At 49.8% G+C, this 136,933-nt stretch overlaps 9 protein-coding genes across 28 annotated transcripts in view; 5 read left to right on the top strand and 4 right to left on the bottom strand.

Moving 5' to 3' along the window:
* Ap5b1 (adaptor related protein complex 5 subunit beta 1) overlaps nucleotides 1–1,585 on the top strand; it is a 3,246-nt gene extending 1,661 nt beyond the window's left edge. For both annotated transcript variants that reach the window (XM_028771097.1, XM_028771098.1), the window contains one exon: nucleotides 1–1,585. This exon is cut by the window's left edge and continues 985 nt beyond it. In XM_028771097.1, the coding sequence (XP_028626930.1) occupies nucleotides 1–1,493 (1,493 nt within the window). In that variant the 3' untranslated portion in view covers nucleotides 1,494–1,585.
* Nucleotides 1,586–13,729: 12,144 nt separating this feature from the next.
* Nucleotides 13,730–15,094, top strand: Rnaseh2c (ribonuclease H2 subunit C). Its single transcript, XM_028771064.1, has 4 exons — nucleotides 13,730–13,946; nucleotides 14,059–14,240; nucleotides 14,316–14,435; nucleotides 14,685–15,094. The coding sequence occupies exons 1-4, from the start codon at nucleotides 13,775–13,777 to the stop codon at nucleotides 14,709–14,711; spliced, it is 501 nt and encodes a 166-aa protein (XP_028626897.1). The 5' UTR covers nucleotides 13,730–13,774; the 3' UTR covers nucleotides 14,712–15,094.
* Nucleotides 14,878–22,249, bottom strand: Kat5 (lysine acetyltransferase 5). Of its 5 annotated transcripts, none has more exons than XM_028771061.1 (14): nucleotides 22,173–22,244; nucleotides 22,007–22,073; nucleotides 21,618–21,686; nucleotides 21,391–21,527; nucleotides 20,949–21,104; nucleotides 20,785–20,859; nucleotides 20,410–20,484; nucleotides 19,656–19,904; nucleotides 19,491–19,580; nucleotides 17,465–17,605; nucleotides 17,298–17,391; nucleotides 15,672–15,831; nucleotides 15,474–15,555; nucleotides 14,878–15,389 (listed from the first exon to the last, which is right to left on the bottom strand). In XM_028771061.1, exons 1-14 carry the CDS (start codon nucleotides 22,182–22,184, stop codon nucleotides 15,255–15,257), a joined length of 1,542 nt encoding a protein of 513 aa, XP_028626894.1. In that variant the 5' UTR covers nucleotides 22,185–22,244; the 3' UTR covers nucleotides 14,878–15,254. The 5 variants fall into 5 exon arrangements, with proteins under 5 accessions (XP_028626894.1, XP_028626893.1, XP_028626892.1 ...); XM_028771060.1 differs by having other exon boundaries at nucleotides 20,949–21,131; nucleotides 22,173–22,199; XM_028771059.1 differs by having other exon boundaries at nucleotides 22,007–22,249.
* Nucleotides 22,250–57,091: 34,842 nt separating this feature from the next.
* On the top strand, nucleotides 57,092–67,651 carry Rela (RELA proto-oncogene, NF-kB subunit). Its single transcript, XM_028770990.1, has 11 exons — nucleotides 57,092–57,381; nucleotides 57,986–58,012; nucleotides 58,104–58,255; nucleotides 58,389–58,537; nucleotides 59,389–59,480; nucleotides 59,816–59,947; nucleotides 60,694–60,798; nucleotides 60,979–61,191; nucleotides 64,900–64,980; nucleotides 65,088–65,162; nucleotides 66,292–67,651. The coding sequence occupies exons 1-11, from the start codon at nucleotides 57,375–57,377 to the stop codon at nucleotides 66,909–66,911; spliced, it is 1,653 nt and encodes a 550-aa protein (XP_028626823.1). The 5' UTR covers nucleotides 57,092–57,374; the 3' UTR covers nucleotides 66,912–67,651.
* Nucleotides 67,652–70,733: 3,082 nt separating this feature from the next.
* Sipa1 (signal-induced proliferation-associated 1) lies at nucleotides 70,734–83,016 on the bottom strand. Of its 4 annotated transcripts, none has more exons than XM_028770960.1 (17): nucleotides 82,919–82,991; nucleotides 80,993–81,053; nucleotides 79,697–80,500; nucleotides 79,029–79,156; nucleotides 78,767–78,943; nucleotides 75,973–76,147; nucleotides 75,491–75,594; nucleotides 75,080–75,237; nucleotides 74,360–74,969; nucleotides 73,818–74,092; nucleotides 72,190–72,405; nucleotides 71,989–72,100; nucleotides 71,799–71,907; nucleotides 71,602–71,703; nucleotides 71,463–71,535; nucleotides 71,185–71,263; nucleotides 70,734–71,107 (listed from the first exon to the last, which is right to left on the bottom strand). In XM_028770960.1, exons 3-17 carry the CDS (start codon nucleotides 80,373–80,375, stop codon nucleotides 70,961–70,963), a joined length of 3,144 nt encoding a protein of 1,047 aa, XP_028626793.1. In that variant the 5' UTR covers nucleotides 80,376–80,500; nucleotides 80,993–81,053; nucleotides 82,919–82,991; the 3' UTR covers nucleotides 70,734–70,960. The 4 variants fall into 4 exon arrangements, with proteins under 4 accessions (XP_028626793.1, XP_028626795.1, XP_028626796.1 ...); XM_028770962.1 differs by having other exon boundaries at nucleotides 71,463–71,517; XM_028770963.1 differs by lacking the exon at nucleotides 80,993–81,053 and having other exon boundaries at nucleotides 71,463–71,517; nucleotides 82,919–83,016.
* A 735-nt stretch (nucleotides 83,017–83,751) lies between these two features.
* On the bottom strand, nucleotides 83,752–107,419 carry Pcnx3 (pecanex 3). 6 transcript variants are annotated; one of them, XM_028770924.1, is made up of 35 exons: nucleotides 106,488–107,419; nucleotides 105,967–106,154; nucleotides 105,632–105,731; nucleotides 105,464–105,503; nucleotides 105,268–105,363; nucleotides 103,930–105,057; nucleotides 103,395–103,518; nucleotides 103,136–103,314; nucleotides 102,616–102,706; nucleotides 102,099–102,234; nucleotides 100,193–100,314; nucleotides 98,690–98,843; nucleotides 98,403–98,435; nucleotides 98,004–98,175; nucleotides 97,797–97,907; nucleotides 97,364–97,455; nucleotides 97,095–97,204; nucleotides 96,792–96,897; nucleotides 96,583–96,675; nucleotides 96,297–96,447; nucleotides 94,408–94,552; nucleotides 93,887–94,064; nucleotides 92,704–92,812; nucleotides 92,464–92,593; nucleotides 92,005–92,063; nucleotides 91,671–91,886; nucleotides 90,757–91,010; nucleotides 86,527–86,757; nucleotides 86,284–86,387; nucleotides 85,940–86,087; nucleotides 85,612–85,842; nucleotides 85,253–85,527; nucleotides 84,822–84,955; nucleotides 84,445–84,743; nucleotides 83,752–84,363 (listed from the first exon to the last, which is right to left on the bottom strand). In XM_028770924.1, exons 1-35 carry the CDS (start codon nucleotides 106,638–106,640, stop codon nucleotides 84,169–84,171), a joined length of 6,087 nt encoding a protein of 2,028 aa, XP_028626757.1. In that variant the 5' UTR covers nucleotides 106,641–107,419; the 3' UTR covers nucleotides 83,752–84,168. The 6 variants fall into 6 exon arrangements, with proteins under 6 accessions (XP_028626757.1, XP_028626754.1, XP_028626756.1 ...); XM_028770921.1 differs by having other exon boundaries at nucleotides 100,193–100,353; nucleotides 106,488–106,654; XM_028770923.1 differs by having other exon boundaries at nucleotides 100,193–100,353; nucleotides 102,129–102,234; nucleotides 106,488–106,654.
* An 879-nt stretch (nucleotides 107,420–108,298) lies between these two features.
* On the top strand, nucleotides 108,299–120,676 carry Map3k11 (mitogen-activated protein kinase kinase kinase 11). The gene is made up of 10 exons (XM_028771076.1): nucleotides 108,299–109,541; nucleotides 113,743–113,923; nucleotides 114,080–114,228; nucleotides 114,315–114,490; nucleotides 114,590–114,833; nucleotides 115,288–115,401; nucleotides 115,933–116,068; nucleotides 116,147–116,238; nucleotides 118,563–118,943; nucleotides 119,815–120,676. Exons 1-10 carry the CDS (start codon nucleotides 108,800–108,802, stop codon nucleotides 120,150–120,152), a joined length of 2,553 nt encoding a protein of 850 aa, XP_028626909.1. The 5' UTR covers nucleotides 108,299–108,799; the 3' UTR covers nucleotides 120,153–120,676.
* A 1,657-nt stretch (nucleotides 120,677–122,333) lies between these two features.
* Kcnk7 (potassium two pore domain channel subfamily K member 7) lies at nucleotides 122,334–124,880 on the top strand. Its single transcript, XM_028771301.1, has 3 exons — nucleotides 122,334–122,652; nucleotides 123,873–124,271; nucleotides 124,508–124,880. Exons 1-3 carry the CDS (start codon nucleotides 122,334–122,336, stop codon nucleotides 124,738–124,740), a joined length of 951 nt encoding a protein of 316 aa, XP_028627134.1. The 3' UTR covers nucleotides 124,741–124,880.
* A 1,365-nt stretch (nucleotides 124,881–126,245) lies between these two features.
* Ehbp1l1 (EH domain binding protein 1 like 1) overlaps nucleotides 126,246–136,933 on the bottom strand; it is an 18,717-nt gene continuing 8,029 nt past the window's right edge. For 3 of the 7 annotated variants that reach the window (XM_028770946.1, XM_028770943.1, XM_028770944.1), the window contains 10 exons: nucleotides 135,628–135,785; nucleotides 135,490–135,538; nucleotides 134,171–134,869; nucleotides 129,359–129,428; nucleotides 129,200–129,255; nucleotides 128,981–129,104; nucleotides 128,631–128,730; nucleotides 126,954–127,027; nucleotides 126,758–126,872; nucleotides 126,246–126,626 (listed from right to left, as the gene is read on the bottom strand). In XM_028770946.1, the coding sequence (XP_028626779.1) occupies nucleotides 126,527–126,626; nucleotides 126,758–126,872; nucleotides 126,954–127,027; nucleotides 128,631–128,730; nucleotides 128,981–129,104; nucleotides 129,200–129,255; nucleotides 129,359–129,428; nucleotides 134,171–134,869; nucleotides 135,490–135,538; nucleotides 135,628–135,785 (1,545 nt within the window). In that variant the 3' untranslated portion in view covers nucleotides 126,246–126,526. Of the gene's footprint in view, nucleotides 126,627–126,757; nucleotides 126,873–126,953; nucleotides 127,028–128,630; nucleotides 128,783–128,980; nucleotides 129,105–129,194; nucleotides 129,256–129,358; nucleotides 129,442–134,170; nucleotides 134,870–135,489; nucleotides 135,539–135,627; nucleotides 135,786–136,267 lie in introns of those variants that run through there. The other 4 variants (XM_028770941.1, XM_028770942.1, XM_028770945.1 and 1 more) reach the window with 4 other exon arrangements.

Here is a 136,933-nt window from a genome sequence, read left to right as displayed (position 1 = left end):
TAGGTCCAGAAGGGGAAGAGGCTGCCCCATTGCTGTTGGGGCCCCAGCTCTGCCGGGGCCTCATGCCCAGTCTCCTTCATGACCCAATGGTCCTCCTGGCCCGCCTGCATTTGCTGTTACTTTGTGCTGATGATGAGGAAGAGGAGAAAGGCCAGCTTCAGGGCCCACAGTGGTTCCTGCAGGAGCTGCTGGCTGGCCTACAGCAAAGGGCAGCCCTGGACGGTGGTCCCCGAGCCTTGGCCACTCTCTGTTTCCAGGCCTCATACCTTGTTACCAGCTGCCTAACTAGACGACCCACAGTACAGACATCTTTGATCCATGGACTGGCCCAGCTGTACCGAGCTCGGCCTTCCCTGGCTCCCCACTTTGTGGACCTCTTAGATCAGGTAAACCCTGAGCTGAGAGAGCCCCTCAGGGAGATGCTGCTCCAGGAGGTGGTAGCCAGGCCAGGCAAGAACGAAGCACTTTGCTGGCACCTGCAGATGCTGGCGAAGGTGGCAGAGGGAGCCGCTCAGAGTGCCACCCTCACCTTTCTACAGGCTGCAGCTGTACACTGCACTGACTGGGGCCTACAGCAGGCCCTACTGCGAGCGTGTCGTGCTCTGCTTCGGACGGGCGGGGGGGATGGCCTGGCAGACTTGCTGCAGAAACTGGCCAGACAACTGGAGAATGCTGATGGCCGGGACCATGCCCGACTGTACTATGTCCTCTTGTCCCATCTGTCAAGTTCCAAGTTAGGGATGGCGCTGGGCCCCTCACTGGCTGCACCTGCACTGGCCTCATCATTGATGACTGAGAACCAGGGCTTTGCGTCAGCTCTGATGGTGCAGGAGACCTCAGCTCCAATTCAGTTGAGTGTGGGGCCTCAGAAGGCCAAGGGCCCACTCCCGGTGCTGCATCTGCAGGTGCAGGCACTGGGTGCTCCTGTCTACTCTCTGGAGCTGCGCTTCCGTGTGGAGGGACAGCTCTACGAGCCTCTGGAGGCTGTCCGTATTCCCTGCTTGCGTCCGGGACAACCTGCCCATCCTCTGTACCTGCCCTTGCAGCCCCGATGCCCAGCCCCTGCCCACCTACACGTCCGGGCCCTATACAGCACACCGGCTGGCCTCACATGCCATGCCCACCTGCCAGCCCTGCCTGTGACCTTTGCTGACCTCTTCCTGCCTTTTCCTGAGCTCCCTAAGGGCTCTGAGTTGCCTTTCTTTGATGAGTTGTGGAACTCCTGCCTGCCAAAGGGTGTAGAAAGTCGTGTGTGGTGTCCACTCGGGCCACAGGGCCTGGAGGCCTTGGTGTCCCAACACCTAGAGCCCTTTGTAGTCGTGGCTCAGCCCCCTACTACCTACCTCGTAGCTGTCCGCCTGCCCCCTGCCTCCATGCTGCTGCTGCGCCTGGAGAAAGCTCAAGTGGATGGTGTGCCTGTGGCTCTAAGAACTGATGACTGGGCCGTGCTGCCCCTGGTAGGGGACTACCTCCGTGGGCTAGCAGCCCACTGAGTGATGCCAAGTGGGACTGTGCTTGTGGCTGGTGCCTGTCAAAGGAGCATATTCTTGTAGCTCCTGCCCCATAAAGTCCCACTCACTGACAATCCCTCCTCACTTGTTTTCTTTTGGACCCTTGTTAGGAGCAGACTTATTGGGATTGGGTTACAAGCCCCCAGAAAGATCCAGACTAATCTTAGTACTGCAGACCTCCAAAATTTCTGCTCGCATAGTCTGAAAAATATGTTCCTCACAGGGTCTGACCTGTGGCCCAAGATCACTGTGCAACTTCTCCTGAAGGCTGGAGCTTGAGGTTGGTTCTCCCAGCTCTGCCCCAGCTTAGCTCGGACCATAAGCTAGCAGCCTGGTGTAGGGGTGACTAGATAGCCTCTGCTTGGTGAGACCTGGTTGGACCTAACTGTACTATGCCAGTAAGGTTCAGTTTTGAGTAGATGGAGGGCCCACATGATCTGGTTCAAAACAACCCCCAAAACCTAGCTTTTAATGGCAGCCCTTAGCAAACCCAGACTGTGCTTAGGAATCTCAGATAAGAACTTGTTCTCAGGCAGGTGGTGGAGGTTCATGCCTATACTACCAACACTTGGAAGGCAGAGGCAGGTGGATTGATTGCTGGGCTTGAGGCCAGCCTGGCCTACAGATTGAATTCTAGGACAGTCAGAGCTACACAGAGAATCCCTGTCTCAAAAACAAACAAACAAGAAAAGAACTGGAGAAGTTTTCCAGCTCCTTTCTCCAAATGTGCAAGACACAGAAGATGCAGATACATGGAGGCTGTCACTGTTGCCAGGCAACAGGCTGGTATTTTCCACACACATTACCTCATGTCATCCTTGAAGCATTTCTGCAGGTCCTCCCCACAGCTGAGGAAGTCAGCCATCTGAGGTAGTTCAGTGAGGTCAGGCTGGGAGGGGGTGGGAGTTTGTCACCCATGGCAGTCCACCATTGCCACACTCAGCAGAGCCTGCAGTAGCCACAGTCCCCAGCCCTCACCTCTGAAAAGACCCCAGCAGGACGTGCTGAAGCAGATCTGGTTAGTGCTGAGTGAGGATAACCTTGGGTCTCAGTTGTTCTGGGGAAAGGACTTTTTTGGGTGGGGGCACCCCTGTTCTTGCAGGGTTTCTTACAAGTCAGTCTAGGAGAGAAAAGAGAAAAGACTTAGACCCAGTTTGCAGCAAAAGGCCAGGTTCTAGTGCACACTGTGGCAATGAATTGTTACTGTTGAGTAATTTTATACTCCAGATATAGATGTTAGCATCTACAACAGGCCAAAGAGAAAAATTCCATTCAAGTCTGGCTAGTGAGCCAGTGACTGACTGGAGTTACTTCCAAGAGTTTGGTTACTCAAATCCAGCTGTGTCACCAAAAAGGCCATTCTAGCACGGGTGAGCACTCTGGAAAGCTGCTGGAGCATGATGGGTCTTGCAGCCAGTTCCACTCTAGATTCCTCTCCTGAAACTGTTGACCATATGTATAAAGTGTGGCTGGGCCTTGACAACCCTGTGACTTTCTGAGCTTCCGGATCCTCAAGATTCCTGAGTCTTTTGAGCCTGGAGAGGGATTTCAACAAGGAAGGAGCAGCTACATAGCACTTACCTTGAAAGTCATTGCCAAATCAGGAAGGTGACCATTCTAGAAACTTCTACAGCTGGTTTGAATAGAGAAAGGCTATAGGTCAGTTTCTGACACAGTTCTTAGGGAAGCTAGAGTAGGTTCCACAGAAGCCACCTCTGGAGCCACTGCACTGCCGGATAAGCTCACTTGTCTGCAGTGAACTCTTGTGCTCTGACATGGTGGGTGCTGCCAGTGCGTCCTCATGCCCACTAAGCCAGAGACCCACTACTGCTAGAGAGAGCCTTGACACCGCCACATCTGAGAGAGCATCTCGGTTGTTGTCATCCACTGTCCATCAGTTGTGGGAAGGGGATACCGAAAAGCAGTTCTTACACAACAACTCGCGCAAGAAGCGCGTTAAGCCTCAGTCCAAGATGAAGATACCAGGCTCCAGAGGCAGGGGAGGTGACTCAGTAAAGTACTCAGATGTGAAGAACTGAGATCCCCACCACCCATGTAAAGCCAGGCGAGGCCTCCTCCTCTCAGCACAGGGCTGGCAGGCAAAGACAAGACAGTAAGAGGGTCTCCGGAGCTTGGTTTTTTGTTTTGTTTTTCCAAACCAGACTTTCTCTATGTAGTCCTGGCTGTTCTGGAACTCACCTTGTAGACCAGGCTGGCCTCAAACTCTATCTGTTTCTACCTCCCTAGTGCAGGGATTAAAGGCATATACCATCCCACCCCCTCCAGCATATCTGCAAGCAGTGTAGCCAAGTCAGCAAATCCTAAATTCAGAGAGAGAGAAAGACCATGCCTCAGAAAGGTGAATCAATCAGACACCCAGTGTCCACCTCTGCTGTGCTACACATGTGCACACACCCATTCACACAGGACCACAGACACAAGCACACACACACACACACACAAAGGGACAATTAACCCATGTGATGACAAATCCTCTATTTTTCTACCAATCCATGGACCTCTGTTTTATCCCTCCACTCCTTCAGTGCTGGCCACCAGATGAAGAACAACCACCAAAACTAGTTTATGTGTTCTGTGTCACAGTTCATATACCAACGACAAGTCCCAAGTTGTGGCCTGTGCATTGTGACCAACAGGCTGTAAATCAGGGTGTCTAGGTTTGGTAATTTCTAAGGGACACTCTACTCACCATCACCTGCTTATTAGAAAGGATATTACACTGACAGCTTTGATGGTACATGCCTATAATTCTAACAGTTCAAAGCCAGCTAGTGCCTTCTTAGCGAGACTCTTAACAAGCAAAAGTATATCACAGGGAACTAGAGAGAGTTCAGTTCCCAGCACCCACGTCCAACAGCTCATGACTATCTGTAACGAGCGCCACAGAAACCTACATCCTTGTCTGGCCCCACGGGTACCAGCTGTCATGCATACATTCCATGTAGAAACACACAATTTAAAAAATATTACAAAAGTCACAGATAACCAACCAAATGGAAGGGACACATGGGGCAAAGTGGGCAGAGGGCGGTGCAGAGTCTCTGTGTCCTCTCTGGGATGTGATACTCTGCAGGCATCTCCAGAAACCTCCAGCTAGCTGATCAAGGATTTTAAAGGAAGCTCATGGTGTAGGCCTGATCAGTTACCTCGCGTTATTGGCACTTCTTTTTCTGAAGCATAGGAGGCAGAGCTAAAGCTCCAGGTGGTTGTGGCCCGCGTGATGTGTAGGTGCTGGGATCCGAGCTCCAGTTCTCAGAAGGCAGCAGTGTGTGCTTTTGACCACCAAGCCATCTTTACATTTTTTTTTAAATGTTTTTGTTTGTTTGTTTGCTTGCTTGGTTTGGTTTGGTTTTGGTGACAGGGTTTCTCTGTGTCCTAGCTGTCCTGGAACTTACTCTGTAGCCCAGGCTAGGCTTGAACTCTGCCTCTGCCACCGCTGCCCAGCACAATGTCTCTTACATGTTAAACCAGTTTACCAAACCTGGAATAAATCACACTTTGTCATGTCGTATAATTCTCGTGTGTGTGTGTGTGTGTGTGTGTGTGTGTGTGTGTGTGTGTTTGTGTGTGTATGTATGTATGTGTGTGCATGTGTGTGTGCACGTGTACCTGTATGTGTGCATGGTTAGACTCCATTGTTCACTCATTGTGTGCGTGGTGCTGGTTTTTATGAGATAAAGCCTGTCCTTGAATCTATGAATTCTCTGACCTCATTCTCAAGTACTGCACTTACCAACAGGCATTGTGATACACACGGCTCAAATCTAGGGTCTTCGCTTGTGCTGCCAGCACTTTACTACTAAGTTCTAGCCTGTTTCTTACTTTGGCAAATTCTGTCATGGATCACCACATGTATGCTCATGGCAGATACTGTTCTGTGGATTTTTTTAAAATAATGTCCTTACTTGGTTTGGTGTGAGATGATGCAGGCATAAGAAAATGAGTAGAGACACGGTCCCTTACTTCTGCTAACTTCTGGAAGAGACTTGAGAGAATTGGTGTACTTTGTACCCTAAATGTTTTTGTTAAGTGCACAAGTAAGCAAACTCATTAGACCAGGTACTGTATGAACTGGGAGATTACTGATTGCCACTGTCTGTGTACTGGTGTCTTCCACCCCAATTCATATATTGAGATATCATTTTTCTGGAAATTCTTATTCTGAAGAATGCATTTTTTAAAATTTTTATTTATTTTTTTCTCATAAAATTCATCCCAATCAAAGCTTCCTACCTTCACCTCCTCTGTTCCCCAGATCCATTCCCCTACTTCTGTCTTCCACCAAGAAAAAAACAGGACCCAAGGACATCAACCGAACTCAGGAAGACCAGGCACAAACCCTCACATTAAGGCTGGGTGAGGAAGAAAAAGCTCCTCCCAAAAGCAGGCAAAGTGCTCAGACACAACCACACTTCCACTGCCGGGAGTCACCCCTGAAACATCAAGCCGACAACCATAACATTTGCTGAGGACCTAGGGCAGACCCATGCAGGCTGTGATTGATTGCCTCTTTAGTCTTGGTGTAGTGGCTATTCCTGGATGTCTACTTGACTGTTTCTGGAATGAACTTCAGTCCAGAATTGGAGGGCTCACCTGTGATCTTGAGGCTGGGAGATCAAGTTTCTGACCTGGATCTTGGCATGGAGATCTTGAAGCATAGTGGCTATGAATCCCAGGAGACTAAGGCAAGGAGATCTCTGAGTTCAAGGTCATCCTGGGACAAAACAAGTCCCAGATCCAGACGTGGTAGTACACACCTTTAATCTGGGCCTACATAAGGACATTAGAAGAAGGAAGATTTGTTCTTCTTTGCCTGCTTGCCTTGTGGGACTGAGCAACTGCTAGATCTCTCATTCCCAGCTGCTGCTGACCACTGTTGGGGAGCTGGACTACAGACTGTAAGTCATTATCAAATTCCCTTTCTATATAGAGACTGTCCATAAGTTCTGTGACTCTAGAGAATCCTGACTAATACACTCGGTGAGTCCCCATGATTTCTGCTTAGTTGATTCATAGGGTTGTGCTCTCCCAGTGTCCTTGCCCCCTCTGGCTCCCACAGTTCTTCCTCTCCCTCATCCTTGGGGTTTCCTGAGCTCAGAGGAGAGGGACCCAATGGTGACCTCTAGTCTGGCCCTCTCTGCCTAATGTTTGGCTCTGGGTCTCTGTATCTGCTCCCATCAGCTGCTGGAGGCAGTCTCTTGGATGATAACTGGTAGGCCCTGATCCGTGAGTATAGTAGAGCATCATTAGGAATCAGTTCGTTGTTTGATTCGTTTTGTTTATTTTGTTTTTGGTTTTCTTGGCCTGTCCTGTTTGGTTCTCTAGGCTATCCAGCCTCTGGTTTCCAGCCCTCCAGGCAGAGTTGGGCATGGGCTCCCTCTCGTGGTGTGAGCCTCAAATTAGACCAGTCATTAGTTGGCCTCTCCCACAAGTTCTGTGCCACCATTGCTCAAGACATTTGCAGGTGGAGCAGATTGTAGGTCGAAGGTTTTATGATGGGATGGTGTCACAGTCCCACCTCGGAAGCCCTGCCATCTTGGGCTCTGGGGTCTGGGTGATTTCACTCTGGAGGATTCTTTGGAGTTCTATTCATTTGTCTGGTGTTTGGTTGGTGTCTTTTCTTTTCTTTTCTTTTCTTTTCTCTTTTCGGTTTTTTGAGACAGGGTTTCTCTGTATATCTCTGGTTGTCCTGGAACTCACTCTATAGACCAGGCTGGGCTCGAACTCAGAAATCTGCCTGTCTCTGCCTCCCAAGTGCTGGGATTAAAGGCATGTGCCACCACTGCCCAGCTTGGTTGGTGTTTTCAAGACAAGGTTTCTCTTATAGCCCTGGCTGTTCTAGAACTCACTCTGTAGACCAGGCTGGCCTCAAACTCACTGAGATCTGCCTGCCTCTGCCTCCTGAGTGCTGTGATTAAAGACATTGCCCACCTGCCTACAAATTTCATAGCTATCTATCTATCTATCTATCTATGCTGTTGATGTGATATTCCATTGTGTAAATGCACCTCATTTTCTTTATCTAGAAGAATGAATTTTTAATATAGTAAATTATACTGAAGAATTGTCAGACAATATTTAAAGCCTCCATATATTTCCTGAATACTTAATAATCTGATTTACAAATCTACAGTTAATTTAAAAATAATATTTAGCCAGTCCTAGTGGTACATGCCTTTAATCTCAGCACTTGGGAGATCTCTGAGATTCCAGCATCACTGAGTTCAAGGCTAACCTGGTCTTCCAGGACAGCCAGGGCCACACAGAGAAACCTTGTCTCGTAAAACAAACCAGAATAACCTAGTACACAATTTAGTTTTTGAACTTTTTGGTGGTTCTTTGGTTTTCTGTTTGTGTTTGTTTTGTCTGAGATAGGATTTCTCTGCATAGCCCTGGCTGTTCTGGAACTCGATGTGTTGACTAACAGTCTCAAACTAAGAGATCCACCACCTCTGCCGCCTGAGTGCCACTACCAATCAGCTGACAATTTTCTTTAAAACCAATCTGAAAATTTTACATTGTTATAGAGTGGCTACATCATATATGTGTGTGTGTGTGTGTGTGTGTGTCAACATTAAAGGGAATGTTCTACTCTTTGCTTAATTCTCTCAAAACAGGGCAGAATAATTAAAGTTTCTCCACTCTGGGGGCTGGAGGGATGGCTCAGCAGTTAAGAGTATGGCTGCTCTTTCAGAAGACCTGGGTTTGATTCTTAGCACCCACATAGTGGCTTACAACCATCTGTAACTCTAGTTTCAGGGCATATGACACCCTCTTCTGACCACCTGTGTTAAATACACATGTGCTACACAGACATGCATGTGGGCCAAACACGTATACACATTAAGTAAATGAATGAATGAATGAATGAATGAATGAATAAATAAATAAATAAATAAATAAAATAATGATTGGCATGTATGTGGAAAGCATTTCTTCACTCTGTACCCCACACTAAGGGAGAAATTTGACTTTTTACCATAACATAATGTGAAATTGAAACATCTTACATTTATGTTTCTTAAATGTCTCTGGAGAAGTACAACGATAAATTATTACTAATAAATTATTGTCCCAGCAATGGTCATATTGCTGTGGGCATAAAAGTCAGTCATCTGTTCTGGTGTTTTGGCTCTTTATGGCAACAGGACAGGAGATGGTCACCAGAAGGACTGCACTGTGTCATCCTTTTCTGAGCTCTGAGACCAAACACCTTTAATCCCAGCGCTTGAGACAGAGGTAAGCAGAACCCACAGTTCTGTGAACTAAAGGCCAGCCTGCTCTACCTAGTGAGTTTGAGGCCAGTCAGGACTATTTAATGAGACACTGTCTCAAAAAGAAATAAACAAAAAAATTAATATAATTATCTTAAGAACACTTTGCAGGAGAGATACTACAGCATTAGTTCTCACCATGTGGGTTGCAACGGGGATGTGTGTGTGTCACAAGTCAGATATTTACATTACGATTCGTAAGAGTAGCAGAATTCCAGTTTTGAAATAGTAACAAAATAACTTTATGTGTGAGGGTCACCACAACAGGAGCTGTATTAAAGGATCGCAGAGGAAGATTGAAAACCACACTGCTCGTGGATGATAGTAACACGTGGAGAAACCGGCAAAGCCCTGCACTAGTCATGGTTCAAAAACAAAACCACTCTCAGCAAACTAGGTCAGGAACTTTTCAGTTCCTCATTTTGATAAAGAACTTACTCCATGGGGCTACAGAGACGTTTCAATAGGAAGAGCAATGGCGGCTGCTGCAAAGGACGTGGGTTCGGTTGTTGGCACAGAGGTAGCTCTACACCTGGGACCTCTGGAAGAGCAGCCAGTGCGCTTAACCACTGAGCCGTCTCTCCAGGGGTGTTGGTGGTGTTTGCTTTCCTTGTTTGTTTTGTTTGGGGTTTTGTTTTTTTTTTTTTTTTTTAGAGACAGGGTTTCTCTGTGTAGCCCTGGCTGTCCTGGAACCTGCCCTGTAGACCAGGCTGGCCTTAAACTTGGAGATCTGTCTGTCTCTACCTCCTGAGTATTGGGATTAAAGTGCCCATTAAAACTTGTTATTTTTATACCAACAAAGTAATTCAAAAGTTTATACAATATAGCAAGTAATACAGGTAGACTACTGGGCTGGTGAGATGGCTCAAAGGATAAGAAAATGCTTGTGACTAAGCTTGATGACCTGAGTTCAATTCTTAGAACCCACAAGGTGGGAGGAGAGACTCCTGAAAGATGTCCTCTGACATCCACAGTCACCTAGTAGACACACCTTCCAATGTGTGGGCCATGGTGGCTCCAGAGAGGGGAGGTAGGGAGCACTCACTTTAGGGGCAGCACCTTCTTCCCCGGGCCATCTGTCTCCATTCACTCCCCCAGAGCATCAGTTCTGCTGACGCTACTCAGACTCCAGCCTCTTAGGCCTTTCAACCAGGACTCACCACTGAACTCTCCAGGAAACTGCAGGCTGTCAGCACCAGAATGGTGCTGTGGAAGGAGATACCCAGCTTTACGGAATGACCAAGTCCTCTGCTTCCTCAGCATGCAGGTTGCCATGTTGGGTAATCTGGATTGTTTAATCAGCTCAGTTTTGGGCCTATGAGAGAGAATGCCCATTTCTCTTTCTTTCTCTCTCTCTTAATATTTTGTTTTTAATTATGTATACGTGTGTGTGTGTGTGTGTGTGTGTGTGTGTGTGTGTGTGTGTGTAGTGTGCTCCCATGCATGTGCAGATGCCCGAGGATGCCAGAGGGGTTGGATTCCTTGGAGCTGGAGAAACAGGCACTATGAGGTGCCTAACATAGGTGCCAGGAACTGAACTCACATCTTCGAAGGGACAGTACACTCTTAGCTGCTGGACTCGACTCTAACTCAACAGTTCCTGTCTCAAAAACCAGGTGCATGGTTCCTTAGGAACGCCACCTGGGGTTGAAATCTGTGTCACCTACACACACCCCCTCCCACAGAATCTAACATAACCCTCTGATTAAAACAAGCAAGGAAAAAAAACCCCAACAAAACAAAAACCACAACTCAGTAGCATAGCTTGTGTGTGCACATGTGCACAGGTTAAATAACATAGCTTTAACAAGACATTTAAAATGGTAGCTTCATGATTATCAAGCTTGTAGAAGAATTTCCATTAAAATTCCAGAAAATAGAAAATGTTGTTCATAATACCAATAATTTCTTAGATTCTTCTGGAAGTGCTAGTTAGGATAGTTAGAAAAGAAATCTCAGGATGTAACGAGAGGCAAAATTATCATCTGAAAGTGAAAAGACTAATTCTGGGAAATCCAGGAACACAAAATGAAAATCATCAAGAGCAATAAAAGAACCTGGCAGGTCCCCACGGGAAATGAATGTATCAACAACAACAGCATTGCTCTAGAGAAGGATCCGACCGTTTCAGCTGATAGGGCCGACCTAGCCCACTGCCTGCATCTGCAAACCATTTTACTGGAACACACTCATGCTTGCTCACTCATTTGTGTGGCTGGGTTTTTTGTTTGTTTTGTTTGCTTTTGTTTTCAGACAGGGTTTCCTCCTGTGTAGCCCTGGTGTACTTGCACCTTTACACACATACACACACACAACACACACACGCCCAAGGCCCTATGATAGAATATCTCAACAAATCCTAACTGGACAGGGGACTAGATGGAGGTGACTGCTGTAGTTAGTAAAGGGGCATCACCCACTGTCACTAGAAAGAGAAGCCTGCTTATGTTTGTAATTTGAACAGTGCTTATACACAGTCAATGTTGAACCATGACTGTGGAATGGTCCCATTTGTGTTTTGTCCTCCTAAAACAGAAAGTGGCTTCATCCCGTGCTGGTGAAGTTATATATGCTGAACTGAATAGTGGTGATGTTAGAGAAAACTTACAAATGTAATAAAGCATTTACTTTATTTTTATTTTACTCCTTACTATTTGAAAGACAAGAGCCAAAAAAATTGAAAATTACTAGAAACGGTAAATACCATTCTTCAGGTATCTGGGTAAGCAATTAAAATCTTTTTTAAAAAGATTTATTTATTTATTATATATGAATACACTGTAGCTGTCTTCAGACACACCAGAAGAGGGCATCAGATCTCATTACAGATGGTTGTGAGCCACCATGTGGTTGCTGGGATTTGAACTCAGGACCTCTGGAAGTGCAGTCAGTGCTCTTAACCACTGAGCCATCTCTCCAGCTCCAAGCAATTAAAATCTAAACTTAATGTCTGTATAGAATATCTGACTGTCCAGCAATGCTCTTCTCTTTTTATGTCTATAGTGCATCAGACCAACATTTCTAGTTTTATATTTGTTTTGGGGAAGAAGTCGATGACACATTTCAATGTTGGGTGTCTGAACCTATAAGCAGCAGAGAAGAGATGAAAAACAAACAGCATTTAAAAGCAAGAGACATGAGGAAGTGTGCAGACTGACTACAAGGGCTGGCAAGAGAGCTCACCAGGGGAAGGCGCTTGTGCCAATCTTGATGATCTGAGTTTGAGAACCCAGAACCTACATGGTGGAAGGGAAGACAACCTCTCACATGTAGTGCTCTGACCACCATAGGGCTCCATGACACACACCTCCCCCAAAGAAGGAAAGCCAAGCATGGTGGTGTGTGCTTTTATGCCCAGCACGTGAGAGGCAGTAGCAGGCAGAGTTTGAGACCAGCCTGGTTTACATAGTGAGTTCAAGGACAGCCAGGGCTACACAGAGAAACTGTGTTTCTAAAAACAAAAAACAAAACAGCAACAAAACAACAACAAAATCAAAAGAAAGTGTGACTATAAAAAGTTTTCTTTACAGCAAGAATCACTATACATATACAAAGCTCTGCAAGATAAGTCACATAGAAAAATGCATTTGAGGGGAAAAATGGATTGATGGCCATTATTTTAAAAACAAATAACCTGGTCTGGGGTTTAAAAGTGTTATTCCAACACAAGGGTATCTTGGTAATCAGGAGCCAGCTAATACCACAAAGTCACACCACGCAACAAACTTCACAAAAGAGATTTATTGGGGAGAAAAATAGAATAGCAGTTGCCTCTGAACAGGAAGACAGCAGAGTGGGGGGCAATGGGAAGGTTTTTTAGGGTTTTTCAAGCATGTGTAGTGTGAGCTGGTAGGACATGTGCAGTGAGCTGGTGGAGCATGTGCAGTGTGAGCTGGTGGAGCATGTGCAGTGTGAGCTGGTGGAGCATGTGCAATGAGCTGGTAGAGCATGTGCAGTGAGCTAGTGGGGCATGTGCAGTGTGAGCTGGTGGAAAAGTACAGCCCAGCTGGAAGTATTGCTTGGAGACCAATTTGGAAACACTGTTTGCTGTCAAGGGGGCTGGAATTTCCAACCTTATGGCATGTAGACAGGCCAGGGGCAGAGGGTGTTCCCCTTGAGGCTTGAGCAGCTAAGCCCTGCCTGCAAGACTTCTCTAATCATTACGTCCAGCCCCACTGGAAAGTAGCCAGACCCTGTCTTACAGAAAAAAACAAAATTCACCCAAGATCAAGCCACAAATTGCATCAATCCCTGAGCCTGCCGCAATATCAGGTTGTAAAATCCCTCAATTCTCAGACCACTCTGGATAGTGCTGCCCCACCTCCAAAAATCCTGCATAAAGCCTGCCTCCTGCTCAGTTCTTTGCTGCTTCTCTTCTGAGCAGAGACAGCCACCCTCCCACCTGTGTCTTTTCCAATAGCTCTCTTATGTGAGGTTTGTTATAGGATATGCTTTTGTAGTATTTTTGGCTCTCAACCTTTCTCCTCAGAGCTGTAACATTTACTCTGGTCTTAGAGTCAAGTCAGGGGCCTGGTGTTGTTCTTTCTTTGACCCTTTTTCCCTACAAGATGGTAGTTCTAGAGCACATTCTTAATATGTCCAAGGCCCTGAGTTCAATTCTCATCACCATCAAAATTAGTTTATCAGACAACCTATATAAATAGGACTCTTTTAGGAGTACCTTTAGTTTTTTTGGTTTTTTGTTTGTTTGTTTGTTTACTTTCAAACAACAAGAACCATAAAAATATTAGGGTTTGGTGGGCACAAGCTAAAACCCAGCACAGGGAAGTGGAGGCACAAGGATGAGATCACACATAAAGACTTGACCACAGGAAGGTGTGTCCTTACAGAGAGCAGCCAGAGGAAGACTACGATTCCCATAAGGCTCTGCATTTAGTGTGCTCGGTCTCCCGACAGGCCCTGCGTTCCTCACCCGCCAGCTTTTGCCTGAGCTTACAAGTATCTGAGATGAAGAATCCGGAGGAAGCGGCGGACGGGAAACAGCGTATTCACCTGCGCCCTGGCTCCCTGCGTGGCGCCGCACCGGCCGAGCTGCACCTCCTGCCCTGTGACATTCTGGTCAGCCGGCCCGCCCCAGTAGAACGCTTCTTCACGCCCGCCGTCCGCCGCGATGCTGACGGTGAGTCCGGGCAGGCCTCGCGGTTCTCGGGCTTCGTGGTCCGCGGAAGAGGCCGCCGATACATTCTCCCGGGGCCAGGCCGGCCTGATGGCTTTGCATGTTCCCCCTGTAGGGCTGCAGGTGTCGTTTCGCGGTCGCGGCCTGCGGGGCGAGGAGGTAGCTGTGCCGCCAGGGTTTGCGGGATTCGTGATGGCGACAGAGGAGATGGGAGAGGGACTGATAGGGAAGCTAAACTTCTCAGCGGACGTGGAGGAAAAAACGGACGAGGCACAGGAGCCACTAGAGAGGGATTTGGTGAGCAGAGGGAGATGGTAGGTTCGGGATGAGAGCAGTAGCTGCCGTCCCGATTCTGAACCCGGCCTTTTCCAGGACCGCTTTATCGGAGCCACCGGCAGCTTCAGCCACTTCACCTTGTGGGGTCTGGAAACGGTCCCTGGTCCAGATGCCAAAGTGCGTAGGGCCCTAGGTTGGCCCAGCCTTGCTGCAGCGGTACGTATACTCATGGGCACTTTTCCCCTCAGGCTTAGTCGGTTCTCCCACGCGCTTCGAGTCGTGTTTCTAGTGATTTGGGGGTTTGGGGGCAATAAACACCACGGGGATCATGGCTCCGAAGGTCCAGACTAAGGAGTGGTGGGAAGCATTCCCTGCTTTTCTCTCAGGCTATCACCCTGAGCATCTGGGTCCCCACCCAACTGCTGTGTATTATAAATCACAAAGTAGAAGTGACTCCTGTTGCAGATTCACGCACAGGTGCCCGAGGACTGAGAACCAGAGAATGAAAATGAAAGTCACAGAACCCTTCACACCACTTTGGAGCCACTGTTTCTATCCCAATAAATGAGATCTTCACAGTGCCTATGAGTCTGTGGGCACCTTAGGACCCTGAAGCTGGCATTTCATGGCACCCAGTCTGGCAAGAACTCCTGATAGCTCTGCCTATATAAACAATTTATTTCTGGGGGCAAGAGGGGCCAGAACTTTGCAGCCAGCACCCACCCCACCCTCCAGCTCCTCCTTTATAAAAGAAATTTTTACAATCAGCAGTCCTGTACAGAATGCTCCCCACCCATCTCAATGTACACAGCTGCCTGGATCCCTCTGGTCCGCGTTCAGAGTGGACCTGGGCCAATAAACCAGCTATCCTTGGAGTTGGCCTAGACCTGAGCTTGCCTTGGTACTGGCCACTAGTTGGCTCCTCCTCTCTTTTTGGGTCTGTCCTTCAGCCTGTTTCCCTTTGCATGCCTCGTCGAAGCTCAAATGGGGCAAGATAGGCTGCCAGCCACGTTGGTGTTGCATGGGTAGTGTGTGTCACCACTTCCCTCGCTTGCTCCAGTCCTTGGGAGTGAAGTGCAGACACTTGGAGTCGATCCGAAGGAGCCGCTTGAGCATGGCCCGCTCATGTCCATCCACGATGTCCTCTGACAGCGTTAGGATGTACTGGCCCTGAGCAAGAGATAGACCCAGCTCATGGTCAGCTCAGAGCCTGCATCCCGTACCCTCACCTATCCCCTAAGCACGCCTCCTAACCTTGTAGTAATTGATGAGGTTGAGGTACTGCAGTGTGGAGATGACATCTTCTTTCTTGATACTAGTGATTTCACTGATCTCACTGTGGGGATGGGGGTGGGGGGAGAGTTAAGTCCCCTGAGGGTATTCATCTGTCCCCAGAAACCTCAAGAACAGACAGGATATACCACAAACCCCCAGGTGGGCATTTGGGCTCACTTGATGGTGATCTGTGGCCTTTCCCCGCTCTCCGACTTCAGCCCCATCAGGATCTCCAAGATGGTTTGGGACCAGTAACTTCGGTAAGATAGGAGGCCAAGATCTGACAGGGGTTTCTCAGGAGTTCCTGTTTTCCCTTCTACTTTCGAGAGTTCATAGCCTAAAGCAATGGAGCACAAGAGGCAGAGTAAGCGTCACGTGTACACCGCGGCACGTAAGAAGAGGGACTGTGGAGCTGGGCTACCTGGCTCTGTCTCCCACTTACTTTTGGTGATGGGTCAGCAGCTTCCCTGCCTGCCTTGTAGGGGAGCCAAAGGCGGCTGGAAGAGCAGCTATGGTTGGGTACTTGTCATCCAGTGAAGGCTGATGGGGCGAGAGTGCTATATTCTCCACTGCCTGTGTCTGGGTGTGTGGCAGTAGTGAGGGAGCCCTTTGTGGTCTGAGGACATGGGAACCCTTTCAGTGTCATCAGCTTAACTAGCTGTGAGCCTGGGAGTGTCAGCTGCTCTTAGCAGAATGGGGTGGGTGGTTAATGACAATAGGAAAAGACAGAGCCAGGTACCTGACCCTTGGTGACCCTTTCCCTTGTGTTGACCACTAGGCACTGCCACACAGACAGTTCCTGAGACCTTTAGGCCCACAGAGCTGACAGGGCCCGGGGAAGGTCCCTATTACTTTGGAGACACCCTTCTTTACCCTCACCTATGACCTCATAATGACCCCTGACATTCTCTGCTCCTTGCTCAAACACCCTTGGAGGGAGGGGCAGGAGAGGCTGGTGTTTGGGAAGAGGAAGCCCAGAAAGGGAAGACAGCTACTGGATCCCCACAGTCGACGGTCCCACAAATCCACTGGATGTCATAATTGCCTCTGTAGTTAGGAACCGTGTACAATGATTGTCTTCCTACCCTTTTATTGATCTGCTGGCATTTCTGTGTCCTACTAGGCAAAAGTAGGCACATCTTCTTGGTTTGCCCTTTGAATTTCCTTTCACCTGCTCTAATCAGTAAGATGCTCCAAACAGATGACTTTGAACAAATCAGACATCTGTGTTTTCACCAACAAAAAAGCTAAAGCTTCTTTGCAGACTGAGAATGTCAGAGAATGATTAAACAAAGGAATGGGGACAGGTGGACTAGCACAGCAGGGAACAATGTCATTTCAGAGTTAAGAGTCCATGTCCTCAAAGGGGGCCAGAGCCCACTTGGGTTTTCAAAGACTGGCCTTACAAAGAAGCAGGATAAAAGTCTATCTTTCTGAACACCCACTGCCTGCAAGGCTCAGGCATCCTTGGTGACATAACCAGTGATCCCTGATGAAACTTTCTAGGGTACACATCGAAGATGGACATGAGGAGCTGCCCGAGCTGCTTGCTCAGCTCCAGATGGGGATACACGGTTCCCGTCTGGGAAAAGTTGGGTGGCTCACAGGCCTTTACCCAAAGACAAGTGGATGCTGGGAACCTACTCCAGGAAACAGGGAAGTCAACTGAGGAAAGGACCTTGGCAGAGTATCCCTTTATTCCTGGTGGCTCTCCTGGGGACTGGTTTGTCTGCATGTAAAGCATACCCACATAGGCATGGTCTGCCAGCCCCCCAGCCTCCAGGCCAGGTAGTACATACTCACTGAACTCAATGAGCAGCTTGCCATAGCCCCGGCGCTGATAGGGAGGCAGAGTCAAGATGCAGGCCACATTGTAATCTTCTGTGGACTCCTTTTCCTGGAATAAGAGTAGGTGGGTTAAAGAAGACCAGGCTCAGGGTAGCACAGGGACAGTCTGGGTGGGTGCTGACCTTGGAGAAGTAGCCCACGATGTGGAAGCCTTTGCAGTCGTACTCCGTCATCACGTAGAAGAGGAAGGGGTCTGTGTCGTAGTACAGTGTCTTGTGGTCCAGGAAGCACTTGGCCAGAAGACACAGGTTTTGTGAGTAACTCTGTAAGGAAAAGACCTGCCAGTCAATACTCTGGGAACTGTTCAAAGAGTTACATTTGACTGTACACTTGGGACTGCAATGTGCCTATATACAACATGACATGACAGTCTAGGACCTTTGGGAGTCCATTCTCCTTCCACCATGGGTTCTACAGTGAACTCGGGTGGCCAGACTTGAGTGACAAGCACTTCTACCCACTGAGCCATCTCAGGGCTCTGAGGGACACTTCTTTGTGCTGTTCCAGATGAGAGGGTTGAGTGTCCCTCCCAGGACCCTGACCCACCCCACCAGTCAGAGTATCGCACTGCTTAGGTAAGCACTACTTCAGTGATCAGGAGCCCACATACTAATGTCCAACTGCCTGCCCCTCGGTGAGCTGTATAGCTTCCACATACCCAGCAAAGCCTCCCCTGGGCCTGCATTGCCCTCTGTTCAACTTAACAATAGTCAACAACATTTCCAAGCCAGGAATGGTAGTATATACCTAGAACCTCAGCACTTAGGAGGCAGAGGCAGGTACAGCTTTGAAATCAGTCAACTAGTTGTTTTGTTTAAGTTTCCAAATGGACTCAGCAGTGTCAGGAGAGAAGTTCTACCCATATGGCTGTTCTTCGAGTCTGGGAGTCAGACCCCTAATGCTGTAGCCACAATGATCCTGGGAAATGGTCTGCTAGCCTCCAGTGGAGATTTAACGAACTGCCAGCCTTAGGGATTTTCTCTACAAAACTCTGGACTGGCTGGCTGCCTTCTCACACGTGACTTCTAGAGGAAGCTTCTAGACAGCTTTGCAACTGCTGGTTATCAGCTCAAACACCACACTTAATGTGGGACTTTGTGTCTTCCTCTTGAAGTAGCTCTTCAAGGTAAGCTCCCAAACCAATCCGGCTATCTGCCTCTCTCCCTCCGTACCCTGGAGGCCTTAAAAAGTGTATCTCAAGGACCTCCACACTTGTCACCTAAAGAAACCCAAACCTGCTCCTCTCCACTGATCTTGTGCCTGTCACCTGACCTTTGACCTTGCCTCATCACCTCTCCTTTTCCTTTCTGCATGCACTTCCTGGTATATCAGTGCCTGCATCTCTGAACCCAAATGCTTAGAACTGTCTAAATATGTTCTCTCTGTCATGTCCAGGCTCACAGGTTAACCTGCAAACTATTTCAAAACAGATCTGACTATATTAGCCTGGCTGGCCTGGAACTCCCTATAGAACACCAAGAGACCTGGCTGCTTCTGCTTCCTGAGTGCTGGGAATAAAAGATATACCAGCACACCCAAAGATCCTTTTTAGAACTTGGTTTTGAGAAAGGCTCTTACTCTGTAGTTCAGACTAGCCCTGAACGTCAGCTCCTCTAGCATCAGCTTCTTTGATGCTGTGATTCTAGATGCACCACCATGCTGGGCCAAACTGTTCTTAACTGCCTCTAATTTTATATTTAACCTTTGCTGCCTTACTTTTTTTGTTTTTTGTTTTTGTTTGTTTTGGATCCCTGAGATAGGTCTTTTTCACTTTATAGCTCAGGTTGGTTTGGAACTCATTACAGCCCAGACTAATCTTAAACTCAGGAGTTTTCTGAGTGGTGGGATTGGATTATAGGCATACACATCTCCAAGCTCTGATGACAGTTTCCTCTGCACTTTGCTAACCCAGCCTTGTTTCCAGACACTCCTCATACTGGGAACTGAATAGCTGGTATGTCTGCTTCTGCCATAGACAATGACCTCTCAGAGAATTTGTCTAAATCCCAGTATTCTGTGCATTCCCCTGCTCTACGTCAGGAATTCAGTACAAACAGTGAACTGATATATAGCCAGAGTGGTCAACTGTTCTGAGCAGGAAAAGGTTGTTCATATGACTTATTCCAGCCCCATGTCCAAGCCACTGACCTTGTTTTTCCGTCCATCAATCTCAAAAAAGGAGATGGTGCCCTTGCGGTAAATTTCATTGCCTGGAGGGTGCCGAAGATCACATTTGGTCTAAGGACAAAAGGAGGATCAGGTGGGGACTGGTGAGGCTACACTGGGTAGGCAGCCTCCCAAGACCCCTCATACCAAGTGGCGTTGCAGACACTTGAGGCTACGGCCATATTTGAGGCAAAATTCGCACAGGTAGAGGACAGGTAGCGTGGTAAGCTCTTGTGGGTACGGGGAGAAGTACCACGGCTTGAGGCGGTGCCGGCCAAGCTCAATACACTCAATGTTCTTCATCCGGGTGACAATGTCGTCGTGGCTCCGGTCAGACACCAAACTGCCAGTCATGCGTGGTGCTGATGGTATTCCATCTGAGCTGTCCTGGGAATCCTGCCCAAGGCAAATGGAAAATACTAAATAATAGCAGTTAAGCAGAACATGGCTCACGACACTGCCATAGGTTTCTTCCTGCAAGTCTAACATCAACTAAGGGGAAAGCATCATAATCTCCACTTTCCAAAATAAACCAAGACCGAGAAACTGGTAGTATAATAAAAAAACAGCCCAAAGGTTCATCTGCTTGGCTCTCAACCAACACCTTCACTGCCTAACACCTCTTGTCTACTTTATGTATTTATTTTATGTATTTATTTTATGTATATGAGCACAGTGGTGCTCCTGCACCAGAAGAAGACATCAGATCCAGTTACAGATGGATGTGAGCCACCATGTGGTGGCTGGGGATTGAACTCAAGACTTCTGGAAGAAGTGCTCTTAACCGCTGAGCCACCTCTCCAGCCCTCTTGTTTGCTTTTAAATTGGTCACTGAATAAACTCTCCATGCCCAAGTCCACTCCCCTTTCCCAGCTTCCCTCTCCCTCTGCTCGATACCCACCTCATCAGTGCCCAAGCAATTAGATTTCCGCTTCCGTCCTGGCTGTGCTGCCACTGCCCTACGGGCTGATCCATTCTGTGGACAAGACAGGAGAAAGGGTAACCATGAGATGATCCTGGCGGAGGATGCTGGACAGCAAGAGGGAAGGGGGGAGACCAGATGGGCTGGTGGGATGGCCTAGTGGTTAAGAACCCTGATCTTTCAGAGGACATGGGTTCCTTTCCCAGGACCCACATGGTGGCTCACAACTATCTCTAACTCCAGTTTCAGTGGATCCAATGCCCTCTTCTGGTCACCTACACAGGCATGCAAGTAGAACACATGCATAACACAGACAAAACATTCATACACATAAAAAAAGACTGGAAGACTCACCTGGGGGAACACTGAGGCTGGGGCTGTCTCGCTGGGCACTGGAGTTGCTGGTGAAACCACCTCCACCTTCCGTTTCTGCAGAGAGAAACCAAGAAAGGTGGGTCAGAAGGTAGAGAAGGTGGGACCTGAGAAGAAAGCAAGGTCCCTGGAATTGCTGAGGGTACCGTTGAGCGGTGGTTGGGTTGCAGGCAGGAGCTGGAGGAGAGCGGCTGGTCAGGCTCGCCACCTGGAATGGCCTCCCGCTCCTTGGGCAGGTTGAAGCGGAGTGTGATCTGGACCGGGATTGGCAAGGTCTTCCCGCTGGCCTGGGCGGAGGCCGGCTGTAGAGATAGGTCCAGGGTCTTCCTCTGGGGTGGGGATGGTGGTGGGATGGCGAAGGGGAGGATGGGCCCCTCAGCATGGAGTGATCAAATCCCACCCTCTGCCTTCTCTAAAGCAAGGCAATACTGGACTCTGGAAGCTACACCTGCAATTTAGCCCCCATCCTTTGCAAGCTGAAGCCACAGCAGAAGAATGCTGCCTCCTGCCCATTCAGGAACCCCTGAGGCCAAGAGATGCAAGAAGGAAGAGGCAGGAGAGAGATGATGAAATGGGGGACCTACTCACCACCTCTCTTTCGGGAGAGCCGGGGCGGGACCCAGGAAGTCCGTTCTTGGTGGGTGTTTTGGCCTCTTTCTTGGGAAATTGGATCTTCTTTAAGTCCAGCCGCTCGTGAGTCACCCATTCATCCAGACGTTTGTTGACTGCAGCAGTGAAAATGGTTCAGGAGGGAATGCCAGAGGCTGCCCTCAACCCTATCCAGCAACCCCACTTCATCCAGGCCCAGGACTCACAATCAATGTAATGGACATAGAAAAGCTTCCGGCCACTGATGTCCTTCACGCTCAGGATCTCAGCCAGGGCTATGGGAACAACACAGACAGGGGGTCTTAGTCAAGGCAGGTCATGAGACTCCACCCTTCGACCTGAATTCCACCTCCAGGCTGCATTCGTATGTCCCAGCACTTAGAAGGGCTGGTTCAAGACCCCTTTAGTCACCAAGTGACACCTCTCTACAAGCCCCGCCCGGACCATCTCCGTACGTCCAAAAGCCACGCCCCTCCTTCCGAGTATCTGCGACCGCCCCAGGATTGCAGAAACCCCTCCCCCTCCCGTGTGATCGTTGACTCCCTCCCGCCCCTCGCCCTCAGGTTCCTTGGACCCGCCCCCCGACGTCACTCACGCCACTCATCTTCGTTGTCCTGGTTGCGCCGCAGCACGGGCAGGCGGCAGCCCTCGATTATCTCCCCCTGGGGAGACAGCGCGGCGCCAGGGTCGGCTACTGGGGGGCCTCGGGCTCTACCCACCTCCCCTGGCTCCCTCCGCCCCGCCCCGGGCACCGGACTCACCACCTCCGCCATCTTCCCTCCCTCCACTGCCACTTCCGGCCCCTCTGGGAGACGTCACTTCCGGAGCTGAGTGCGCTGTAGGCCCCAGCCTCTTGAAACTGTTCGAGTGAAAACACTTGAGAAGCACTGCTAGCTGGTTGGTAGTAAAAAGCAGGCTGGTTTGGAGAATGAAAGAACAGGGCGTTGTAAGCCTGAGGCCAAGTACTAAATGGAATCCATTACTCGCACAGCGATTGGAGGGACGCAGAGTCTGTCACGTGACGCCCACCGGGTGCGACGGTCACTCAGATCTAGTGTTCAGGCTTTGTCTGGCGGCAGTGTTCTGGGGAGCCTCATAGTGGCAGTGTGAGGTGTCACCCTGACTAAGAGTCTAAGGAGTGGGATTTTGAGCCCTGGGGAGTCAGAACTGAAGGGCTTTAAAGATCCAGCCTGGTGTTTGCATATGGTTGCACAGGCCTGGGGACTTAGGAAGATTTTTCAGTTCTTAATACTGGATTTTTTTTTTTAAATAGTATACATATGGCTCTATATGGGAGGTTCAAAGTTCCAGTAGTCATTTAGTCAACGAGGATGGATGCCTCACTTGGAATTCATTATACATCAGAATTCCAAAAAAGTAGGCTCTAATGACAGTGAAGGAGCAGACTTGCCAATGAGGAGCAAGTAGGCAGAGTAAAAGCAGCCTGGCAGTGGTGGCACACTTCTTCACTCTGGAGGCAGAGGCAGGCGAATCTCTATGAGTTTGAGGCCAGCCTGGTCTACAGAGTCAGTTCCAGGACAGCCAGGGCTACACAAAGAAACCCTGTCCTGGGGGGTGGCAGGGGAGGAAAAGCGTCTTTGTTTCATGTACCAGCAGAAGGTACATCTTCCACCTTTGAATAGCAAGAATAAAGGTGTGTTCTCCTACCTCAAAGATTTGAGTTAAAAGTGGATCTTCCTCCAAGCACTGGGGAAGCAGAGGCAGGTGGATCTCCCGAGTTTGAAGCCAGCTTGGTCTACAGAGCAAGTTCCAAAACAACCAAGGCTACACGGAGAAACCCTGTCTTAAAAACACAAAATGAATCAGTGGCTCTTTCCACTTCAGATTAGGCAAAATTCTTCACATTTGTGTTCTTCCATTTTGGGGTTTTAGTTAAATCCAGATATAATCAAATGGACAATCAAGAATAAGTATCGCAGATATTAATAAAGTGCCTAAGGGGTGGGGGGACCCTTTAGCCTCTGTTCTAAGTGTTGCCAGTTTAAATGGTTCCAGGTCCACTCGGCTACTTTTAGAAGAGTTTATGTGAAGAAGTAAAGGAGGAGTCTTGGTTGCATCACAGGAGCATTAATAATAACACTTGGATTTGATATGTATGTAGACTATGTTAAGCATAAGAAGTACGGAAAAACCATTATGCCTTTTGTTATTGTTGGCTTTGAGATGAAGTCTCACTTGGTAGCCCTGCTTGGCCTGGAACTTGTCTTGAGGATGACAATAGGCATGTGCAAGCACACGGTATGGTATTTTTCTCTCTGGTGAGTACTGAGTTGTGCTATCTTTCAGAACATCCAATCTTCCCCTGAGGAACTGAAACATCACTGAGTTTCTTACTACAGCCTCACATACATGGGACCCAGTGTTGCTTTCTTGTTTTGGCTCCATGAGTCTGTTTTTTAATGTATATGGCTGTTTACCATAATATGTGCATGCATCAGTTACACACAGTGCCTGTGAAGGCCAGAAGAAGGCATTGGATCACCTAGAAATGGAGCTACAGACAGTTGTGAGCCACCTTGTGCTGGGAACTACTGTCTTATGCAAGGTAGCAAGTGCTCCTAACCACTGAGCCTTCTCTCCAGCCTTTGTAATTTTAATTTATAATTATGTACATATGTATGTATCCAAGTGTGGTTTTGTTCTTCTGAGTGCAAGTGCCCCTGTAGTCTAGGAAAGGGTGTTGGGGTGCTGGAGAGATGGCTCAACAGTTAAGAGCACTGACTGCTCTTCCAGAGGTCCTGAGTTCAATTTCCAGCAACCAAATGGTAGCTCACAACCATCTGCAATGGGATCTGATGCCCTCTCCTGGCCTGCTGTATACATAATAAATAAATAAATAAATCTAAAAAAAGGGGGTGGGGGGTACGCTAGAGAGACGGCTCAGTGGTTAAGAGCACTGATTGCTTGCTCTTCAAGAGATCCTGGATTCAATTTCCAGTAGCCTCATGGTGGCTCACAACCATCTGTAATGGAGATCCAATACCCTCTTCGGGTGTGTCTGAAGACAGTGACAGTGTACATACATACATAAATAAATCTTTAAAAACAAATTTTAAAAATTTTTTAACAAAAAGAAAAAAAGAAAAGGTTGTTGGATCGTCTGAAGTTGGAGTTACAGATGGCTGTAAACTACCCAGAGTGCTTAAAGTACAGTTGTCATCACCGAGTCACCTCTCCAGCCCTTGTAACAAATTCTTTAAAATGCACACAGTTCTTCCTTCGTCGTACATACTTCTCTCTACTTTCTATAAGGTAAGTCCAGGTCACTCTTTAAAATCATAACTTCCTCCACTGTGGGAATTTGTTTGTTTGCTGCTGTTTCCTCAGCACTACTAGCAAAGAACCTAGCTAGTATCTAATGACTACAACAGGCCCAAGAAATAGTGGATGAGCATGTGAAATATGGATGCCCCCAGTTGATTTCCAGAGCTTTCAGGAGCCTAAACCCAAGCAAAGCTGCTGGGACACATTAAAAAGGCTGTTTGCTTGTTTGTTTTGTTTTGAATTCTATATGTCTGGGTGTTTTGCCTCATGTATGTCTGTGCATTGCATGCCTGCCTGATGGCAGCAGAGGGAGACTAGATTTAACGATGGTTGTAAGCCACTGTATGGATGCTGGGAATAAAACCTGGGTCCTCTGGATATCTGGACATACTGTGTAGGTATCTTGTCTGGGGCCACATGTCCAAAGGCTCTCAGATCTGAAAAACTAGAAAGTTCCACAGAAACCTCAGGGTATGAGAGATTGTCAACATGGAAACTTGCTGTCTCTCCCTCTAAAATGTCAACCCTGTCCAGGTGTGGTGGCCCATATCCACAGTTTCCATACTACAAAGGCTGAGGCAAGAGGCTATCAAATGCAAGGCCAGCCTGGGCTATGTAGTGAGACCTTGTATAAAATAAAATAAGCTGTGAGAAGGTATACTTTAATCCTAGTACTTGGGAGACAGTAGCAGGCAGATCTCTGACTTGGAGGCCAACCTGGTCTGATTAATGAATTCTAGGCCACCCAGGATTATATAGTGAGACTTGTCTCAAAAAAGCAAGTTAAAATCTGGTTGTAGTGTGAACACCTTTAATATCAACAATCGGGAGGCAGAGGCAGTTGGATTTCTTTTAAGTTTGAGGCCAGCCTGGTCTATGGAGCAAATTCCAGGACAACAATGTTTACACAGAGAAGCCTTGTCTCCTGGGGGTTGGGGTGTTAGGGAAGAGTGAAATAATATAAATAAAATGCAAAAACAAATGATGTTCTACTAGGGTGACAATATACCTTACCTATCTCGTTCATTGATATATCCTAGGCAACTTGTAAATACAAGTTGAGTCAAAATGTGAAAATTCTCTAGGGTGGGAGCAGGCAGCCTGTGTCTTCTATAAAACCCCGTAGGGCAGGAAGCTGACCATCCCACAGAAGTCAAAAGGAAGTTGGTTTTTATCCTGTATCAAAAAGAACCTTCATCTGCCAGGACAGCTGCAAGCACCATCCCATTTCCTGAGCTAAATGCTGTGGGGTTAAAGGGAGGACCAGAAAAATAGACACACCCTCCCAAGGCTCCTCCCAGCACCCGTGTCCTCATAGTCTGTGTGGTCCTAACAACTTCAATTGAGAAGATAACTTTTTGCCTTCCCTTTTTCATTCTTTTGTTCTTAAGTCCCAGGCTGGCCTCCCAAGAGCTGTAATTATAGAAGCATGTCTTCGGTATCAGACTGTCTTACATAGGGTTTCTATTGCTGTGATAAACACCATAACTAAAAGCACCATGTGGAGAAAAGGATTGATTTCATCTTACCGCTTTTTGTCCATCATCTAGGGAAGTTAGGGCAGGAATGGTGCTTACTGGTGCGTTCCCTGTAGCTTGTGCAGCCTGCTTTTGTACATACCCCAGTGCGATTTGCCCATGGATGCACCACTCACAATGGTCTGAGGCCTCCCACATCAATCACTAATTAAGAAAATGCACTTCAGACTTACTTACAGACAAATCTTTTTTTTTTTAAGATTTATTTATTTATTATATGTGAATACACTGTAGCTGTCTTTAGACACACCAGAAGAGGGCATCAGATCTCATTACAGATGGTTGTGAGCCACCATGTGGTTGCTGGGATTTGAACTCAGGACCTCTGGAAGTGCAGTCAGTGCTCTTAACCACTGAGCCATCTCTCCAGCTCCCCACTTACAGACAAATCTTATGAAGGCATTTTTGTTACAGGAGATATTTAGAATACGGCGCTTGGTCCAGCTTGTTCCTGGGCAGCTGCCATTTTCCTGCTGCTCTGGCTATCTAGAAACACTGGCTCTGACACCCACGAGACACCATCATGGCGGCTGGCTCTACCAAACCGCCACGCTGTCCTCACAATACTTGACTGAGCCCCAGACAGTACCTGCCATCCTCACGGTACCAGGTAGGATGAAGACTCTTAATGCTTAAAGATTACCCAATAGATTTATATATTTGGAAATGCTCAGTTAACAAAATGCCCACAGAATTAGAATTGTTACCCAATATCTAACTTTTTGATAAGTTGCTACCTAGGACTGTTCTTGAACCATCTGTCCTCCTCCACAGTTCTAGCCTCCTCCTTCCTCTCCTTCCTCTTTTCTTCTCTCCTCCCAACTCCTCACTCTGTCTACCTTTCATACTGCCCAATCACTGAGCTCCACTGCATATACAATGTAGCAGTAGCTGGAAATTATTTTCTCAATTCAGAGTACCTCTTCTCAAATGGCTCTAGCTATTGTTTCTGTAGAGCAAATAAGTTTAGTTTCCAGCTTGCACAACCATCTGTAACACCAGTCAGGACAGACTACATAAAACTAGTCAAGACAGACAGCACTGGGTCGCCTTCCCCTTCTCCCCAGTTAAGCTGTGTGCCTGGCATGTCACTCTTATCTGGCCTATAATGGTGTGATATTAGTGGTATTCTAAAGGGTGACTGTAATGTTAGATGCAGTGATAACATTTCAACAGTATATACCTCAACATTGGCACACAGCCCATCCCAATAAACGTTGGCTATTGTTACTGTGCTGGAGGTGGGCCAGAGAGTGGTTCCCAGAGCCAAGGAACTAAGGTGGATCACATGCAAAGTAAACCAACCCCACAGCAGGCACAAGAATGCTTGGCCGTGCTTCCCTTAAATACCCAAAGTGAATTCTTCTAGTGTGATGTAATTTAGAGTTAGACATTTCCCTACCAGCATTGGGGAGTATTCCAAGAGTCAGAAACTGACAGGTTGCTTGATTCTGAAGTCTTGTACCTAAAGACTCAGGCTTGCAGGTTACAAGTTAGACTGAGTCAGTCAGTCTCTCTCTCTCTCTCTCTCTCTCTCTCTCTCTCTCTCTCTCTCTTCCTCCCTCCCTCCCTCCCTCCCTTTCTCCCTCCATCTCCCTTCCTCCCTCCCTCTCTCCCTGAATTTTGATTTAACTGAATTTAAATTATTTATTATTGCTGGTTTTTTTTTGGAGATACATTCCCTTGTTTTTAATTATGTGTATCTACATGTGCTTAAGTGTGACGCGCCGCCTCGCCGAAAAGGAGAACACGCCACACTTCAGGATTCTTCTGACACGCAGTTTACTTGTTACAGCTCTTTTAGACGGTGTTACAGCTCTCTTAGATGGTGTTACAGCTCTCTTAGATGGTAGTGGCGAAGGACCCAGAGCCCCAGAACCCATGGGCTTATATAGAGTCCTGGGAGCACTTACTGCATGCTCATTGGCTCCTTAATGATGCCTAATTAGCATACTCGTTTCTCATTGGCTCTTAGAGTGCTCTTGGAGTGAGGCTTAATTAGCATAGTAATTTTTACTCTTTGCGCATGCGCACATTCAGCTTGGCTCCCTCAAGGAGCCGGCGCCATTTTGCAATGGCGAATGCGGCTCCCAACATCTCCCCCTTCTTTATTTTATTGTTACAACAAATTTCCAACTGTTATTTCGCCCATCAAGCCCACCGTTCTACCAGTAAGGCGTCTAAGGCAGTTAAAACAGTTGTGAGACCCTCCACACTTATGTCCCATGCAATGGGAACCCGAGCCCTGGGAAGTGTGGAGGACTATCACTCAGGGTTCCTGGTTAAATACCCCCTGGAGCGACGTGTACATATCTGGTTGGTTAATTGCCCATAAAATCCTATATGCCCCGGGATGGGCTGTGACTTTCTGTGCTTTCCCCTTACACAAAGGCAATAAATTATAGAACTTGTGAGAGCATTGGATTGTCAGCGCTGTCTCTGCCTTCCACGGCTCTCTACATCAACGTCTCCCCCTTTTTGTTTTAAATGAGAATCACAGGCACTGGCCATTTCCCGTGTCTTAGGCTAGTTGACGTTCTTCCATAGCCAGCACCGAAGAATGGTGAGCTCCCTGTCTTAGGCTACGAGGGTTGCACCCACACCTGGCATTCTTGTCAGCAAGAATGTGCACCCAAGTTGTGGCCACTCGTAATGCCCGTCATGGGGTAAACTCACAGCTCACGGTGTACCTCTGGCATATGGCATCAACCTATTCCCGTCGTTGGGACCAATGGCAGCTGGCCTGGAGTCGAAAAGATGGAGTTGCCCTTGGTTCGTCTGGCACAGTACCAATATGACTCAAACTCAAGCCCGATCAAGCAATTTCCATCATGGGGGAATAAGCGATCAAGGACTAATAGTTTGATACAGTCTCCCCTACCTTACCAGGTGCAATGGAAACAAGTCCTCTGGGTGCAAAGGCTAGGGAAATCGAAAGAGATGCAAACACCCATCCCTGTGCAATGGAGTCATCTCCTAGGGGTGCAAGGGCTGTTTGTCTCAAAATTCAGGTACCAGAGCTACACAGACAAGACCAGTCAGGCTAAAACTCCTCATCGACCCAGTGTAATGGGCTGAGCCCTTGGGGTGCAGTGGCTGATGGATCTGTTTGCTCGCTATTTCTTTAACATAAATAACCAGATTTCGGGAGATGAACCTTGTTCTAAGGCCACAAGTGCTTGGGTAATCACGGCTTTGTCACGTTTCTGTTGATCTCTGAGCTTGTAAACCAACCAGAGTATGAACACTAATCTGCAACACAGGGTTGTACCAAACAGGCCTACTCCCACCCACTCCTTAAAGAAGGGGAAGGCTGAAGAAATCCAGGAAGAAGGTCTTTCAGTCAGCGACAGGTCCATGCGTGTTAAGTTGATGGCCATCACCGCTACTCGCAACTTCTCAAGGAGTTCATCAAATCCTTCTGACCATTCTCCTGTTAGGTAATGAGACAATTGTCTGGATAAATTAGCTGTTCGAGTAAAGTTTTCATATTGAACACTAGTAATACAAAGTGTTCCCGGTTTTCTTTCACATCTCAATTGTGCCAATTGAAAAAGAATGTTTAATCTTTCTTCTACCAAATCTAGGCACTGATTAACAATCATCAATCTGCCTTTTAATTCAGCACTCGTAGAGTGCCTCTGTCACTGTAGCGGACAGCTGATTTAAGGCTGCTGCTGTTTGAACTTTAGTTGTCATAGCAATCCCAGCAGCTGTAGCCGCAATGGCACTAACTGATATCGCCGTCATTATGGCTGCAGTTATGCCAAAGTCTCTTTTTTGTCTGAATAATGATAGAATAGAGGGTGTTTCAACAGAAACAGGAACCCATCGTGGCACTCTGGCAACCATGGCACGTTTAGCTTGTCCAACCGCCCAACACTGAGACATCATGCATGAATCATTAGTGCATTTTTCAAATGAGGAGTTTGAAAGAATAAACAAGAAAGGTGGAAAGACACACACTGGAGTAGGTGAAAATACCGTTTGATTTACAATAATCTTGTTAACTCCAGTAATTAACTGAATAGGATTTGTCAACTGAGGGATCGGATCTGAGCTCTGTTTCACCATAGTTTCATTAATAACTCCTGTAAAGGATGTTCTTCCTGCCTCTCCACTCTGGAGAAAGGCTAGCGGGTTGAGGTCGGTACAACTGCCATTAACTCTACAGAGTAGCCATTTGTGAAAAGGATTTATACTAATGCTCTGTAGAAAAGGACCTTTTCTCATTATCGCGTCAGCTCCAAGATCTCCCAGCATATTGGGTGACAAGGAAAAAGTTTTATTGGTATCTGCCCATCGTGTTACTCTGGATTGACAATCAGACCAAGGCAGAACAACTTCCTCATCTTCTAGACTACAAAAGGGAGAGACCTTAGGTTAACGAGGATGTTTTCTATCAATAAGTTTGGGTGATAAAAATGTTCTATCTATCCAAATGGCTGGTTGTAAAAAGGACTGTGAGAACTCTTTGACACAACTATTGTCCTTTTCATTATTATTCTTTTTGGTTGTTAATTTAACCCAGCTTCTCTTTTCATAAAACCACCCCAAGGTTCTCTTCGAGAGAGTTATACAGTTTCTTGTCTCAGTAATCTGGAAACAGAGAGAACCCCATTCAGGCAAGGAACGATTTTCTCCCAGGGGGGCATGCGTTTTATCATAGGGAAGATAAGGCAGCCCCATGGTTTTATCAGTTGTAAGAAATCTTGGAAATACCATGGCATCAAGTCTAACAGGTATAGGTTTAGGAAAAGCAGATAATATAGCCCATCGTTGTTCTCCCCATATACTAGGAACCCAGATCTGGAGGATCCAAATTAGGACTGGAAGCGTCTGCAGATGAACTCTTCGGGGTGTCATCTTCAGTCATCACGAGTCTTCGCGTTAGTCGCTCTGGTAGCCAAAATGGATTGTCTTCTTCCTGTGGAAAAACACAAACCGCTCCCCTGGATCCTATTAAAATAGTATCCAGGCCTTTCCATTGTCTGGTCAAGACGTCCTTCCACTTGCCTGCTCCTGTGGGGGTTGTGGCCATTGTCCGTGCCTATCGGCCGCGTTTCGGCCATGCACATCCAAATTTAAAAATTAAGAGTAAATAAGACTAAAGATATTCGGGATCTTGGAGATCCAAGGTCCCATTCCCCCTTTTGTTTTTCTAGATACATTTTTATCGTGCAATGAGCACGTTCCACAATTCCTTGCCCTTATCATAGTCAATTCGTTTGAGCTGGGCCTTTTGTAGTAAAGGAGAGTGTAAAAGTCAATGGAAATGCAGCTGTCAAGGAGAAAAGCATCAGTCTAGGAGAGGTCACTCCCCAGCAACAGAGTAGTCCCTTAAGAGAAAATGTTGCCTTACAGCTGGGACTAAGCCTTTCTTTTCAAATAAAAGAAAAATACATCTTTCTGAATTAATGCTAGAGAAATGCCCTTTTCCTGCTGGCTCAGATTTAGCACAAAAGTGGCATGTGATTAAACAGCATACCGCTCCTTTGAGCCCACATTCAACATGTTTTGATACATTTGATCCATCACTGGTGTAATCCACGAAGTCAGTCCTGTAGCCAGAGGTAGGTCCTTCATGATTACATGATGGAATGGTGAATGTAAACTTTTTACTATCTTTGGTACACAAGTGGATGGAGAAAAAAACAAACCTTAATAATATCTATTATTATAGGCCAGGAGGCTGGCAAAGATGATAAAAGCGGCAACCCTCACTGTACTGAGCCCATGATCTGCATTTGCTGATTAATAGCACACAGATCATGCAGCAACCTCCTTTTCCCTGATTTAAGGATATCTGCAGATGTAAACTTGTGAATGTAACCATTTTCCTCCCCTCTAGAGAACTACAGGCCGCTGTCAGCCATCTCCAGCTTAGATGTGCCCCACTTCCAACACACACAAGGCTGGCAGGCTTCCTGTCAGCCACACTTAGCCCCTGACTTTCTCTCACTGTTTTCAGATGTAGTCCTTGTGCACAGGTGCTACTAGCTGGTATCCTAGGCCTGTCCCCAACCCAGTGGAAGTGGGGCTGCAGGCTCAGAGTTAGTAGTGGAAACTGACAGAGCTGATGACAGACATCTTACCAGGTAGGGTCATCAGGAAGCACACAACACTAACAGTCTCTGGATTCTCTCAAGGCGTCCTTCCCTATGGCTTCAGTTCTGTGGCAAGTCTATGCTCCATGCCACAGGCGATGGATGTTTCCTGCTTCTACTCTTAGCTTTAGGACAGAAGTTCTACCAGAGAGACAAGCTTACTACTCTAGTTTACTTCTCTGCACTGTCTTACTAGGACCCCTGCCACTCAGAAGTCGGGGGCAGCAAAGTACCACTGCCCCGCTCACTATGAGCCAAACTAGCATGCTAGTGTCCTTATCTGTTCAGCCAACAACTCTTTGGCAGCACTTAGCTTTTCAGAGGAAAGTATCCTAATGATGACATTGGCAGGCTGAAAAGGCGGAGGAGCCTGCAAAGCTTCAAGATAAGCTGGAGAAACTGAGGCCTCCCTTCTCACTTGTAGCCCTTATTATTCATTCTTATTGGAATTTTTTGTGTCACAATCTGTTTGAGATGTAGTAAGGGCATACAAAATAAATAAAATACACTGAGAGATTTATTGGTCACCCTTACTGACTAGCTAGCTCTCCCTAGACAAAAGTTGTAGTTTGTAATTTTTTGAGCTTGTATTAGATGAAAGTCTAGGATACCTGCAACAATCTAAAAGCCTTAGCTCTTCTTGATCTCCTTGTGGTGCAGGGATCAAGTCCCAGGGCCTTGCACATAAGAAAGAAAGGCAAGACTTTCTTTTTCACATAGGGAGCAATTAGTTTAATATATAATGGGAAAAATAAATTTTGAGAGCTACTTATATTTGCATTATGAAGTTTCATGTCTCTCCATGTGAATAGTAAAAATGCACATTTGCTATGCTCTCTCTAGAAACAGTATACTAGGCCACACTATGATGTCCACAACTCTCAGGGACTGTCTCATACTGTAGAACATCTTGTGAAGCAAGCTGACACTCATTTTTTAACACATCCAGTTGAGTCTCCTTTCTACACTACTACTGACTTCTCTCTCTCTCCCTGGGCTGTCATAGTACCTAACTCACAGTTGTCTTTGAAAAGTTTTTTCTTAATCACTTTATTTTCCCCCTAGCCCCATGGGTAGCTGCTAAATCCTGCTAAATCATTTTAAATTTACCACCTCTTTTATCTTGAGTGCCTAAAGAGTAAGTATGCCAAACACGAAGAGTACTATACTAATTTTTCTTTGAGAAAAACCTAAAAGGCAGCTCCTCTGTTGTGCTAAATAACCACTGATGACTTGATGATGGATGTTCTCACTCTTCTGTCCACAAACAAGCTCCATTCTTTCTCTTTCACTTCAAGCAATAACAAATTCTTATATAAGACTATTAATTATTCTTTGAGTCAGCCCTTTAATGGTATTGTTTCATGGGCTCTCAAGAATCACTAATAAATTCATTGGATTTAAGTCTCATCACTTTTACCAGGATGTAAAGGAACAATAAAAACAATCTTTTAAATCTATAATTTTATAATTAATAATATAATTTTATATTAATATCAATTTATATTAATATTATAAGTTTATAATTAATTTTATAATAGTAAAATTATTTTATTATTTTATTTACTAGAATGGTAACTGATGTAGGCAAGACAGGCTGTAATGTTTCATTAATTTTATAAATCTTAAATTTGAACTTTGTTTTTGGTTTAACTGAATAAGCAACTCCTTTTAGTTGAATAAGGGATCAGATAAACGCCAAGTTAAAGGCACTCTTGTTTTCTAATAATTGTTACATCAGCCCCAGTATCTATTAATTTTTATTGGGGAGAGCAGCGTTTACTGTTCTCTATTCTGCGGAGGCAGCCGCCCACGTGAATGGTATCCTTCTGCCTCAAAGCGGACTATTTTTCTATCTAAATCCTGTTCCCACTTGGAGGACCCAGGCTCTCCTGATTCATATTTATATTTTAAACTTTGCAGTTTTTCAACTGGATATAGAGGCCTTTTCAGTTCAGCTCAACCCTTAGCTATAGGTGTAGATAGCTTATCAGCCTGTATATATTAAGACTGCCTTTAAAACAAAGTTAAAGTAGCCCAATAGTTGGATATATAACCATTCTTTTCTTTTGAACATGCAACATAGAACTTACACTTAGACAATGAAACAAAAGGCAAACAATCAACACATATGGACATTTAAGAGCTCTTTTTTTGTTGACATAGCTCAGAGAGAGGGCAACTGTTTTTCTAAAACCCTTTCTCTCTCTTATTCTTTACCAGATAAAGAGAGTTTCTTTTTAAGGCCTTTTCTCCTTTTCTACGTTTCTCTCCCAGGGAAAATTATCCCTCATCTTTACTCCTTTTCTCCCTTTCTCTCCCAGGGAATTAAAATTATCCCTCTGTCGTCCCTGCAGATTAAATGTCTTTGGGAAAACCTTTAGACATGTCTCTTTTCCATCCCCCGAAGACGTCTCCTCAGAGGTGGAGTCACTAATTCTTAGATTTCGAAACTCAGTTAACACTGGGTACAATTTCTTAGGCCTTTTCTGTTCCACTTTTGTAGCTACTTCTTTTTTAATTTTTTCTTCTTTCTTTCTATTCTTAGCGCTCTCTTCCTTTTCTGCTTCTGATAGGCTATCCTGATGCTCTGCTAAAGCTCTTTGTCTCTCTCTTACTTTGTCTCGGCACTTAGCATCCTCTATACAGGCTCTAATCATTTTATACAAAGGCCACGTGCCTGGTCTTAACTTTCCTCCTTCTATTTTGCTGATCAGATCACCTCCAAGTTTGTCCCAGGAGCCCTTAGACAGGGACCCCGTGGATACAAACCAGGGAGCTACCTGATCAACATCTTGCAAAAAACTGCACAATGCCTTCTCGGGAACCTTTAAGCCACACTCGTGCAGCAACGCCTGCATTGCTGAGAGAAGCGGCTTCATTTGATGGTTACCCATAGCTTCTTATCTACAGTTCCTGTATACACGGAGGGCAAGTGCACTCCTTCCCCTGTATATGCCAATTAAGACTAAAGCAGAGCACTAAAACTATCGCAGCCCAAACGGGGATAGCAATAGCAAGATAGACAGGATTCACCATACCTTGCAGAAAAGCGTCTAGACCTCTCGCGCTGTCAGTTCTGAATCCTCTGTTGAGCCAACAGGGTCCCTCGGTGCTGGATAAAACGCTGAGACATTCGGCTTCGTCCCGGGTTTCGGCACCAGTTGTGACGCGCCGCCTCGCCGAAAAGGAGAACACGCCACACTTCAGGATTCTTCTGACACGCAGTTTACTTGTTACAGCTCTTTTAGACGGTGTTACAGCTCTCTTAGATGGTGTTACAGCTCTCTTAGATGGTAGTGGCGAAGGACCCAGAGCCCCAGAACCCATGGGCTTATATAGAGTCCTGGGAGCACTTACTGCATGCTCATTGGCTCCTTAATGATGCCTAATTAGCATACTCGTTTCTCATTGGCTCTTAGAGTGCTCTTGGAGTGAGGCTTAATTAGCATAGTAATTTTTACTCTTTGCGCATGCGCACATTCAGCTTGGCTCCCTCAAGGAGCCGGCGCCATTTTGCAATGGCGAATGCGGCTCCCGACACTTAAGTAGGCATGAGAGCAGGTACCCTTGGAGGCCAGAAGGGAATTAGATTTCCTGAAACTGGTGTTACAGGTGTTTGTGGGTGCTGGAAACCAAACTAATTTTCTCTACAGAAACAGTATGTGCTGGTAATTGTGTCACCATGCCCCCAAACCCAGAATAGCTTTTCTTCAGCTGTCAGTTGCCTGGCTACTAGGCATGAGGGTCTCAACACAGGTAAGCAGCAGCCTTGGGCTCCTCAGCAGAAGCTTACTTTTGTCCTTGGTAGAGACATCCCTCACTACCACACACAGCCAGGAGCAGTCATCCAGCAGGGTTGAGAGCTATAAGCACAGGGAGTACAAATTGTCCAAAGCAGCCACTGGGAATGGTGGCAGGCCTCATTTCTATCTGACCACTTCAGTTCTTCAGCCTGGGTCACTCCAGCATCCTGACAAGTCAGCAGCAATAACTTTGGGTGGTGCTGTCTGTCATGACACTAGTAGTTCCTGTAGTGAATGGCCATTGCTACCTTGTACTTCTGTAGAAATCAGCATCAGCTTGGCAGAGCAGGGTAGCTTTTAAGAAGCATCCAAGCAGGGAAGTCAGATCTGTACCCTGCTGAGTCCTTGTGTGGCTCTGGGTATCGACCTGACTAGAATAGCAAGAGAATGAAGGAAAGAAACACAGACAAACTCTGGGATCAGGCTCTGATGGAGAACGGTCAGCACTGTGGAAGCCCAGAGAGTTTGTTTTATAGAGTTGAGCAGAGACGTGTGGTTACTGTTACAGCTGAATCAAGCAGATGCTGTTTATGATATGCTGTTCAAAGGGCAGCCTTAGCTAATCTCAACAGGAGCAGTCTCTGCAGGAGAGCAGTGTTATACTATAGCAGTGTTATAGGAGGTGGGGAGACTGCTATGGTAGAGAGTTTCTGCACACACCATCAACACCACACATGGACTGGGGGGAGGCTTGTCATCTTCTGAGCCTCTCTATTGCAGAAAGGCTTTTCCATTTTCCCATGGGTCTGAGGCAACAATCATTGAAATGGCAATGCCCATGTCAGCAGCACACACCATTCAGGGCCTCCTCCACTCCCCACATACCCCAAACCCACTGGTTCCAATATGAACTAATCACAGAAACCCTAGAGCAGAAGGGACCTCCAATGTGATAAACTTGCCACCATCTGTCACCAAGGGGCACCCGTTATTAAGCCAGACACACCCTGCATCCTGCGTCTCTTCTTGTTGCTGCACTTTTGAATCAATTGTCCAGTGTTAGTGTGGACCAAAAAAGTGACAATATTAAATATTAAAATATTAGTATTTTATTAATATTTTAGCCACAATATTAAAAGATGAGACTCGGATGTGCACACATTGCCCCCAGTCTCCCAGGTCCACCTGCCTCTGATCGCTCACTCTTCAGGCCCCTGAGTAACCCTCTGCATTTACCACTTAGCAGTCCCTGCACACCCCTTTCCAGGTCACGGATTGCTCCCACACCAAGTGGATGGCTAAGTCTGTTGCTTGAAGTTTTTAAACATTTCCTTCCTCGGGGCTGTACTGTACTCTGGGTGAGACTGAAGAACCCAAGCAGACCATTTTTGTTCCTTCTGCTTTCTACTGGCCTGCCCTGAGTTTTTCTTCTCCATTAGTTGGTCATAGGAAACTCCCAAGAGGTCATGGAGAGGTGTGGAGGGGACAGAAACAGGTGGAGCTCAGGCCATGAGGTTATGAAACTTGTGTCTTTTGGGTCTTCTCAAGCCTGATACACCACTTTGAACTTGGTAAGGCCAATAATTCCTAGTATGTGCTGGTCAGGGGCCCAAATGCTTCTGGGTCACATTCAAACCTGGCCACTTTCTAGGGAATGGATCAGAGTAAAATTCCAAAGTGTGGCTTATATTGTTGTCTAAATACAATAAAACAAAATAAAAACTGAGAATATGATAGTGGATGCCTTTAATCACAAAATTATAGTGGCATATCTATTATCTATATATATAGGTATATAGATAGATGTATATACATACATATTTATATATTTAAAGCATATATACATATATAAGTGTATTTTGAGAGTGTAGACCAATATGCCCCAGATGTGGCCAAACACCCATGGAAATGCAATATATCATGCAGAGAGAGGCTCCGTTCTTTCAGGTGGCCCTGCCCCGCCCTCAGACTCAGAGAGAACTGCCTGCCTCTGGTAAATTCTTACATGGCCTTGTCTTGTGTTTCCAAATTTGTCTGTGCCATTCACAACAACCTCGCTGTTTTCTTAATTTTGATACCATGATATAAATTAGTGTTGTCTTCAGTGTTATTTCTCCTGTCTTAGAAACATATCATTCTCTGCCACCAATCACCTTTTTTGTCCCAGGAATTCTTTCTCCCTCCTGTGGTGGCTCAAATCTGTGGCAGTCCAGCAAAGCCTCTGGGTCTTCTGGGGTTGTAGCAGAGTGTGTGCAGGGAGCCTAGTGGTGATCTTTTGTCTCTTTCCCCTCAGCTTCTGGGGTTCCCCTGCAGTCTACAGTTTCCTACTTTCTGTTCCAGATCTTGCTGCAGACATCAGCCTTTTCTGGTATGTCTGCAGGAATGTTTGAACACTGCAGCATCCTTTGGGCTGCATGTTTCATATCATCTTCAACATTGTCCATTTGGCCACTGTGTTAGTCAGGGTTCTCTAGCATCACAGAACTTATGGGCAGTCTCTATATAGTAAAGGAGTTTGTTGATGACTTACCTCTGTCGTCCAACACCCCAGCGATGGTCAGCAGCAGCTGTGAATGGAAGTCCAAGCTCCCTTAACTGATGAGCTGTCTCTCCAGCTCTTCCACTCTATTCTTTGAGGCAGAAGTTCTAAAACAAATCCAGAACTTCTGAACACTAGCCAGTATAGCTTTAATTTTTTCAAAACCTATTTTTAATGATGGTTCTTAAATGCTTTGACCTCCCTTGTAGCTCACCATCCACCAGAGATAGTGGAAAGGAAAGGATGGGGGTGGGGGCAGTGGACCTGTTTAGAAAGGTTCTTTGGAGCAACTCTCATCTGTGTTGTCTTGAAATCAGCAGTTCAGTTCACAGGTAGCGGCAGCTCAATCCACTCACAAACACTTCACAGATACACCAGCAGTCCAGTTCGGTAGAGTTGAGTTAGCAACAGTAGAGACATGACCTAGCAGAGACAGCCAGGCCTCAGCCTTGACACAAGTCAGTAGGAGAGACCAGGAAGAATGCCAGAAGTTCTTGGCTGTGCTTCTCTCAGAAAATCAGAGATCAGCGAAGACACGAGACCCACAAGTGTTGTATAGCTAGCTATACCAGCAAGCTAAGCTCTGTCTCCATCACTCCGTAGAGTCCTTTTCATACTCTCCAAATATCATGTGTCCTCCATGTGCCTTGCCTCAGCATGGGTCTTGCCTTAGCACTTGCATCCAATCAGCAAGAAACTGCAGCACAGCGCCAGAAGTTTTTTGGTGTGTTTCTCTCTATGGAATCCTGACAAATGCAGCTCAATTACGCAGTTGAATAAGAACCAACACATGTACGTTGATAGTGAAGAATCTTTCATCACGTGTCCTTTCTCATGCTTGCTTTAGTAGAGCATCCTCTCTCCTGTGTCTGCTTCAGTGAAACGTTCCTTCACCAGTCTGCTTTAGCTGTTCACCTGTGTCCGCTCTAACAAAATGTTCCTCATGTGTTTGCCCCAGCAAAACACCATCCAACCAACTTTCCAAAGAACTCTTAAGTTTTCACTTCAAGCCAGCTTTCTCCCAGAATACCCTGTCTCTTCCTTCCAAGGCTGGAATTACAGGTGACTTGCCACATATCTGATAGTTCCTGGGCTCTGGAAATCAGAACTCTGATCTTGCTCCATCCACAGACACTTTAATTGAGGCATCTCCTTAACCTCACTTCCTTACTTTTTAACTGAGACAGAGTCTCTTGCAGAGCCTATTGACTGAGTTAGTTGAACAGTGATCCTCCTGGGATCCCTCCAGCCCCGTCAGTGCTGTGATTACAGCTGCTGTCCTGTCCAAATTTCACATGGATTCTGGGCATCTACCCCAGGTTCTCATGCTTGCACAGCAAACCCTTTCCACACTGAGTTATTTCCTCAGCCCCATCCCTCGAATTGTTCTTTTAGATTTATTTATTTTATATATATATGTGTGTTATGTTCTCGTGCATGACAGTACACCATGTAATAGTGCCTGGTTTGTGTGGAGGCCAAAAGAGGCCATTGGATCCCATGGGACCAGAGTTGCAGATGGCTGTGAGCCACCATGTGTGTGCTGAGAAACAAACCTGAGGCCTCTGCAAGAGTAGCCTGTGCTCTTAACTGCTGGACCATTCCCTGCTCCCCTCACGTATTTTTAAAAGAGCAAACCTGCAGCCATTTTATTTACAAATACAACAACAAACCTAAAAGCCCCTCCTAAAATACCAATGAGTCAAATGCAATAGTATGGTCAATACACCATGATCCTAAATATATGAGGTGGTACAGATTGTACTATTAGGAAATTATGTCATTCTTCACAATAGCAGATAAAGAAGAAAACCACATATGTAACAGGAGATATTTGAAAAGGTGGTGTGTGGCTCGGCTCTGGCTAGCTCTCTGGCTGCCGCCATGTTCCCCACTCTAACCTCTCTACCAGCTTGCCAGAGGCGTCGGCCTGGGCCCCACAAGAAGTTGGTGTGGCTGTTGCCTCCACCGGATCAGCTCTGTGGAGTTCATGCCTCAAAACCCAGGGACTATCCGCCACCCCCATATGGTAGATATAACAACTCCAGTACCTGATAAAAATAAGACTCTTTTTTTTTTTTTTTTGGTTTTTTTTCGAGACAGAGTTTCTCTGTGTAGCCTTGGCTGTCCTGGAACTCACTCTGTAGACTAGGCTAGCCTCGAACTCAGAAATCCGCCTGCCTCTGCCTCCCAAGTGCTGGGATTAAAGGCGTGCGCCACCATCGCCCGGCAGAAATAAGACTCTTAATGCTTAAGGTAATCCAATGGATTATATATTAGCAAATACCCAATAAACAAGATGTCCACACAATTAGAATTGTAAACCCAGGTACCTAACCTTGATATGAATAACTCTTAGAGACACATCTCCTGCCATCTTTCCTCTCTTCCTCCTCCTCTTCCCTCTTCCTTTCTCATTCCTTCCACCTCCCAACTCCTAGCTCCACCTACCTCTTCTACTGCCCAGTCACAAAGGTTCACTGCAAATCCAATGGGCAGGAAAGGTCCTGCAACACACATATCCTCTATAGATAAAGGAAAAGTGTTAATCACACAAATACTCATCACAAACATTCTTAGTAAATAGGAGGGAGAGGAAACTGGCCTGATCATGGGCATGAACCCCAAATTTAAACAATCTCCTGGAAAACTGTTAATTTGTGTGACTGTTTAGGAAAAGCTGTTATCAGATCCTCAAACCCACATACTTGTCTTTGGAAAAATCATGAGAATGTACAATCTTTAAAATCAGGATCCAGACTCCTTGTGGTAGATTGGTTACAACCATGGCCCCTAATCCTTTCCTTCTCTATGGCTCCATCCTTGCAACATGGCTATAGCTTCCTCCGGTGAGAAGAACTAGGCCAGTGAGATAGCTCAGCAGGAAAAGGTGCCTGCTGCCAAGCCTTACGACTCAAGGTCATCTCCAGGACTCATGTGCAGAGCAAGAGAACCAGCTCCATGGTGAGGCATTTGATCACAGACAGACAGACAGACAGACACACACACACACACACACACACACACACACACACACACTTAAAATGTAATTAAAGAAGAAGCAGAATGAAGGACATCCAGATGGCTCAGCAGATGAAAGACTGAAGACCTGTGATGGCTTCCAGGATCCCACAACAAAAGAAGAGACCAACTCCTAAAAGTTGTCCTCTGACCTTCAGCTGCATGATGTGGTAGGTACTTGCCAGGAATCATACACACACAATGATAACAAAGTTAAAATTAACAGAAGATGCAGGATCAGGGCTGGGTCTGGGCTCATGTGGCAGCATGCTTGCCTAGCATGCACACAGCTCTGGGTTCAATCCTGAGAACCACATAGACTCTGCATGATCTCATATGCCTATGATCTCAGTATCTAGAATGTAGAGTCAGTAAATTGAGAAATCCTAGGTTATCATTGGCTACATAGTTAGTTGAAAGCCATCCTGTGCTGTAAGAGGACCCATCTCATAAACAAATAAGTAAATAAAGAAACAAATGTAAACCTGATTTAAAAAAAAAAAAAACATGAGGCTGGAAATGTCATAGGCCCTATTGGGGAAATTGTTTGTTTGTTTGCATCCAGGTCTGTCTTAGTTACTGTTCTATTGCTGTGAAAAGCCACCACGATCGAGGCAACTCTTATAAAAGAAATCATTTAAGTGGGGGCTTGCTCATAGTTTCAGAGGATTACAGCCGGTAACCATCATGGTGGAGAATACGGCAGCTGGCTAGCAGGCATGGTGCTGGAGCAGTAGCTAAGAACTTTACATCCTCATCTCCAGGCAGCACTCAGAGAGAGACAGTGACACTGGGCCTAGCATGGGCTTTTGAAACCTCAAAGTGCATACCCAGTGACATACCTCCTCCAACAAAGACACACCACTTCTTCTTCTTCTTCTTCTTCTTCTTCTTCTTCTTCTTCTTCTTCTTCTTCTTCTTCTTCTTCTTTTTTTTTTTTTTTTTTTTTTTGGTTTTTCTAGACAGGGTTTCTCTGTGTAGCCCTGGCTGTCCTGGAACTCTCTCTGTAGACCAGGCTAGCCTCGAACTCTTGAACTCAGAAATCTGCCCGCCTCTGCCTCCCAAGTGCTGGGATCAAAGGCGTGCACCACCACTGCCCGGTGACGCACTTCTTTATCCAAAACAATCTACTGACTGGGAACCAAATATTGAAATATATGAACCTATGGAGCCCATTCTCATTCAAACCACCACAAGGTCTCACTGTGCAGTGATGGCTGGCTTGCAGCTTGATATGTGAACAGGCTGGTCTCAAACTCACAGAACACTACCTGCCTTTGCCTACTAAATGCTGGGATTAAAGGTGTGTGTAACCCCACAACTACACAAACTATCTGATGTTGTTTTGTTAAATAGACATGATGTGTTTGTCACAATGCTTTCTAAATATTTATGTTTATGCCCATAATTATGGCTGCTCTCAGCTCTGATCAGAAATGTATTTTTTAAATGTTGGTTTGTATGTGCGTGTGTGCATGTATGTGTGCATTTGTGCATGAGTACATGTGTGCATGTGTGTGTGTGTTTATGTTCTGCAGTAGGTAGCTGTTACTGCAGAGTTGAGGCTGGGCACACTGAAAAGAAACAGTATGACTTTAATGGATAGCCCTAAATGTGATATCTATATCACCCCAAGCTCAGTAACTCTTGTAGAAGAGGATGTGGAAGGGAAGCAAGAGCTGGAGGAAGTTGGTGTAGGGTGCTATCTTCCTGGTGTGACATGGCCATTGCATTCTAGAACTCTTAGCAGCTGTGATTCCTTGCATAAGACAGGCACAAGATTGAGACACTCAACATTCAGTTATAGAAGGAAGAGGGAATTATGAGGTCTATTTTTCTTTAAGCAAGAAATAGTTGCTGGGAGAAAGAGAATTTTCTTTCTTCCTTCCTTTCTTTCTTTCTTCTTTCTTTCTTTCTTTCTTTCTTTCTTTCTTCTCTTTCTTTCTTTTTGTTTTGTTCCCCATTGCCCTGGAACTTACTATGTAGGCCAGGCTGGCCTTGAATTCAAAGATTTACCTGTCTCTGCCTCTGGACTGCTGGAATTAAAGTTATGAACCACCATGCCTTACAGTACTTTAAAAAAAAATTACCTTGGTTATGATGTTTTGTAACAGCAAAAGAAAAGTAACTAGTACAGGAATTGGTACCAGGAGCCGGGTATTACTATGATAGACCTGATCATGCTGGGGTTTGTTTATTTGTTTATTTGTTTGTTTGTTTTTGAATATAGAAGACTTTGAGGTTTTGAACTAGAAAGTGTAAGTAGAGTTTAATGGCCCATCATAAAAGGAATTTGAAATACAGTAGTACTGAGAGTTACTCAGACTGTGGATGTCCAGCTCAAGAGGGTTCAGGGGGAACAATGTTACCAACTGGCCTAGGGACCAGACCATGCTTGTGATAATTTGGCAAAGATTATGGCTGCTTTCTGCTTAAGAATTTACTTGAGGCTAACTTGAAAACTAATGCTCCCTCACAATGGCTCATAATGGTCTGTAGTTCCGAATCTGGTGCTGCCTTCTGGCCTCCTTGGTTACCAGGCACGCGCATGGTACACATACATACACACAGGCAAATAAAGAATAAATAAAAGTCTTTGGTAAACAAAGCTTATGTGTATGAGTGTTTGCTTACATTTCTACCTATATGTATATGTACTACATGGTGCCTGATGCCCTTGGAGGAGAGAAGTGGGCATTGAATCCCCTGGAACTGGAGGTACAGACAGTTGTGAGTTTTTATGTGGGTTCTGGGAATCAAACCCAGGTCCTCTGCTGTAAACTACTAAGGCATCCCTCAACCAACCTCTTTTGTTTGATTGTTTGGGTTCTGTTTTGTTTGTTTTGTTTTTTGTTTTGTTTGTTTTGGAGTAGGGGACTTGCTGTGTAGCTCAAGCTGGGTTTGAACTCCTGATCTTCTACCTACAACTTCTTAGTGCTTAGATTACAGGCATGCATCATCATGCTGGGTTCTAGCTTACCGTTAGAAGTTTGGTATTTTACTGTTTGCCCATGCAGAAGGCATCCTTGTGATTTCTAGGCAGCAGAGGTGAGTTACAAGGATAGCTCCAGACTCTAGCAGACTAGACTACTAGGCTGGGATTTTGGATGCGTTGTGTGTTTCAAATGCATTTTTAAACATTATTTTATTATTTCTATTTTTTATACATGAGAGGGGGCCTGAGTGTGTATGTATGTGCACTTTATGCATGCAAGTGGCCAAAGAGGCCAATAGAGGGCATCAAATCACCTGAAGCTGGAATGCAGGCAGTTATGAGCCACCTGGTGTGGGCTCTGGGGACCTAACCCAAGTCCTCTGAAGATCAGCAGAGCTCTGAATTGCTGAGCCATCTCCCCAGCACCAGCAGTAAATACAGCTTTATATTTTGGCTTAAAGTGGGTTTATTGGGACATGACCAAGTATAGACGGAGGAGCATCTGTTTATAGGCATACAAGAGGAAGTTTACTTTAGGTATTGGCTTGATCGAAGCAGAGTTCCTTTGTTGTTTGAAAATGTTGCTGTTTATAACCGGCCCTTGAACTTCTGGAAATCCTCCTGTCGTTGCCTCTCAACTGAGTGCTGCATTTACAGGTGCTAGTGCTACCAGAGGATCAAGTGCTCTACCCATGAGTCATCTCCCTAGCCTTCTAGTTTTTGCTTTTATGAGACAGAGTCTGACTGTATAGCTCACATTGGTCTGAAACTTGATTTCCTTCTGCCTTGGCCTTCTCGGTGCTGGGATTTCAGGCATGGACCGCCACACCCGGCTAATCACTTCACTCAGTCTACTTACTGACTCTGCTGATCTCTCCTCAGAACCCCTCGCATGAATACTCAGAAATGGCTTATCGGCTGTCTACACAGCCCTTGGGCCATCATGTTGACATCCGAAAATAGTAATTGCTTGTTCACTGATGAATATTTGAATTATTATAAAGATGGAGGTGCAAATCTCTTTGAGTCCCTGCTTGCTGTCATTGTTGTTGTTTTGTTTGTCTGTATCCAGAGTGGAACGGTAAGTCTGCTTAGCTATTTCCAGGAGAGGCCTTTCACCTCTCAGTGGCTGCACCGCCTCACATTCTCACCTGCAGTCTGCCATGGTTCAGCTCTCTAAATCCTTGTCCCAACATTGTTATCTGTTTTTTGATAAGGCCATCCTACTGGGCTCTCAGTCGGTTTTGTCTCCCTGATAACAAAAGTTTCAACCATCTTTCCTTGACCGCTTGTGTTTTCTTTGGAGAAATATCTATTTAAATTCTGCATCCATTGTCAAATTGTTTAGAGGTGTTCTTCCTCTTGTTAATATTAGTTCACTGCTTTCAGAGTAGTGAACTGGAGAGACAGCTTAGTGGTTAAGAAAGAGCACATGCTGCCCTTGCAGAGGACTGGGGTTCAGTTCTTAGCACTCATCTTGGATGGCTCACAATGTCTGGGTGTGAATCCTCACTGGATAACTGGTCTATACAGTGGGATGGAATCTCGGGACTCCTCATAGCCAAAACAATCTGAAAAGAGAACAAATTTGGAGAAGTAACACTTCCTGATTTCAAAACGTACTACAGAGCGACAAGAGACTGCAGTGGCAAGAAGTGTGTGTGGTAGGATGGCTCGATGGTTTGGGGTCCTTGCTTTCTTGCAGAGGAGCCAAGTTCAGTTCCAATCACCCACAATGGGTGGCTCTCCTCACCTTGTGACTCCAGCTCCAGGAGTTCTGCTGCCTCTGGCCTATGAGGGCACCTAAGTATGCACACTCCCACACAAACACATGCACACATATTATTTTATTTTGTTTTTGAGACAGGGCCCCACTGTGTAGCCTCGGCTGGCCTGGAACTCATAGAGATGGGTCTGCCTCTGCCTGGCTGCCAAGTACCGTGACTAAAGGTATATACCACTATGCCCAACAGTTAAAAAATAAATAAAATAAAACAGTGCCTTGTGGTGGTGCACACCTTTAATCCCAGCACTTGACAGGCAGACATAGGAAGGTCTTTGTGAATTTGAGGCCTGCCTAGCTTACAGAGAGCATCCCAGACCGGCAGGGCTATAGAGGTCTGACTATGTACCTAGCTCTGTCTGGGCTGGTACTTGTTATGTAGCAGAGACTGGTCTTGGACTTGCATTGAATTCTGACTCAGTCTCCCAGGTGCAGAAATTATAGGTTTATACCACCATACCTAATTTTTCTATGAAATAAAATTTACCTATTTTTTTTCTGACTGTGCTTTTATGTCATAGCCAAGGAATTATTGCCAAATTTATTTGTTTGTTTGTTTGCTTGTTTTGAGTATTGTGTTAGTTTGGTTTCTCTTGCTATGATGAAGTGTCATGATCAAATACAACTTGGGGCAGTAAGGGTTTATTTCATCTTACAGCTTCTCTGTCATCCAGAGAAGTCAAGGCAGGAACCTGGAGGCAGGAGCTGATGCAGAAGTCATGGAGGAGTGCTGCTTACTGGCTTGTGTCTCATGTCTTGCTCAGCCTGCTTTCTGAGAGAACCTAGGACCACCAGCCCAGGGTGGCACCACCCACAATGGCCTGGGCCCACCCACATCAGTCATCAGTTAACAAAATGCACCACAGACTTGCCTCCAGGCCAGTTTTATGGTGGCATTTAACTGAGGCTCCCTATTCCCAGCTATGACTCTAGCCAGCACACATGCACGTGTGTGGTCTGCATGTGTTGTATGCATGCTCCCACATCTGTGGTGTATGTGTGTACAGGTGCAGGCACCCTTGAACACATGTAGGTATGTGGAGATTGATGTGGCATGTTTTCCTTGGCCATGCTCTGATGGGGACCCCTGCTGCAAGTCTCACAGCCTGTGAGACTACAAGAGGTGAAGGATGAAACCCCAACAGTGCCATCTCTGTAGATACTAGGTCATAGCCTTCCAGAAACTGACCTCGTGGTTTACTTTTCTTACACATTTAAACACAGTAGAACTTGTGAACTGAGACCCTTACAATAAGAATGAGTTCTGTTGGCTAATGAACTGAGCTCAAGGCTAGGGCCCAGAGAAAGAGCTGTGATAAGGATTCTTTTGGTGGAGGATGCAATGTACAAGGAGCCTCTTTCACATGGATGAATTCTAGTCACCACAGGATTAGGGCTAACAATGATCAGGATACTTGAGGGATTCAGGTGGAGGCTGGCTCCTAATAGAATCGCCCGAGAGTCACTAGGTTGATGGGCCACTTTTCACTCTGGCATTCCCGATGTCTAAGCATCATCCATTTCCTTCCATTGAAGAAAATAGGCCCATGTGATTGACATCCCTGGTTCTCCAGTGCTTACTCTAAGCTGTGCTTCCTACAGTGCTCCCCTTATATGAGGAGGCAGCCTGTCATCTGAACCCAGAGCTTACCATTCAGGAAGACAGTTCAGACAGATTGCTCCAGGGTTCCTTGTTCCTGCTGGGGGTTAGAACTACAGCACATGCCTGTAGATGCTGCTTTTATGTAGAGCATATGTAGATGCTGGGCATTCAAATTCTGGTCCTCATACCTGCATGGGAGGTCATTGATTTGCTGAGCCATCCACCCAGCCCTCAAGCCTGTCTTAGTTAGGGTTATGATTGCTTTGATGAAGCACTATGACCAAAGCAACTAGGCAAGAGAAGGGTTTATTTCATCTTCTACTTCCAGGTAACAGCCCATCACTGAGGGAAGTCAGGACAAGAACTAAACAGGGCAGGAACACAGAAGCAGGAGCGTATGCAGAGGTCACAGAGGAGTGCTGCTTGCTGGCTTGCATGCACTTCAGAAGTTTAATTCATTGTCATCATGGTGGGAAAGAAGCCAACCCAGTATTAGAAAAGTAGCCAAGAGTTCTACATCCACTCCACAGGCAGCAGGAAGAGAGAAAAACTGGGACTGGCTTGGGCTTTTGAAACCCCAAGGCTTATCCCCAGTGACACACTTCTTCCAACAAGGCCTCACTTCCTCATCCATCTCAAGTACAGTCACTCCCTGATGACCAAGTGTTAGCTTAAGGTGATTCCACTAGGCACCTCCCAGAGACATAGCAATGTTTACATCATTACCTGCCACTGTGCTCTCTCTCTCTCTCTCTCTCTCTCTCTCTCTCTCTCTCTGCATTCTCTCTCCCCCTTTCTGTCCTTCTCTGTGTTCCCCCGCCCCATCTCTGCCCTCAAGGCTCTGCTCTGGTCTGTCCATTCATCTGCATCTACCCCTTCTCCAGGACCTCATTCCTCTCCCTTCCCCCGATAACCCCCCTTATACCAGATCCGTTGCGTGGTGTAATTACTCAGGGGCATAACTTGGCATGGGTCCCCCAGGTACCCCCTTGAGGCATTATATGTCATAACACTAAGCATTCAAGTATATGAGCCTACAGAGACCATTCTTTTTTTTTTTTTGGTTTTTCGAGACAGGGTTTCTCTGTATAGCCCGGGCTGTCCTGGAACTCACTCTGTAGACCAGGCTGGCCTCGAACTCAGAAATCCGCCTGCCTCTGCCTCCCGAGTGCTGGGATTAAAGGCGTGCGCCACCACCGCCCGGCTTACAGAGACCATTCTTATTCAAACCACCACACTGACTTAAAACATCTTGTACACGTACGTATTTATAGTCTGTATAGTGTGTGTTCCCAGACATAGGGCAAATTCCCTATAGTGAGCCACACTGCCAGTGTCTCAGTACATTACCCAGGCTGGCTATGAACTTCCTCTGTGGCCCAGGCAGCTTTGAACATCTCATCTTTCTACCTCAGTCTCCCTAAGTAGCTGGAACTACAGAGCTATAATACCAGGTCTCCCTCTTTTTTGACAAAAGTGAAATATTTAAAATAATTGTTTTGTGTAATCTGAGTGAAGGAATGATCCACCCAGAAATAAGGGCTGCATCCTATGTCCCAAGTTCCAGAGACTGGCCGGCCTTTTGAGGGGACACCATGATCTTTGGGCTTTTGTATTTAACATATGGCACTGACCTTCTCTATTCCTTCATAAGAGAAAACTATCCAAACAGTTTATATTTCGGTTTATTTTCTATTTCACACTTCTTTGCCTTGTGGTTTTTCTTTTCTTCTCCCTCTCTCAAAATCCATTCCTTTTTTTTTTAAAGTCCATTTATGGCTTATGAGCTGGTTCAGTGGGTGACGTGCTTGCTGCACCAACCTAGTGACCCAACTTCCACCCCCCAATAATCCACAGAGATGAAAGAAGAGAACTCACTGCACATAGCTGGCCTCTGGCCTCCACATGCATATATGGGCATAGGCACATGGCAATAATAAACTATAAATAAGTAGATAACTAAATAATCTGTGCTATATGTGGTGGTGCATGCCTTTAATCCAGCGCTCATGAGGGAGGGGCACGCAAATCTCTGTAGTGACATTGTTAAGAATTCTGGAATATTTTGGTTAAAAATGTGCTTTTATTTTAATCGCAGGTATAGGGATGTGGGGCTGCTTTGGACTGTTGGACTGTCACAGCAGCTGGCTGAAGCAGTAGTTGTTAATCTGCTCTAAACTTCCTGCTGGAGACTGCACTCTGTGTGTGCTTCTGGGTACCACCCCAATGTTGTGGATTCTCAAATGAAAACACACACACAAGCACATGCACACACACAGACACACGCACACGGAGAGAAAGAGAGAGCCTTATTTTTAATATGCCGCAACCACTCCCAAACTTTCACGTTGCTAACGCCTCCCGTCTGATACTGCTCAATTATTACTTAATAAAATCTATATTCCATCTTTGCTACCCAAGACCCAAATGGGGCAGGGGCCCCTGAGGCCGCTCGTTCTTACATGGCTGTATGCTCCCAAGCCTGATCCTCCCGCTTCCCTGGCATAGCAATTCTAAAATCCCTCTTCTTCCCAAGGTTCTCTTGCCCAGGAGATCTAAAGTCCTGTTTCTGTCTCCCTGCCCAGCCATTGGCTGCTTTATTCACCAATCAAAGCCAACGGGGTGGGGGTGGGAGGAACTGGGACCCTCAGCATCTTACAGGCAGGCTTGCAGGTTCCCTTGTAATTTGGGGAGCTGAATTAACACAAAAAGCATTAGAACCAATCCACAACACTATGATTTGACTCGTGCTCTAATAGAAGTATGTTTTTTCCAGCTGAAGATAATTTCTGCGGTTGAGTGACATTTGGAATTCTGGAAACTTCTCAAAGTATATATAAATGATAGGGCCCCAAGAGGCATGATGGGTGGCTGTTGGTCATTCAGAGGGGTTGTTTGTAGTTCGTTAGTGCTCAAAGAACAAACAAAAGGAAAGAAATTAGATCCAGGGATCTCTACTTTCCTTTATCCTTTTTTTCTCTCCTATCTAGGGAGAAGGATGAAGTGGGGGTAGGATGGATGGGAATAAGAGTGGGGAAAAAAACCCACAAAGTAGCAGTGACCAGCTACAAGTGGCGACACCCAAACATGGGGCTTGAAAGTTAAAAATAAAAATAGGAAATTTGATTTCAAATGCCTTAGAGAAAAAGGCAGGAGTTGAAAAGATGGATAATGTTTTTTCAAGAAGCCAGCAAAAAAAATGTATTGTGTCTGCTACCACTCTGATATCCCCCACTTTGCTCCCAGGAGGGATTTTCTGATTTTTCTTTTACTTTGTATATTCTGTTTCAAAAAAGGGTTGGAAGAATGGCTGAGCAGTTGAAAAAAATTCAGGTGGAAATAGAGAGGCCTGAGAAACAAACAAACAAACAAACAAACAAATCGGCTAAAATGGGACACCAAAAGAGTCACTTCACTCTCATTTCTGACAGAGTTGCAGAATTGACTGTGGAGCTGAAGAGGTCAAGGGTAGGGATGGATGCTCTTGGGAGGCGAGGAGCACCAGAAAACAGAATAAAAAGCTCTGTCCTGGTGACTGAGCAAGAGAACAGGAGTTTCACACAGCTGGAAAGAGGGAAAGAAACTGTGCTGGAGAGCTGTCGGGTCAGAGAAAAGCTGACGAACAGGAGGACAATCTGGTGGAAACCTGTTTAGAAAGAAAGGGTTAATCTCAAACCAACCATGTTGCCAGAGTTAGAGGAAAGGCAGCCCAAGGTTATGAGATCACTTCAGCTTTCCCAGCAGTCATATAGCATATATGTGCTATCGGAGTGGAACAAGGTTATGATAAGATAGGGTGGCATCCTATAGAAATGACAGATCTGGACATTTTAAAGAAGCTATGATTTTATATGAGATGCATTTACCTTATGTGATGCAATTTCTAAAGAAATGGGCTACTCAAAACAGAATTATTCCCCAAGACTGGAAGGGATTGGTGACAGCTGTGCTAGAGGCTGGTCCATAGTTGCAGTGGGTAACATGTCGGAGGGAAGAGACTGTGAATATCGAGCAGTGAAATAGAGCAAGGGGAATGAATATAGTCAAAGAGCAGTTAGTAGCTAGGCAACGGGTGGTACTCTGATATACAAGAACAGATTTGATTTGACCAGATTTGATTTGACCATGCTACTGTAGAACAATGTCACTTAGTGGCTTTAAGAGCTTGGGACAATAGCCGGGCGGTGGTGGCGCATGCCTTTAATCCCAGCACTTGGGAGGCAGAGGCAGGCGGATTTCTGAGTTCGAGGCCAGCCTGGTCTACAGAGTGAGTTCCAGGACAGCCAGGGCTACACAGAAAAACCCTGCCTCGAAAAACTAAAAAAAAACTAAAAAAAAAAAAAAAAAAGAGCTTGGGACAAAATGGAGCCTGGGAAAGAGTTCATCTCCTTTACAAAAATTATACAAGATTCTGGAGAAGCCTTCACTGATTTCTGACAAAGATTAGTCTCATCTGTGAACAAAGCCCTATCAGACCCTGATGTAAGGCACATATTAATAGAGACCTTAGCATTTGAAAATTTAAATACGGAATGTAAAAATGTTATTAGAACCTAAGGACTTGAGCACCACCTATGGAGAAGGGATACAACTGATATTTGTTCTAATGTGTACAACACTAATGGAATAATTCAGTAATATAGCTAGAAGTCTTCAATATCAAAATGCCCAGTGCTTCCATTTGGGAAATACAGTCATTTACAAAGAGACTGTGACCAAGCTGCTAAAGGTCTCAGATCTTGGAATGCGTGGTATGTTAACTTTGAGAAGTACATTACTTTGTACTGAAAAGTGAACAAGCCATTTCTAAGGGAAATGGTTTTCCTAAATCTCAATCCGAAAGAAGGCCTAGGTTTGGGAGAGATGGCTCAGTGGTTAAGAGCACTGATTGCTCTTCTAAAGGTCCTGAGTTCAATTCCCAGCAACCACATGGTGGCTCACAACCATCTGTAATGAGATCTGATGCCCTCTTCTGGTGCATCTGAAAGCTACAGTGTACTCATCATATACATAAAAATAAATAAATAAAATCTTAAAAAAAAAAAAAAAGAGGATCAGGTACTTTCTTTAAAAAAAAAAAAAATGCCTAGGCTTGCCAGGGTGTCTGTGCATTGCTGCAAAGGCTGCCATTGAGTTCAGGAGTGTAGATCCAAAACAGATATTTAAGATAATTTCTTACAGTTGGGAAACAGTCTTGGAAGCCTAGCTCAGGGCCACGAAACAAAAATTACAAGCCTTTTTAGCCAGAGAGTAACATAGAGACTGAAAAACCTCCGTTCCATGTTAGAGATGTAATGCATGCTACTGCAGGCAGTGCTGCTCTAGACTTGGCCATAGATAAACATCTTACACTGTCCCCTAAAAGTCAATGATATAAAACAACTACTGAAGTTTATGCTCCCTTGCCCGCAGAGACAGTAGGGATGATCTTGGAAAAGGGTGGATTGACTTCCCAAGGATTCATTGTGCATCCAGGAATTGTAGATGAAAATTTTAAAGTAGAAATTAAAATTATGACCTATGTAAAAAGAGAGATGCAAACACAGGTGATAGGTTTGCTCAGCTGCTGCTGTTTTCCTCCATCAAAGGTAAAGCCCACTCCAGTGGAAAGAGCAGGAGGGTTTGGAAGAATAGGAAAGACGTGTTCTAGCAAACAACTGGTAATGATCAGAAGCAAAAATTAAAATTGCAAGCAAATGGTATTGACAAAGAAGGTTTGGTGGATCCGGGAGTGATGTAACTATCATTTCACAAAGATCTTGGAATTCAGAATAGCCACATCAAAGGGTTTATGCCCAGTTTCTAGGACTTGGAAAATTATCTCAGATAAAACAAAGTGTGTGGTGGGTTAAATGTGTGGGATCAGAAGGTCAAATGGGAAAGTTAAGGCCTTATGTGGCTGACATAACCATAAATTTATGGGGATGGGATATTTTACAACAATGGGGTACTCAGATTAATATTCCTGTAATCCTAGAAACAGCCCATGATGAAATAAGGGGTAAAATGGTACATGCTCCTGAAAAAAAGTATTGATACATGTCATCAAAAACAACCCCAGGCTGTGCCAGTTGTCCAAACACAGGGTATAACAGAGATTGGATCTCCAAATTTAAAAGGGGGAACCACTGCTGAAGTACCAAAGACTCTATCCTTAAAATAATTTACTGATAAACCTGTCTAAGTAGAACAATGGCCCTTGACCAAAGAAAAATTGCAGGTACTTGAGCAGCCAAGAGACACTGGGGTATAGAAAAAACTGTGGAATTAAATCAACCTATATACAAGGATGTGTTAATATCAGGATGGAAACCATCAAGTTTTGTGTTGGGGATTTGGATTTGTTTATATTTCCACAGGAGGTAAAAAGTATGAATATCATCAAAACTGATAAAGATTAGAACTGAGCGGGAGTGGTCTCCTGAAAACCTTGGCCACTGACCTGAAAGCGCTTACTTCATTGAAAATGTCTCTGTTTATAATTTCCTGATACACACAGCACAATTTAATGGCTTAAAACAGAAGAGGGGAACTGTAGTAACATTTTTGAGAATTCTGAAACTTTAGTTAAGAACGTCTTTCAGTTTAATCTCAGATGTGGGATACGGGGCTGCTTCAGACTGTGCACAGCAGCTGACTGATTTATTTGCCTTGTTCTCCAGCAGATGCATAGTTTCACCAGCTGCAGATAGTTTCTGTAATTGTGTGATGTTTGGGACTCTGGGAACTTTTCAGAGAGTATATAAATGCTAGGCCCGGGCGTCAAGGCTGGTGGTTGGTGGTTGTTTAGGACAGAGAGTATGTAAATGCTAGGCCTGAGAGACAAGGCTGGTGGTTGGTGGTTGTTTAGGATGTTGGTTTCAGTTTGTTAGCAGCTGTGGTCAAAGAAGAACAAAAGGAAAGAAATTAGATTCAGGGATCTCTGATCTCTCCTTCTCTCCCTCTCTCCCTCCTATCTATGATGATGGGGTGAAATAAAGGGGATAAAGAATGGGAAAAAAAAGAACCCACAAAGTAGCAAAGACCAGCTACAGATCTGTGTTTGAGGCTAGCCTGGTCTACATATTGAGTTCTAAGACAGCCTAAGCTATAATAGACAAACCCTGTCTCGAAAAAAACAAAAGAGAAATGCACCTGTCATCAAGCCTGATGATCTTGGTTTGCTCCCAGGGCACTTAGTGAAGAGAAAGACATGAGTGTGGCAAGTCCTCTGACCTCCATGTGACGGTGGCAGGCTCCCGTAGGTGCACACTGACCTGTATGTGGATAGGCTTTTCTTTAAAGGGCAGAAATCTGGATAGGAGAGGCCTGAACTCAATGGACACATTTGGGGGGATGAGAGATGTCAGTGTCCTATGCATCCCCTTCATTTATTTGACTTTTTTTTCTTTTCTGGAGTACTGGGGATAGAAACCAGAGTCTTCAGCATGCTAGAGAAGTGCTGTAACTCGAGCTATACTCTTACCCATCCTCCCCTTTGAGACAAAATGTCACTGTGTAGCCTGGCCCAGAGCTCTCTACGTAAACAAAGCTCCATATGTTTTTTTTCATTTGTTTTTGAGACAGTGTCTATACAGTCCTGGCTGTCTAGCAACTCACTATGTATAGACTATGCTGGCCTCGAACTAGACCTCCTGAGTCTGCCTCCAGAGTGCTGGGGTTAAAGGCCTGCACTACCAAGCCCTACTCATATTTATCTTTAATTATGTGTGTATGTATGTGCACAAGTGAGTGCAGTTGCTCTCGAGAGCCCAGAACAGGGTGTAAGGTTTTTTGAAGCTGCTGTTACAGTTGCTGGTAACTGGACTCTGGTTCTCCTCAAGAGCATTATCGACTCTTAACTGATGGGCCACCTCTCCAGCCTGTAGCCATCCTGGTTTGGGGGTTGTTTTTTTGTTTTTGTTTTTTTGAGCATCTTCTGTAGCTCTGGATGGGTTCAAACTATGTAGAGGAGGATGACCTTGAACTTCTGACCCCATGAATGCTGAGATTACTGTAGCATCCTGGAGTCAGGGATCAAACCCAGAGCTTCCTGCAATGTTAAGCAAGAACTCTGAGTTCTCATTTCTAGCTCTTACCTTTCAGTAAGTACACTGGTATTCATATTAACTTAAACTGTAACTATGTCAGTTTTTAAAAGTGGTTCATGTGAGGATCAATGATGACTGTGTGCCACTAATCGGAGACCATAACTCATTCTGTCGCCTTGACGTCCGCCCCCGCAAAACAGCAAACTGCCTTTTCTAGTCTGTGCCAAGTGAGAAACTGAAATGAGTGGGAGGGGCGGTAACTATTTTCACTTTTGTCTTCCTGTTTTTTTTCAGAGCCTGGGAAAGCAAGTCAGAATTTCCAATCTTTTCCAATTCCCACATGATTTCCCAATTTAGAGAAAATAAGTCTTTCTTCCGTGTGCCTTCGCCGGCGGAGGAGCCTCCTCCTGACACTGTGGAGGCAGCCTGATATGTTGAGTCCTCCAGCCAGAGTCCCCACACTCAATCCGCACACCTGCTCTTGGCTTAGATGGCAATTTTTGCTCCCTACAAACGCTTTCATTACTGGAGCCCGGGCTCCTGGGAGGCCTTCAAGGAGATGCGCAAGTGGTGTGAACCCTGGCTGGTTCCGGAGACTTCCTAAGCACCTAGCTGCGGAGACGAAGCCCTGGGAATCTTCCAGCATTCATTGCTCTTAGGGACTCTTAGAGGTACAGGTGTCTAGTTCTCGGTCTGCCCCTCTACCCCAAGGCCTCAGTCACGCCTTGATGAAGCATGCTCTGCGAAGCACTCCTGCGGCCGGATCTAGGTTAGGGAACATATGGCCTGTTAGGCGCGGCGGTCCCCAGAAGGCTCTGCACGGTTAGGAAAACATGTGGAATTCAGTCACTGGCCTCCGCGGGAGCAGCAGGCCTGGGCCTCTCCCTGCGCAGGGCGAATGGCCGCAGCCTGCCAGCAGCCCCTGGCTCTGCTCCAGACCCGGCCTGGGTGACATCACCAAACTCCTGAGATCAGAGCGGGGCGGGGAACGGGACCCGAAATCCCCTAAAAACAGAGTGAGTAATCGCGGGCCCGCCCTCCAGGCGGGGCCGGGACCCCGAGCGAGCCGCGCTGCGCAGCCCGGGAGTGGCTTGTAGTCGGGCGGGCCTCGGGACTAATAGCCTCGGCGTCCTGCCGCCGCGCTCCGGTGTCCCCGCCCGCGCGCCGCGCACCTTCCGCGCCCAGCGTGAGTTGCGCACCTGCTCTCGGCCCCCACGCGCGTCGGTGGCGGCGGCGCAGCGCGCAGGCGCGGCCGGATTCCGGGCAGTGACGCGACGACGGGCGCGCGCCGCGCATTTCCGCCTCTGGCGAATGGCTTCGCTTTAGCGCGCCGTGGGCTCAGCTGCGACCCCGGCCCCGCCCCCGGGACCCTGGCCATGGACGGTGAGGCTGCCCTCTGGCTCACGGGATGGCTGCCTTAGAGCTCCGGGGCCTGCGGTGGGATCCCCCCACCCCCCGCGCCGTCTTCCGCCCCTTTCTGCGCCGCGGGTTGCTGCGCAGGGAGCGGCAGGCCGGATGGTGGCACGGGGCGGGGCGGGCTATGAGGGGTCTGACTCAACTACCCCTCTCAGTGGAGGGCGCTTTGACTCCGTGTCCCTCCTGGGTGGGAGTACGGGTGAACCTTGACTCAGTTTCCTCTGGCTTCCCCCCACCCCCTCCCGTGTCGGTGCGATGAGTTCTGCCTTCCTTTCCGTGTAAGGGAGAAAGTATCTTGACTCAGTTTCCCCTGAAGAGGAGAGGAGGATAGTACCCCTCCTCAGTGTCACTTATGAACATAAAACAGGCACTGACTCAGTTTCCTCAAATGCCTCTATGCCCCTTTTCTCTAAAAGAGAAATGCTGCTGCCTTCTTTACCCGGCCTCTTTCAGGGCAGGTTTCAGAGTCTTGGCTCAGTTTCCTTGGGAGGGATCTTGGCTGTGTCAGGCTGTCCCTGGTGAGGGTGGACACGGGAGTTTATTGACAGTGTGCCTTGTCTTTCCCTTTCAGATCTGTTTCCTCTCATCTTTCCCTCGGGTAAGTGAGCCATCCATCCTCAGTAGGTAGGGGCTGTCCTGGAGTAGGGGCTGTGGGAGCAGCACCTGATGGCCCACCATGTCACCCACAGAGCCAGCCCAGGCTTCCGGGCCCTATGTGGAGATCATTGAGCAGCCCAAGCAGCGGGGCATGCGGTTCCGCTACAAGTGCGAGGGTCGCTCAGCAGGCAGTATTCCTGGGGAGAGAAGCACAGACACCACTAAGACACACCCCACCATCAAGGTAAGCAGGAGTGCCCAGGGGTGTTTGGAAGGCACTGTGGAGCCCCAGCAGATTTGCCTCTTGCCACCGTGCCCTGTGTCTAGGAGCCAGATTTGGGATTGCTGGCCTCTAGAGTACTCTGTACTTTGGACAGATCAATGGCTACACAGGACCAGGAACAGTTCGAATCTCCCTGGTCACCAAGGACCCACCTCACCGGCCTCATCCACATGAACTTGTAGGGAAGGACTGCCGTGATGGCTTCTATGAGGCTGAACTCTGCCCAGACCGCTGCATCCACAGGTGAGTTCCGGATAGGCTGGGGGTGGTGCGAGGTCAGGAGAGGAGGCAGGGTAGCAGCAGGCAAGCCAGGCGGCTGTTACAGTGTTACTCTTCCAAACACAGGCAGAATCCAGAGTCCTTGCTCTGTCCCCAGTGCTGCAAACAGACTTCCTTTGTCTTAACTTCTCTAACAGATAGGAACTCCTTACCATCTTGGAGCCACAAACCCTTAGAGCTGGACAGGCCAGTCCCTTAGTCTCTTGTATCAGAAAGATATCCATAATGGACTCTCCTAGAGCTTAAATATTAGTTGGAAAAACCAGGTGATAATTGTACAGATAGACAAGATACTAGTAGAGAATTATAATTTCCATGATGAGAAGAAAACACAGTAATAAGTTAGAAGGAGGAGGCTGCTCTCATGACATAGAGACAGTCTCATAGCTCAGGCTGGCCTTGAACTCATTATGGTTCGCCTCTGCTTCTCAACTCCAAGGGTAATAGGCATGTAGCACCATGTCCCGCTATGTAGGTCTCATGACTTTGGGTTAGAGGATTATTGAAGGCCTCTGTGCTAACACTTAAATGGTGAGAAAAAGCAGACAAGCCCAAAAGAACGTTCCATGCACAGAAAGAAGTACCTTGAAAAGGAAATGAGTTTGGTGTCCTTAGGAATGGGAAAGGAAGCCCCTGTGGCTGAGGGTAGGACACTGGCTTGGAGGCTGGCGTGGGCCAGGTTCCTCAGAGACTTGCTGATGGGTAAGGAGTGGGTTTCGTGGCAGCACAGTGGGAAGTGTAGACCTGTGAGCTGGGGAGTGGGGCTGCAAGAAGGGGCTCTGCTGGAGACACAGAACTAATACCTGAGGCCTTAGCTTCCAGAACCTGGGGATCCAGTGTGTGAAGAAGCGAGACCTGGAGCAAGCCATTAGCCAACGCATCCAGACCAACAACAACCCCTTTCAAGGTAGGAGGAGCAAAGGGCAAAGACATTGGCCTTCCTGTGATGTACACATCTCTGTCACCTTCCCTGGGCCTCTGGTGCTCATCTCCCTCCATGGCCAACCCAACAGTACAAGTGGAACCTTGCTGCCAGCTTGGTACATAGTCATAGTCTACGGTTGAGAGTCAGGCCTAGAGAGGGGTCGTGTATTCCAGGTCACAGGAAAGCCGTGATGGGTCTCAGACCTTCCTCCTCTTAGACTTCTATTTTACATCTCCTCAAACCGCCTTCCTTGTCCCTCAGAGCTCCTGCCCGCCAACCCCTATGCCTTCCACCACTTTTTTTTTTTTTTTTGACAGTTCCCATAGAGGAGCAGCGTGGGGACTATGACTTGAACGCAGTGCGCCTCTGCTTCCAGGTGACAGTGCGGGACCCATCAGGCAGGCCCCTCCGCCTGACACCTGTCCTCTCCCATCCTATTTTTGATAACCGTAAGTGGCCAGCCGCAGTAAGGGGAGAGGGTGGACTTGGGAAGAGAATGGGGGCTGGGGTGGGTGTGGCCTGTGAGGAGAGCTCTGGCTTCCTTTAGCCATCCAGCTGTGCTGCAGGGGGCAGGGCAGAGAGGACCCAGAGCTGCCCTCTGTGAAGCTTCCAGGATGCTCAGGAGCCTGCTGGGAAGTGACTGTTTCTCATATCTTGTGTTGAGATGCTGGTGTGCCAAGAACTGTGCTCAGGACTTTAGGAAACAAGCTCCCAGAAACCAGATAATGCTAGCTAGCAATAATTGAGCAGTAGCAGCTCACAGGAAGCTCTCAGATGACCTGGGCTGACATTGATGGATTGCAGTCTTTAGCAAGCAGCAGGGTAAATGAAAATAAAAGGGCTTCAGAATTCTAAGGCTGGAAACCAGTATGAACTGGAAGTGAGGAGGGAAGGTAGGGATGAACCAAAAGCTGAAACCCTGCCACTCAGGTGGAGGGAGGCAGGTGTGGTCGAGTTTTTCCTCTGGACTGGAAGGTCTGTGGGGGACAGGGACATCAGCTTTCTGTGTCCCTCTACCTAGAGCCAGGCTGCACGCACGGCAGGGACACTGACTGTGAGTTGGCTGAGATGCACAGCAGATAGCCACGGTCCGCAGAAGTGTAGTCAGCAGGCTGTAGACAACCTTGACACAGGACTGGGCTGGGTGTGGCTGGTACAGCTCCTTCGGGGTACCCTGAGACCGCTGATGTTTCAGGTGCCCCCAACACTGCTGAGCTCAAGATCTGCCGAGTAAACCGAAACTCTGGGAGCTGCCTTGGTGGGGATGAGATCTTCTTGCTGTGTGACAAGGTGCAGAAAGGTACACACTGGACTCTGTGCACTGAGGGGGAGGGGTGGGGCCGAGCAGGGGGATGAGTGCCAGCTACCTCAGTGGCTTTGGGGGAAGCGGGCGATGTCACAGGGGAAAGCATCAGGTGTTGAGGACAACAGTCTGTTGAGAGTCAGACACACTAACCCATACAGCCACTGTCTCCTGCAGAAGACATTGAGGTGTATTTCACGGGACCAGGCTGGGAGGCACGAGGCTCCTTTTCTCAAGCTGATGTGCACCGGCAAGTGGCCATTGTGTTCCGGACTCCTCCGTATGCTGACCCCAGCCTACAGGCTCCTGTGCGAGTCTCGATGCAGCTTCGGCGACCTTCTGATCGGGAGCTCAGTGAGCCCATGGAGTTCCAGTACTTGCCAGACACAGGTGTGAAGCTGGGGAGGGCAGTACCAAGGCCACTGTGCCCCAGCTAGGAGAAAGATCAGGGCTGGATGTCTGAGGTCAGCACTTAAGATTTATACATGCAATAGTCTATAGCACGTAATATTTTTGTCAAAGACAGACCACGTATACCATGGTGGTCACATAAGACTGCTCTGTCTAATGACATAGCTGTCTAAGCTTGCGTAAGTATACTTTGAGATGTTTATGTCATAAGCTGGGTGCTCCAGTAGCATGTGTAACCAGAGTACCTGTGGCATGGAGATAGATGGCTCTCTATGGCTAATTGGCTACAGAGCCTTGCTGAATGAAGTACTTCAGATTCAGTGAGAAGCCGGCCATGATGGCTGATCTTTAATCCTAGCACTTAGGAGGCATTGGCAGGTAAATCTCTGAGTTTGAGATGAGCCTGGTCTACATAACAAGTTTCAGGCAAGCCAGGGCTGCATAGTGAGATCTTGTCTCAAGTAAATACATAAGTAGATAGATAGACAGACAGAGACAGACAGACAGACAGACATAAGTAGATAGACAGACAGAGACAGACAGACAGACAGACAGACAGACACACACACACACACATGGTTGTTGGAGCTGGAAAGGTGGCTGAGTGGTTAAGAGCACTAGCTGCTCTCCCAGAGGTCCCAGGGTTCATTCCCAGCCCATCATGATGTCTCACAATCATCTCTAAGTCTTTCCAGGGCATCTGACACTTTAGAACCCTACGGGCACCAAGCATGCGCGTGTTGCACATACACACAGCAGGTCAGACACATAAATCAATCTTGAAAAAAATCAGGCAGAAGAGGATGGTTGAGCTTTGGCCTTGACATGCTCATGCAGGCATCTGTACACACATGCATGCACCTCCATGAACATGTACACACACCATACACATGTACACACACACTATAATAAGATAGATGTTCATACAATGACATATTTGCCAAACAATATGCCTTAGGATATGTCCCCATTGTTAAAGAACATGTAATTACAGTCAGAATCCACTTCTTATTTAACAGTGACACCATACTCGGGTCTGCTAGATCTGCCCAGGGTGAGCGCAAGTAAACGACTTGACTTTAATCTCTCAGCACTTTTCACTGAACTCACTAGCAGTTAGAGGCAGTGGCTCTGTGGACTTTTTGCTACCTTGTGTCTCTTGTCACTACCATGTGTCTCTTGTCACTACCATGTGACCCAGCTTAATTTTGCTCAAGGCTTAGTGCACAAGCAGGGCCTGTCCCACGGGCTAGACATAAGAAATCAAGTGAGTCAGGAGCTGGAGACATGGGTAAGAGCACTGGCGACTCTTCAGTGGACCCAGGCTTAATTTTCAGCCCTACATGGCAGCTCATAACCTTGTGTAACTCCAGTCTCTGGGCCTTCATGCGTAAGGTGCACAGACGTGCTGACAAAACACCAGACACATGAGCAAAGAAGTGGGCTTTATTTTTAAGATTTATTTATTTTATAAATGTGAGTACACTGTTACTGTCTTCAGACACACCCAAAGAGGGCATCAGATCCTATTTTGTTTGTTTGTTTTGTTTTTCGAGACAGGGTTTCTCTGTATAGCCCTGGCTGTCCTGGAACTCACTCTGTAGACCAGGCTGGCCTCGAACTCAGAAATCCACCTGCCTCTGCCTCCCAAGTGCTGGGATTAAAGGCATGCGCCACCACCACCCGGCCCAGATGCTATTATAGATGGCTGTGAGCCACCATGTGGTTTCTGGGATTTAAACTCAGGACCTCTGGAAGAACAGCCAGTGCTCTTAACCACTGAGCCATCTCTCCAGCCCTGTTTTGTTTGTTGTAATCAGATTCCCTACTCTTCACAAGCTCAGTCAGGACACAGATATGTAAATGATATACCAAGTGAGAAAGTGCCAGTTCAGAGAGCTGAAGCTGGCAGAGGTGACATTAACCTGGGAGGAAAATGTGACGCGTATTTTTCATTCCAGTGGCCTAGTCCTGGAAGGACAGGGGTGTTGGAGGGTACACAGCTTGTTCAGGGACATCGTGATGGAAGCTGTCTTCAGGCAGTGAGCAAGCCCAGACAAAGGATGGCCCTGTTAGGCTCAGCCATGGCTGAGGTTTCATTCTGAAAGCTGCAGGGACACATTTGAAATTTCTAAGCAGAGATTTGATGTGAGCAACTCTGGAAGCTTAGTCTGGCTTCCAGAGTATTAGACGTGGAGAGGGGTAGGAGCGTAGCTTAATGAGGCCTTGCCTGGCATGCACGAGGCCTTGAATTCAATCCCCAGTAGCCCTCAAACCATGCGTGCTGCTGACACTTGTAACCCAGCATTGGGAAGTGAAGACAGGATCGGAAGTTCAGGGTCAGTCTCAGCCACATAGTAAGTTTGATGCTGTCCAAGGCTACATGAGATCTTGTCTCAGCAAAGACGAAGAGAGTTGACAAGATGTTCTGGTAAAGCCAGACAACCAATCTGAGAACCTCTGTTTAATCCACATGATAAAAGGAGATAATTGACTTTCACACATTGTCTCTGGCCTCCTCTTGCTCCAACACATATACACACATAAATGGTTTTGGGGTTTGGGGTTTGTTTTGTTTTGTTTTTTTGAGACAGGATTTGTCTGTGCAATCCTGGCTGTCTTAGAACTCGATTTGTAGGCCAGGCTGGTCTTGAACTCAAGAGATCCATCTGTCTCTGTCTCCTTAAAGGCATATACCACCACTGCCCGGCCACTCACACATAAATGTAATAAATTAGTATTTTTTTTTCCTGGCAGGGCAGGGTGGGGGAAGGTACGGTGCAGGGGCAGATTGAGACAATTTCACCAGGCCAAAGGTTGGACGTGGGGATCCTGGCACTTTTTGTTGTTTTTTTGTTTTGTGTTTAAGACAAGGTTTCTCTGGATCCTGGTACTTTTTAAGGTCACCTTTTTGACGATTAAATCTCTTGTGTCTTTCCTCATCCCCAGTAGCTAGGAGGAAATCCAGCAAGTTGTGTTGAGTTAGTTTTGGAGGATTGAAAGAAAAAAATGTTCAGAATAGTTCTAGTTTCCAGTTTTGGTGACAGCACAGACAGGGAGAGACACAGGGGAAAGAACTAGTAGTTTGGTGTGAAATTCACTTAGGAGGCATGCAGCTGAGGTGTTCTACGTAATTCTGAACCTCAAACTAAAGGAAGAAGTCATTAACTGAGATGAGTCTAGAGCCCTTAGTCTAGCCTGAGCTAACTGAGTCTGGAGGCCTTAGGCTAGCCTGTGATGCTCTGCCCACAGTGCCTCCCTCTCTGTCTAGGGGATGCTTAGGTGAGCAGCTTACATGGGACGCTCGGGCTCTTGTCCCCAGAGCAGGGCTCCTTTACTTAGTGTCACCCTGGGGTCAACAACCAACAAGTCTGGCTGTGGTGGCTTAGGCCTTTAATTACAGCACCTTGAAGGAAAGGCAGGTGAATCTCAGTGAGTTTCAAGTCAGCCTGGTCTGGTTTACACAGTCTCAGGACAGCCAGGACTATATAGAGAGACTCTCAAAAAACCAAAGAGGGGAAGAAGATTTAACCAACAGACCCTTCTCTGAAGGTCACACATCCCTTCTTAATTGGTTGGGAGACTTAGGTCTTAGGAAAATATGACCCACTACCCTCCTGAAGAGTCCATGGGAGGGAGACCTGCAGCCCAGCTAAGGTAAACTTACCGTCCACATTGCTTTCCCAGATGATCGCCACCGGATTGAAGAGAAACGCAAAAGGACCTATGAGACCTTCAAGAGCATCATGAAGAAGAGTCCTTTTAATGGTGAGAGGTGGGGAGCATGAGGGGGAGGAGTGGGCAGGCGGACCCCGCCCTAGAGTCAGTGAGAGGACACCTGGGGTCTGAAAGCTGACCTAGTGTTTGCCATGTAGGACCAACTGAACCCCGGCCTCCACACCGTCGTATTGCTGTGCCTTCCCGAAGCTCAACTTCTGTCCCCAAGCCAGGTAAGGAAGTCCTTTTGTCTTCTAGAATGAGGGTCTCGTTTGTTCATACTGAAGTAGTGTCTTCTAGAAGGGACCTAATCAGACATTGGTCTCACCTGCAGAGTTCTGAAACCTGCTCTCTTCGGGGCTTGTGGTTCTCAGGGTGAGGCCTGGGTCTCTGCCAGGACCATCCAGGGCTCTGTTGCAGACTGATAAACTCAAGGCTTTGAAAGTGTGGCACAGGAATTAGCCATTTCCTGAGGTACTAATGTCCATGGAAATCAGAAGCCATGCTCCAGTTAAATCTTGAGCCATTTATTCCCTGCTACTCAGGAGAGTGTGGCAGGAGGGCCACAGGTTCGAGGCCATCCTGAACTACAAGGTTATTAAGTTTAAGATCAGTCTGAAAGAACCTTGTCTCAAGTTTAAAAGTAAAAGCAGGGATAAGGTACAGCTCAGAAGTAGAGTGCTTGCTGGGCACCCAAAGGCCCTAGATTCAGTACTGGGTACCAAGGGATTAAATAATTCCTGAATTGGATACCTTGAGATACAGACATTGGAAATGTCTCTGCCCTCAGCTCTCCATTGAATTTAGAAAGAAGAAATCACCTCTAAAGTAATAAGTTGTGGAGCTGGAGAGATGGCTCAGTTAAGGGCACTTGGGTTCCATTCTCAGCACCCACATGGCAGCTCACAAGTGTCTCCAGCTACAGCGCTAGGGGATCCAACACCCTCTTCTGCTCTCCCAGGGCACTCCATGCATGTAGTGCCCATACATAGAAGCAGGCAAAACACACGCAAATAAAAACTTTTTTTTTTTTAAAGTAATAGGTTGTGAGTTCTGGTGTGTGGCTCAAAAAAGTAACACATGCCCACCACCAAGCCTGTGTTCTGTGGTTTATCCTCTCAGCTGGTTTTGCAGCTATAATTTGAAAACTTTAAAAGGTCAGTGGTGAGAGCTTTATAACCCTAGGAGTCAGGAAACACCTCAGTGTGGCCCTTGGAAGTGGACCCTACAAGCCTGGTCAGATTTTGATTCCCTAGAAAGGGACTGATTCTAAGCAACACAGAGCTGGGTTGAGTGGTGGCAGAGGGGCTGTGTGTGTCTCTCTCACTCTTTCTGACCTTTGTTCTTTGTCTTTCTCTCCAGCCACCCAGCCCTATACCTTTCCAACATCCCTCACCACCATCAACTTTGATGAGTTTCCCCCCATGGTGTTACCATCTGGGCAGATCTCAAACCAGGCTTTGGCCTTGGCACCATCCTCTGCCCCAGTCTTGGCCCAGACCATGGTCCCCTCCTCAGCCATGGTACCTGCTCTAGCTCAGCCCCCAGCTCCTGTCCCAGTTCTAGCCCCCGGTCCTCCCCAGTCCCTGTCTGCACCTGTTCCAAAGAGCACCCAGGCTGGGGAAGGCACGTTGTCGGAAGCCCTGCTACATCTGCAGTTCGATGCTGATGAAGACTTGGGGGCCTTGCTTGGCAACAGCACAGACCCAGGAGTGTTCACAGATCTGGCATCTGTCGACAACTCAGAGTTTCAGCAGCTCCTGAACCAGGGTGTGTCCATGTCTCATTCCACGGCTGAGCCGATGCTGATGGAGTACCCTGAAGCTATAACTCGCCTAATGACAGGGTCCCAGAGGCCCCCTGACCCAGCTCCCACACCCCTGGGGACCTCGGGGCTTCCCAATGGCCTCTCGGGGGATGAAGACTTCTCCTCCATTGCGGACATGGACTTCTCAGCTCTTTTGAGTCAGATCAGCTCCTAAGGTGCTGATGGTGACCCTGCTCAGAGCACCAGGTTTCAGGGCACTGAAGCCTTCCTGAAGCACATATAGATTCTGGGGAGTGTGCTCCAACTGCCCCCCGACTTCTTAGGGTGATATCTCCTGGGGGTGGCACATTTTATTCTTTTATTGGCAATATCTCACTCTCTCTTTGGAGGTGCTTAAGCAGAAGCATTAACTTCTCTGGAAATGGAGCTGGGAGGACGGAGGCTCTTCCCTGTGTTGATAGTCAGCTCCTTTTTTGGTAGAGAACTCTGAGATCCTGATTCCATCCTCCAGTTTCTAGCACTCTCCTAGAGAGGGGCAGACTGGAGCTGGGCCTTATGGCCATAAAGCCTTATTATCAAGTGTCTTCCTCAACATGGATTCCTGTACACCTTGATCCAAAGCAATGCTCCTAAGAGCAGCCCCTATGTGGTGCTGCCTGACACCAGCACTCGAGGGGCCACTTCTCTGTCCTGTGGAGCTCCTGCCCTGCCAGCTCTCCATGCTGAGCTGTGGCTACAGGGAACAGGTGGGATGATGCTGGTCACCTTCAGGATCATGAGGGAGTTTGGTCTGAGACATCCCTGCTCCCCCATTTCTCAAGTGCCTTAGTAGCAGGGCAAACTGTACAGTCAGGAGGGCAGGCTACAAGCTCAGCCACAAGACCATCTTTACTGAAAAAGCTATTGGACTCTTGCTCTTTCTAGCTCTGAACTAATAAATGTGTTACCACGCTAGCCAGAGAGTAGCCGTCTTTCAGCAAACACTCAGCTGGCCATTTCAGGTTGGATGATGGTGAAAGAATTGACTGTGTGTATATGGTCTTCTGGGGCCTGGGACCCGAGGATGCCTCCTGGAAACCCTTGATTCCCATCTGGAAAATGTTAAAGAGCAACTAGGGCAGGGCTCCCACTGCAAAAGGCCCAGTCGGGGTGGAGTTTCTTCACATAATGTAGATCCCTCTTGCTCTAGGGAGTTAGGTCAGCAGAGACATCGAACAGCCTAGTAGGGGAGGTGATGGTGAGACCATCCTGGGAGTGATGAAGAACATTACACAGCAGTTGGGAGGTTTTGCCATTAGCTCAGGCTGAAACAAAATAGCCATTTTGCATCCCTAGTGGTCAAGGTCATCTTGAGAGCTTACTGAGTTTGAGACCAGCCTGAGTTATGTGCCACACTGTCTCAAAACAGCTGTTCAAATCCCCACTCCCAGAAAGCCTGGCGTGATGATGCATGTCTTTGATCCCAGCCCTCCAGAGGCAAAGGCAGAAAGATATATGAGTTCAAGGCCATCAAGGTCTACTCAGGAGATCCTGTCTCAGAAAAACAAAATAAAAACCCGTATGCCCCAGTACTTTTGATACCGTGTACCAGGAGGATACCTAAAACCTTACCTCACAGCCTCAGAAATCTAAACAAAGGCCAGGCGTAGCTCATGTGCTAAAGTTGGACATACTTCCGGTTTTGTCTTGTACTAGGCTAGTAGCTAAATGGGCCAGTCTTTTCGGATGCGCATGCGCCCTGCGAGCACTCAGCGCTGAGTGGCGCAGCACCGCGGTGGGGAAACCCCTATGCTGAGAGGTCTGTAAGTGCATAGAGGGTGAGCTACAATAGTTAGACCCTTGGGAATAGGCTCTTGTGCAGAGCTCGATAGATGGTCCCTGCGGGAGAAGATGCGGTCAAACAGGAAATGCTGGGGAAGTGGAAGATGTCCATGATCTCCTAACACAAATATTAGGTGCACATGCTTAGGGGGCGGGCCCAGAGGCAGGCCTGAAGCAAGGGTGTGTAAAACCCGACGACCTAGCTAAACTCAGCTCCAGATGGGGCGGAGCCCGATCTCGCCTTGGCTGATTTTGGAATCGCCTTCCAGCCGTGTTAGGAGAGGGGACCCGTGAGAGTGAGGGTCTTGAAGCCCAAGGGCATCCTACAGCAGTGCTTAGTACACTTACTCAGCCTCAGTTTAGGCAATGCCTTGCTCTTGGCTTTCTGAGTGTCCTGCAGTGGCCTCTGGTGACCCCCGGAAGTCTTCTTTTAGTCCTTCCCACACTCTCTGCATGACCTCACCATATTAATGGCTCATCCATCCTAAATCTTTGTCTTTAGCCCACACTTCTGTCCCCTGGGCGCTAGCCAATGGACAGTTCTACTCTAACGTCTCCCAAACTCACCCTGTTCCACTTAAGTGGCCACAGTCCTCCCAGGCTGTTCCTCCTCCTTCCTCTCTGTCTTAACTATTACCCTCCCAACCAACAGCGGCTCCAGCCGGAAACTTGGCCATCACTATGGCTACCACCTCTTCTCCCTTCCCAACAACGGACATCCAGTCTTTCAAAGGTCCTGAGAAATCTACTCACTCCTCCCCGTTGTCAACCCTATGTCCTCCCTCCGGGACGGTTGCTACAGCTTTCTTCCGGACTAGCCTACCTGCAACCAGAAAGCTGACACCTAGACCTTCCTTACTCTCTCTTTAAACATCCATCAACCATTGGATCAGATCCCAGGTCTCTGCAAACACATCCCCAGGGCCTTCCATAACACTGCCCCATGCGGCTGCTCACCACAATCCCTATGATGGTTAGGCTTCATTGTTAACTTGAATGCTTATGAGGGATTCCAAAAAGGTTTAACCAATGGAAGATTATGAGTGGCATCATTCCTTAGAGTCCCATAATGAATAAAAAAAGAGAGGGTGAAAATAGCTGAGCACCAGCATGGATTTCTTGGCTTCCAGGCTGGACACAATGTATCTGCTCCCACTCTAGACTAACTCTGCCCCTGAGTACCAATCCCCTCCAACCAGAGCCAAAATAAAAACCCTCTTCCTTATGCAGGGTTTGTTTGTTTTGTTGGTCTGTATTTTATCCTAGTAATAAGAAAATATGTTCTGGGGCTGGAGAGATGGCTCAGCAGTTAAGAGCACTGACTGCTCTTCCAGAGGTCCCGAGTTCAAGTCTCAGCAACCACATGGTGGCTCATAACCACCTGTAATGGGATCTGATGCCCTCTTCTGGTGTGTCAGAAGACAGCAACAGTATACTCACATATATTAAACTAACAGACAAACAAACATTTAAAAAACAAAACAAAACAAAACAAAAAGAAAATATGTTCAACCAGGAAAGCTAGGTCACATGTAGGAACCGCTGATCTGGGATCCCTAGTGTACCTCTCATGACCCTTTCTGACCCCGTTCAAGCCTCTTTAACCCTGCATTCCTTCATGTACCCTAATTTCAGCCCAGTGGCCCCTAGACTGGTCCTCCTGGAATACCTGTGACATCTGCTGGTGAACTCAAATTCAAAACTCAGTCCTCATATTAGCCTCCTCAGAGAAAGGCTCCCTGTGCTCATGGCCCCACTGTTGCTCAGCCACACTTCTCCTCACTCAGGGTCTGGGCCTCAGCAGAGAAGCCCTACGCAGAGGCTGCTGAGACACTGGGGCCTGCAAGATGTGGTCAGGTGGTAGAGTCAATGATGCTCTGAAGCTCAGCTCCATGGGGCCTATTCGAGGGTTCCATACTGCATGGCCAGAATTCACCCCTTCCTTGTCCTGCCCCGCAGATTTGCTGGATCCCCACTCCTGCCCTAAACAGACAGGCATGAAGAATGGCCCCTGCTCCCCAAGAGATCCAAAAAAATGAAGAGGAGCCCCAGGGTGTTCTATCCTCAGAGCCTCCACCCTGCTGCTTGGTGCCAGGCTAGCTCTAAGTCAATGTTCCTGGGACCTGTCCTTACTGCTCCTAGGAGCTTGATGTGACCTTGGAGAGGAGGGCGACTCCCCCTCCTGTGTATCTTGAACACACAAACACAAATGGAGTTGTTTTTTGTTTTTGTTTTGTTTTGTTTTTAAACTCTGATGTCCCCTTTTCTTTACAGAATATTTACAAACAGGGACAGGTGTTAGCCACCAAATGGGCTGGGAAGAGGGGGGCAGTGCTTAAGACGCCTCAGCGCAGGGAGGAAGTCCTGAGGAAGGTCAATAGTATGACCCAGTTGCTCTGAGGGGCCAGGCAATTCCAAGCAGGTCCCAATTCAGACTAGAACTCAGACCAGGTCAGTAGTGGGTGAACCCAGCTGCTTAGAGGCCAGGAGCAGGCGGGTGGCGGCATTCTCAGACTCTGCCAGCAGCCTCTGGTTGTTGTGTCTGAGGCTTCGAACCTCCTCCTCCAGGGCTGCCCTGTCTGCCTTCTCCTAGGTTGAGGAATGGTAGGTAGTCAGAACCCTTTCCAGGGGCAGCCCAGTGTTCCCCGGTCAGGCTCTCTCCTCACCCTCTGCAGGTCCTCCTGGAGCTTCCTGAGCATGGACTCTAGGTGAGAGACCTTTTCTGACAGGCTCCCTGGCTCTGGCCTGAGGACATGGGATCAGAACTCAGCGGAGGCAGTGCAGGCTCCCAGACACTCCTGACTGACAATGAACCCAACCCTGTCTTCTGAGACTTATGAATCTGTGGAAGCAGAGCCTAGATAACATTCAACTCCAATGGGCAGGCAGAGAAGGGGACACACACACACACAGAGGAGGGGGTATGTGAGGGCAGAAACCTTACTCAGAATCACACTTTGAAGCTTCTTTGGGGTCTCCGCTTTCTGGGATGGGCTGTCCTGTGGGGGAGAGAGAGACTGTGGACAGGTCTGAAAGGGATAAACATCATTCTGGCTCATTCCCCTGGGCCCTAGTGGCCTCACCCTCCCGGGACAGTGACTCCAGAATTGTGTTGCACGTGGAGGCGATCTCTGAGATGGACTGCCACTCATCCTCCAGGGTCTCACTGCCAGCTTCTGACATAACTGCAAGGTAAAGGAGAAAGGCTTAGGTGGGGCGGGGGGGGGGGTTAGAACTGGCTGTCTTCTCCTCCTGCCCTATTCCCTGGCTCCAGACTCACTTTTACTGATGGAATTCCGCAGAGACAAAGTTCTGGGTAGAATGGAGGCCCTCAATTCTGGGGCTGAGTCACTGGTGTCTTCATGGCTACTGGGGCCGCCCGACAGGTCCTGGGGGCACAAGTGAACAGCAAGGCAGTAACACCCAATGTCACCTCTGCAATGACTCTCCAGAGCCTTGTTTCTGCTTACCTGGGAAGGGGGTGTCTCTCTGTGAGTACCGGTTCCAGATGGGTTGGGAGTGGTGACAAGGAGGAGGTCTGGAGTGGTGTTGGGCAGGACTGGAGCCTCATCAGACATAGAGCTAAGGAGGGGTAGGGGCGGCTCAGAACTGACAACGGCTTTCCTAGAGCTGTGCTTTCAAGTTCTGAAAGCCTGGCCCAGAGGGTGTACCTGCGAGGTGACAGGGAGTTGTGACTGTGCAGGAACTCTGTCCTCTCCTCAGGCAGACCCCCAGGCCCTGGAGGACTGCTACTGTCTTTCAGGCAAAAATGTAGCAGCTGCTTCGTGGGCAACGTGACCAACTTCACAGTTTCTTCCTGCACTGGCTCTGGGGCCCCGCGCCTGCTGGGTTCCTTCAGAGATAGCATATACAGCTCCGAAAAACTCCTGGAGGACAGGGGACGGGGACAGCATCAGGTAGGAACAGTCATCCCCTCCACAGCATCCACCCTATCCCAGCTACTGCCAGAGGTGTCCAAAAGGAAGAGAGCTCCAGGCATCCTCCTATGGATGGTTGTCTGTCTGCTACAGAGCACTCTCCAGACTCTGTAGCAGACAAATATTACTGCTAACCTTGTATCCACGGCTGTCCCATGTATCCTAGGCAGGCCACTCTGTCTATGTTTTTTGTCAAGCATGCATGACAGTACTTACTTTATTATAGGCTGTGAGTTTAAACAAAGTAATGTAAACTGATTAACCTCCACTGTGCACCACCTGGAGCCAAATCCAGTCTATGCTTCTCTTTCTTTTTATTAGCACACATGTCAGTTTTTGAAACTCCTATCTGCTAAGAATAGTTTTTAGCTGTCTTAAAATATGTATTTATGTGTATATGGGTATTTTTGTGGAGAGGAGGCAGGCACACATGAATGCAGCTGCCTATGGAGACCAGAAGAGGGCATGGAACTCCTGGATCTGGCCTTACATACAAGCTGTTGTGAATCACCCCGTGGGTGCAAGGAATCCAACCCAGGTCCTCTGCAAGAGCAGCAAATGCTCTTAATGGCTGAGCCACCTCTCCAACCTTAGTTCTTAGATGTTTAAATAATTTAACGATATTAATAGAATATTTCTTGACATGTAAAAATTAAAAATTACAAGACAGTCTGAGCGTAACGTATTTCTATTTGGAATTCTTTGACCTTACATTGGGTTTACCAGCAAGTAACCTCTTTACAAGATAATCTATATCAAATCCCAAAATGACAGCCTCCGTGGTTTTAATAGATGCTCAGGCATACATTCATTCTCCTGCAAAGGAGTTGAGTGCCGGTGGCAGAGCAGTGGCTCCAAAACCCTAAAAATATTTACTATTTGGTGCTTTATGGAGAAAGTTTGCCTATACTGGGTTTAGAATAGGAAGTGATCAATTAGTGTGTACTTGAGGTGGAGAAGCTAATATCTTGAAATAATAGAAAGGGCTATTTGGGGGCTGGAGAGATGGCTCAGCGGTTAAGAGCACTGACTGCTCTTCCAGAGGTACTGAGTTCAAATCCCCGCAACCACATGGTGGCTCACAACCATCCGTAATGAGATTGGATGCCCTATTCTAGTGTGTCCGAAGACAGCGACAGTGTACTCATAAATAAAATAAATAAATAAATCTTTAAAAAAAAAGAAATAAACATTAAAAAAAAAGAAAGGGCTATTTGACCGTTGAAGCAGGAAAGCAGGAGCCTAAACAGTTTCCAGTCTAGATGAGTAACATACGATTCAGAGCATGCTGATGCTAACACGGGAGGCACAGAATGGGCCAGCTGCCTATTCCCCCAACCCCCCACCCACGGTGCCCTGACCTTCGCGGCCGGCCGCTCTCGTCTGGGGGTAGGACCGTGACGCAGACCTTGGGCGCAGAGCGCAGCATTTGGGCAGCAGCTTCTGGACCCAGCTTGGGCAGCGTCTGGCCGCAGACGCGCAGCAGACGCGCTCCAGGCCGAAGCCCTGTGGTCTCCGCAAACGTGAAACGTTCCACGTGCGTGATGAAGCCCTCTTCATCCACCTCAAAGCCCAGGCGACCTTGGCCATCTCTGGGCAAGGCTAGTTCTCTGGTCTCACAGCCGCGGCTCACTAGCTGCAGGGAGAGGGGGTCCTTGAAGGTGTGGCTTCCCAGAGGCCCCGCCCCCGCCCAGCCTCCACTTAAGGCCGCGTGCCGGCGGAGCCCTAGCGACCCACCCGATAGCTGTGTATTCCAATTGGAGACGCTGAGATTAGAAGTCACCTGTGCAAACCCTTTTTCTCCGCCCCACCACAGCAGTCTTACGGAGTTTCCAATAGGCTCCGCTCCCGATGCCCACCAGACCTGAGGAGGCCCCCGCCTTAGTTTTGGACTCTGGCTCACCTGCAGACGTGCCACGACTTCGCCCACGGCTTGCCCTGGGGGCCCGTCGAGCCGTAGCGTGATCGCCTCCCCGCGCCCGTGGTACAGATCAAGTTGGTGCTCTGAGAAGGTCCAGGCCAATACGTCACGACAGGCACAATTGAAGACCACGCGGCCTTCGCGAGGTGCCACCAGCACCAGCGTCTCTGCTGAGATCCCCAACAAGCAGGGCACTTCGGCATCGTCCGGACCGCTCGTTTCAGCTCCCGCTGCGACCCGCGCCCCTGGAGCTGCGCGCACGCCCCACATCAGCGCGCCCGCCGCCTGCAGCTCCGCGCCTGGGCTCCGAGGGGTTGCCCGGCGCCTGCCCCCCAGAGATGGCAGGCCAAACCGTGAAGCCGAGTCCAGGGAAGTAGTGGTCACTTCATTAGTAGCCAGGTCCTGCAGGTACTGTTGGCGTGTGCGTGTAGCCATGGCGTGGAACTGGCGTGCATGACCGGCTGCTTGCTCACCATTGAGTGCCTTGGCCAACAAAAAGGCCCGGAAATCTGCGTTGGCTGCAAAGGGGCCTCCGCCTTCTGGAAGCGCCGGCCCGAAGGCAGGAGTGTCCTGGGTGCGGCTCACTGCCACCCTGCGTGGAGAAAGGCCGTAGTGAGGGAACGAGAGGTAGAAGGGGACGGGGAATGTGTCCAATAATCGGTGCCCATGGGAGACACCACCTGAGATCACCCTAGCACTCACCTGTATGAGGTGTGTGGGGTGCAGGGAGCATGCGCACGCACCACCAAGAAAACGTGCTGGAAGTGAGAGCGGATAGTCGTGGGGCAGAAGGGCTTGCTGCCTGGCTCCTGGAACACGATGGTCACAATATCATTGCCGATATGACGCTTCCTCAGGAGCTGGGGGTTAAAGGTAGGCAATGAGAGATGAGCTTTGTGCCCCGCAAATCCCTCATTTAGTCATGGCAAAAGCACCAGTGGTTCATCACCTGCCCTTGTAAAGGCCTGAGGAGGGTATTTGGGAAGAGGGTACAGCCAGAGGAGAGGGTTGTTGGGTTCAGCAGACCTCACACCAAGGTTCTGTTATTATCACTCAAGTAACACGCTCCTCGGCTCCCCACAAGTCTTGGGCCTTTCCCAACCCCTCGCACACCTGTTGCTGGTTATTAGGCGTGTAAGGCAGCATCGTGGACACGTGAAACATGATCTCATGGTCTTGATAGGTGGTGTAGAGTGAGTGCGTGCCGGTGGAATCCGCTGGAGCCAGACAGTTGGGGACACAAAGAGAACATGGGGAATGTGGGTGACTTCAATGAGACGTCTCACCTGAACTTCTCCCTGTGTTCCAGCCAATTGTGGACAACCCTCTCAAGCCACCAGCTATTGACCAGTCCAGGAAGTCCAAGATCCCCCGCCCTCGGTACACTCCCTCCCATTTCCTATGGCTACAGTCCCACACCAAGGTGAAGGAGAATCAGGATGGGGTGCTGAGATAGAACGAAGCCAGAAATAAGACAGTCTTAGAAGAAAGCCGAGCGCTAGATTGCTGTGAGTAGCTCAGCCCCAGCCACCACAGACTAAGGAGTCCTAATAAAGTTCTGGCCTGCACCTCCAATCCCTTCTGTGGGGTCTCACTTTTGGTATCCAGCTGGGCCCGGTAACTCTCAAAGCCTTTGAGTCGCACCACATCACCCAGCAGGGTGAGGAACTGCATGAAGGCTGCTCCCGCCTCCTGGTTATTGTACATCTCTTCCTCAGAGCCCTGGCCAGCCCGGCAGTACAGGATGCCCACCTTGCGTTGGAAGCTCAGCTGAGGGGGTCATGAACAACAGAAGACAAAGACTTCAATCCCCTGCCAGCCCCAGCGTGTTGTAGAGCATGAGAACAGGGGGCCTTTAGGGCTGGGTTGCTCTGGTAGGAACTCTGAGCCATTTGTGTGTCTTTGCCCAGCAAGTGGATTCTACCTGCCCCTCTCCTTGTGCTCATGAGGGCAGGGAGGCCACAGAGAGGGCACGGAGGATTTAATTCTCCAGCAACAAAGGAGAAGACTTACAGAAAGGACCCATTACACCAGTGGTTCTCAACCTGTGGTTGTGACCACTTTGAGGGTCCAACAGCCCTGTCACAGGGGTCACATCAGCAGAGATCCTGTGGATCAGATATTTATGGTACAATTCCTAAGGGCAGCAAAATTACAGTTATGAAGTAACAATGAAAATATCTTTATGACCAGGGTGACCACAACACTTTACACTAGGTAGTAAAGGGCGGCAGCATCAGGAAGGCTGAGGACCCCTGCCAAGCACAGTGCCTTCACTCCCAACAAACGTCCACCATCCTCCTCAGCTCAAGGACCATCCTCCTCACCTCAAGGCTTCCGCAGGCTGCCCTCCCTCAACTACAAAATACTGTCACCCAAGCCCTCTGAGGTTTGGGGCCACTTCTGTCCCCTTCCTGTTTGTCTTTTTGATAGAGTATAGTACATAGCCCAGGCTGTACTTGAACTCACTATATAGCTTAAGACTGGCTTTGAACTTGTGATCCTCTTACCTGTACCTCCCAAATACTGGAATTCTAGACATGTACCTGCATTTTTTGGTTTGTTTGTTTGTTTGTTTGTTTGAAACAGGATTTTGCTATATAGCCCAGGCTGGCTTCGAATTCACTGTAATCCTCCTGTTTCAGCTGCCTAATATGGAGATTACAGGCATACACCACTATGCCTGGCTTTTCTGTACACTTTCTTCTAGTGGTTTCCAGTTGCAGAAAGATATGCTCTACTGACCTCACTGAAGTAATCTTGTCTCCCAGTGCCAGCTCTCACCTCCCTCCTTCATAGCTAGCCTCTGTGGCTGAGGCTTGCCTAGCATGGCTGAAGTCCTGGCTTCTGTACCTCAGGGAAGGTGTGTGTGTGTGGGGGGGGTGTACAAACAATAAAACCCCACAACTCTCCCTACAGGCCATATATATAAAGCCTTATCCTGGCACTCTCTTGCCAGTGTTGGGCCTGGTACTCCTCTTGCTTGAAGCTTTCCACCTTAGCTTCCCTCCACATTCTGTCTCTTCTCCCCCACAACTGCTTCCAGCTCAGAACCTTTCCCAAACTCCAGGTCTGGCTCAGCAGCTGCTAGGTGCCTTTCCAATTTTTTTTTTCCAGACAAAGAGTCTCTCTACATAGCCCTGGGTGTCCTGAAATGCACTATGTAGACCAGGTTGGCCTAGAACTCACAAAGATCCTCCTGCCTCTGCCTCCTGAGTACTAGGACTAAAGACACGGACCACCACGCCCATCCCTTTCCAATATCTTGACCCATCTGTCTCTGCGTTCTGCCTTCTATCCCTCCTCCAGAGTCCCAGGGCCCACAACAAAACACAACTTCCAGGGGCTGAGGAGCTAGGGATCTCAGCCTTCCTCACACTTTTCAGCTGGTCACACAGTACCTCATCATTACCTGTAACCACCATGACAACCATGTCTAATCTGAACAACCACTGCTGCTTTGGCCCTGTTCGCCATCCGACCTAGGTCTGTGTTGTAGCTAGAGGGCCACTGTGCCTCAGATCTGTCCTCAATCCCTCTGTGCCTCTCAATACCTACAAGAGTAAGTCCCACAAGCCCTCTACCCACAGGAAAAGTCATGTGACATGCGGACTTCTCTAAACCATCATTGTAGAGCCTTCTGCTCAGAAAAAAATCTTGTCAATCCTGCCTGCCCAGAAAAACAGGCTCATGCTGGTCTGAGGGGTTATATGTTTTTCAGTGTGAAACTTTGGCTGCCGTCAGTACCATCTGTGTGGCCTCTAGGGACCCCCGTATTCTCCTGTCACTGGACACTGTGGCTCCTGTATTTCATCAGGAGCTCTCTTGCCCATACTCAGGGACAGTATCTCATCTAGAGCTGTTTCAGCATCTGGTCTAGGGTCTGACACCATGAGGGAATGAGATGTATTTGTTCAATGACCACCATAATAAACACCACAGAGGAGAGCCAGGGCCAGAGGGTGACTTTCAGCACAAGGTATAGGACTTCCAGCTAGCTTGAGTGTCCTGGAGTGGAACAGAAAGCTCTGGGCAGCTTAACCTATGGGGAGGAGACCAAACAGAGGCTGGGGGAAGAAAAAAAAAAGGCCAAAAACAGTGAGGGAGCTGCAGAGCACCAGGTCAGCGAGTACTGTAAAGGTGCCTAACAATCACCTAATGCAGAGCCTGGGTAGGCCAGAGCTGCAGCCCCAGATTCTTAACATGCAGTGGCTTCTTTACAAGCCTGCCTTGATCAAACAAGTCTCCAGTGAACTTGGGTCCTTCTCTCTGAAATGCTGGAGGTGGACCAGCTCTCCTTAGATCCTGTAAGATCAGGTCAGGATCGGGAGCTGGGAGTTCAGACCCATGTCCCCAGAAGCTGAGCCCTCCTTCCTCCCAGGCACTCACCACTTGCTCATCTAGAGTAAGCAGGGTGCGGGGCACCTTGGGAGAGGCTGAACCCAGGCGCAGGCAGGTTGGGCTCAGCCGTGGAGCCACGTGTTCCAGAAGTTTCCTCGGGGATAGGCCCCTCGGGGGGCCGGGAGGCAGTGCGTCCTCTGAGATGGTGCCACGGAGGGTCCGGAGCTAAGGATGGGACGTAGGGACATTCAGTTTTTGTATAGGCTGTGGTGGAGGGAACCCGCCTCCTGAGCCTGTAATCCCAGCCCACCTGCGTGGTCCGCACGATGACCCGGTAGCTGTGTAGGGTGCCCCCTCCGCTGCCCTCTTTCTCCTCCCGTCGCAGGCTCACTGCCACAGGACCCAGCGCCTCATCCAGCCCAAAGAAGTTCTGGTGTTCTGGGGTGGGGGTTGTGGGGGTGGTCGGTGGCCTATTGGGTCAAACCCACAGACCACCCTATCCCTTCTCGACCACGTCCACCACAGAAGTATCGCCCTAGGGTCTCTCCCACTCCCGTTTGTAGACCCACCCACATTACACCTTGTCCCAGGCCTGGGAACAAATGCCTAAGCACTCCTAGGTTAAAGGCTGCCCTGGCTCCGCCAAAGCTTATGGTCTCCCTTTTAAGACACGGAAGCTTCTTTTCCTGCCCATGATGAGAATAGGGTTTCATCACACAGATATGGAAATAGGAAATCGCTCACTAGCCTCCTAGAGGGTTATGAAGCCAGATGCCAGGCCACTTCCTGACTTCAGGTGCGACACCAGAGCTTGGCCTTAAAGAGGTAGTTAGAGTTGAGCCAACGGAGCCCAATTCAGCTCTTGCTCATTTTATAGGGAAAGGACAGCTCATGAGCCTCCCGCTGTATATAGTGTAGACCACAGGGACCTCTGACCCAGACCTTCTCCTGCGTCTCCCAGGCTCGCCTGCCCCTTACCTTTACCATAGAAGTACTTGCGGTAGTAGCCTGCACCCAGATCTGCATGCTCCAGACTGTAGGCTGTGGTCCGGGTCTGTGGCTCCTCCAGGACTGACACAGCCGCATTAGGCAGTGCAGGGGGCACAGGTGGGGATACTGGCCCACCCAGCCCTAGCTCACCCTCACCACCAAGCTCGCTCACAAAGCCAGTTGCCCCGAGCAGTAAATCGGAGGTGGTAATCTGGTCCTCAGCTAAGGCCAGAGTCCCAGAGTTAGCTTCTGTATGGCTGCCTGTTCCCCGAGGTCGTGGAGCCCAGTCAAAGAGCAAGCTCTGTACATCATAATGAGCAAACCACCGGGGTTCCAACACTGGTGGGAAGGTGGGCTCTGGCTCCTCAGCTGGCAACCCCAGCAGTGCCAGTGGATCCGTGAAGAGCCGAGTAGGGGTTGCAGCAGGGCGGCTGGCATCCTCATGGCTGTGGGCACGGGCACGGGGGCTGGCTGGTGTAGGGGGCCGGACTTCACCAGCATCACTGCCACTGCGCAGGAGTGGGCCCCGAGCTGGCCTTGGCTCAAAGGTGTGTGGTGTCAGTGGGGGCCGGGCAGGTTGGCGCAGCTTACGGGCAAAGAGGTCATCGGTAGGTGCAGGGGCCATGCCCCGCCGAGGGCTCCCCACACCGCCGGCCCACATGGGCATGCTCTGTGGGCCTGACTCTCTGGGGGCCGGGCCGCATTGGTGGGCACGGGTCCTTGGTGCCCAGCCAAAAGGCTGAGGTTTCAGTGGCTCCTGCACTGCAGGAGGAGGGGGCTGCTCAGATGGGCCTGGAGAAAAAAACAGGAACTCAGGCCCCCAGCCCAGTCTTCCACCACCCCATTTGGCTTCCGGCCCTCTCCGGGACCATCAAAGCTGCTTCCGCTTTCCTGGCCACTTCCTTGTCTGCCTGGAGCTGAAGTTTCCAGCCCCCTCCCAGGCTTAGCACTGGTCAAGGCTGGGGGCTGAGCTGTGATGTTTTGTCTCTGGTGGTCCTAGTGACTGGGCCTAGTGGCCACCGGGTCCTCCCAGTTCTCCCCAGTACACCTTGGCTGTGGAATTAGGCCCAAAGTGAGGGTTGCCACCAAATTCTGGACAGACAGTTTCCACTGGGACGGAAATCAAAGCAGTCACTAGTGTCTGGGTTTTGCCCACTTGACAAAGGGAGGACGTCCTGTCCCCAGAGACTTTCCTCCCTGGTACCTCCCACTTCCTCCAGGGTCCCCAAGAAGCTAAGCACCCAAGGCCTAGACTCAATGCCCTCATTCCCGAAGCCTCAATACCTCAAGGACACAGGGGCTCCTGGGGCAGCTGCTGCAGGACGGAAGCAGTGGTGAAGACTTCCTATAACACAGGAAGTGGCCCCAACTCAGCCCAGCCCCCTGCTCGGCTCCTATATCCTGAGGAAGGTGCTAGGGTCACACACAACAGCTCGGTCATGGGACCCAAGACACCTAAGTCTAAAGGACTGAACTAATACTAACCTCTTGTAGGTTACTATGTGTACTCCTGGGGGTGAGAGGCTAATCCCGACAGGCCCCTGTGGATATTTGTCTACCTGGCCTCACATGCATAGGCAAGGGAGGTCTGAACCCAGGGAGACAGAAGGTCAAAATGAGACCCAGTTAAGATGAGCTTGCCTGAATTAGTTCCATGTTCAAACTAGAATTTGAACCTTGTCTCTGAATCTCGAAGGCAGTGCTTCTCAGCCTTCCTAAGGCTGTGACTCTTTAATACAGTTCCTCATGGTGTGGTGACATCACAGCCATAAAATTATTTCCACTGCTACTTCATAACTGTGATTTTGCTACTGTTAAGAATCTTAATATAAATGTCTGAAGTGTGACCCCTGTGAAAGGGCTGTTCGACCCTCAAAGGGGTCAGATCACACAGGCTGAGAACCGCTGCTTCTGTGGTTGGCAGAGCTGCACCGGTCTACTCTGTCCTTGTGCACGTAGGAGTAAGGCAGCCCTGTGAGGGGAGAGGGGAGAGGCTCAAGGTCTCACAGGATGTAAGGCTGAGACACCCAAGGCCCCAGGGACCTACTAAGTGCGGAAATGTGGTGAAGCTAGACTAGGCAGGTGCAGGTGTGAGAAGGCCGAGCCCACCTCGGGTGAATGGATGGAGTCAACAGCTGGGGCAGGGCCGTGGGAACTGTCCTAGTGCAGGCCTCTAGTGGTACAGTTTTACACATCACCCAGTGGCATCAAGTGGGGCTAAGCCAGAAGGGGATAGGAAGTAGCTCCATGGTACCCCTCAGTAGGGTCTCCAGAACCAAACAAGAATAGACCTCCTCCTCAGGGTCTTCCTGTCCTACTTTTTTCCAGGATAAGCTCTGATGCTGAACTTCTTGCTTTTTTTGAAGACTGCTTGAAAACTGAAAGGGTGAGGCCAACTCTGCCCCTGTGTGAACTACACAGGCCCAGGTCCATGGACCAAGCTGTGGGCACATGCAGGCTTGGACTCAGACCACAGTGTGGAAAGAACTGAGAGAAACACGAGAGGGGTCTGTGAGGGCCCTGTGCCATGGGCTGAGCTCTGGGAATGTGTGCAGCCCAGCCCAGGAGCTGCCTCTTTTTCTGGCCCTGCCTTAAGGGGTGTACTTGGGCTCTGCCCCCCATCCCACATCTTCACACAAGGCCCATTGAGGCCAGGACATTCCTTGCAGCCTGTGTCACTAGGGGGGAAAAGGGGGTGCCCCGCCCCCACAGATCCGGAAGGCCTGGCTGCCCCAGGAGGAGGCGCTGGATGCTTCCCAGCACATCTGGAGGTCATGACCCTATTTCTGTTGCCAGGGAGTGCTACAGATGTTTCCTCCCAGGCCAGACCCAGGACTGCAAAGGCTGGGAAAGAGGTCACACTGCGAGAAGGGGAGCCCCAGAATAGGGGGAGCCCCACACACTCAGCAGCAGGAGCAGCTGCCAGCACTGCTAAGAAAAGTCCAGAACCAATGAATCCACTCAGTGGAGCTATGAATCTGCTCATGCAGAGGCGGGAGTGGGAGCTGCCAGCAGCAGACAGAACACTGGACGAGCTGACTCGGGGCTGGACTGGGACAGGAGGTTGGGTGGGGTGCGGGTAGTGAAAGCAGCCAGCCAATAGTCCCATTCCTCCCCACATTACAAGGGTTCACGTCCAGGTTACTTTGTTGGGTAAAAGTAACCTCGTGCCCGAACCTGGTGCCTCCCGATCCCTGATCCCGCCAGTACCTCTCAGGCTCTCGCTGGCTGCTGCTGCCTTCCGTACCAAGGTCCCGCTGCCTGCTCGCACCACTCCCGGCGCCTCCGCTCCGCCTGGGGGCGGGGCCAGGATGGGGCGGTACATGGTAGAGGGGCGGGACTACCCGGGAGCTGTCTAAGGCGGGAAGCACAGTGGGTGGGGACCTCCGGCAGAAACCTAGGCAGCCCTGGACAGTCTGAAGTTCTCCCAGCCTTCAGCTGCCCTTTTAATTCCTGGTCCTAGCCCAGTCAGTAACCTCACCGAGAAATGGGAACAAATGTACCTGCCTTCCATACCAATTGGAGCGCTAGAGGCCACCTAGTGTCCTGCCGTGGCCCAGCAAACAGCAGGTATTAAGGCCAGAAACTATTTCACTCTTTAAGGCTGGGCCTAGATAACCAATCTACACAGGCTATCATTTATGTAGTGGTGAACACCATTAAATCCAGCATTCTGGGGGCAGAGGCAGGTGGATCTGAGTTCAAAGCCAGACTGAAATACATAGGGAGTACGGAGTAAGACCCTGTCTTAAAAACAAAATAGAACCCTTTCTATCCAGGTGTTATTTTCTTTAAGCTTGGAACAAATGAGGTCGAGTAGTCTTTGATCAAGATCAAGGCTGATGAACGTGTGAACCACTAGGCATAGAGGACTCTTGAAAAGCAGAGAAGCTGGTGAGGATGGCAGCCCACTCCATCTGACCCCCACCTGGAAGGTCGATCAGAGTCTCACTCCATATTCTTCACCCTCTTCTGTGTTCACCCTCCCTGCCTCAGTTACCTCTAACAACCTCACCTAGTCCCACAGAAAATAAACTGCCAACCAAAATCAAAAATAGTGTTATTAATTTGGTGTCTCTGAAGCACAGAAAAAAAAAGGAAAGAGAAATGACAAAAGAATGAATGAACCCACCCTTGCCGCGTGTCAGGCCCCAGGTCCAGGCTAAAGAGGTCAGCCTTGTGGGCAGTGCCGGCCCAGGGGCAAAGTCAGTCCAGGCCATGGGCTCAAAGAGGGACCAGCCCATGGGTTTGGCTCTTGGGGACTGGCTAGGAGGCTGCTGCCTCAATGTGGGGTATCCAGGCCACGGATCAGGGAAAGAAGTCTGGGTCACTCAGTTCTGACAGTCTGAAGTAGCCAGATATCAGGGTGCAGACACCAGAGCCAAAGCCAATCAGTTCTGTGGTCCAGCAGAGTCTGAGTTACTGAGTCCTGGGATGAGATCCAGCAGAGGACAGGCTACTCAGTACTGATGTTCCAGCAAGGGCTGAGCAGCTGGGCTTTCTCGTTCCTCAACAGGAGCAGGCCAGTCACCTGGGGCACCTGAGGGTGTGCAACTCTCAGGAACACTGCTGTCCAAGCAAGGAATGTCCTGGGTTGTTCTGGCAGGTGAGGCCTCAGAGCTGACATCAGGACTGAGGCTGAGGTCTAGCGGGGCCTATGGAAGAGAAGACAGGTGGATGAGCAGACAAGCTGACCTGAGAACTCCTGGGGTCATCTCCTTCCACAGGTCCCTTACCTGAGATTTGGGGGTGCCTCCTTTGGGGCTCCCTGAGGCTGGCTCCCCATCAGGTCCTCCCAGTCCCTTCCGACCCCCCAGAGTCCACTTCCCACTGGGTCCCTCAGAATTGAGGAGACCAGGGCCAGAAGGTCTTGAAGGCCGGGGACCCTCAGTGGGAGCAGGTGAAGCAGGGGGTGGCCCAGGAAGCCGAGGGGGAGGCCACTGCAGCAGAGGAGGGGGCCGCCCATCACCAGAGCCACTGAGGGAAGGCCGTGGCCCCCAGCTAGGACCTGGTGGGAGCGGCTGTTCACTGCTGCCTGTAGGACACAGATAAGAGCAAAGACTTCAGCTGGGCTAGTCTAACCCACAGGTTGAGCCCAGCTTTGCCTACTTACCTGCTGTATTTTCAGGCGTAGGGTGTGCCAAGGGGGGATTATTGCTGAGGGAGGTCAGGCCGCCACCCCCACCACAGTCCGAGTCATCCACATTCCCACCGCTGTTACAGCCAGCGCCACAGCCCTTATGAAGTCTGGGTGGAGAAGTGGGAGACGTGAGGGGTCCAGGGCAAAGGCGTTCGGAGCCCTACAGAAACAGCTAACGTCTGAGTCCCAGGAGTCTCATCTCTCAAGAGATTTGCTGCCTAGTCTATAGTCTTTTAAACACTAAAGCCTGATCTAGAGGAAAGGAGGCCTCTCTGGGTAGAGGGTCGTGTCTCGGGTCCAAGCTCACTGACTCCAGGACTTCATCTCTGTGTCCCTGCTCCCTGAATCCCAGAGCATCAGGCCCTCATAGAGCGTCCTAAGCTACGGTGGCAGCCAGGGCTCACCTCTCCCAGCTGTGCAAGAGCCACCGGGCAATGGCACCCAGGCTGACAGGGCCACCCCACAGCGCCCGAAGTTGGGGGTGGCTACCAGCCAGAGATGTGGTCAGAGGTGACACGTAGATAGGGTAGCCTAGGGGCTGGTCGCAGGAGGAGTTGATCATATTGCGGAGAGCCTGCTTGGCATTCTGGATGCTGCCACGCTCAGGGTTGCGGTTGCGCAGGAACACCAGCTCTTGCTGCTGCCCGGCCCACAGCCCACGCACACACTCTCGGTTTACCTGTGGAGGGCCACACCAAAGGTCAGGGCAGAGACACCGAGGAGGGGCATGGGCTGCAAGATGGAGCAAGCTCATCCGTCCCACCTTGATGACCCGGAAGCTGAGGTGGCGCCGGTTGAGCATGATGATCTTGTACTCATCAGAAGCGTCGTCCATGACATGGCGCAGAGCCAGCAGGGAGGGCGTATTGCTGAGGATGGCGCTGCGCCAGGCAGGATCCCCCTCGTGCGAGATGACAAGCCGCTCCTCATTGGCTGCAATGGCATCATACAGGGCTGCTGGTTCCTCATACTCATCAGGAGATGTGAAATGGTCCTGGTTGGAGGAGAGGACAGAAGTCAGGAACCGCTGGTCTTGGGAAAGGCTTCATCTCCCTCCTGCCTCTTACTCTGCCTGGGCACACTCCTCCTACCTGGTGAAGCTTGAGTGCCATGCGAACCCCAGGCGCCACTACTCGGTGAAGCAAGTCCATGTCAGCAAAGACCCACTCATCGCGAGGGGAGGTGATGCGAAAGTCCCCCTTGAACAGGGCATGCAGGCCATAGAGGAAAGGCTCCAGGCTGGGTGGGGAGAAGACATCAGCAACAGAGCCAGAGGGGCTGGTCCCTGTCTTGCCAAGGAAGCCCATCTCTTCCTCACAGAGCAGTGCAAGAGCAGGCAAGGCTGGGACTTTAAGAGTCTAATCCGTGTGAGAGGAGCTGGCCAACAAGATGTGGAGCTCTTCAGGGACAGGCTCTGCTGGCGGTAGACACTCACCTGGCAGACATACTGTGTGAGGCTGTTCCCAGGGCTCGGCGACCCAGCACACATAGGCCAAAGCACAGTGTGACCAATGGTGAATTCCAGTCCTGGTCCACGGGCTATGGCACAAAGACCATGGCACAGCTCAGTGTGGAACTGGAGTCCAGACTGAGAGTCACCAAGTGTGAAGGGAGTGACCAGGAAGCCCAGATCCCCAGAGTCTGGGGTGGGGCAGATCTAAGGGAAAAGTAGCCTGACCTGGCTGCGCCGAGAGGCACAGTACTGGATCCACTCAAGGTGAACAGCACAGAAGGATGGCAGCGAGAGGCCAGACAGTCGAAGGTCATAGTCTTCATCAACACTCAGTGAGAAGGTAGGGTCTGAGTCTGCATAACCGAGGGCTCGCACAGGCCGGAGAGCAGCTGCGATGCCCTCATGGTTCAGCCAGGTCTCTAGCTTTGGAGAGCGACTCACATAGTAGATGATGCTCTGGGAGAGGAGGGGCAGGTGTCAGGGTAAGTCCATCCCCAAGTCCCAGCAATGCGGAGAACACACTCTAGCCTGAGCCACAATGCTTTCTGTGATGCGGCTTCTGTAGCTCAGCCCAGCTCTCTGAAGCTAAGTGCATGCTTCCTCTCCAGGGACAAAGAGTGTGAGAACCAACAGGAAGCACCCCGCTTACAGAATGGTCCTGTGCTTGGCAGCAGGATCTGATTCTTGTCCTCTTCTTGCCATCCCTAGAACCCAGCCCATCTGTGAGGGGAACGGAGGCTCACACAAATGACAGTCTTGCCCAGTGTCACATAACAGAGCAAACTGGAATAAGAGGACACTGTGCAGCACTGACATCTCAGGGCCAGGAAGGCCAGGCTGAGACAGCATGTTGCTTACAGCCCATGAAGCCTACATGACCCAAGTCACAGGTCCCTTTAGGCAAATTACTATGACAGATATAAGACCTTCTCTGAAAAAAAGCCAGAGGCACACATATACTGTGTATCAAAGTTCAGAGTGTCTGACTATTCTTAAAGAGCCTTGTTGGTGTTTAAACAGGGGCTGGGCAAGTGGAAAGCAGCTTTGGGGAGGGAGGTAGCTGGCAAAGCTGAGACAACAGCTGGCAGACAGCAAGGTTATGGGGATTCCACATACTACCCTGAGCTGAAGCTGATGGGGTGAGCCTCTGCCTGGCTAAGCGGTGGGGAAGCCCAGGCTGAGGTGGGTAGTGTAGGTGTCCATGGACAGAGTGCCCAGGCAATAGGGACAGTAGCGTGACTGTGGTGGGACACTGGGTGGTTAAGAGCCTGGGCAAAATGGCCAGGGCACAAGCTAGGAAGACGTAAAGCTCAAACAGATGTTTGCTCCTCAGGTGGAGCACACGGAGTATGGAGAGGATGGCTTCACGGCAGCTGTGTGTGTGTGTGTGTGTGTGTGTGTGTGTGTGTGTGTGTGTGTTGGGGCTGTGTGTGCCTCAGTTTCCTACACAGATGCAGCATGTGGTCATGTGGTGCAGCGGTGTGTTGGGGGAGGGGAAGTGTCCTTCAGTTCCCCGCACAAACATGGCCTTGGCAGAAGTCAATGAGCAGTCTGGTGAGAGCTGGCTGACGACTCAGATCTCACTAAAAGGAAGGAACAGGAATAAGTGATCTCTGCTCCCCAGATTGACCTTCTTGCCTAGAGAGTGTCTCTGAAATCCAAGTACCACCGTAGCCACTGAGAAAACCCAAAAAGCATTGTTTCTGGGTCAGGGAGAAGCTAACCTGGAATGTGTCGCTGTAGTTAATTTTTAACATTGTCATTGTATTCTTTTTTTGTTGTTGTTGTTTTGTTTTGTTGAGACAGGGTTTCTCCGTGTAGCCCTGGCTGTCCTGGAACTCACTCTGTAGACCAGGCTGGCCTCGAACTCAGAAATCCACCTGCCTCTGCCTCCCAAGTGCTGGGATTAAAGGCGTGCGCCACTACCGCCCGGCCTGTCATTGTATTCTATGACATGCCCTTTGTGTGATTCTCAAGATGACACCAAAGTCCAAGACTTTCTAGGAAGAGCTCCTAGCTCCTGTCTGGAACATTCGTTGCAGTCGTTTGCCTAGGTATACTTCACTGGCCATGAATGGGACTCAGGACCGTGGTGCTTCCCTGCACGAGGCTCGTGCAGACTACCTATAAGGGTTGGCTAAATTGACTCTTCAGCTGTGGTGGGGTCATCACACAGGCTCACCTCTCCTAAGGTTCAGTAAAGGATGAAAGATAACATGTAAAAACTAAAGACCTCAAGGATGGGGCTTGGCTGCTGGTGGCCCAAGCACTGCCACGGCCTGGGCTCCTAACTGCTTCCCCAGCCGTACGCTGTCCTCACACGCTGCCTTTATCACATCTCCAGGGATCACTTCGGCCCAGCTTCTCAGGTACCGAGGCTGAGGCACACTGGCTACTTCGAGGGATAGTAAAGCTGACCAGGCCGAGCTCATTTCAGTCTGCCAACCTAAGCCAGTCAGTACCAGTGCACGGCAGCCTGGGGTACATGCAGCTCTGATGTGACTTATGGGAAGAAGCAGGGTGACCTGGACAACTGAGGGATCTGGGGTTGTGAGTGAACCTCTGGATAACTTCTGGACTGCTTCTTACGAAAGTGAAGAGTGGGCATTGCCTTACAAACTCTTTCCTAGGAGTGGCTCGGAGGACAAAAGGAACAACAGGAATTATGGTTTCTCAGTCTTTTCAACACATGACTCTGAAAGATGTCCACACTACCTGGGACAAAAGGACAGACTTGGGTTGCATGAGTTTGCTTTAAAGGGAACCTCGGTGAAGCAGGCTCACCCAGCCCCAGCAGGTCACCAGGGTTTCAGGGTAGAAAGAGCACGTGGGACCTGGACTGAGACCACAAATGCATCATCACACTCTACGGTGGTTTGAATGAGAATCTCTGCATAAGCTTATTTGAATGTTTGACTCTCCCTTGGTGGAATGTTTAGGAAGGATTAAGAGTGGCCTTGTTGGAGGAGATGTGTCACTGGAGATGGAGTTTGAGGCTTGAAAAGTTCCAGCCATACGGATAAGACATAAGCTCTCAGCTACTGCATGCTCCCTGCAGGGATGAGGTCGTGCACCAACTCAAACTGTAAGCCAGCCCTTTAACTGGTTTCTTTTCTAAGTGGCCTTGGTCATGCATCTCTTCACAGAAACAGAACAGTAATGAAGACATTCCCATCGTACCCCTCTCTGTGTGTCACAGAATCGTATTGTTCTTCATATCCCACAAACATAAAAGCCTCTGTTTCTCAACAGGTAAACTGGGTTCTCTACCTTATTTTTTAGTCAAGGACTCTCCCTGAATCTGGAGCTCACAAACGAGGCAATATTCTAAGGTTGCCTGAAAATCCTACATTTCCAGCCCAGAGTTCCTAACTTCACTGTGTCTCACCACTTCCAACAGGTCTCAAGACTCTCTGGTCTGACTTGAACCCCTCCCACACAGAACAAGGCAGAAAACTTAGTGATTGAGATGCCAGGCCTCAATCGAGAGCCTGGCTCTGTCACATTCTAATGCCAAAGCTCCAACCATTCACTTCACCTCTACAATGATGTGTGTCTGTGGCGGGGGGACCAGAGGTTGATAGCAAATGTCTTCCTCAGTTGCTCTCTGCCTTATTTTTGAGTCAAGGAGCTCACCAATTTGGTCAAACTAACTAGTCAGTAAGATCCCAAAACCCTTCAATACCCATGCCCTTGGCTTTGGGATTAGAGGTCATGGCAGGACGCCCAGCTTTCACAGGCTCTGAATTCAGGTCCTCATGACTGTTTGCATGGCAAGCAACTAACCAGTTCCCCATCCTAATCCCTTTTTTTGAAAGATTCTTTCACACCATCCAAGCTGGCCTTGAATTCTTAATTCTCTTGCCTCCACCTAACAAATGCCTAAATCACAGAAGCCAGCTTCTGTGCGGAGAGACCTTAGGCTTTTCCAGGTATGACAGTCAGATCAGGCGAGGTGCCCTGCACAGACCCCAGCACCTTCAGTATACAGTCCTGCTTGGCTCCCGTGGCTACTCCCCATGGCTGCTGTTAGCAAGCACCATCATTATTAAACTGGGGAAGGCTGGTAGGTTTTATTTTGGTACTATGAATTGAATCTAGGGTCTCAGATATGCTAGACATATATTCTACTGCACTCCTAGCCCTGGATTAGTGGTCCTGAAGACATACCTTAGCCAACTGCCCCAGCTGGACCCAGCAGCCTGGGAGGGAATCCATGAATGTGCTGTCCACCCACCCTCCACACTTAGGGCCTGAAACAGGCCTCCTGGAAGGCACAGCAGGGAGCTCCTACTGCAGACACCTGCTCACCAAGGCCTCTGTGAAGAATGCTTAAAGTGAGTCCTATGCTTCCCTTGACCACAGCAGCCTTCCTACACTCCAGCCAACAGACAGCATCGGCAGGCTTGTGTAGTGACAATTCACCAAGAGCTACCACCCAGCCCCAGAGCATACCTTGACATAGTAGGTGACAAGGATCTTGCGGAGGTCAAACACCTGCAGCATGGAGGCTGCGTTGTTGTCACTGATGCTGTAGCCTTCCAGCACATACTTGCTGGCTGTCACCTCCCAGGCCAGCCAGCGCTGCCCAAAGGCAGCATTGAAGGACAGGACCCGGGGCAGGTGACCAGGCTCACAGCAACAGCAGCCCTCATCTTCCTCCACACCTTCCGTGATGGCCTCCACCTCACGCTGCTGGCAGTATGTGCCTGTGGGACAGAGCTGCCCAGTCAGAGCTACTAGAATAATCCCTACTTGGACTAGCAAGTGCCCAAAATGGCACTAGACCCGCTGCTACTCAGCTCCTACCCTAGACACTAACTAAAGGTTACTAAATGAATGGACTGACCAAGTGAGGCCCTTTCTCCTCATAATTCCAATTGCCAGAAAGGGGGGGGGTCAGAGAAAAATGGGTTCAGTTCCCCCATTATTGAGGCAAAGACCAAAACTTACTTAAAAAGTGACATACTCAAGGTCATGTGCTCATGTGCTGTACTTACAGCACATAACACAGAGCTCCTGAGAGCACAGAACCAGCTACCTACGGTGCTGGCACGCTGCTTGTCAGGGGCCCAGTTAAGACGCAGAGTAGGCCAGAAGCTGACATCAGAGCTCCAGCCTCAGCTTTCAGCAGTAATCCTTGGACTCTCTATGAGGTCAAAGGTGATGTGTGCATGTGTGGGGTGTCACTAGAGAGTGGGTAGCCAGTCTAGAACACCTAGGCTCATGAGGAAGAGAACCTTGCCTGAGATCACCTAGTAGCCTGAGAGCTGGACTAGACCCAGTCTCAACACAATACTAAATGTTGTGTCCCAGCCCGGGCCTTCTCTCTGCCCCTGCTACTATCCCAACTCAGTCATGTGGCTCACCCCGGAACTCAAGGCCACGAAGCTGGAAGGTGACGAGGCCATTGCCAACCTCAATGAGGTGAACCAGCGCATTGAGGTAGTCAGAAGCCAGGACAAAGCAGTCTCCAGGGCCATAATTGCCCCAGCGGCCCAGCACCAGATCCCCACATAGTGTGTGCTGCAGCGAGCGTGTTAAGTGCTCATAGAAGATGGAGTTGAGGTTGTTGTCATCAGCGCCTGGGATCCAAAACAACATACACAGGCAAGGTGTCAAGTAAAGGGAGCATCCTCCAGGAGCCAGCCTGCCCGTAAGCAAGCTGTAAGCCCGTAAGCGGCTGGACAAGTAGCTACCCACCTGGGTTGCGGTCCAGCTGCGTCACTAGCCGAGTGTTGGAATGATCCACACGTTTAGTGCTATTCAGAGAGAGCAACAACGGATGGGCCAGGGTCAGGCATCAGCACATCCTCTGCCCAAGCTCCACCCTGGTCCTCTCTGAACTCAACATCCCTGAGCTGAGTAGATGCCACCTGTGACAGCCCACTGTAGCTGACAGAGACATGAAGGGACCCACACAGGACCACAGGGAGAAGCCTGGAGGAGAGTGGCGTCTCACAGGCCAGGTGAGGCCACGAGGCTTTGGACTGCTGCATGTTTGGCCTTTATCAGAATCACTACCTCGAGTGTTCCCACCAAAGCCAAGCACTCATACCCTTGCTGTGGGTAACCGGAGCCCCTTTCTGGGTGCTTTCTGGCCAGGACTCCAAGGCCTCACTTCCCTGCTGGTCACCAGCAACTACCTCTCATGAGACTTACTTGTAGTCTCGCTCCCAGAACTTGAGAGGCCTTGCGTAGGACATGATGAAGACTGCGCTGCCCAGCAGGGGGTTGAGTGGTGTGGAGAAGAGCCCTGAGAGCAGGGCCTGGAGGAACAGCATAGCTGAGTCTGGGCACAAGTCAAGGAGGTGACAGGCACACGGGACCTTCCACCTCCCTCTCTTCTCTCTGCAACCCACACACATCCCACCCACAAAGGGCTAGCCAGAAGCTGGATACGTGGTACAGCGAAGGGCTGGGCAAAGGCATGGAAGGCCGAGCCCCAGGTGATCTGCCATGGTGCAATGTAGGTCAGGACAAAACGGAGCTTGTACAGCAGGTCCCAAAGCTGCAGGGTCATCAAGGTCAAGGTGATAAAACACATAGTCACACATGGTGGAGCTCTACCAAGCCTCCAAGACAACAGTCGCAGAGGGTCGATTCTGAGACCACTCCCAACCTTTTCTTTCTAGACTTGGCTTGCAACACCTGACGCCATGGTAACTTCTGACTGGCTCCAAAGAATACTAGCCAGTTAATTCCCACAATGACAGTGGGAGCTTCCTACTGCTCTCCCTAGTCCACAGATAGGAAAGGCCCAGTTCAGATAAAAGCAGAAAAGGCAAATGATTTGTTCTGGTCATGTTACTCGATCACTAGTGAGGACTTCAAGAGATGACCCTAGGCCCTGCCCTCAGAAGGGTCTAAGGCAAGCCTGGTGGGTCAGGTCTCTAATAATTCCAGATATTTAAGAGGATCACAAGTTTCAAGGTACCATTGGCTGCAGAGTGAGTTCAAGAGAGCCCATGTAACTTAGTCAGACTATGTCAAAACAAGAAGTCAAAAGAGGGCTGACGCAAGGAAGAGTACAGTGGTAGAACACTTGCCTAGTAGACCCAAAGCCCAGGGTTCACATTCTAGTAAATAAGTGACTAAATCAGAAGGGTACCTAGTAGGAAAGCTTGCTAGCAAACAAAAGCCAAATATGAGAAAACCACTCAGAGGGCAATGTGGATCCCAGTACCATGGCAGGTGGTAGGCCTTCAGGATGTGGGTAATTCCTGAGTGGGGAATCCCACAGTCCAAGAGAACAACGATACATCCAGGTTCTAGGGTATATACTCCCAGCTTTGAACCCAGCTTCAAGACACTGCCTAGTAGATGGTCAGAGCTCAGAGGCTTTACAGCATCCAGGGACAAGGTCAGGTCTTGATCTGTCTGGTCCTGAGGAAAGTGGTTGTGAGGGCAGACTGGCCACCGGCTCCCAGGAGGGCCTGAGCAAGTTTCCCTTCAAAGTCTCAACCTGCTCTCTGCAGGCCTCAGGCTATGGCAAAGGCCCACAGTTAAAGCGATACAGGTCTACAGGTTTACAGGTCTACAGTCTGCTCATCAGCTGGGGTCTGAGTCAAAGCCACCAGCTTACCTTGCTGCAGAGCAGTGACATGAGGAAGTAGTCAAGCAGGAAGCCCTGTGAGAGCCTCGGGTAGTCAAAGTGGAAGAGCAGGACGGTGAAAGCCAAGGTCAGGTACTGCTGGGGTGGGCAACAGAAGGCGGAGCGCAGCAGCTTCAGGCCCGCCACAGTCATCAGCAAGGCCCGGCAGCTGTGGGCAGGGCAGGCACTCAGACATGGCAGGGCCTCAGGGAGGAGTGGGCACAGACACACATCTCTCACCAATGGTTTAAATGTAACCCCAGACACCTGCTGTCTACTAGAACAGCCCTTGTTTTTTTTTGTTGTTTTTTTTTTTTTTTGGGGGGGGGGGCAGTACCTCTGAATGAGGTGAAGAAGGACACGCTTGTTCCAACCGATAGCTCATTAAGAGCTGGGATCCAGCTTTGGCTTGTTGCCAGTCTTAGGTCCTACCCATTCCTCAGTGGGAATCACATGAGGATGTACACAGAGAATGGCGGGGTAGTTGGGGGAGAGGGGGGAGGTATCCTCACTAGAGGCAGAATTTGTCTGGGTGGCTGACGACTGTGTGGGCGTCCACTGTGAGAGCGTTGAGAACCACAGCAGGGTAGATGAGGTACTTCTCAACACACTGCAGGCCAGCATAGAGCTTCTCAAACCACATCACCTGGGCAGCACCTGTAACAGGAAGGTGAGTTGTCAGCTAGCACATGGCCCTCAACATGGTGCCTCTCTGGAGTCCAGAGGACTAGGCACCACGGGATCAGAAAACACCCAGGAAGGTGGGCAAACCAGCTATGCTGTCCTGGGTTCCTGGAGACTTTGGCTAGTGTCTTTGGAATACTGCTAACAGCCTTGCATGAGGATGAAGAGCCCACTAGGGCAGGGGCTCCACACGACACTTAGCATGTCACAGGCTTGGGGGAGGGGGACTTTGCTGTTTTTGCTGTCTGTAGAAACAAAGCTGATCAAAAAACTTCCTAGATATCTAGAAGAGATAGGCAAAGGGCATATTGAATAGGCCAAGGGGTTGGGATGACTACAGACCCTTCTGAGGGGAAGCTCTCTTGGTTTAAGGCAACGACAGGCAGTCCAAGGAGCAAAATTCACCAATTGTTTGAGAAAAACAAGGGCTACAAACAAATAACATTAACATTATAAACAGTAACAAATAACATTATATGGACTGAGAAGCCCGTACATGTAACACCAATTAATGAAAAGTGGCCACGAATCTGAGAAAGAGCGAAAGACTGGCTCACGGGAGGTGTTGGAAGAGGGAAAACAGTATCATCTCATTTAGAAAGGGACACAAGGGCTCATCAGACACAGAGACTGATAACTCCAACTCCCAGGAGCACACAGTAGAAAGAGAACTCCAGGAAGTTCTCTGACCTCCACATGTGTGTAGTGGTATGCATACACACACCCAAAATTCCAAAAGTCTGTTACCAAAACACCAAATACTGTGATCTTTGTATCACCAATCAAGAGTCTTTTAAAAAAACTCTGTGTATGGGTACTTTGCCTGCATGAATGTCTGCACCATGCACACGCAGTGCCTGCAGAGGCCAGAAAAGGGCATCAGATCTCCTCAAACTGGGAGTTAACACCAGACTGTGAGCCAACACCTGGGAGCTGGGGATCAAACCCAGGTCCTCTGAAAGAACAACCAGTGTTCTGCTAAGCCATCTCTCCAGCCACACCAACCTTCTGTTTGTTCTGAGATAGGATCTTATTATGAAGCCCTGATTGGCCTGAAATTCAATATGTAGACCAGACTGGCCTCAAACTCACAGAGATCCACCTGCATTTCCTTCCCAAGTGTTGAGATTAAAGATGTGTGTAGTATAAAAAAAATGGTCTGAAGATTTATTTTATTATTTTATTTCTTAGATTTATTTAGTACACTGTAGCTGTCTTCAGACATACCCAGAAGAGGGCATCAGATCTCACTGCAGAAGGTTGTGAGCCACCATGTGGTTGCTGGGAATTGGACTCAGAACCTCTGGAAGAGCAGCCAGTGCTTTTAACCACTGAGCCAGCTCTCCAGCCCAGAAAATATTTTTGAATACAGCCTATGTATTTTTTTAAAATTTTTTTAAATATTGGGAGCAACAAGCACTAGATGGCTCTGACCCATTGGTGACAATTCAGAACATAAAACTCCTTTTAAAAGTGTTGGATTCCTCTTCCATTAGAGACAGCAGGAAGCAAGACAAGGATAGTGCCCAGGATTAGAGTACAGCAGAGACTGTGCTGAGACAGTGAGTGGAATGGGCCGAGAAGGGCTGAGAGGTGGATGGGCAGCAGGTGCTCACTGACATCCTCAGCCCAGAGGAGCACACGTCTCATCAGGATGCCCTCCAACCTGACTCTGCTCAGTCCAGGCGATGAGAAGGAGGGGACCAATGGTACTCACCTCGCACTTCATACTGACTGTATTCCAGCGGCTTCAGCACAGGCTGTGAGAGGCAGAACCAGGGGAGCTGTTTGCGGAGCTGCGGCAGCAGGTAATGCGTGAAGAAGCCCACAGCTCCTGCCAGCGCATACAACACGAAACCCAGAACTGACTGCAAGAGGGAGAGGCCAGAGGCTCAATTCAGCCTAGGGCTCAGCCCACCAGGGTAGGTGTGGCCTACAGAGGGGCTCTCAAGTGCAATGGGCACTTATCCATATCAAGAAGGGATGACCTATACCACACAAACCTTCAGGGCAATGAAGACGGTGCTGGCACTGATGGCAAAGGTGAGCACAGCAATCACCACACACATCACCAGGTCGGAGTGCAAGACTTCCCGCTGCAGAGCCAGGAGAAACAGCTTGACTGCCTACTGCATGGCTTCACATGCCCTTCCCAGGGCCAGACCTGCCAGAATCCCATACTCCTACACCCTCATTAGCTCCCATCCCTTACCACTGACTGACGCATCTTCTCTGGCAGTGGGTCTGGAGGTTCGGCCCGGGCTGTCTCTAGGCTCCGCTCCTCTAGCTCAGGGAAGAGCTTACTCCGGATTAGAGACCTGAAACGGAGAAAAATCAGAGGCCAAGGCAGGCACTAACGTCCCTTCCCCACACGGATAATGTCAGTCCCCGGTACATGCACTGACTGCCCAAGTTCCAGGTGTGCACATTCACAGACACTCAAGAGAAGTACTCTATCATGTGCGGATAAGCACACACACTCAGAGAGTACTCTGTATACACAGATAGCACTCACCAGAGAACAGTGGGGTCACTGCTTTGCCGGCTCAGATGGTAGGACAGCGCCACCAGGAGACCACAGAAGACTGAGAAGAGGACAGGGACGTGCTGCTCTGGCCAAGGTGTCTAAAAGAGAGAACCCATGCTGGTCAGGGGCAGTGAAGAGAGGTGTTGGGGAAGACAAGGGATGTCCTACGGGAGAAGCCACTGCTGAACCCGATCCACAGCCCTGTCCCAACAACCCCTCAGGGATCAGCATGCCCAGCTCCTGTAGACTACCCATACCTTGATGGCACCAAGGCAGAAGCCATAAAGCAGGGCAGCAGCTAGCAGGCTTCGGGTGAGGCTGAAGACTGCAGTGAGCGGGCTGGTGGCAGCTGTAAGGAGGGAGAAATGGGTGAAACCCACTCTGACCTACGGGCATCACCCTCTTACCCTGTCCTACTGCTCCTCAATTCCCACAAGACTTCCCATGGCACCACCCTCCTCCACTTGGCCTTCAGAGCATTTAGTGTTCTGGGCTGAAAGCACTTGCCTGGGGAAGGGCAAGGAAGAAAGAGAGAGGAGGATAAAGAGGTCAGGCAGGATGGGGCCTGGCAGCCAGACTACAGATGCAAGAAAAGGCTCTGTAAGAACTGGAGCTGCAGACCCAACCTGTGGGTGGGCCCTCCCGGTCCAGCAATGTCCCTTCCACATAAGCCACCTGTGGGCACCATACCTGTGCCCCCAAAACCGTGCATATCTATCTGCTCCAGGAGGTACATGAGGCAGGTGTTGACCTGGGGCAGAAGGCCCAGGAGGAAGACAAACGGGAAGCACAAGGTGAACACTGTCCAGGAATAGGGAGTGAAGAACCCATTAGCCTGCAGCCTCTCCTTGGCCCGCCCTCAGACCCACTCCCTTGATCAATCTTGCCCTGCCTCACCAGTGGCCACATCTCGGGCGCAGAAGAAGAAAGAGGCAGAGAAGAGCGTGAGGCCGTACAGAGAGACAGGTGGGAAGGGCTGAGCGGTCCCCAGGGTGTCCAACAGCCAGATGAGTAGACAGCAGATGCAGAAGTAAACAGGCCGGCTGTACGCAATCACCCAGTTGTGGCCCTAGGGAGTGGGCCAGTGAGGAACTGGGCCTTCCCCACTGACCTCCCTGGGGCATATACACACATTCAACATGCCCCGGGCTTGACCACATCCAAGCTGGAAAACTGGGGAAGATGGGAGCAAAGCGGGTGGTGAGGAAACTCTGCCCCTCTCCCACGATGGCCTTGAATTTGGTCTCAGGCCCTCCCAGGGCCTTCTGGCCAGAGCATTGTCCCACAGGTACTCACATGCATGGGAGATGCTGCATCGGGCTGCACGCTCTGGAAGAGACAGGGCTATGTTGGCAACAAGAACGGGTGTCCACAGAAAAGTGAAGAGACTCAGACCAGCTCTACCACTGCGCAGTAGCAAGTGACCAAGGCAGGACCCTGTACTGTCCTGAGCCTCAGTATAGTACAGATGGGTAGCTGGCTACAGGGGACCTTAACCAAATTATCCATACTTCCCCTCAGACCTGAAACAAGGGAAAGCAGATGGCCCAGGAAAGTTGTGGATTTGGGGAGCCAGGCCTGACCTTGAGTAGGGAGTACTGACAGGAGGCGATGACCAGACAAAACTGAAAGACCCAGATGTCAGTGAAGAAGCCCTTGAGCAGCAACAGGTATCCCAGGAAGGCAACCAGGCTGCTCAATCCAACACCGAAAATGTTCTCCATTATCCCGCGCGTCCTACAAAGACATGTGAGTCAGGGCATGGCTTCTTGCCCCAGTTTCTAAGGGGAGCTGGGGAGACAGGACTCTGCCCTAAAGATACACCTCTGGGCCTTGAAAAGCCAAACCTCTGACCTCAGAGGGAAGAGAGCAGGTTTCACTTGCTCTGAAAAACCATCTTGTTGCTGCCCTGAGCCAGTCTTAGGCCATCTAGACACTGAAAGTTCAAGACATTGTCATTCCTGGCCACGTCCATTTCCTGCTCATGTTGACTTGAGCTATAGTGTCCACACAGCAGGAGGCCATGATGTGTACATAGGCAGTCCCCAGCCACACGAGTGAGACAAGGCTGATGGACAGGACGCCAGGATGTGGAATCTAGGCCCAACACCTTGATGGTGTCTTTATCTGACTTTCTGGCCTGTTTCCCCTCTGGAAAATGGGAAAGGTTTTGAGACAACGAGGTTTATGAATGTACTTAGGTTACAGCATTCAGGCAAATGAAAGAGAAAGAAAGACACTGACCCTGGAGTGGGGGAGCAGTGAGAATCATTCAGTTTTGAGAAAGGCTTTGAGGGAAGGGTAACCATTGTACCCCACCCTTTTACAACCCTCTACAGCCTAAAGAAACCCGCTGCATCAGAGTGCTGGGTCACATCTCTACTAGAACTTTTAAGGCTGAAGCAGGAGGATCACTGGAAGTCTAGAGTTACAGAGTGAATTTCAGGCCAGTCTAGGATACAAATGAGACCTTATCTAAAAAACAACAAACAGAAACCAAGCCAGGTACAGTAGTGCACACCTGTAACCTCAGTACATGGTATAGTAGCGCACACCTGTAACCTCAGTACATGGAACAGTAGTGGACACCTGTAACCTCAGTACATGGAACAGTAGTGCACACCTGTAACCTCAGTACATGGTACAGTAGCGCACACCTGTAACCTCAGTACATGGTACAGTAGTGCACACCTGTAACCTCAGTACATGGTACAGTAGTGCACACCTGTAACCTCAGTACATGGTACAGTAGCGCACACCTGTAACCTCGGTACATGGAACAGTAGCGCACACCTGTAACCTCAGTACATGGAACAGTAGCGCACACCTGTAACCTCAGTACATGGTAGGTGGAAACAAGATAACCAGAAGTTCAGGGTTAACCTCAGCTACATAGCAAATCTGAACCCAACCTGGTCTATGATCCCCTTTTTCAAAAGCCAAAAACAAAGAAATCCACTACAGTCTCCAGTCACTGAGACACTCAAGGTCTCTGATGGCGTGACCATCTCTACGAGTTTAAAGACTGGAAGACCATAGTCCCAACATTTTCTGGGGATCAATAACCAATAATTGTAGGTACTCACCGGTCCAAGAGAGCCAGCAGGGCCAGCCGCTCATAGCGCACAGAAGTCCAACGGCCAGGAAGAAACCAATACTTGTAGCTGTGCTGGGCCCGGGGTGGTGCCTCCTCCATCAATGTCTGCTCCTGGGATTCGTGCAGGGAGTCCTGGTCCAGCAGGTCAAACTGCAGTCCCCACAGCCGCGTCCATCAGCCCCACCACCCCATTGATCTAACATCACCCCTCCCCCAACACTGATCTGATACTGGGCATTTAATTCAGCACATCAAGGCACCACTGCCTAGTGACCTTGTGGCCTGCCTTGACTCTCCATCATAAGGGCCTGCTCCTAGCTCTGGGTTCCTAAACATAGCTGGGTTGTTGTTAAAGGCTGCCAGGTATCAGAGTCATCAAATCATATGTCTGCCTTCTCAACTCAGGCAGAATATTCAGTGAAGTCTACTTTGTCCTTCAGGACCTAGCACAAATGATATCTCCTCCAAGATGGAGCCACCACTGTCACTGTGACAACCCCATTCAGGAACACAGAACACCTGATTCAGAGAACAGGCTAGAGCTGTGTCCCTGAGAAGAGCACTCAGCTTCTTTAGGCTGGATGCATCCTTCATTCAACAAGTGTTTATAGGTTGTAGAGACAGCTCAAAGGGTAAAAGCACTCGTCACACGAGAATGACAGCCTGAGCTCAATCTCTGGACTCCACAGTGGGAAGAGAAGACTGACTCCTCCACATGTATACTGTGATATGCCTCTACGCACAGGCATGAATGTGCGTGTGTGCGTGTGTGTGTGCGTGTGTATGCATGCTCACGTACGTACACACAACATCTGCAGCATACAACAGAGAGCCCAAAGGTGCCCAACTCTGGTCCTTATGTTACGACTAGATTGCAAGGACGATGCCATCAACCCCACATAATGGTTACATAAAATAAAAGATCAAGAAAGAATAGCCAGGCCTGGCAGCAATGACCTGTAATAATCTTAGGTAATTGGGGGGCTGAGTCAGGAGGATTGCAAATTCAAGGCCTACCTGTGCTACAGAGTGAGGTTAATGCAAGCCCAGTCAATTTAGGAAGACTCTGTCTCAGGTTAAAACAGATAACAAGACGGGGTTGAAAAGTAGCCTAGTAATAAGTGCTTGCCCAGGATTCAGTCCCCATTATCTCACACAAAAACAAACACACAAACCAGCCCATGGTGGAGTCTAGCAGTGTTCACGGTCCATCTGTGATCTAAAGTGTTAGCTTATTCTGGGTTAAACCTATTTCAGGACTGTTCTCTGAACTCTGAGAACATGTTTAGAGTGGAGATTCTGTTTTGAGGTCTGGGTGTATAAGTACTTTAATAGAGGAGGGATCGATCCCTCTATGGTGCAAAGCTGGCCTTCAATTCCTGGGCTCATGTCTCAGCCTCTGGAGAAGCTGGGACGATAGCTGGGGTCATGTTTTATATGCTCTTATCATTTTTGTTCACTACTGGGATGACTGTATTTGTGATAAACACTCAGAAGTAAAGGACACCGTTAGTAACCACGCTGCTGTAAGGAGATGTAACATCTCAGGCCATCACACCTGTAACTGTCAGACTCAGGACAAACTGAACTGCCCCTTCTGCAGGAATCACTGTGAAACACCCATTATCCTGCGAGCTGCTCCCGCTCTGGGACCAGAGAGGTACACACCAGACACATTATAAAGTAAGTAAACATATGACTCGAGGAGCCATTTAGCTCCAAGCCTTTGTAATCTCTACCACACCATTAAAGATGGGGACACAGTGGCATCCCCAAGCTCTTCCAAGTGATCTAGCCCTCTTGGGATGCCCAGGCAGGCTGTCTACCTAGACCAGCCTAAGTTAGCTGCTTATATGCACCTTGTCCCACACAGCCCTTTCAAAGCTGCTCCTCACCTCTGGGATTTCCAGGGGCACCCTGCGCACCTGCATACCCTGAAGAACCACTGGCCTTGGTTGCAAGAGGTTCAGGCCTCCTGTGGCTTCGGGCACATCAGCTGAATGGAAGCTGGAGGAATGTGAGTGACGGTCCCTGTGGATAGAGCAGCAAGGAGGGTGAAAGGGCATGGGTAAACCCTGGATCTTGGTGAGACGGAGTCAAGACCAGGTACCTGGGGATGCCTGCCCCATGGCTGGGGTGCCCAAGGATCAGGAACACTGCAGTCAGAAGAAGGTAGGTTGCAGAAGTATCTCTTTTGCAGACCCTGCCTACTCGAAAGCTGCCCTCCTTCCCAGAAGCCATTACTATGCTTCCTAGAAGACTTGGAAGGCTAGCATGACCGCATGCCCCAGTCTCCTTACTGCCTTCCCCTCCTGGCCTTTTGCTGCCCCACCAGAGCAAAGAATACTAGGTTCAAATGCTCTCAAAAATGCAGCCTGCCAGGCCCATAAGAAGTCCATCCTGGAGACTCACCAGGCTCCATTGGCTGTCTGCTCCCCTGGCTGACTCACAGGGTTCTCGTAGCCACCTCCAGCTAAGCCAAAGGTATATGACCGCCGCACACCTGGGACAGAGGTAAAGCAGTATCGTCAAGGCCTGAGACTGCAAGGGCATCAAGGTCAACAAACAAGGAGGAGCCGTGTGGTATGTCCCCTGTGGTGACACCCCAGCCCCTGGAGATCAAGTGTTAGGTAGGAAGGGGCCTATAGATCAAAAGCCTAGGCCCTATGGTCAGCCTGCCTTGGATAGGGCTCTGTTCTACCACTAGCTCAGCCTGTGGCTTCAAATGTGCCTTGGTTTCCTCATCAGTAGAGCAGGGATGACACCCACACCTCAGAGATGCTGCAATGACGACATCGGGCAGCACAGGTAAAGCACTTGCACAGAGCCAAGGGAGAAGTCATGGACCAACAGTGCTGTGGGGTGGGTGGGTAGCCACAGACGCCTGTGGGAAGCATTGAAGAGGTACTAGGCTGGCTGGGGAAGGGCTCACCGCTCTCATCGTAGAAATAGTGCACAGCACCCTCAGAGGTGTCATCAAAATTGCTGGCTTCATGTACGTTGGGGCCAGCTCGGGTGAGCAACAGGGAAGAGGCAAAGTGCAGAGCAGAGGGCAGAGTCAGTGCCCGGGAGTGAGAAGCAGCCCGGCCCCGCTGAGCCTCCTGTAGGCTGCTGGACAGGGTAAGCCCTAAGTTAGCACCAGGTAGAGCCAGTCAGCCCTTCTGCCCTACAGCCAGGGAGCAGATGCTCACCTAGGCGGCGAGCCCATGACAGAGGCTGGAGGCGTAGGGTTGCTGCCTGCATTGTGTCGTCTCCGGATAGCTTGAGCCCTCCTCACATTGCTTGTGCATTCCCGCTGGCCTGTTTCCTCAGGTGCTGTCGGGAAAGGAGCCCCAAGCATAAGTGACAGGCTGGGATGGGACAGGACTGGGACAGGTGCTCCAGAATGGAGCTAAAGGTCAGACTTAGTACAGCAACACTTGGTCTCAGGATCCCTGCCAGCGCATCTCCAGCCACTCGAGCCTTAGTTTCCTCATCTGGAAATAAGAATGACGATCATCTGCCCTGCCCCACTGCTGGGCAGATGACATCTGTGGGGAACAGAGGCTCAGTGCTAACCATAGGGCCTGGAGCCAAGAAGTATGGCACACATGTCTTACATGTCCACCTGCCTCCTGGGATGGAAGAGAAGCTGATGTTGACTGAGTCTGCTGCAGTCTGCCCTTTACCCCAACTCAACCCTCCCAGGTCTCCTTCCTCACCCTTAACCCTGGGACCAACACTCACCTCCCCCCACAGCACCTTCCTCCTGCAGTTCCCCACGCCAGCCAGGCTGGTTGGCAGCAGGTCCCCTGCGGGCTTCAGGAGGCAGCACAGCAGGCTCACCAGCAGCCAGCTCCATTCCTGGCTGCGCTTCCAGCTCAGCCTTGGAGCCAGCCAGGGGAGCCCTTAAGACGTCACCCCCTGCCCCATCCATGCTCAACACACGTGCATGAGTTTTGGCACTAGCGGTACTGGGCGTCCGCTGGGTTCCATAGGGTCGCTTAGGGGGCACAGCAGTTCCTTCTTCAGCCCCATGAGGGGCCCGCCGCTTCCGAGGACCCCCAGCTGCACCCTGGGAGCTCTCGGGGGAGTAGCAAGAAGTAGATGAGGAGCTATCGGTGCTATAGCGGCGCTGAGACCGGAGACTGGATGCTGGGCTCAGCTCACTACCTTCACTGGTATCTTCATCTTCAAAGAAGCCTGAGCCCTCAAGCAAGGGCCGTCTTGGGGTATGACCAGGTGGAGAGTGTCCTCGAATGGGCGGCCGCCGTTTGTTAGGCCGAAGCAGGGCCAAGTCCTTGGGCCGTACAACCAGGAGTGGCTCACTTTGGCCTGGTGGTGTCCCTGCTCCAATAACTGTGTCAAAGGAACGAAGTGTATCATCTGAGGGGGCCCCAGCATCTGGGGAGGCAGGCAGCTCAGCCTCAGAAGGAGGGTCTGTGTCGCTGCCCTCAGGGGCATGCCCACCAGGGGGACTGTCCAGGTGTGTAGAATTAGTCTTCTCACTCTTGAAGCTGCTCAGTGTCTCCCTGTCAGTACCACTGAAACAGGAATCTGAAGAGCCAGCTTTCTGGGGCATGGGATCACCTGAGCCCCTCCGGTCCAGGGGCTGGTAGCCTCCAGTTCCCCGACATTGTTCCCGCCGACTACTGGTCCTCACTAGGGCCCGGTCAGGCCGGGTAAGAGTCAGAAAGCTCTTGCTTAGCTCCTGGCTGAGGCTCCCTTTCAGTAAAGGGCTCATGGGAGTGTCAGCCACACTGCCCACACCCCAGGGAACACCATCTCCAGCCATGGGAGAACGTTCGGAAGAATCCGTACTGGGAAGAGAAGGGTCTGGGACAACCCCTGGGGGTGTCTGGGGAAGGTCTCCAACTGTCAGAAGAAAGAAAGACAAGATGAGAGAAGGGCATGTGGCACCACAAACCGGTATAAGGGGATCTCACAGCCTCTATCTCCCACTGAGGGTATGGGCATAAGAGAAACACCAAGGTGATCCCATCCTGGGGCACAACGATGGAGCCAAATTTGGGATGATGCATTCACAAGACATCTGCTCGTCCTGCCAGAGCCCTGCCCACTCACTCAGTTTCTCCTGAGAGCTCATCTTCAGCATCTCTCGGTCGGCAGAGGTCACAATCACGTTGTTGCTGCCCTGTTCCCGTACTAGCTCCTTGATGTCTATAAACATATCACCAGAGTTGTCACAAGGACTCTGGGGTCCTCTTATGTCATCCTGTTCCACACCACCACGATCCAGCCCAGAATAGCAGCCACCTACCTCTGAGGGGCCCAGAATCCTCCATCCGGGGCAGCAATTCCTGATAAGACAGAGGAGAGAGTACAAATGAACAAGCAGAACAAGAAACAGGCTTGGAACAGGTCCACAACAAGAACTGACTCCCAGGACAGCAGTGAGGGAGGGAGGCTTAAGGTTGGGCCTACTCACCGACACCTGGTTGAAGCCAAACACGGAATGCTGGGAACTGCAGCGTACAGGGGGTGTGGAACTCACTTTCCGGAACACTGTCATCTCCACGCCGGGGTCCCTGCGAACAGAAAGAACAGCTGAGCAGAGGCTCCCAGCCAATCTCTCTTCACTGTTTCTTCTCACCTTCCTTAACATGCCTGCCTCCTCAACGCTCCCCCTTCTACGGCTCTAACCCTGACTACAGGAAGTACTTAGAGCCAGTATTCCCTCAGCCTTCCCTGTCTTCCAAGACACAGACACAACCACAAGCACAGAGAAGCAACAATCCCTGAAGTAGCCAACGCCCCACTCACCTGGGAAGACTGCCCTCCCCCTGGGCTGCTTCTTCTTCTTGCTCCCCCATGGTAGAGTTGCGTTTCTCCACAATCTCGCCCTGGTCGAACATGGCATGCAGGCGATAGTTCACAGTCTTGATGGTAGCAAAGATGACAGCTACCACCAGGCAGTACACTCCAGCCACCATCAGGCTGGGGGGCAGGACCTGGAGATGACAGTTAAGTTGGATCCTTTCTCACAAAAACCTTGCTCCCTTGAGGGTGTACCTGCCACCACTGTAAAGAACTAGGATTCACCAGTTTACAAAACTTCATCACCCCTTCGTGCAACAGTATACAAAGAGCAGCCCTCTGTTTAACCAAATAGATTAAATGAGATGCTCAAGGTCACTCTATGTAGAAAAGATTTGGTCTTCCCACTATATAAAACCAAACTCGACAGGGACTCGTCTCACTCCACACCCCAGGACTCAAGATGCCCATCCCTCCGAAGACTGCCCTCCCTCTCCCAGTAGTTACAGGTGGTGGCAGCCTCTCACCATGTACAGCAAGAAGGGAAAGATGAGCAAGAAGATCCAGACATAAAGATGGAAGCAGTTGGAGAAGGTGCTCTGATGCGGATCGAAGAACCAACCGCCAGTGAGCGAGGCCCACACCCCCTGGCGCAGGATCTGCAACACCTGAGACCCCATGGCCCAGCCGCTGCTGCGCACGCCCCCCTCCCGGGACCCTCATGGGGGCGGCCCCCGGCCCATGCCCCGCTGGCGCCCGAGGGTCCCGGGGTCCGACTTAGATTTCACGCCATGGCCTCCCCCAATGGGGGAGGGGATTGGTGGGGTGAGGGCACAGGCAGGGGGCGGGGCCGGCCCAGGCAGTCAGCGGATCAGGCCGGGATACTGGGGTGGGACTGCATCAGAGGCGGAGCCTGGGCCTCCTCCGGTGGCCCAGAACTGTTGTAACGGGCCGAGCCTGAAGGCAGGCGCAGGGCACGGGCTGGGCACCCGTCGGCGGCATCCAGAGGTGGGCGTGGAATAGGTGCTCTTGGAGTGCCAGTGATAGGTCCCTTGGTTCCAGACCGAAGAAATCCTTGGGACCCTGAAGTCCACTTCCGGGGTCGCAGGTCACTCGCTTGGGGCTCTGCGTTCGCCCCGCTTCTACCGGTGCCGGCGCAAAGGGGAGGCCGGAAGAAGGAGCCGCGAGCTGCCAGCCTGCACTGGCGCATGCGCCCGTTAGAACCTGTTGGGACCCGGAAAAGGAAAACCTGGCGGCAAAAGTGCGCAAGCGCAGAGAAGTAGCGAAGCGACGGGATGCAGAGATGTCTTAGGCGCGCGCGCAGTCAAATTCTAGAGCGAGACCAAAAATGGGAAGTGATTTGGCCCATGCGCACGCCCGGATGAGTCGCCATTGGGTAACGATTTAATGATTGGCTCAAAGCTTTTCCAATGCGTTACAAGAGGCGGGGAAAAACTGGAGGCTGGAACTCTTCACCCCTACTTCCAGTTTGCGTTACCGGGTCACACCCCCGACTTGGGCAGCCTCTCCTAGTGCTAGACCGTAAGTCATGGTCGTCGCTTGGCTTACGCCTCTACTTCCGGGTCAGAGTTTAGCCGATGCAGAGAAGGATCCTGATCAGACCCGAGTAGTCGAACAGGATGACATAGGCTTTCTTAAAGTGACAGACACAAGATAAGTGATGAACTAATAACGAAGAGGTTGTTGAAGGCCCTTCAACTCTGTCTGAATCTAATTTCGGGCAAAGTTCTGAACAACAGTTTCAGGTTTTTGCCTCTTGGGGAAAGGACACGAAAAACTTGATTGCTTCTTAGGTGAAAGGCAGATAATTTTAAATGGTTCCAAAAGCCTCACGTGTAAGCCAATTCTGAAGTTCCAAACTTCTCTACTCACCTCCCTCTCTAGCATTGAAAAAAAGCAGGGTATCTTGTTCTTTCATATATGAAAAGGACGAAACTTAAAAGAGTTCTGCAACTTCGTAGTCAAGACCAAATTTGGGTTTTGGGGGCAATCACAGGGTGATTTTGCTGATGAGAATTCAGACACAAGGATTCTTCTGTCTTTGCAGAGATCCACTTCGACCCTGAGCGGTAGAGCACCTAACGTAAGGCTTGGAGCTGTGATGGTGTGTTTGGGGGCGGGGGAGGCGGGAAGAACTACCTTGCCCGCCTTCTACCTCTCTTGGCCAACCTCCCCGGGAACTCCCGTGCACAGCTGCCGGGAGCCTCCGGGAGGGGAGCGGTGCAACCCGCCCGCGTCATCTGATGCTGTTTCCTGCAGGAGGGAGAAGAGCGGAAAAAAGTGAAACTCCACCCTCCACCTCTGCCTCCCGCCCCCGGGGCCAAAGTACAAAGGGAGGAGGAAGAGGGAACGGGGTCGGAGCTGTCGAGGCCAAAGGCACTAGCCCGAGAAGAGGTAGCTTCGGCTCAATTGGGGACTCTCTCTTACCTCTTGTGCCTGAAAACAACAACCAGAGTCCAGGCGCTGACCCTGGCAGGCCCCACCTTACAGTAGGCGGGCGCTGGAGCCAGGTTCCCTGGACTACTTCGGGACTAAAGGACTCTCTGCCGCTCCAATTCAGCCATGGTGAGGCCCCGGAGGCCAGTGGGCCCCACCCCTCCAGCCTGACCACACTGCCCTTGGTGCCCTCCTTCAGAAGCCCGAGATGCGGGGGGCCGGGAGGCGACACTCCTGGCTCCCCAGAGAGGCGTGGGTCTGGGGCTGAGGGCCAAGGCCAGGATGCCCAGGTTCCGGCACTAGGGCCTCACAAGCCAGCGGGAGTGGATACCACGGGCACCCGAAGAAGGTCCCCCACACATTCCAACGCCGGCTCCCTGCCATGGAGCCCTTGAAGAACCTCTTCCTCAAGAGCCCACTGGGGTCATGGAACGGCAGTGGCAGTGGGGGCGGCGGGGGTACTGGTGGAGTCCGGCCGGAGGGGTCCCCGAAGGCAACAGCAGCTTATGCCAATCCTGTCTGGACAGCCCTGTTCGACTATGAGCCCAATGGGCAGGACGAACTAGCCCTGAGGAAGGGCGACCGTGTGGAGGTGCTGTCCAGGGATGCAGCCATCTCAGGAGATGAGGGCTGGTGGGCGGGCCAGGTGGGTGGCCAGGTGGGCATTTTTCCATCCAACTATGTATCTCGGGGTGGAGGCCCACCCCCCTGTGAGGTGGCCAGCTTCCAGGAGCTGCGACTGGAGGAGGTGATCGGCATTGGTGGCTTCGGCAAGGTCTACCGTGGCAGCTGGCGAGGGGAGCTGGTAGCTGTGAAAGCAGCCCGACAGGATCCTGATGAGGACATCAGTGTAACAGCTGAGAGTGTTCGACAGGAGGCCCGGCTTTTTGCCATGCTGGCACATCCCAACATCATTGCCCTCAAAGCTGTGTGCCTGGAGGAGCCAAACCTATGCCTGGTGATGGAGTATGCAGCTGGTGGGCCTCTTAGCCGTGCCCTGGCTGGTCGGCGTGTGCCCCCACATGTGCTGGTCAACTGGGCTGTGCAGATTGCCCGAGGGATGCACTACCTGCACTGTGAGGCTCTAGTGCCTGTGATACACCGAGATTTGAAGTCCAACAACAGTGAGTTTCAAGGGGCATGAAGTGGGGGAATGGGGAGGCCAGGAGCACTGCCCAGCCTAGGCCCAGGTACACACATCTCATCTCAGCTAAGCCTAGTTAGGGAGACGCTGGCGTCACGGGCTCCCTCCTGAGAGAAGTATTAGATATCCAGGGAATACCCATGGCCTATCAGTGACCCCAAAACAGGAATCCCAGGAACCTGACAGAGTTCTGCCTCTGCCCTAGAAGTTCCTGATCCCAGCCTTTAGCTGAAGTTTTAACAAGTTTTTAAAACTGAGCTCTCTCAGGTGGGCCTTCAGCACCCTGCCTTACCATGGTCACCACCTCAGGAAAGTCTCCTGGAAGCTGCTTCCCTGAAATTTATAAACATGGTGTTGCTGCTCTCCCTTCCCCTTAGGCAGCTCCTTGAGGACAGAGCTCTCAGAAGGGAAGACACTCCTCCCTGCTGAAGAGCAAGACTGGTCCATCCCACTCTTTCCTGACTACATGTTCTCCAGCTGATTCCTTCAACTCAGAACCTCAGTTTCAGCCTTCCTAGTATGGGAACAATGAGGTCGGAGCAGCTTAAGGACCTTCAGGAGCCCTGACCCAGGATACCCAGCAAGCAGTGGGTCCCCAAGTCAGGGATGCAAATATGAAGGGAGACTCCATCTCTCACTATCTCGGACTTCCATTCGCTGCCTGTCATAGGCCCAGGAAAAATTGGTGACAGGTTCAGACAGCTTCCTGAGTGGGCAGGCTTCAAGCCAGTCCAGAACAGGCAGCATTTAGTGAAGTGCTTGGTTGGGTGGGTGTTTGGGCAGAGCCTGACCACAGTACAGGCTCAGAGGGAGAGTCCAGCAATGTGGGGACAGCAGGACCTGGGTCTGCTGGAGCGGAGTGCACAGGCTGGGAACGCAGGGAGTGTACAGGAAGCGGTGCTCCATGAGATGACTGAATTAGAGTGCAGAGATTCTTAGGGGCATCAGCACAGACATCTTAAGGCTCTTGGCATTGGCTACTGTAACGCAGGGGCTAGAGGAAAACAGCAGAACCAGGGAGACCGAGTTCCTTGCCAGTTAAGTACCCCCTACCATCTATAGAGCAGAATGCCTGGGCCCAAAGCACATAGGGACCCCCACAATGCTCCCTCCACTAGCCCGAGGGGGATTCCCCGAAGGCCCAGGGGTGGGGGCTCCTGTCTTCTGTTTTTCCTCCGTTCTCTTTCCAGAAAAAAATGGAACAATAGTCCAGGCCCCTGTTCCCCACCCTCCACACCGCTTCCTGTGTTTCCTGCTGCCCCTGGGCTGGCTTCCTGCCCCAGCTCCAGCCCCTGTTCCCTCCCTGGCCCAGCTGCCTGCAAGGGAGGAAAGAGCTGGGGGTGGAGGGGTTTCGGGAGAGGAAGGAGCCAGGGATTGTGCACCCCCCAAGCCCTAGTTCCCCTGCTTCCCTCTCAGAGTCTGGGTGGTGGTGAAGGGCAGGCAAGGTGCCCTCAGCTTCTGAGCCTGGCATCTAACTTCACAGTCCCAGTCCTAGGCCCGAGTTGCTGTCTGTGGGATTGGGGTGGGGGGAGTCCCTGAGCTGGGGGGGGGGGATTCAGGCCGGAACAAAGGCATGATTTTCCTGGACAAAGGGGGCCTTGTGAGGAAGCCTGGCTGGGAGAGAAGGGGGAATTCTCTAGGCCCACGAGTCACAGGACTGACCAGCCAGCCCGGCCTGGACCTGACCTCCCCCAATTTGCCCCCAAAGAACACCCCCCCCCCAGTTGGCCCAGGCCTCCTAGAAAGGAGAAGTAGGGACCATGAGAGGAAAGCGGAAGAGGTGTGAGCTGGCCAGGCTACTCCCTAGCCTGACAAAGGCAGGAGGGGGTGGGGGACAGTAAGGAGATGACCATGAGGCTGCCCCGGGCTTGGCTCTCTGGGTGGCCCGAGCTCCCACGTCCAAGGCCTCCATCAAGCATCACAACAAAAACTTCGGTTCTGAGGAATTCAGGACCCAGGCAGGATGCAAAATAACCTGGAGGGAAGCTGAGGATACATAGCTGAGGTGCTTGGCACAAACCAGAGTGGAGACGGGGAGGCAGCAGAATGGCTATAAAGGCCTGAGACTGCTGCCTCTTACTAGAATTAAGATTCCACAACCAAAAAAGAGGCAGGTTGGCTCCCTGCCTAAGAACACGATGCAGTGTGCGCTCTGCCTGTCTGTGGGCACCCATGTGTGGTAGAGACAGTAACAAGTCCTCGGTTGAGGGTGGGGCCTGGCTCCAGAGAGAACCTATGCTCTCTCCCCATCCTGCCCCAGCCTGTTGTGGTTCCTCCTGACATGAGCTTGCACAGGCCTAACAACGGGTCCCTGCTCCCTTTGGCGGGCTGACCTGCGACTGGAGGGCGGAAGTTAGGATTAAGGGCAAGAGTGGGCTCTGACAGACGTGAGCACAGGATCTCTATGCCGAAAGACATTGAGAACAGTTCTGCCACGTGTCAGGCCCAGGTTAAAGGCTTTTCAATGTCTGAACTGGTCTAAGACTCCTTGACAACTGTGTGAGGTACGTTTGTTGTCATCCTCTGCCTTATCTGAGCCAGACTCAATCCTAGTGCAGAAGAGGAGCAAGTGGAGTCAGCACCATTCTCTAAACCAGGAGAAACTGAAAGAAGTCTGCCAGCAGTGGGGAATAAGAAAAGCCATGCAGGGTATGGTGATAGTAGGTAGAGCATGTCACTGCTGTCTTCCCTAGAGTTCCAAGTTTAAAACGTGCCATATAAGAGGGAGGCTGGAGCCTGGAATAGATAGTGGCGCCCAGAGGTAGTAGAGTCTGAGCTCTGAGGAGCACCAGAATTGAAACAGCTGAGAGTGGGAGGGGCCCTCAAGGAAACAGAGTCAAGCATAAGAGGCCCTGGGAATGGATGGCTCTGGTTGGAGTTGGCCAGTAATGCCGAATCACCCATGAAACTGTAGGGCTTGGCCAGCAGCATAAACAGGTTCTGGCTTCAGGCTTTCAAAGATAAAAAGCCTGGTATGATTCCCCCTCTAAGAAGCCCTCCCTGGCTCACCTGGCCACATGGGTGCCCTCCCCCTCTTCCTCACATCGCAGCCCTGACTGACACCCTGTGTAAGAGAGCTGGGGGATGTGCCTGCCACATGTTCAAAACAGAAGGCACTGCTCACTACAAATGGGCCCTTGATGATTCTGACTTTGTCCTCTTCTATTCTAAGCTTCTGACTTGAATTGCTCTTGTCCTGGCAAGAGATTTCTAAGATGTTGCCTCTCTCGTTCTGAGAGTGGTAACTACACTTGGACCAAACACCCCTGCCAAGTGTGACCAAAACCTTCACACAAACACATACACACACCCCTCCACATCACTCCAGCCATAGACATCTTCCGAAGTCTTCTGCTGTGAGACGCTGTGACAGTCACAGTGCAATGACCTCCAGGAGAACTTCTTTGCTCATTAAGGGCTTCCCTCCTGTTCCCTAGCCTAAGTTCTGATTCATACTCCTGCCTCAGCAAAGTGGCAAGACACAGGATTCTCTCTCCTCTCTCCTCTTCTTCTCCCCTCCCTGCACCCCCTCCCCGTGTGTGTGTGTGTCCAGATAGTTTAGTTTCCCTGTGTAGTCCTGGCTGTCCTGGAACTCCATTTGTAGATCAGGCTGACCTTTAACCTTGAACTCAAGAGATCCACCTGCCTCTGCCTCCTGAGTGCTGGGATTAAAAGAATGTGCCACCATGCCTGGCTCCGGTTTCTCTTTAAAGCAGAGCCACCAACACTGAAAACCGACCACATTATAGTTTTTATTCCATTCAGTGTTAGGAAAAGCTAGAACGCTAGCTTTGGAGCCATAGGCTGAATAGAATCTGTTTGCTGTGACCTTGATCATTTCCCTGCTATTTGCTCACCTGTAAAATGATAATAATTCATGGTTTTGTTTGTTTCATTTGGTTTAGTTTAGGTTGTCTGTTTTAGTTAGAACTAAGTGTAAAATTTTGGCCTTTGGTATGTAAGAGGCAGCAACTTAATCTCCTGCCAGTAAATGTGTGCTAGTTGTTTCTTGAGTAATTAAGTCTCTCCCACCCCCCAGCTGTGAACTCCTCAAGCCGGCTCCTCACCAGCCGCCTGTGTGTACTCAGGGCCTGGCCAGGATGTCTGTCAGAGGCACCTGCTCTTCTCCTAGCCCTTACCTCTCCTCTCCACCCCACAATCCTGCTCCTCTTCTTCCCCAGTCCTGCTGCTGCAGCCCATTGAGGGTGACGACATGGAGCATAAGACCCTAAAGATTACTGACTTTGGCCTCGCCCGAGAGTGGCACAAAACCACCCAGATGAGTGCTGCGGGGACCTATGCTTGGATGGCTCCCGAGGTTATCAAGGCCTCCACCTTCTCAAAGGGCAGCGACGTCTGGAGGTACAGCCCTAGTCGGGATGGACAGTGTGGGGCTGCAGAGGGTGAGAAGAGATGCCTAAGACCAGGGGTGGTCAGACAGGCTGAAGCCAGGACTCCAAACCATTTCATTCCTCCTTGCTTTGAGATGAACATACAAATCTCTTGTCTCCCCTACAGCTTTGGGGTGCTGCTGTGGGAACTGCTGACTGGGGAGGTGCCGTACCGTGGTATCGACTGTCTTGCGGTAGCCTATGGTGTGGCTGTAAACAAGTTAACATTACCCATCCCATCCACCTGCCCTGAGCCCTTCGCACAACTCATGGCTGGTAAGAGAATGGGGCTGGGGAAGTGGGGGCAGAACTCCCTGGGCCCAGACACAAATACTCACAGACCTCTTATCCTGCCCCATTAGATTGCTGGGCACAGGACCCCCACCGCAGGCCTGACTTCGCCTCCATCCTGCAGCAGTTGGAAGCTCTAGAGGCACAGGTGCTGCGGGAGATGCCACGGGACTCCTTCCATTCCATGCAGGAGGGCTGGAAACGCGAGATCCAGAGCCTCTTTGATGAGCTGCGGGCCAAGGAAAAGGTGGGAAGAATGCGGGACACGAGATAGGGTAGAGAGTAAGGTGAGAGGTCTGGGTCAATGCCTAGCTAACTCCACCTCCTTCACTGTTCCGGAGCATAGGAATTACTGAGCCGCGAGGAGGAACTGACGCGCGCAGCCCGCGAGCAGCGGTCCCAGGCAGAGCAGCTGCGACGGCGTGAGCACCTGCTGGCGCAGTGGGAGCTGGAGGTGTTCGAGCGCGAGCTGACGCTGCTGCTGCAGCAGGTGGACCGAGAACGGCCACACGTGCGCCGCCGCCGCGGCACCTTCAAGCGGAGCAAGCTCCGAGCCAGGGACGGCGGAGAACGCATCAGCATGCCCCTGGGTAAGGGGCGGGGCTCCGGGACGCCTCTGTGCCATTGGCTGCTGGCGCCGGGGCGTGCGATCGGGCTTGTGTGCTGGTTTAGGCTTTTGGTGCCTTGACCAGCTGGAATAAGGAGGGGTTTATTTTTGGGTTGAGATTTTCTTTTCTGTCTCTGGGCGGGTCCTGACAGATATTTGCATGTCGGGCTGCCAGTGGTGCTCAGAAGAGTTCTGAGGACTAGAGGGTGGGGCCCAGCCTGCCCACACAGTAAACTTATTTCTCCACCAGTTTGTGCTGGTGATGGGGGTGGGGGGGACCACTTGGCTCCCTTTACTGAAAGCCTCGAGACAGGAATGTAGTGAAGCACCCCCAAGCACACAGCTACTGTTGCCACTGTGGGAGAAGCCTGGGAGCTTCCTAAGGGTCCCTGCGGTTTTGAGTGCATCCTTAAAACCTTTCCTTTCCCAAATACCAGATTTCAAACACCGCATCACTGTGCAGGCCTCTCCTGGCCTTGACCGAAGGAGAAACGTGTTCGAGGTTGGGGCTGGGGACTCACCCACCTTCCCTCGGTTCCGAGCCATCCAGTGTAAGAAACGTGGTCTACCTTGCCTTCCCTCACGATACCCTGTTACTACGTACTAGTCCCTCACTATACTCTGCTTTCAGGCTGCCCTCCCCTTCATCTCGACTTTTACCTTTAAGGTCCCTCCAAAAACAACCACTCCCCTCAAGTAATTGTATCATATCATGCTTTTGGGTTTTTTTGTTTCGTTTTTGAGACAAGGTCTCAACTTTGTAGCCTTGGCCAGCTTGGAACTCAGAGATGTACTTAAGTGCCAGGATTAAAGGCCTATGCACTGCACTTGGTCATATATTCTTTATTTTCCTGAATGCTTTGCAAATATTAACTCAATAATTCTAGTGGATTACTAAGTGTCAGTGAGAAATTCGAAAAGAGTAATTTTCCATGTAACCAGTAAGTGGCAGAGTACATATTCAAACTTCCTCATTGCTAGCCCAGGACCTAGTCCCCCCTAAGTCCAGCCCACCCTACTATCGTGGCTATTAGGATGCAGGAGGACAAGGATGGACTCTGACCTGTGGTGTTCCCTTACAGTGGAACCTGCAGAATCAGGCCAGACTTGGGGTCGCCAGTCCCCTAGACGTCTTGAAGATTCAAGCAATGGAGAGAGGCGTGCTTGCTGGGCCTGGGGTCCCAGTTCCCCCAAGCCTGGGGAGGCCCAGAATGGGAGGTAAGTACCTCAGTGTCCCACACCCCTGTCATTCTACTCTTTAGAGCCCTAAGACTCACAAGCATGCTCCCTCTCCAGGAGAAGGTCCCGCATGGATGAAGCCACGTGGTACCTAGATTCAGATGACTCATCCCCGCTAGGGTCCCCTTCCACTCCCCCAGCGCTCAACGGTGAGTAAGGACCTTGTCTCCCCTGTCAGACCTTGCTGGATTCTTTCTGGGGTACTAGGGTGGACTGATCGTCCCCGCTAGGATCCCCTTCCACTCCCCCAGCGCTCAACAGTGAGTAAGGACCTTGTCTCCCCTGTCAGACCTTGCTGGATTCTTTCTGGAATACTAGGGTGGACTGAGCCAGTGGGCAGAGATGCCTTAAAAACTCAAGAGAAAGAACTAAAGGTCACGCTGCACAGAGCCAGACCTAGAGCCCAGGTCACCAGGTCTGGCCTCCAGGCCCACAGAGTGGACTTACCTGAGGCCTCAGGGCTTCGAGATACTAGTCCTCCTGTTGAGGACTTTTAGGGTCCTGTGCAGCACTGTACCCTCAACAGTCTCTGGAAAACAGGGAATGGTTTCATCCATTGGCACCCAGAAGAGGTGGGGCCATGTTAACGGCTTCCACAGTGCTTTATACAGTCCCTTCTGGGAGCCCATGGGTGGATAAGAGGAAAAGGAGACAGGAAGAGACCCCGGACCTGCATCTGCATCCGGGGATGTTCAGGACTGTTCCGTTCTCTGTGAGATAACAGCCTCACCGGAAGGAAGACAACATGCCTTAGAAGAGGGAACCCTAAGGGCCAGTCTCTGGATCAGATCAACCCTGGTTCAAATCCCTGTTCTGCCAGTCTCTACAGTGACCCACTTCACTTCTCTGTACCTCAGTTTTCTCCTCTGTAAAAAGGAACCAGTGACAATATCTACTTGACAGATAGGTGAAGGCCGATAAGTGTTGTTGTATTTACTACAGAGACAGGCAGACAGAGGTGATGGCTTTGTGTGTGGTGCTGAATCGGCAGAGCTGCACAGTTTGGTGAACAGGGCTCTAGCTAAGACGTTAAACTAGGGTCTAGGGCAGTGGTTCCCAGCCTTCCTAACTCTGTAACACTTTAATACAGTTCCACATGCTGTGGTGACCCACAACCTTAAAATTATTTTCATTGCTACTTCATAACTATAATTTTGTTTCTGTCATGAGTCATAATGTGAATATCCGTGTTTTCCAATGGTCTGAGGTGATCCCTGTGAAAGGGTGGCTCGGTCCCCAAAGGTGCCGTGACCCACGGGTTGGGAAGCACTGGTCTAGGGTCTATATTCTGCTGTGTGTAGCAGGTAGGGCTGGGACCCCTGAGGATGGTCCCTAGGTTGGTATAGGGTCCCCTAGACAAGCCACAGCTTGCTTGACTCTGTGGAGACTGGATAGTACTGAGCTGAGACAAGCCCTCACCCCTCTGGTGTTGGAGCCCCACTTAGCTTCCTGAGTAGTTCGTATAGTAGGAAAGCTTCCCAGGAAGCCCACTGAGAATGTGGAAGCCACATCTTCTCTGGTTAGAGCCCCTAGCTGGGGGTTTGAGGTAGCTTACTTTCTTCTTTTAAGCTTCACCTTCTATACCTGAAATAGGGAAAATAATGGCTTTTCTTAGGCGGCCTGCAGTCAGCCTGCACTGACAGAAACTTGCCAAAAGGATGTTGCCAGGAGCCACTCACCAACCCAAAGCACCTTGAAAGCAAGTTGGTTTCATCTCCTGGTCAAGCCTCTCATGCTGTCATCATGTCCTCAGGAGCAGGATGGCTAGCTCAGACATTCAGGGAGCTTAGGGGCAACTTTAAATTCTAGGCAGGTTACCTTGGACAAGTCACTTCACTTAGGGATGGACTCAGAACTGATCTCAGGACCTGCGCCCACCCTGCGGGGTCCCAGGCTCCACTCACTTTCTTCTGTCAGTTTTCTCTTGCTTATTTTAATGCTTTTAGATTTTTTTTTTACATTTTTTATTATTAATTTGTTCCAGGGGATCCATGCCCTCTTCTGACCTATAAGTACCAGGCATGTGTGGTAGTATGCAGACACACATACATGTAGGCAAAAGTATTCATACAAATAAATTAGTTTTTTAAAAAGAGGGCTCCCTGAGCCAACAGAACTCTAAGCTAAATCCTGCTGACAGCAGAAGCTCACACTCTCCAGTCTTCTGTGTCTTTCTCCAGCTAACCCAGAACCCCTGACTGGTCAGCTGGGTGCCTGGCACAAGGAAGGGAAAGGCATGTGAGTACACTGTCCCTGTCTTCAGACATAACCAGAAGAGGACATCAGATCCCATTACAGATGGTTGTGAGCCACCATGTGGTTGCTGGGAATTGAACTCAGGACCTCTGGAAGAACAGTCAGTGCTCTTAACCACTGAGCCACCTCTCCAGCCCTGAAAACTCAGTTCTTGTTCTAAAGCCACCCAGGATGCTCACACTAGCTTCACTCTAACCTGTGTCACTGACACTCGCAGGTAATCCTCCAAGGCCTAGCCTGGAGCCAGAGGAGCCACGGCGGTCTGGGCCCACAGAACGGGGCAATAGCTCTGGGACACCTAAACTGATCCAGCGTGCGCTGCTCCGGGGAACTGCTCTGCTGGCTTCCCTAGGCCTTGGCCGAGACCTGCAGCCTCCAGGAGGCCTGAGCCGTGAACGCGGGGAGTCCCCCACAGTACCACCCCCTGCACAAATGCCCTCACCCTGCCCACCTGAGCTGCCCTCCACCCCGCTCATCCGCCTCTCACAAACAACACCTGATGCCCATGGCCTACCGACCCCTGGACCCTTATTGCTGGACCTAGGTGTTCCCTCTGGCCAGCCATCAGCCAAGAGCCCTCGGCGGGAAGAGACACGTGGTAAGTGACTCTAAGACTAATGGGGAGACAGAGCCATCGAAGAAGGGAAGAATGGCTAGGAGCTCAGAGGACCACAGACAGATGAGTACCCAAACCAGATCCGTAGGCTCTGTGGCTGTTGGTAGAGCTCTCTAGGTTCAGCTGTGAAATACAGAAATCTCTGTAATGGTGACAGACTCCTATTGATTGGTTGCGCCAAGTACTGTAACCATTCTGTATAGAAATTATTACTCTAAATTATAATCTGAGTATGAAGCATTCTTATGCCCAGTTCTTAGATGAGATATTTTGTTTGTTTGATTGATTGTTTGAAGCAAGATCTCCCTATGTAGCCCAGGCTGGGCTCAAATCTCAGTCCTCCTGTCTCAGCATCTCAAGTTCCAATATAACAGGCATGTTCCACCATGCCAGGCTAGATGAGGAAATTAATTTATTTTTACATTTATTTGTTCCTTGTGGGGCCACACATACCACAGTGCAGATGTGGATAGCTCTCAGGGGTCGGTTCTCTCCTCCCACTGCCTGCGTTCCAGGGTTTGAACTTGGATTGTTAGTCTTAGCAGCAGGCCCCTGTGACTGCTAAGCTGTCTCACCAGCTGAGAAGGAAATATAAGGAGCACAGAGCATATAGATGCAAAGGCTTGGGTTTCCCACAGCTAGTAAGTCACCAAACCCAGAGAGATCTACGACAGCCTGACCCCGAAACTGTAACAAACAGACATATCATGGACATAAAGAGCCTTAGAACCCGGGAAGCAATTGCATAACTCACTGAAATGCTAGAAGCTCAGGCAAAAGCAGGGCAGTTCCTCCAAGGGACGTCTAAGAATTAGTGGGTGCCTAACCATGTACCCCTTTTATACACCCATAGGAAGAACTGTTTCACCCCCACCAGGAATATCCCGCTCTGCTCCTGGCACCCCTGGGACCCCTCGCTCACCACCTTTGGGCCTCATCAGCCGACCTCGGCCTTCACCACTCCGTAGCCGTATTGACCCATGGAGCTTTGTGTCAGCTGGGCCACGGCCTTCACCCCTGCCCTCTCCACAGCCTGCACCCCGACGGGCACCGTGGACTTTATTCCCAGACTCAGATCCCTTCTGGGACTCCCCACCTGCCAACCCCTTCCGGGGAGGCTCCCAGGACTGCAGGACGCAGACCAAAGACATGGGTGCTCAGGCTCCATGGGCACCAGAAGCAGGGCCCTGAGTGGGCCAGACCACACCCCCACGCTCCGGCTGCCTTAGAGGAGGCACAGCATACACTGGAAGAGGAGCCAGGAAGGCCTCTGTGGCTGCCTTGGTTCCCCCCCAGGGACCCTGACCCTTTGGGGGTCAGGAACACTACACTGCACAGAAAGCCTTCACACTGGATGGGGGCTACACCCCACATGCCTACAAACTGTAGGCCCCCCTGACTTACCTGCCCCACTGGGGCCTGACACTGTACCTAGCTGGTTAGGAGGACCAGAGCCTGTCTCAGGGAATTGCCCCTAGGAGTGGTACAGGGAGGGAGGAGGTCCGTGGAAAGGGGCCGACCTCAGGTGTCACCAGCACTTTTGACCAAGTCCTGTTACTGTGGCCCCTGTCTCCAAGGTCTGGTTCCTGGACCCCTACCCTGGAGGTTATTGGAGCTGGGGCTCTCTGGGTGCCTTTCTACTGCCCCAGCCAAGGTTGGACCCTTGGCCTGGGGAGCCGATGAAGCCAAATAAACTTGTAAGCTGTCTCCCCAGATGTAATCAGTCACCTTTCTCAGAGGTGATCTGGTGTCCTTGTCTTCATGCCCCTAAAACAATGGGCAGATAAATAGCCTGAGGCAAAGTTAGGATGCCTTGTAGCAGACTCCTAGAACCAAGCCCACCAACTGGATAGTCCTTAAGGGCCCATCTCAGCTGGCCTCTCACCATTGCCAGGCTTTGTCCACTCCACAGTTTTACTTGAGCCATTTCTACCGTTCAAGTGATGCCTTGCCCAGATGTTCCTTGTTGCCAGGTGGTCCTTGCCTGCCTTCTGGGCCCAGCTGTAAGAGCATCTCTAGGAATCTTTCCCAGGACGTGTTGTCTCCACCCCAGGGAGATCTGTCACCTGTAGCCCTCTGGGAACATCTCTGGTTTGCCTTGTGTTTGTCTCTAGTTCATACCCTGGATATAAATGAACCCACCCACCTGGCAGCACAGTGACCCACCCTGGTGTTCTTGACCTGGCCTTGAGGTTCCTACCATGCCTTAGGGCAGCATCCTTCCATGGTTTATGAGTGAAGCCCCCCAATTTACACACAGTAGCCATTCCGAGTCTACAGTCTAGCAAGGCAGAGAGGCAAGAGATGGCAGCAAGAGCTGGAGCAGGAAGTTTGGAGCATCACCTGTCCAAGTGCCCTTCCCTCATGCTCTCCCCAACTGTGTCCATCTGAGTCCCATGGTGCCTCTCCCACCCTCTGCTTAGATGACCACTATCCCACCCAGAATGCCACAGCATCCTCTAGAGATCTTTTTTGGTCTACATGTCCTTGAAGGCCTGTCTCCTCAGCCCTTCTTCATAGTCTGACTCCTATGACAGACTTTTTCCCCTGCTATTATCTTTACATTTTTATTTAATTTTATTTTAGACAGGTCCTCTGTCACCCTGACTTGGAACTCGTTTTGTAGACCAGGTTAGCCTTAAACTCATGGGAATCTTGCCCTTCTGCCTGTACAGGGAATGAAGGCATGCAGCATCACACTTGGCCCTATATTTTTTATATAGATGGTTGTTTTGCCTGCATGTATGTCTTTACCACAAGTATGCCTGGTACACTTGTACCAGAGAAAGGTTGTGAGATGCCCTGGAACTAAAGTCACAGGCAGTCATGAGCCACCATGTAGGTACCAGCAATCAAACTCAGGTCCTCTGGAAGGGCAACAAGTGTTCCTCAGAGCAGACCATCGTTCCAGCACCATAACTAGCTTATTCTCTGGTTGAAATATTACTTCCTTCAAAGAGTTTTCCTGGGAAGCTTGCCCTGCCCACAGAATGCTCCCTGGTGGTTTGTCAGCAGATTTCTTGTGGGAGTACCAGGAGGGGACAAACATGTCTGTCATCTTCCCTGGTGTCTGACTGAGTGATACATATGTGACTGAGGAGACGTGACTTTATGTGCACTAGTGTGAGGCCCACTCCAGGCTTGGCTTTTCTCACCACAGTGTCTTCCTCCGCCCACCCCCAGTGCATGGCTGTCATGTCTTGCCCCAGAAACTGGGCGTGCCCCAGCTCACCTCCCTCCATTCACATCCACCCTAGTCATCCCAGCCACCTACCCACGCACCCCTCCCAGCCATGCCCTTCGCAGCCCCTCCCTGGTACCACTGGTGGCTTAGCCTACTCCCTCACCTTCCCAGACTCAGAGTGCCATGCCATGGGGAGTCTGAAGCCATGGGCCCGATACCTGCTCCTGGTTATGGCCCACCTGCTGGTCATGGGCCTTGGGGCTGTGGTGCTTCAGGCCCTGGAGGGCCCTCCAGCTCTCCACCTCCAGGCCCAGCTCCAGGCTGAGCTGGCTACCTTCCAGGCAGAGCACAGGGCCTGCTTGCCACCTGAGGCACTGGAGGAGCTACTAGGTGCGGTCCTGAGGGCACAGGCCCATGGAGTTTCCAGCCTGGAAAACAGCTCAGAGACAAGCAACTGGGATCTGCCCTCAGCTCTGCTGTTCACTGCCAGCATCCTCACCACCACCGGTAGGCCACCACCACCACCAGGCAGACCAGGAGGAGAACCCGAGAGCTATAGGGTGCAAGCCCTTCCCCCACCCGAAGCTCTAGACAACGCCACGGCCCTATCAGGCCTGACATCACAACTGGGGCTCCCCACACAACACACCCCAACTGGTGCCTCCACTTAAGCTGCCAGGAGGGGTGTGACCTCCCAGGCCCCACCCCTCAGCACTCTGAATCCAAAGAGAAGCCCAGGTCACATAGGCCTGAAGCCAGGCAGAGAATACTTCAGGGTGGGATAGACTCTTGGCTAGAGAGCTGCTATAGGAAGCACAGCTTAGAGCCACCCTCTCAAAAGAAGCTGAAGTGGTGATGTGCTCAGAGCCCTGTCAACAGGGTGCAGAAATAGGTAGCGTTAGTGAAATTCCTGGCTAGAACAGATGTGCTTAGGCACAGAAATAGTCCTAAGGGTTTGGTTTTGTTTCATTGTTCTGCAAATACTCTGAATACTTTTCAAAGTGAAATATGTATTTCTAAACTGTTTTCCAATTGGCTGGAGCAGGATGGAACCTGTCTCTAGAACACATGACCACTGGCCCACCCAGTCCTCACTACTCTCTCACTTTACATCTGATTCCCATGAGTTCTGGCGTTGTTGTTCTCCCAGCATGCCCCACTCTCCTGCCTCTCCCTTTCTTGCTCCTGCTTCTTTGGCTCTAAATGCTGTCTCTTGTGCACGCTGCCTCTTTGCAGAACGTCCTGTTTCCTTGCCTGCTTCCCTCACCATGTAACCCAGGGCCGGGCAGACATACATTTGCAGAAAGAAAGCAGATGGCACGCCACAGGTTGAAGATTTGGAAACAATGATTAAGATGAGAACTGATAAACCGCAGGAAGCCAGTGTCAGGCTACAAATACGTGGGTTGTAGAGCACTTGCCTAGAATGCGTGAGGCTCCCCAGGCTCCATCTGAAGTACAGAGAAAGAGGAAGGATCTCTCAAAGCCAGGATGTCAGCTTTAAATTGTTCCAGCTACAGAAGGCCTAGGGGATATATCTTCAGGATAAATTTTCCAGAAAAGACAACAGTGATCCAGTGAGGTTAAGAAATCATCTAGTGAATGGGGACCCCAGCCTGAAGCATTCATCACCAAACGGCAGACTTCTATGAGAGGTGATGGAGAAAAAGTGACTGCCATGGGCATCCCACTCAAAAGCTTGCTGCCCTCTTCTCTCTCTTTTCCAGGTTATGGCCATATGGCCCCACTCTCCTCAGGTGGAAAGGCCTTCTGTGTGGTCTATGCAGCCCTTGGGCTGCCGGCCTCTCTAGCACTTGTGGCTGCCCTGCGCCACTGCCTGCTGCCTGTGTTCAGTTGCCCAGGTGCCTGGGTAGCTGTTCGATGGCACCTGGCACCAGCCCAGGCTGCTCTGATCCAGGCATCAGGACTGGGCCTCCTGGTGGCTGGTGTCTTCGTGCTGCTGCCAGCACTTGTGCTGTGGGGTATACAGGGTGACTGCAGCCTGTTGGAAGCCATCTACTTCTGCTTCGGCTCACTCAGCACTATCAGCCTAGGAGACTTGCTGCCTGCCCATGGACGTGGCCTGCATCCCGCCATTTATCACCTTGGGCAGTTTGCACTTCTTGGTGAGTCCAGAAAAGAGGAGGTTAAGGGGCCTGGACTACAACTCCCATAGTCCACTAGGGACTACACTTCACAAAGAAATCCTACCTTAGAGCACAAAATGGGCATTGTAGCCCAAAGAACACTGGGAGCCATGTTGAGAGTTTCAAAAAGTGTCAGGGTGGATGGTGACACTGGGAAGTGGGTGGGGAGCATTCTGAGCACCCTAAGAGCTGCCCCTACCGCTTCTTCTCCCCAGGTTACTTGCTCCTGGGGCTCCTGGCCATGTTGTTAGCAGTAGAGACCTTCTCAGAGCTGCCACAGGTCCATGCCGTGGTGAAATACTTTGGGCCCAGTGGCTCTAGAACCAATGAAGACCAAGATGCCATCCTAGGCCAAGATGAGCTGGCTCTGAGCACCGTGCCAGCGGAGAGCCCAGCCTTGGAACAAACCCTCCCAGCATCAGCACCAGAACAGACCCCAGCTTGCTGAAGCAAGTCAGGCGACAGGAATCCAGCTCAGTCATGAGGAAGAGGCCCCAAGGAGTGCTTGAGGAACATAGCAGGAAGGGGTTATGGGACTGAAGATGTCATGGGATAATTTTAAACATTAAATGGGCTGCTTAGCATGCACCAGGAGGCTCTTCTAGCACCAGAGGGAAAAAAGTCAACTGTGTATGTTAACCAAAAAAAAAAAAAAAAAAATCTACTGGGGTGGTTACTCGGGCATGGAGGCATGAAGTGTGTGGAGGTCAAAGGACAACTTCGTGCAGTTGATTCGCTCCTTTCACCTTCCGTCCCAGGGATTGAACTCAGATCCTCAATCTTGCTCAACAAATGTTTTTTATCCACTGAGCTATCCTCTTTTTTAAAAAATTATTTATTTTATGCATATGAGTACACTGTAGCTGTCTTCAGACACACCAGAAGAGGCCATCAGATTCCATTACAGACGGTTGTGAGCCACCATGTGGTTGCTGGGAATTAAACTCAGGACCTCTAGAAGGGCAGCCAGTGCTCTTAACTGCTGAGCCATCTCTCCAGCCCCATTGAGCTATCTTTTGTTGTTGTTTGTTTGTTTGTTTGTTTGTTTGTTTTGTTTTTTGGTTTTGGGTTTTTTTTTTGTTTTTTTGGTTTTTTTTTTTTGTTTTTTTCCAGACAAGGTTTCTCTGTATAGTCCTGGCTGTCCTGGAACTCACTCTGTAGACCAGGCTGGCCTCAAACTCAGATATCCATCTGCCTCTGCCTCCCAAGTGCTGAGATTAAAGGCGTGCGCCACCACTGCCCGGCCCACATTGAGCTATCTTAATGACCCATTTCAATATTTTTTTTCTTTAGAACATCACTGAGTTCAAGGCCAGCCTGGTCTACAGAGTGAGTTCCAGGATAGCCAAGGCCAGAGAAACCCTGTCCCAAAAAACAGAAACAAACATAAGAACAATGTAAACCAGACTGGCCTTGAACTCACACAGAGAGCTGCCTACCTTATGCTAGAATTAAAAATATGTGCCACCACCAGGATAGCTGAGACTGCCTTTGAACTTTTTTTTTAAGATTTATTTATTTCATGTATGTGAGTACACTGTTGCTGTCTTCAGATACACCAGAAAAGGGCATCTGATCCCCATTACAGATGGTTATGAGCCACCATGTAGTTGCCAGGAATTGAACTCATGACCTTTGGAAGAGCAGTCAGTGCTCTTAACCACTGAGCCATCTCTCCAGCCCCCGGCCTTGAACTCTTGATCCTTCTACCTCCACCATCACCGCAAATACTGGATTTATAGGTTTTAGAGATGTACACCACACTGTGTTTTCAGATTTTCTTTCAAAATGGATTTTCCCTCCAGGCCTCATCCTTGGAAGGCCGCATCTGTGAACCGCCAAGCTCCACTGGCTCTGGTTAGAATTTCATACACAGCATCAGCCTTATTAGCTAAGCCTAAGTCCCACCCTCTTCCTAACACTGAAGCCCTGCAGAGAAAGGGCAGGCGCTGGTTTGTTCTAGTCCAACTTTATTGCTCCCTCCAGAAGAAAAGCAGGACATGGGTGTCAGTCCCCACACCATCCCTTGTCTGGGATCCTGGCCACTGCCAAAACATTCACATACACTCGGATAAATAAATACTGCCTGGCAGGTTCACTGCTCCAGTCCGAGAGTCTGGTCAGTCTTGCTTCTGCCCGCTAAAGGAGCATAGGGGCCTGTCCTCTGCTGTGGAGGCTGGGGGAGTGGCATGGAGGATCCACAACCAGAGAAAGGGATGAACCGGACAGGAGGCTCAGCTCAGGGTGCAGCGTTCCCGCCTGCTGAGCTGCCGGCTCACCTTGCGACGTCGCTGTTCCAGGCCTCGTTCTAGGCGCTCATCTTCCTCCAGAGCACTGAGGATGAGGGGTTCAAGTTGGTTTCAAAGTTGGCCCTACTTACAAGCTCTGAGATTCCAGGCACAGCACTCCTGGAGTGCGCCCTGGGACCTCTCCAAAACCCAGGACCACCCAGGTTCCCCACTCACATCCGTTCCTTCTGGTCCAGGTCCCGGACCAGTTCATCCCTCTGGTTCACCAGAGACACCAGCTCCTCCAACAGGAGTTGCTCCCGGTGCTGCTGTGCAACTGTTTTCTGCCACTCTAAGAAACCAGGAGCTTAAGTCAAGAGGGTGCCTACCCTGCCCCTGTTCTACCTCTAGCTTTTGCTGTCCCATTTCCTACCTTCAATGGCCAGCATGGCCCGCAACTCGCGGCTCAGCAGTTCGAACCTCCGCTCCAAGTCCTGCTCCTCCATGCTGTCAGAGAAGTATGCCAGGTTAGACGTGAGACGCAAGCGCCCAGGATTGTGACCACTTCGTCTCTGTCAGTTTCCACAGAGGGCCAGGAGATCCTCAGTGTTCTGTGCCAAGGCCCATTCAGAGTTCCCTGTTGTTCCACGAGCCCTTCAGCTACCGTCTGGGTATGTATATTTCTCCCCACCCACACCCCTCTTCTATTAAAAAAAAAAAGGATTATTTAGAAGAAAAAAGTATGCTAACATTGTTCTGAGGAAATTATTCTAACTGCAAACAGGAAGCAAAGCTGACTCTGGTATGTAGGGTAGTAAAAACAAGAATGGAGAGAGGGACTTGCCACCCAACTTCTGAACCTGCTTGGCTTTCTCTTAGCTCATTTTCCTCACTGTAAAGCTAGAGTCAAAGTGGAGGGTCTGATTTCTCACTAAAGTGTACCAACCTAAGAAGTATATGCTTAGCCAGGCAGTGATGGTGCACGATTTTAAACCCAGCACTCAGAAGGCAGAGGCAGGCAGATCTTTGTGAGTTCAAGGTCAGCCTGGTCTACACAGAGAATTCCAGGACAGCCAGGACAACATATACACAGAAACCCTGTCTCAAACAAACAAACAAATTCTCCTTGGTACTGGAGATATGGCTCAGTGGTTAAGAGCACTGGCTTCTATTCCAGAGGACCTGAGTTCAATTCCTAACTTCCACATGGCAGCTCACAATTGTCTGTTACTCCAGTTCTAGAGGATCTGACACCCTCACACTACATACATAAAATAAAATTAAAATAAATTGTAAAAAAAAAAAAAAAAAAGGTGTGGGCTGGAGAAACAGTTCAGCAGTTAAGAGCACTGACTGCTCTTCCAGAGGTCCTGAGTTCAACTCCCAGCAACCACATGGTGGCTCATAACCATCTGTAATGGGATCTGATGCCCTCTTCTAGTGTGTCTGAAGACAGCTACCATGTTCTTGTATAAATAAAAATGAATAAATAATTTTAAAAAAAGACCCTGCCATCCTGGCCTACACACATTATAACATCAAACACACCAACAGAGATATGTTAATTAATAAACAGATTCTGGGCTTAAAAAAAGAAAGAAAGAAAAAGCAAACAGCTACAGTATACTCATATAAATAAATACATACATAGTCTTTTAAAAAAAGAAGTGTAGGGCTGGAGAGATGGCTCAGCGGTTAAGCGCTCTTCCAGAGCGGCTCTTCCAGAGGTCCTGGGTTCAATTCCCAGCAACCACATGATGGCTCACAACCATCTGTAAATGGATCTGATGCCCTCTTCTGATGTGTCTGAAGACAGCTACAATGTACTCATATACATAAAATAAATCTTTTTTTAAAAAAAGGAAGTGTATGCTTTTATATAGTAAGTTAAACAACACAAAATACTAATAAAATGACTTGAGCAAAATTTCTCCAAAAAAAAAAGAAAAGAAAAAAAAGAGAAAAATAAGAGAAAGAAGTGACTAGGTAACTCTAAAGTAAGCTAAGCTTCACTGCCTTCTAGGAAGTACTGAGCCAGCTGGTGGGCGGGGCCAGCCGGTGGGCGGGCCAGCAAAGGCCTGGCAGCAGGATGCTTAAAGTCCAGACTCACAGCAGCTGCAGCTGGTCCTGCCTCCGGATGAGCGCATTCTTCTTGTTGACCAGGGTGAACCATTCCTGGATCAGCACCTCCTCCTGCAGCCTGTTGGCACCTGAATCAGGCCAGGACAGTCACCAGAGATGCCTCCTGGCAGGGCAGAGCAGCTGGGGATCGGGGAAGGGGGCTTGTTTTCCTGTGGTATCTCAAAAGTCTGAGGTACATCCCACCAACAAACTTCTTCGGGCCACCAAAGGGACTCTAGCCGTGCCTCCTCCCAGCTCCTCCCAAGGTCAGGAACTGCTGCAGAGCTGGGCAGATCTAGGGAGGCAGTTGAGGAGCGAGCCCCAAAATGCCTATCCCACCTGATTCCATGAGGCTCCTGAGCTCCTTCTCCACCTCAGCGGCCCTCCCGTCTATCTGTCCCTGCTCCCGTTCCAAGGCTTGCAGCTCTGCGCACACGTACTGACTTGTGTCCTGGAACCGTTGCTGGAAGGGGGAGGAGGAAGGTAGAGGGCAGGTGAGCTCATCCCAGCCCTGCTCAGAAAGTACCACACCAGTTCTGCCCACGGAGCTCTCCTTACCAGGCTAGCCTCTTCCCCGGGGCTAGAGGATGACTCCTCAGTGGGAGGGTTCCCACCTGTAGACAAAAACCAGGATAGGTTCCTCCAGCTAGCAGAAGCCCCCAGGAAGCCCTCAGAAGGATCCATGAACATCGTGAACAGAGCTTCCAAACTACTTACTGGGTGGCGGCTGTGGGGCTGTGGCTGTAAGTGGGCCAGAGTCGAGGCTGGAGTCATGGTTTGGGCCTTCCTGTGGAAAGAGTCTAATGAGAGATGGGACTCTTTAGTTCCCATCAGCCCGTCACTGCAGATAACCAAAGACTCATACACAGCAGAGCAAGGATCTTTGGTCCAGCTGCTTCTCCAGTCCCACAAGCACCTCCTTCAGGATAAAGGGTTTCCTCAAGGAAAGGCCATGCCTTTACTCCCATCCCAGGGCCTGGGCCTGGGGCCACCCAGCTCTCTACCTCCAAATGCTCCTTTGGGAGTACTGAGTTGATAGTTCTTTTAGGGTAAGTCAGTAGCAAAGACTGAGGAAGACACAGCAGGGACCCTTTCTTTCCACTCTTTCTCATTCCTTCAAAGAGCACGCTCAGATCACCTGGCTCTTGCCGTGTAGCGGGGGGCCTCCATCATTGCTAGTGTCCCTGCAGCGACAGAACTGCCTCCGCAGGAGCTAGGCTACCCTGAGTCAGTATCTACCTTCTGGCCAGAAGGGGGCGCCCTCCTACCTGCTAGGATCCCATACCTAGAGCCTGCAACGCTCTATGCAGGAACTAAAGAATTTTATCCTGGAAAGGCTAAGTCTGGCCCCCATTGCATTCCATCCCCTGTTACTAGGGTCCAATTATTTAAAAAAAATAGTCTACATTTATTTATTTTATGGTATGAGTGTTTTTTTCCTGCATGTATGTATGTGTGGTGTACTGGTGCCCGGTATTTGCAGAGGTCAGGAGGGGGTGTCAGATGGCCTGAAGATCTCTTGAAAATTGGAGTTATGAACCACCATGTGGGTGCTGGGAACTAAACTCAGGTCCTCTGCAAGAGCAGCCAGTGCTCTTAACCCCTAAGCCTACTGGGGCCTAACTTTTAACTAACAGTCTGGCTCCTTGGACAATACTCTTAGCCACTCTCTTGGCTCAGAGGTGTGAAACCTAAAGGAGTTGGCCAACTGTTCACACCAATGTGTGCCATCAGACAAGTCTTTTTTGTTTGTTTGTTTGTTTGGTTTTTCGAGACAGGGTTTCTCTGTGTAGCCCTGGCTGTCCTGGAACTCACTCTGTAGACCAGGCTAGCCTCGAACTCTCAAACTCAGAAATCTGCCTCCCAAGTGCTGGGATTAAAGGCGTGCGCCACCACCGCCCGGCCATCAGACAAGTCTTGCTGGCTCAGGTGCTATCCTGTCTGGACTGGGATGTGGTAGTATCACCTGCCACTGTCATTCACATCCATCTCAAGCTGAGAGGCCTTCCCAAAACATCCACTCATGATGTAGCTCTGTAGCTCTCTCCATGGGTGAGTCATGTCAGCCCCCAGTCTCAGTGCTCAGGCCTGGGAAGCCACAGCCTCAATTCCCTTACCACCACGAGGCCCACCACCCTCTGGCCACAGCAATGGACTTTCAGTTCCCTAAAAAGCTTCCTGGATCTGAAACCACTCTCCAGCTGAGTTGTTCCAAACCAACTAGACCTTCCTGGCCCAGCTTGGACCCCTCCTGCAACAGGGCCCTCACATGTCCCTCCACACCTCTGCCTCTCTTCCTAGCCTTCTAGTGGCGCCACCACTACCCGGCTATCCACCTAGCATATTAAAACACTTTTAAATATTTATTTTTAATCATGTGTGTGTGTGCATGTGTGCATGTCACACGTATGTGGATACCCTTAAAGACCAGAGGCATTAGGTAACCTGGAACCAGAGTCACAGGCTGTTGTGAACTCATTCCCTGTCTTGTAGGCTGGCAACTGAACTTGGGTCCTCTGGAGGCCAACACTCACTCTAACCACTAGGCCATCCCTCAAGTCCTGGGTTATTTTTATTTTTAAAATCACATGTATGTGCACAGGTGTCCTTGGAAGCCAGAAACTGTGATATCTGGAGCTGGGGTTACAGGTTTACAGCTGGGAGCCATTGCCTATGGGTACTGGAAACCAAACTCAGATCCTTTGTAAGAGGAATTTTTGCTCTTAACCCTGCGCCATCTTGCCAAGAGACTGACCCTTTAGCTAGCCTAGGGTCCATCACATAGGGTACACCAACTATAGGCTCTAACTACCAAGCACTCTTGGCTCTCCAGGAACCACTGAGGCAGCAATGAATCTCACTCCGCAGACAAGAAAATAGGAAGCCAGAAATGAAGTTGCCACAGAACTTGATCTATGGCCAGGATTGTCTAACTTTAAAATTTGTTCCCAGCCTGTCGGTTGTGGCACATACCTTCAGTCTCAGCACTCAGAAGGCAGAGACAGGCAGATCTCTAGAGTTTGAGGCCGACCTGGTCTACAGAGTGAGTTCTAGGGCAGCCCTGGATATCCACAAAGAAATCCTGTCTCAGGGAAAGAGAACAAACCAAAATCAAGTAAACAAAAAAGCCAACTTGTTCTCAAGCCTGGACACACTGCCCCACTGGGCTTGATAGGGATAGATCCCAGCCCTGACGTAGGGCTCCAGTCAGGCATCTAGGGAAACATTTAGCTCACAATTTTAACACCACACAATGTGGCTTCGTGTCACTTTGCAAAGGGTTTTCACAATTTTGATCTTATCCTCTAGGGAAAAGGACTCCTCCCCATCCCCCAGGGGGTGGGGCTAGCAGAGGGCAACAATGATCACCGCAGGTTCAAAACCCAAGTTCACAGCAATGGCAGCAACACAACCCTTTGCCCTGGTTCTTCATCTCCCTCAACTCACTATCTCCACCCTTAAAAGGCAGGAGTCATGGCTTCCTGTAAGGAACTCTGTGGAAAGCCAGGTAATCGTGCAGATGGCCCACCTGGCTGAGTAGGCCGAGTAGGAGGTTGAGGACGCAAAGGCCAGCCACATTTGTGCTTACTCACTTATTCCCTGGTGGGAATTCCAAAGCTTCTTCTTCGTGTCTGACCCAAATTCCTCTTTCTACACTTTCCTTGCTGGGCTGCCCTAAAAGCACCCGTTTCTCATGCAGCTGCTTCTACCCCACCTCAGCCCAAGGTGCCTGGGTTCATCCTACTCCAGGCCTTGGGAAGCTTCCAAGGGTTGGGTCAGGCTGAACAACCTCCTAAAACTGTAGGGGCAAAGTCGGCCAATGAGAAAGGCTCCTCTGTCCCACTGACCAAATATCTCGAGTGAAGCAAAGGGCCTGGCTTAGAAATACCAGCTGTGGGACTCTGCCCCAGAAGGGTAAACCCGCCCCTTTGTGATTTAAAGAGCCACTGACCTACATTAGCCAGCTGGGCTAGAAGTCCCACCTCCACCTCCTCCTGCAGGAAATGCCTTTTTACTTCTCTTTCCCAGGTTCCCACATCTCTGGACCTTCCCTTGAGGCTTCTCTTCTCCAGCTACCTCACTGCCATCTGGGAACTTCATGAACATGACTGTCAGGTCCCTAAATGTCCTGAGGTCGCCCTTTTGCATGTGTGGGTCTCTTCATTTGAGAACATTGCCTTCCTGTTTTCTTTTCTCTCTCTCTCTTCTCTTTTCCCTCTCTTCTCTCTCTCTCTCTCTCTCTCTCTCTCTCTCTCTCTCTCTCTCTCTCGTTTTGTTATCCTGTATGTTATGTATGTGTGTGTTGTATGCTTGTGTGTGCATTTGTGCATGTGTTTGTGTGTGTGTTGACCAGTTGTCTTCCTCCATCACACTCTACTGTGCGTGCGTCCTTCCTTCCTTCCTTCCTTCCTTCCTTCCTTCCTTCCTTCCTTCCTTCGATTTATTTGTGCTGGTGGAGTAGGTAGTATGGCACAAGACATGGGTGACAGTCAGAGGACAACTTGTTCATGCAGCCCCCCACTTTATTTTTTGAGACAGCATCTCTCACTGAACCTGGAGCCCGGACTGGTACAGGTTGTTCATGGCATTGGAGATCCAAACTGAGGTCCTGGTGCTTGTGCTGCAAACACTTTACCTGCTAACACCCACACCCACACCTAGCCTGGCGTGGTTTGTTTTGTTTTGAAATGGCTTGAACTCCTGATCTTTCTGCTTCTCTTCCACCAAGCCCAGCATTTTGTTGTTATACAGTGACACTGTTGAAACCAGGACCTCTTGGGCAACCGCTCTACCCCTGGGCTGTTTCCTTGGTCCTCTGTTTTTCAGTGTGCAGTGGCTCCTTCTACTGTCACCCTCAGATTAAAAGCCTGTAGCCAGAGTTCATCTTGAGTCCCTGAGCTTCCTGTAGTACCTTCTCTCCTTTAGCACACTGCAGTGTGTGTGTGTGTGTGTGTGTAAGAGAGAGAGAGACAGAAACACAGAGAGACAGAGACAGAGAGAGGCAACCTGAACACTCCCAGACAAGAAGTCCAACCTCCTAACTCTCATTAAGCCTCAGGAGTTAAATATTCTACTCAGAGAATCCAGAGGCCGGAGGGAGCTCCAGAGGCCACTAGAGTTCAGTATCCCTGCCCCTAGCCATAGTTGCTAGGTGACGCCCAAGGCCACACAGAGAGAAAGAAAAGGCTCAAAAGGCCAGTACTAAACTTGGAGCTTTCTGCGAACTTCCACCATGTTTCTACAAACTGAGGTACCAAATGTTAGAAACTGCACACATATACAAAACTGGCAACACAGTCTAGGCGTTCTGGGCCTGTGGGCTTTCTCTCCTGATAGGAAGCTCAATACGATGCTAGGGGGCCCTTCCACAGCACCAGGGTCCACCTGATGGAAGTTACAACCCAGCATCCATCAGAGTGGTTTCTCTTAAGTTGCCACTCCTGTATTTGCTTTGACACTGGGGCTGGTCAGGACCGACTTCTGAAAGCTCCCCGCCATCCTATACTGCAGCAGGGTAGGGGTACTCACCACAGCCCCAGGTCCTGCAGGCCCTGCTCCAACTGCAGCTCCAGAGTCCTGGTCATCCACAGAGAAGGAGTTGCTATTCCTCAGCCTGGATCGCCTCTTCTTTAGCAAATCCGCATCACGTACGTGGGAGAAAGAGCCATGTGCTCTGGGTGGAGGTACTGGTCCAGCCTCCCCATTGACAGAGGACCGTCTCAGTCTCACACCACTCATACCACCCGGGGCCCCCACTCCGTTCACCAGCCCCTCTGCGGCGATCACAGGGGATGTGGACGACCTGGCTCTAGGGCCGTCGGAGGGTGCCTCTTGGGGCATTGCTTCCTGGGAAACCTCGGCCTCCCCATCTTTAGAGGAGCAGCCCAGGTCCGTGTCCCTGGAGGCCACCTTGGGTATTGCCCCAGTCCCGCGGTTCACAGCCTCCTTGGGCTCCGTGGGCGCTTCAGCCCCACGCTCCCGTAGCCGCTGCGCCAGGTCTCCTGCGTCCAGGCAGTCTGGCAGGCTCGGCTGGGCGTTACCCACACGATATGTGCCAGAGCCACCGCCGCCCTCCAGTTGCACCAGCTGCAGCTCCTGCCCAGTGCAGAAGGCACGGATCTGGCACAGGTATGTCATGACGATAAGCTTGTCAGGTACGGACAGAAGCACCATGTCCGCTGGCTCGAGCAGCCGAGACACACCCAGGGCAGCGAAGCCATCAAAAGCCTAGAAAGGGTATACTCTGGTCAGAAGTGGCATCAATCCAGCAACCCTCCATACCTAAGCCAGACCAGGGGGTCCCAGAGACTCTTGAGCCAGGATTTGCTTAGCAACGCCTTCGCCTTCCAGTAGAGGGAAATCTGACATCAAGGCCCGCCCTCACTGTTACCTAGCAACTATACATCGCCCACCCAGTTACCAAAGGACGATTTTCAAAAAAAGTAAAGAAAAGAAAAGAAAAAAATTCCAGGGTAAACATGCTTTTAAATTTAAAACACCAAACTAGCCGGTCGGTGGTGGCGCACGCCTTTAATCCCAGCACTTGGGAGGCAGAGGCAGGTGGATTTCTGAGTTCGAGGCCAGCCTGGTCTACAGAGTGAGTTCCAGGACAGCCAGGGCTATACAGAGAAACCCTGTCTCGAAAAACCAAACCAAACCAAACAAAACAAAACAAAACAAAACAAAACAAACTAAATTAGGGCAAACAAACAATTTAATAACCAAAAAGAGTTTACAGTTTCTAAAAGCCAGGCCAGTGCCCTGGACCTCAGACTCCAATTCTCAGGCTGGTAGCTTGAATCTCTAGCTAGATATTGTCTCTAGCCACGGCTTCCCCCTCATCTCACCTGCTTGTTGTTCTGTTTGATGTTGAGTGGGTCTAGTGAGAAGTAGTCGCTGTAGAGAGAGAGCGCTGATCAGAAATGGATGGCACTGATGTCCCAGCAGGCTCACTCCCCATCCATCCACACACCCTGGCAGCTCACATCTTGTCTGGGTAGAATCGATGTAAAATAGCACAGAAGGCCAGGCCATTGCGCCAGGATGTGGTGAAATTGGTGATGCAGACACCACGGTAGCCATTGGTGACCTCTTGGCACCACTCCAACAGGGACTGGCTGGAGCTGACCAGGGCAGGTGGTGCCTGGGGACAAAGGTTGGCTTAGAAGACTTATTCTGATGACTTATGTCCTCTGTCCTTTGGGGGAAGCTCAGGCCTGGCATAATACCACCCCAGCTCTGAGCTTATAGGGGTCACCAGAGACTACTGACCAGAGCACAGGGGCCAGGCAAAAGGGTTTCCAGCTTAGGGTAGTGGAGTTATCTGCCAAGGTGACCTAAAACGTCAGTGGCACCCAGGCAAGGTCAGAGGTCACTAGCAGCCACACCTCAAAGCCAGCTCAGAATATCAGCTTAGGGGTATGCAGTTCCATGCAGCCCAGTGGGGTGGGAGGGCCAGGGCATCCTGGGGGAGGAGGGATGATGGACCATCTTGAAGCTGAACCCCCCTACTCTCCAAAAACTCCCTCATCTCAGTCCACCAGGTGGGTCCATGCAGAGCCACTGTTCAATCAGCCCCAGGTTAGTGGGAGAAGCAGACTGGCACCCAGTGTCCCCCAACCCTACCTGGCTGCCCGGCAGCCTCCTGTCCTCTTCAGGTTCCTCTGGGGAAGAGGCCCCTGAGGGCTTGGATACCCCAGCCCCTGACTCGTCGGCCACTTGTGCCTTATTCAGGCTGGCCTCCTCAAGACTTTCATCAGCTTCTTTCCCCTTCATGGTTCCCAAGACCCCAGATTCTGCTTCCTGGGCCTCAAAAATATCAGATTTATTCTCTGAAGACTTAAACCCCTCCATCTTTGCTTCAGGTTGTCCCAAAGTCCAAGATTTGACTTCTATCCCCAAAACTTCAGTTTCTGGCTCTTGTACCCTGGATACATCTGACACAACTTCCTTGGCCCCAGAAGGCCCTTGCTTAGTCGTGGCAATGTCTAAGGCCTCATATTTAAGAGCTCCCCAAGATCCAGGCTTCTGGACCCCCAAAGCGTCAGTCTTTACCTTCCCAGACTCCAGAACTATAGTTTCTGTCTGTTTGGCCCTCAGTGCCTCAGCCTGTGGACTGGAGATCCCAGAACTCTCTAGTTCTACTTCTTGGGCCCTAGCTGTCTTTGCTTCTGTCTTTTGGGCTTCTAACAGCTCAGCGTCTGCTTTCTCAGCCTCTCCTTGAAGAAGCCCTGAGTCCCTTACTTCTGCCTCCTGGGCGTCCAGAATCTCAGACTTTATTGTTTTAGCTTC

The sequence above is a fragment of the Grammomys surdaster genome, unplaced genomic scaffold (assembly GCF_004785775.1).
Source record: "Grammomys surdaster isolate TR1022 unplaced genomic scaffold, NIH_TR_1.0 205, whole genome shotgun sequence".
NCBI classification, from domain to species: Eukaryota; Metazoa; Chordata; class Mammalia; order Rodentia; family Muridae; genus Grammomys; species Grammomys surdaster.
The sequence above is the reverse complement of the archived record's forward strand: the minus strand, read 5'-3'. Positions and strand labels throughout refer to the sequence as shown.

What these genes read in the sequence shown, in the direction of transcription:
- Map3k11 (XM_028771076.1), top strand. Translation starts at nt 108,800, where the DNA reads ATGGAGCCCTTGAAGAACCTCTTCCTCAAGAGCCCACTGGGGTCATGG. An exon ending in AGATTTGAAGTCCAACAACA is followed by an intron (nt 109,542 to 113,742) that starts GTGAGTTTCAAG and finishes CTTCTTCCCCAG; the next exon opens with TCCTGCTGCTGCAGCCCATT. An exon ending in GGGGAGGCCCAGAATGGGAG is followed by an intron (nt 116,069 to 116,146) that starts GTAAGTACCTCA and finishes CTCCCTCTCCAG; the next exon opens with GAGAAGGTCCCGCATGGATG.
- Pcnx3 (XM_028770921.1), bottom strand. Translation starts at nt 106,640, where the DNA reads ATGGGGTCTCAGGTGTTGCAGATCCTGCGCCAGGGGGTGTGGGCCTCG. An exon ending in GTCATGGGCTCGCCGCCTAG is followed by an intron (nt 103,315 to 103,394) that starts GTGAGCATCTGC and finishes TACCCTGTCCAG; the next exon opens with CAGCCTACAGGAGGCTCAGC. An exon ending in CCAGCCCTTCGCTGTACCAC is followed by an intron (nt 92,594 to 92,703) that starts GTATCCAGCTTC and finishes ACTTGTGCCCAG; the next exon opens with ACTCAGCTATGCTGTTCCTC.
- Rnaseh2c (XM_028771064.1), top strand. Translation starts at nt 13,775, where the DNA reads ATGAAGAATCCGGAGGAAGCGGCGGACGGGAAACAGCGTATTCACCTG. An exon ending in CGTCCGCCGCGATGCTGACG is followed by an intron (nt 13,947 to 14,058) that starts GTGAGTCCGGGC and finishes TTCCCCCTGTAG; the next exon opens with GGCTGCAGGTGTCGTTTCGC. An exon ending in AGCCACTAGAGAGGGATTTG is followed by an intron (nt 14,241 to 14,315) that starts GTGAGCAGAGGG and finishes GGCCTTTTCCAG; the next exon opens with GACCGCTTTATCGGAGCCAC.
- Sipa1 (XM_028770960.1), bottom strand. Translation starts at nt 80,375, where the DNA reads ATGCCCATGTGGGCCGGCGGTGTGGGGAGCCCTCGGCGGGGCATGGCC. An exon ending in CAAGTACTTCTATGGTAAAG is followed by an intron (nt 79,157 to 79,696) that starts GTAAGGGGCAGG and finishes CCCCCACCCCAG; the next exon opens with AACACCAGAACTTCTTTGGG. An exon ending in GGAGTCACTGTCCCGGGAGG is followed by an intron (nt 71,536 to 71,601) that starts GTGAGGCCACTA and finishes ACCTGTCCACAG; the next exon opens with TCTCTCTCTCCCCCACAGGA.
- Kat5 (XM_028771059.1), bottom strand. Translation starts at nt 22,184, where the DNA reads ATGGCGGAGGTGGTGAGTCCGGTGCCCGGGGCGGGGCGGAGGGAGCCA. An exon ending in AGTGTCTGCAACGCCACTTG is followed by an intron (nt 19,581 to 19,655) that starts GTATGAGGGGTC and finishes TTTTGTCCTTAG; the next exon opens with ACCAAATGTGATCTTCGGCA. An exon ending in CAAGCTGCTCATTGAGTTCA is followed by an intron (nt 15,832 to 17,297) that starts GTGAGTATGTAC and finishes CCATTGCTTTAG; the next exon opens with GCTATGAACTCTCGAAAGTA.
- Rela (XM_028770990.1), top strand. An exon ending in AGACACACCCCACCATCAAG is followed by an intron (nt 58,256 to 58,388) that starts GTAAGCAGGAGT and finishes TACTTTGGACAG; the next exon opens with ATCAATGGCTACACAGGACC. An exon ending in GTGTGACAAGGTGCAGAAAG is followed by an intron (nt 60,799 to 60,978) that starts GTACACACTGGA and finishes TGTCTCCTGCAG; the next exon opens with AAGACATTGAGGTGTATTTC.
- Kcnk7 (XM_028771301.1), top strand. Translation starts at nt 122,334, where the DNA reads ATGGGGAGTCTGAAGCCATGGGCCCGATACCTGCTCCTGGTTATGGCC. An exon ending in CAGCATCCTCACCACCACCG is followed by an intron (nt 122,653 to 123,872) that starts GTAGGCCACCAC and finishes TCTCTTTTCCAG; the next exon opens with GTTATGGCCATATGGCCCCA. An exon ending in TGGGCAGTTTGCACTTCTTG is followed by an intron (nt 124,272 to 124,507) that starts GTGAGTCCAGAA and finishes TCTTCTCCCCAG; the next exon opens with GTTACTTGCTCCTGGGGCTC.